The sequence below is a fragment of the Aristolochia californica genome, unplaced genomic scaffold (assembly GCF_029961685.1).
Source record: "Aristolochia californica isolate CCGP_79_NKW_82.1479 unplaced genomic scaffold, dmAriCali1.0.hap1 SCAF_10, whole genome shotgun sequence".
Taxonomy (NCBI): Eukaryota; Viridiplantae; Streptophyta; class Magnoliopsida; order Piperales; family Aristolochiaceae; genus Aristolochia; species Aristolochia californica.
The window spans coordinates 33698148-33836185 of NW_027181771.1; the positions used below are offsets into that span (position 1 = coordinate 33698148).

At 38.6% G+C, this 138038-nt stretch overlaps 18 protein-coding genes, 1 long non-coding RNA gene and 2 pseudogenes across 34 annotated transcripts in view; 11 read left to right on the top strand and 10 right to left on the bottom strand.

Moving 5' to 3' along the window:
- Positions 1 to 1270: 1270 nt before the first annotated feature.
- On the bottom strand, positions 1271 to 3717 carry LOC137942557 (pentatricopeptide repeat-containing protein At4g20090). Its single transcript, XM_068788256.1, has one exon. The coding sequence runs from the start codon at positions 3511 to 3513 to the stop codon at positions 1576 to 1578; it is 1938 nt and encodes a 645-aa protein (XP_068644357.1). The 5' UTR covers positions 3514 to 3717; the 3' UTR covers positions 1271 to 1575.
- Positions 3718 to 4124: 407 nt separating this feature from the next.
- On the bottom strand, positions 4125 to 7227 carry LOC137942658 (uncharacterized). Its single transcript, XM_068788387.1, has 4 exons — positions 7103 to 7227; positions 6897 to 7014; positions 4637 to 4728; positions 4125 to 4415 (listed from the first exon to the last, which is right to left on the bottom strand). The coding sequence occupies exons 1-4, from the start codon at positions 7116 to 7118 to the stop codon at positions 4351 to 4353; spliced, it is 291 nt and encodes a 96-aa protein (XP_068644488.1). The 5' UTR covers positions 7119 to 7227; the 3' UTR covers positions 4125 to 4350.
- A 275-nt stretch (positions 7228 to 7502) lies between these two features.
- On the top strand, positions 7503 to 15120 carry LOC137943149 (tRNA wybutosine-synthesizing protein 2/3/4-like; annotated as a pseudogene).
- A 2480-nt stretch (positions 15121 to 17600) lies between these two features.
- Positions 17601 to 19671, top strand: LOC137937397 (peroxidase 42-like). Its single transcript, XM_068782461.1, has 4 exons — positions 17601 to 17866; positions 18012 to 18200; positions 18703 to 18868; positions 18963 to 19671. Exons 1-4 carry the CDS (start codon positions 17633 to 17635, stop codon positions 19367 to 19369), a joined length of 996 nt encoding a protein of 331 aa, XP_068638562.1. The 5' UTR covers positions 17601 to 17632; the 3' UTR covers positions 19370 to 19671.
- Positions 19672 to 21237: 1566 nt separating this feature from the next.
- On the bottom strand, positions 21238 to 27966 carry LOC137937436 (calcium-dependent protein kinase 2-like). Its single transcript, XM_068782500.1, has 9 exons — positions 27744 to 27966; positions 26652 to 27497; positions 23066 to 23209; positions 22803 to 22955; positions 22605 to 22720; positions 22349 to 22516; positions 22107 to 22234; positions 21620 to 21719; positions 21238 to 21533 (listed from the first exon to the last, which is right to left on the bottom strand). The coding sequence occupies exons 2-9, from the start codon at positions 27355 to 27357 to the stop codon at positions 21459 to 21461; spliced, it is 1590 nt and encodes a 529-aa protein (XP_068638601.1). The 5' UTR covers positions 27358 to 27497; positions 27744 to 27966; the 3' UTR covers positions 21238 to 21458.
- Positions 27967 to 31694: 3728 nt separating this feature from the next.
- On the top strand, positions 31695 to 38714 carry LOC137937408 (uncharacterized). 4 transcript variants are annotated; one of them, XM_068782479.1, is made up of 4 exons: positions 31695 to 31957; positions 33955 to 34016; positions 35865 to 36938; positions 37577 to 38714. In XM_068782479.1, exons 3-4 carry the CDS (start codon positions 35892 to 35894, stop codon positions 38339 to 38341), a joined length of 1812 nt encoding a protein of 603 aa, XP_068638580.1. In that variant the 5' UTR covers positions 31695 to 31957; positions 33955 to 34016; positions 35865 to 35891; the 3' UTR covers positions 38342 to 38714. The 4 variants fall into 4 exon arrangements, with proteins under 4 accessions (XP_068638580.1, XP_068638572.1, XP_068638587.1 ...); XM_068782486.1 differs by lacking the exon at positions 31695 to 31957 and adding an exon at positions 31967 to 32237; XM_068782471.1 differs by lacking the exon at positions 33955 to 34016.
- Positions 38715 to 39970: 1256 nt separating this feature from the next.
- Positions 39971 to 41655, bottom strand: LOC137937472 (uncharacterized). The gene is made up of 3 exons (XR_011109614.1): positions 41048 to 41655; positions 40704 to 40860; positions 39971 to 40531 (listed from the first exon to the last, which is right to left on the bottom strand). It is a non-coding gene; the product is annotated as an uncharacterized lncRNA (long non-coding RNA).
- Positions 41032 to 42990, top strand: LOC137937458 (NEP1-interacting protein 2-like). 2 transcript variants are annotated; one of them, XM_068782525.1, is made up of 5 exons: positions 41032 to 41502; positions 41774 to 41925; positions 42015 to 42062; positions 42166 to 42333; positions 42409 to 42990. In XM_068782525.1, the coding sequence occupies exons 1-5, from the start codon at positions 41421 to 41423 to the stop codon at positions 42538 to 42540; spliced, it is 582 nt and encodes a 193-aa protein (XP_068638626.1). In that variant the 5' UTR covers positions 41032 to 41420; the 3' UTR covers positions 42541 to 42990. The 2 variants fall into 2 exon arrangements, with proteins under 2 accessions (XP_068638626.1, XP_068638620.1); XM_068782519.1 differs by having other exon boundaries at positions 41034 to 41502; positions 42015 to 42098; positions 42409 to 42987.
- A 319-nt stretch (positions 42991 to 43309) lies between these two features.
- Positions 43310 to 46054, bottom strand: LOC137937447 (probable nucleoredoxin 2). Its single transcript, XM_068782510.1, has 3 exons — positions 45914 to 46054; positions 44411 to 44890; positions 43310 to 44317 (listed from the first exon to the last, which is right to left on the bottom strand). Exons 1-3 carry the CDS (start codon positions 46007 to 46009, stop codon positions 43661 to 43663), a joined length of 1233 nt encoding a protein of 410 aa, XP_068638611.1. The 5' UTR covers positions 46010 to 46054; the 3' UTR covers positions 43310 to 43660.
- A 2381-nt stretch (positions 46055 to 48435) lies between these two features.
- LOC137937488 (OVARIAN TUMOR DOMAIN-containing deubiquitinating enzyme 2-like) lies at positions 48436 to 56033 on the top strand. 8 transcript variants are annotated; one of them, XM_068782561.1, is made up of 9 exons: positions 48436 to 48544; positions 49428 to 49506; positions 49590 to 49635; positions 49856 to 49964; positions 54091 to 54182; positions 54284 to 54349; positions 54484 to 54602; positions 55591 to 55666; positions 55761 to 56033. In XM_068782561.1, the coding sequence occupies exons 2-9, from the start codon at positions 49442 to 49444 to the stop codon at positions 55815 to 55817; spliced, it is 630 nt and encodes a 209-aa protein (XP_068638662.1). In that variant the 5' UTR covers positions 48436 to 48544; positions 49428 to 49441; the 3' UTR covers positions 55818 to 56033. The 8 variants fall into 8 exon arrangements, with proteins under 8 accessions (XP_068638662.1, XP_068638661.1, XP_068638649.1 ...); XM_068782560.1 differs by having other exon boundaries at positions 48441 to 48544; positions 49432 to 49506; XM_068782548.1 differs by lacking the exon at positions 48436 to 48544 and adding an exon at positions 48585 to 48673.
- Positions 56034 to 57748: 1715 nt separating this feature from the next.
- Positions 57749 to 58848, bottom strand: LOC137937478 (protein S40-5-like). Its single transcript, XM_068782539.1, has one exon. The coding sequence runs from the start codon at positions 58693 to 58695 to the stop codon at positions 58018 to 58020; it is 678 nt and encodes a 225-aa protein (XP_068638640.1). The 5' UTR covers positions 58696 to 58848; the 3' UTR covers positions 57749 to 58017.
- Positions 58849 to 63329: 4481 nt separating this feature from the next.
- Positions 63330 to 67070, bottom strand: LOC137942558 (uncharacterized). Its single transcript, XM_068788257.1, has 3 exons — positions 66576 to 67070; positions 65445 to 65573; positions 63330 to 65338 (listed from the first exon to the last, which is right to left on the bottom strand). Exons 1-3 carry the CDS (start codon positions 66993 to 66995, stop codon positions 63755 to 63757), a joined length of 2133 nt encoding a protein of 710 aa, XP_068644358.1. The 5' UTR covers positions 66996 to 67070; the 3' UTR covers positions 63330 to 63754.
- Positions 67071 to 75800: 8730 nt separating this feature from the next.
- On the top strand, positions 75801 to 76139 carry LOC137943150 (uncharacterized). The gene has a single exon (XM_068788844.1). The coding sequence runs from the start codon at positions 75801 to 75803 to the stop codon at positions 76137 to 76139; it is 339 nt and encodes a 112-aa protein (XP_068644945.1).
- A 3207-nt stretch (positions 76140 to 79346) lies between these two features.
- On the top strand, positions 79347 to 84943 carry LOC137937551 (uncharacterized GPI-anchored protein At1g61900-like). Its single transcript, XM_068782623.1, has 8 exons — positions 79347 to 79612; positions 80444 to 80650; positions 80904 to 81509; positions 82447 to 82692; positions 82845 to 82856; positions 82966 to 83109; positions 83971 to 84015; positions 84436 to 84943. Exons 1-8 carry the CDS (start codon positions 79546 to 79548, stop codon positions 84510 to 84512), a joined length of 1404 nt encoding a protein of 467 aa, XP_068638724.1. The 5' UTR covers positions 79347 to 79545; the 3' UTR covers positions 84513 to 84943.
- Positions 84944 to 85558: 615 nt separating this feature from the next.
- LOC137937534 (uncharacterized) lies at positions 85559 to 93660 on the top strand. 4 transcript variants are annotated; one of them, XR_011109621.1, is made up of 6 exons: positions 85559 to 85991; positions 90691 to 91717; positions 91804 to 92043; positions 92142 to 92196; positions 92355 to 92555; positions 93514 to 93660. XR_011109621.1 is itself a non-coding variant. In XM_068782607.1 (3 exons), exons 1-3 carry the CDS (start codon positions 85799 to 85801, stop codon positions 91820 to 91822), a joined length of 1239 nt encoding a protein of 412 aa, XP_068638708.1. In that variant the 5' UTR covers positions 85559 to 85798; the 3' UTR covers positions 91823 to 92263. The 4 variants fall into 4 exon arrangements, 1 of the variants encoding a protein (XP_068638708.1); XR_011109616.1 differs by having other exon boundaries at positions 91804 to 92196; XR_011109620.1 differs by lacking the exon at positions 93514 to 93660 and adding an exon at positions 92668 to 93113 and having other exon boundaries at positions 91804 to 92196.
- Positions 93200 to 96373, top strand: LOC137943151 (protein DETOXIFICATION 40-like; annotated as a pseudogene).
- Positions 96374 to 97077: 704 nt separating this feature from the next.
- Positions 97078 to 104587, bottom strand: LOC137937561 (heat shock 70 kDa protein 16-like). The gene is made up of 9 exons (XM_068782635.1): positions 102809 to 104587; positions 101411 to 101623; positions 100726 to 100821; positions 100431 to 100592; positions 99293 to 99490; positions 99069 to 99215; positions 98843 to 98971; positions 98575 to 98705; positions 97078 to 97810 (listed from the first exon to the last, which is right to left on the bottom strand). Exons 1-9 carry the CDS (start codon positions 103976 to 103978, stop codon positions 97726 to 97728), a joined length of 2331 nt encoding a protein of 776 aa, XP_068638736.1. The 5' UTR covers positions 103979 to 104587; the 3' UTR covers positions 97078 to 97725.
- A 1184-nt stretch (positions 104588 to 105771) lies between these two features.
- LOC137942559 (polyadenylate-binding protein-interacting protein 3-like) lies at positions 105772 to 118992 on the bottom strand. The gene is made up of 13 exons (XM_068788258.1): positions 118714 to 118992; positions 117304 to 117428; positions 117068 to 117231; positions 114628 to 114766; positions 108233 to 108274; positions 108075 to 108108; positions 107653 to 107942; positions 107328 to 107582; positions 107031 to 107132; positions 106897 to 106947; positions 106704 to 106794; positions 106293 to 106442; positions 105772 to 106104 (listed from the first exon to the last, which is right to left on the bottom strand). Exons 1-13 carry the CDS (start codon positions 118889 to 118891, stop codon positions 106085 to 106087), a joined length of 1641 nt encoding a protein of 546 aa, XP_068644359.1. The 5' UTR covers positions 118892 to 118992; the 3' UTR covers positions 105772 to 106084.
- A 564-nt stretch (positions 118993 to 119556) lies between these two features.
- On the top strand, positions 119557 to 123290 carry LOC137942560 (mediator of RNA polymerase II transcription subunit 21-like). The gene is made up of 5 exons (XM_068788259.1): positions 119557 to 119644; positions 121731 to 121988; positions 122361 to 122438; positions 122573 to 122624; positions 122896 to 123290. Exons 2-5 carry the CDS (start codon positions 121782 to 121784, stop codon positions 122970 to 122972), a joined length of 414 nt encoding a protein of 137 aa, XP_068644360.1. The 5' UTR covers positions 119557 to 119644; positions 121731 to 121781; the 3' UTR covers positions 122973 to 123290.
- Positions 123291 to 125277: 1987 nt separating this feature from the next.
- On the bottom strand, positions 125278 to 130558 carry LOC137937566 (polyadenylate-binding protein RBP45-like). Its single transcript, XM_068782649.1, has 7 exons — positions 129994 to 130558; positions 128522 to 128999; positions 126392 to 126447; positions 126181 to 126311; positions 125997 to 126093; positions 125738 to 125911; positions 125278 to 125629 (listed from the first exon to the last, which is right to left on the bottom strand). Exons 1-7 carry the CDS (start codon positions 130327 to 130329, stop codon positions 125627 to 125629), a joined length of 1275 nt encoding a protein of 424 aa, XP_068638750.1. The 5' UTR covers positions 130330 to 130558; the 3' UTR covers positions 125278 to 125626.
- A 4842-nt stretch (positions 130559 to 135400) lies between these two features.
- LOC137937573 (uncharacterized) overlaps positions 135401 to 138038 on the top strand; it is a 19484-nt gene continuing 16846 nt past the window's right edge. For both annotated transcript variants that reach the window (XM_068782662.1, XM_068782671.1), the window contains exons 1-3: positions 135401 to 135557; positions 136608 to 136764; positions 137523 to 138038. The exon at positions 137523 to 138038 is cut by the window's right edge and continues 595 nt beyond it. In XM_068782662.1, the coding sequence (XP_068638763.1) occupies positions 136626 to 136764; positions 137523 to 138038 (655 nt within the window). In that variant the 5' untranslated portion in view covers positions 135401 to 135557; positions 136608 to 136625. The remainder of the gene's footprint in view (positions 135558 to 136607; positions 136765 to 137522) is intronic.

Below are 138038 nucleotides of genomic sequence, written 5' to 3' on the forward strand. Positions count from 1 at the left end.
GATTGTGACCTTGCGTCTCTTTTGGCAGTAACATCTGCCATTTAATTTGATATTCAGTTCTCTATGTCGAAAATCACTGAATCTTATGCCTTCAATTTTTCTCTAGTTCGAACTCTGTAAATTGCCCTGAAGTTACCTCAGGGGAAGTTAAGGTCAAAGACCGAGCAAAACAAAGGAAACAGACCATTTCGTACCTGCAATAGCAAGCAGAGTGTAAGATTTGCAGCAAAATTACTTCTTCCAGAGACTCGTTATCGTTTACAAGGATTATAACTTATTATTCTCTTTGCAGGAGAGAATCAATTAAATTTGTTACCGGAAGGAGGTCACACATTGATCAGTCTGTCCTCGTTCTCTGGAACGAGAAAACTAGTAAATAATGAAGAAGAAAAGGGATAACAAAGAACAGGGTAGACTAACCATATACTTCTAACAGAGTAATTAACATTCATGACAGGCAACAGAAATTGGTGAAAGAGCAGCTTGGAGCCATTTGAGAAGTCTTGACTTACCCAAACCCGTCTACTTCAAAAAACTTGTGTGTTATTACAACTATTAATCAAAGTTAAAATCTTCTTTTCAGTTTATCATGGCAAAGCCAGTTGAACTTGTCGAGTCAACATTTGATCCAGGATTTGATAAAAGTTGCTCTGTTAACGAGTGCATTGGAAGAGAGACGAGTACTTGCATGCTTGCCTGCTGCTGAAAAGAAGTTTTCTATAATTGAAGATGGTCCCTACTTTAGAGTCATTGAGGTTCATTCTGAAAAAAATGCATAATGAGTAGTGTTAGAAGATATAATGTAGTTAGGGTGACACTGATATAATTAGTTTACGTTTTCTGCTTTTTATTCACTCTCACTAGGGTAAAGGGTATTTTTATAATATTAATACTTTTGATATCTATAAATACAACTTAAGGGGGAGGGTTTGGATTAAGTCCAAGACCCTAATTTCTTCCTCTGTTTTTACCTCAGGTATTCTCTTCTTTCTTTTTTCACTTGGACGTGTATCATATTCTCTCCTCTCTCTTTCTCTTCTCTCTCTTTTGCCTAAAGTTATTATCTATGGAATCCTGAAAATCAACAAGTTGAATGGTTCAAGGGGATGGAAATCTCACAGGGAGAAAATACCTATTTAAAACAAAAGCAGCATCTTCACTGTTGTGGCATTTCTCTGAAATTTTGAAACAATGAAACAACATAATGGAGATAACAAGAGAGACAATATCCCATAGGCATGAAAATACCAATATGAGAAAGAACCAGTCAAAAACAACATCAACAAAATGGGGTGCCAGCATTAGGTGAGAGCTCAAAAGCTCTTTTACGAGAATATTAGATCCCTTCTCCTGACCGCGAAATTTCAGCAAAAATAAGTTCACTGAATTACATTAAGAGCTAAAATGAACTTAAACTGAAGTTGTCTACAATGTCTCAAAAATATAAGATAAATCAGATGTATGTCTCGATGAATTGTAGCATTCGTATGATACAATGTCAGTAAAACTCCTGCTGAAAAAATGTTACTAAATAATGTGAAAGAATTTTACAACAAAGAAGCCTCCTTCCATAAATCAGTGCAAAAGCTTCCACCAGCACTTGTTAATGCTTTGATGCACCTTCTTTTGCTTGCAAAGGTCTTGAACAACCATCTCCCAAGTTTGGGGCCTTGGAATGAGAAACTTGGTGAGCATAACTTCTATAAGCACCGAAGCACCATATACTCTCCCTCGCTTGCATAATCGAACAACTAGCTCATCTAAAAAATCTCTTGCAGCAAGTGGGTTCACATTTTCCCCTAAATTCTGCAAGAAGATGTTGCACGTAATCAAATCTGGATCACAATCTTGGTTTAACATACTGCCCAAGAGATCAATAGCCCGTGGAAGGTCACCATCCTTACACAGCCTGTTTAGAAGTATATTATAGGTGACAGTGTCTGGTCGAGATGCCCCAGCGAGCATCTCGTTGAGCAAATCTAGACCTTCATTTATTCTTCCTGCATCACAAAAGCCTTTAATCATAGAACTATAGGCCACTGCATCAGGCTTATATCCATGACCTAACATGTGCTTCCATGCCATCATTCCTTCCTTAACCATTCCTGCCTGACAGAGACCATGTATTAGTATACTATAGCTGATTGCGTTTGGTAAACACCCACTTTGAAGCATCGTCTTCCACACTTCAACTGCTTCATGGAGTCTTCCTACCTCGAAGAAACCCTTCATCAAAGAACTGTAAGTCAAGACATTTGGTGACAGACCATTGTCTAACATCAGCGAGAGAATCCTTTTGGCTTCTTCCACATTTCCTTCTCTACAGAATCCGTCTATAAGAGCAGTGTAAACAACATTATTTTGTTTGCAACCTTTGTCTATCATCCCCTGCCACAACTTTTTTGCTTCTTCAGAATTACCTGATTTAAACAATCCACTAATAAGGGCCGAGTAGATAAACTCATTAGGAAAATGACCTCTTTCCTCCATTGAAGCCATCACGTTCATGGCTTCTGACACTCTCCCTTGTTTGACAAGCCCACTGATTATAGTACCAAAAGTGACAGCACTAGGACCACATTTATTAGCAACCATCTGATTCACAAGAGTGACCGCCCTGTCCAATTTTCCCTTGAGACACAGTCCATGAATGAGAGTATTATAGGTCACTTCATTAGGGATGCAACCTTTCAGCAACATATTATCAACCAGCTTGGATGCACGAGTCAGGTCACCTGTTCTGCAAAGGCCATTGATCAGCACGTTATAGTTTACAGCGTTAGGGAAACAACCCTCAATCTGCATCTCGTCAAGCAAAGCAATAGCTTCATCGATCCTACTCTCTTTGCATAGGCCGTCCATCAAAGTGCTGTAAGTGAATGCGTCTGGTTTGCTCCCATGGGAAGGCATCTCTCGAAACACTTCTAAGGCTTTATCGATCAATCCCAATCTACAGAAAGCCTTAATGAGTAAATTGAACGAGAGAAGATTCGGAGAGATGCACACAGAGTTTGCGCAAGAGTAAAACTCGACAGCACGATCAAACAAATTTGCTTGCAGAAGAACGTTAAGAACTGAGTTAAAAGATCGAACAGTTCGTCTACTCTGAAACCCATCCACCATACAGTCGAACAAATCCATTGCTTTGTCTGGCAAGCGCGCTTTCCCATAAGTTTTAATCACAAGAATGATAATATTTTCTGTAACTACTCTACGTTCATTCTTCATTCGATACAAAACCTTTTCCAACGTCGCAATATCCCCAGAATCTGCAGAGTTCTTAATAGCAAAATAAAGCGTCGAGTCACCTTGCTGGTAAGAACCCATCTTTGTGCGGGATTTGAATATCTCAGCTGTTTGGGAGGGGTCGAATTTATCGTCATCTGGTAAGGTAGCGGCGACACCCAAAGGAGCAGCTTCCGAGTAGAAAACACGGGAAATATTTGAGAGCTTACACGGGACCGAGTAAATATTCCACCTTTGAGACTTTGAACCCAAAGACAAGAAGTGCATCCTCTGATACTTGGAACTTTGAAGAAACTCTAACCATTTTCACTTAACTCTGCCGGCAACGACCAGGGAAGTCCCCAGTTTGGAAGAAAGACGATTAAAGAACCGCGAATGAACGACGTGGCTAGCGGAGATCAAAGATGACCCTCGAGTAAAACTTAGAAAAGTCGGTAACTGGAGAAAGGGCAAGACGAAGAAGAACTTGCCCATCAGTTATGGCTTCTGGGTTTCGGTGTTACAGACGGGCTTGGCTTTTGTAGTTCGTTTTTATTTCACACTGTATTTGGCATGAAGAGGCTAACCAACCAGTTAGTGTACGGTTGACTCAGAAATTCATAGCCAAACAGGCACAGAAATCTCGAACGTGACAACCTATTTCGAAAGATGAACAGATTGTGAATTCTAATGTGATTCAGTTTCTTAAATTCTGACAATGCTGCGTGTAAGACAAGTAGTTCTTTCTTACAGTCTTGCTTTAGCTCGTGAACCTTCTTGAGACTGAATTTTTTTTACTAAAAGACTAACTGCAAGCCTCTCTAGTTTCCAGATTCTGCTCATTTTCAGGTACAATTGTTTTCCACGAATATGAGTTTTGCAAAGGATTTGAAAGGATATCACCAACTACAAAGTGAGCAATCTATGAAGTTGAAAAAAGAGTTAATGCACTTCAGTTTATATGAAAAATACAAGATCTTGTTCGAGATGAAAGATTAGTGCCATAAGGGCAAACTATTAAAATCATCAGTTTGTTGAAAGCAACGGATCTTAACACATAATTTACAAACCAAGGCAGTAAGAGCCCCGGTATGCAGGTATAGCCAACAGCTCCAATATTGTTCCTCAGACATTGCTTTGCTTGTAGAACTTTGTGTCCAGCACTTGCTTCCCACACATAGCACAGACTCCTGCACATGAATAAACTATGTCAGGAATATTATTTTGCTGGGAAAAGAAATGAGTGACATGACTTGGATTTTTCTTTTCATAGTTGAGAACATTAAGACGCCAACCGAGACAGAATTTTATACCATTTAGCAGGATGGGTTATAAAAAGCTGTAAATACAGATTATGGGGCACACAAGTACCATTACCACTTGTTACCAAAAGAAAAACAAGCTCCATTACCCTTTGAGTAAGCACAAGTATGACAATACTTTCCGTCTTGGTGGACTTGCTGCTTGCAAATTATGCATTTGGTTGTCCCGTAAGGTGTCCATCTGTTTTTGGAACCAAAATGGTATTAAAAGAGAGTCAAATTGAAGCAACGGCTATGCAAACATTTAAAGAACCCAACATGTTAGAACAGAAAAGAAAAAAGATATGGGAAATTTTGAAGCAGAAGAAGAGAACATTCCAATGATAAATATCTTATCACAGAGAAGTAAGCATATCTAACACAGGAAACGACAAAAGCATGTCCCAGGCCAAAGAAGGGGGTCAGAATTTGAGTCAAGATTTCTGCCAAAATCTCACAGCTTCTCTGCACTTCCTGTAATTCCTCATGCTTCAATAAATCTGTTATGGAGACAGGGAAGCAGAGAAGGAGCGAAATATGAAAAAGGAGATATCATGGGAAACCTGTCAGGAGCAATGTATCACTTAAAATGAAATTAATCTTTTTCACTAGTATGACTATTCCTCAGTGACAGCTTAAATACAACCATGAACATATGTAGGTCTACATTGCTGGTCTAATAAAGTGACTATAACTTCAATTTTTAATTGTAGATTGGAAAAACTTGGAAGGTAAAATAATAAGCTTGAGCAGGGAGATGTAAAAGAGTCTGTTTGCTTAACATTTTGGGTTGTTCTTAACTCTAATGTCCCAATAAAAAAATAAAATCCAGACAAAACTTGAAAATGGATGCATTTCCAATAAGGCTAGAAGATCAATTTCCATTAGAGATGTATGACTCACTGTTATTTTCAAACAGCACAAGAAACTAGTCCACTCCTTTCTTCCCACACAAGGATAAAAGTTATATAGAATTTCAAGTGCCCAAGAAAATCAACTCACAGGAAAGGAAATTCTCCAAGAGGGAAAGAGAAACCTGGACCATGATGAACCCTTACACCCATGGAATGATCTTAAACAGATATGGACATCATAAATAATAAGAAACAAAACCAAGGGAAGCAATTTATTAGCAACAATTTTGTACCACAGTATCACAATTTATACATATCTAGAGAGCTCCTCAAACTAATAAGATACTAACACAGTTGTTCTATTTTCCCAGCAGTTTATTAGCAGCAAACTTCCACAACAATGGCTAAGAAACGTCCTAAAGGGGCTGTGTGGGTGATCTACTACTTTTGAAAGAGCAAAAACTTGATATCTACATAGCATGATAGGGGTCCCAGTTATCATACTCTTAGGAGATCCAACAGGAAGGTCCACATTATCCAACAGCCAAGGTTTTAGCATTGCATCTGAAATTGTAAATCTCAAGGTCACACAGAAGAAGCACATTAAAAAAATAGCACATCTCAACTTACATGAATAAGCAAGTCGAAAAATAACAGTTCCCAGGTATCCTCTTGGTAGTCACAGTTTTTGAGACACCACAAAAGGTTACAACTTCAATAAATACATTGCAAAATTTGTCTTTAGATATTGCCCAGAGGAAAAAAAAAAAATCATCCCTAGCATGTTTCAAGCCTAAAGATGGTAAATCACAAAGAGAAACAGAATGAGCATTCTAGGATGATCTGATTTCCATGACAGGAAGGACTTGTCTGTGTTGGTATTAGAACAAAAATTGTGAGGTCATTAATCTTTTTTTAATCCAAGGTTGTAATTGATAATGATATAATGCCACGTTATTTCAGTTAGGAAAAAGATAACACCCGTAATAAAGTAATTCCACCCCTTTCAAGTGCTCTAACTCATCCTTAGTTAATTACAAAGAAAACTCAGTTCACTGATTCAAGCACACTAGAAGTGCCTTCATTTCACACTGAAATCTTATTTAAATGAAGCTGTAGTATTTCCTCACCCCAACTCCATAGGGCGAGGAAGATAGATTATGCAATACGGATACTACACCCATACAACCTTAGCCTGTAACGTACTTCAACTGGTTGAGCCCAAGCTTACTGACACATTACTTTCAAAGCATTTCACTTCAAAAATTTCAAATTAAGAGGCACGAAAAGAAGCCGATGTTTAAGCACAAATTGTACCACAGAAAAGAGAGTCTCGGACTTATCCTGGATGACAACTGTAAGTAACCGTAAGCGAATTCATGTTTTCATAGAGAAATACTATTAAAAAGAAAAAATTCATAGACAGAATTACAAACTCGGGAAAAAATCGAAGCTCATGTTCGTCGAGAAACTAGAACTAGCACAACGCAAGGAAAAAAGTAAAGGGTTTCCTAACCTGTTTTTCTTAGAGAGGAGTTTGTTTTCGTTGATTTTTCTGCCCCCTCCCTCGGTAGTATTGCTGGCGCCTTCCTTCCACTTGTCGGGAACTATTACTTTCGAGAGCTTCTTCTCACCTGCAGCAGAAATCAACCGTCAATTCTTCGTCGCAACAATGAAATCCCCAATTATTTAAAAGAGAGAAAAACAATAGGGAGGGCTTACACTTCTCGCACACCATTACTATTACTGATAATTGTATGGGGAAAATTATCTTACACCTTCGCTTCTTCCTTCAAGTCTTCAAGGCTTCAACGAACCAGTCGCTCACTCGATCCAGAAGAAATCAAGAAAATAGTTCCTTATATTAGAGCCTTTTGGCGACAAATTCTATTCTACTTTTATTGGAAGTAAAACTCATCAAAAGGGCAAATCCGGTAATTGATCCAGGAAATGTGGACCCCTTTATCTCTATCTACTTTCATCTCGTACGTCCATCTATGGGCCCAAGTCACTTGGACCTTTTTGCTTACGGCAGATCCCGGCACTGATGGAGCTCCGCCGCGGCGACGAGGCGACGCCCCTATGAAGGAAGCCCAAAATCTGTTTCAAAGGCAGAGCGACGGGCAGCTATGGAGTTCGAAGAGAGGAAGTCGAAGATTCTCGCCTCCCTCTCCTCAATAGATTACATGGACAAGTCGCCAAAAGGGTCCTTGGATTTACCCATTGTCCCTCTCATCGACGCCATTAACCAGAGCCTATCTTTTCTCAACCACGGAATCCCTCCATTAGTAGGAAAAAAGCGCGGGGTGGGTCTTCGCTATTCATCACGCACGACCCGGCTGATCCTGATACCGTCATATACATTCTCTTCAGTGATGGGAGTTCGTCTCCTGCCAGCTCAGGAGATTTAATTTTTCGCTTCGAGCCTTTTATTGTTGCAGTGGAAAACGAGGATGTCTGTTCAGCTCAGGAGCTCGTTTGCACTGCTATTGCTTGTGGCTTTAGAGATCCGGTCAGTTCTTATCGCCGCCCCCGCGCTTCTGGCTTTTTTTTTTATATATTTAAAGTCGCTGTTTTTATTATGTTAAGAAGAACGCATTTTACTGGCATATGCTTCAAATGCTCTTTAGTGTGCATTAGTTTCAAGTGCTGTTTATTTGGCTGCTGTTCTAGAAAAATGTTAGAACTTTACTTTGGAATGGGACCAATGAGATAAGCTTGAACTTTGCCTGTTATGCTCTAGTAAACTGTGGACAACTTCACCCAGAAACCAAGGGAATGGGACTTCTGAGATCTAACTGGCGCTTCCCTGCCTCATCTAAATGCTAACATTTTCTAGTAATCAAATGTTTTGAATGTAAATTGTGACTAGGCACGAGAGGCAGCTGAGTTAGAGAGAATCTCAAGTCTGCCCTGGCTTATGTTTTGTTTTCCTTTCTTTTTGTCTTTTTTTTTTTCTTTTCCATATTCGTTGTTGTCTTTTTTTCTTTTTCTCTCTGAATTTTGGCCCCCTTTCAAGAAAAATAATACTTTCTCTTATTTATATATTTCATATGGTTGGTTTTTCGTTTCTTATATCTTCACTTTATCTGTTTTTTCTCTTTGACTAGGTCATGTCTATGCTGCATGTCTTTTCCTTTTCCGAAGTGCAGTTAGTCTTTTTTGAATTTGCCAGAGGTCAAGTTTAACTTTCATAAATTGTTCGTGGTAAATTTGAGGACATGTGGATTAAGACCAGATCATATTATATTGTAACAAAGCTCAAAAAAGGAAAGAGCATGAATTAATTCTTACTGCTCATTCTGCATTTCATTTCATCATTAGATTCTCCTTCAATTTCTTGCCTTCAATTGATGATCATTGCTGTCCTACTACATTGGTGTATCCTGAGATTTGTTCACATATTTTGGGCAGGCATTTGGGTAGACAAATGCACTATGGTGGCTATTCGCTGCTCAATAGTACGGCACCCAAATATGCAGGGTATCTTATTGGGACAGCCAATGAGAAAATGGTGGCCAGCAGAAGGAGAACTGATGGTTTTCTCCAACTTCTTCTGTCAAATGTAGGCTTGATTACTGAACATTTCCATATATCAAGATGTACATAACTTTGAAAAATTCAAATATATTTTGCTATAACATGAATAATGATCTAGATGGTTGTACATCAAAAGAGTTTCTAATCTTTACAGCTTCTTCTCTAAGTTTGAAGTCTGAACTTCTATGGCAGCATGAATACATTTTCATGCTTGTAGTGGGTCAAACTGGAATTAATACAGGCTCTCCCTGAATTGAAGGAGCTGATCATTAAAAAAAAACAAAATCCGTTTGGTCAACTGGGCAAGCTCATTTATTTCTCAAGCCAACAGTCTGTGTGATGTCTTAGAAGCAGCTTTTGACAAGGACCATTTATCTTGTGCAACAGAGCATACTTCATTAGGTAGTATTTGTGATAATGGGAAATATGATTGTGCTACTTATTTTGCTGGACTCAATATCAAAGGTAAAGAATCCAAAATTAGCTTAAAGAGTTTGTCTCCTGAACCCGGTTACCTTAAGTTGAACTTTGATGGCTCTTCCCTTGGTAATCCCGGGATTTCTGGCTTCGGAGTGGTTATTTCGGATCCTTCCGGTAATCATCTTTCTCATATGCCGGCCCTTTAGGCATATCTGATTCTACGTCAGCTGAGCTTCATGGCCTACTCAACGGGCTCCATGTTTTCAGAGACAACTGCAGCGGTCCCCTTCATATTGAAGGGGACTCGAAGGTGGTCATTGGATGGTGTGAGAGTGCATCCCCTCCCCTGTGGCACCATTGAGACATTTTTTGGGAGATTTTAGAAATTACCTTAATTTTATCTTGTATTTGATCTCACATTCCGAGATCCGCAAATTCGGCAGCAGATGTGTTTGCCAAGCAGGGAGCTACCCTTCAATCGCTTGTTGTCAGGGTCTGCTCCCTCCTCTTTTGTAAATTTTCTTGTTAATATAAATACATTTTTATCAAAAAAAAAAATTGTCGAAGTATGATGTTTTACCTATCAGGGCAAGAGCTAAGATAATTGTGTTACTGACTGTGCTAGACTTATACAGATGACAATGGTTCTGAGTGTTCATGCAAGAATCCAGCAAGTGATTTAAAGGACTCATCCAATGGGGGAGTCAGAGGTATCAATTCAATGAACAAAAATCCAGATTCTCATTCAGGCAACATTATCTTAATTGGTTTAGGTTCAGAAATCATGATTGAACGTCTTCAATGTCTGATTTCTTTGTGCTGTCACTGAAAAGATGATCCAAACAATTTTGAATTTACCCTGCAAGTTTGTTCACATTCAATCCTTGAGTTAACTTTATCTGCAATCCACTTTTCTTGTTGTATATTGTACGAGATATAAAGGCACTTTAATTCATAGGATATAGCACATTAATCTCTTATGCAAACTGAAATTAGCTTATCGAGTAAAAATGTTGTCTCACAAACTTATTTGTTATCCATTCTAGAAATTACTTATGGCATTGGTAAGCTGTATATTGTACTAGTCTTTAATATGGATTTACTACTCTGTAGCTTTTCTGCATATCGATTACACATCTGCAATCTTTTACCAGGCGTATCAAAAGATGCTGAATCCTGTCTGTCCATCAAGATGACAGTTAATGCGAATTCAGTGGCAAATTTTACTCTTTGGTGGCTTTGGAGGCTTAGGATGACATGCTAAAAAAAATGATACCTTCACATTGGACCCCCTCTCAGGTGTGTCAAGAGCAAGTAATACCGAGAGATCTCCATCTCCACGATTGGGTCATACATCTTCTGTAGTAGGAGATCATGTCTTTGTGATTGGAGGAAAGGATGACCTACACAAATTTTAGGTGATGTATGGGTCCTCAATGTAGCACAAGGTGAATGGAAGTTGTTGGACTATACTAGAAGCAAATTCAATACTAGGTGATCTTTTCAATCCTAACTTTTTGGATCTTGTTAGTGGGGTTAATCCTTTGTGAAGTACTCAACTTTTCAACTTTCCATATATTGTGTGGAAGCCATGTTGGTGCAAGGAATTGGTGTTGAGCTCCTGCATGTTGCCAAATGATATTAATGTATGATTTGATCAACGATCTATAGTTACTAAGAAGTCTGCAATATTTTAATCTAGTAATTGGTTAGAGCATCAAATGGCATTTCAGATGTTCTTTTCTTTTCTTCCTTTTTGTTTTAAACAGGCATTGACATGCAGCTACTACAATGGGCTTCAAGAAATGCATATTTGGTGGTCTCGATCATGCAACTATTTATTCCTGCATGCATGTTCTTGATACTGAAACTTTGCAGTGGAGTGAAATATGCAATGAAGGAAAGGAGTGGCCTTGTGCTCGCCATGCACATTCTTTGGTAGCAAAAGGGAGTTATTTATGTTTGGGGGTTATGATGAGAGCCCTTGTAGATTTGATGTTGGAACCTATGCTTGGAAGGAGAGGACAACAGGGATGGCACCATATGCAAGATTTTCGCATTGTATGTTTATTTATAATGATCATCTTGGAATTATTGGTGGCTGCCTCATCATAGAACATTGTCAAGAGATAGCTTTGCTTAACCTCAGTAGTTGAGTTTGGAGGCATGTGAAAATTGAGTCTTTAAGCAGGATCTTTTTGTTTGTGGAACAACCAGTATTTTTGGTGATCATGTTTTCATTATTGGTTGTGGGGCCTCTTGTTATGCTTTTGGTTCAATGAGCCAACAAAAATTAATTTGTGCTGGTGATATCTTTTGACAAATCCCTCTTGAAATGAAGGAACAGCCAATGGTGCAATGCAAAGAAGAGATGGAGAGCAATGGCAATGCTGTTTCTGAGAAACCTTTGGTTTTTTACATCTGGAAAAAAGATCTGGATGGGTTAGATCTTGGGAGGAAGGTTTATTGTAGCCAGGATGGGCTCCAATTAAGGAAGGGTCTTATCGCTTTCCTCAGGGAAAAGTGTTTGAATCTTTAAGTGTTTCTGACATCTCTGAACAATTAATTAGGAAGGGTTTTTCTATAAATGAAATTTCTGTTTTTGAGGCTTCAAATACCCTGTTAACATGTGGGGGTTCTGTACTTATTGATGGTGTGACATGTATCACCAAAGTCTCCCATTATATGTTGTCCTGATAATATTGTTTATAAGTATCTGAGGTTGTCATCATTATGTACTTAGCCAGAAGACACCATCAAGTTGATGGTCTATTGATGTACATAAGGATTTTACAATTATGAACTGCTACTTTAGGTGGGGGTGCCTTGGAGATATAATTGTGCTTCCAGTCACTACCTTTAAGGATCCGATATGGGAATCAATTGGTCAGGAAGTCTGGACCATTGTTGCTGAATCACTGGGGACACAATGCCTTGCATGTCTGGTAATTATGAACATAGTACATCATTTCAGTTACAATATGTAATGTTCATCAAAACTTGAGACCCATGTTTTGTATGCTTCTTATGTTACAGTGCTTTGTATCAGACACGTCCCTATATATGTAATATGTAATTTATGTTTGTGTTGGTGTATGTTTTAAATTTCTCTCTTTTTTTGCTCCTAAATGTATTTTCTGGTTGTTGCTAGGGTAGAATTGTCCCGAATGGAACAAGGGACAGTGCTTTGGAGATCCTTGTGGGACATAATGGTTGGGTATCTTATCATGACTATGGAATATCATAGTCCTTTGATGCTACAAAGTGCATGTTTTCCTCTGAAAACCTCTCTGAGATGCTTTGCATGGGCCATCTGGGCTGTAGGAATGAAGCTGTTGTGGATTTGTTTGCAGGAATTGGATACTTTGTGCTCCCATTTTTAGTAAAGTACAGTATTCTGATTTAGTTCTAGTTAATACTATTTCAGTCGTTTTTACTTGACCATACTCTTGAGGTCTGAGTATGGTAACATATTGAACTTCTGTCAGGGCTAAGGAAAAACTGGTTTATGCTTGTGAGTGGAATCCATATGCTATAGCAGCTTTGCAACATAATATTCAAGCCAATTCTGTGGCAGATTGATGTAGTACTAGAAGGGGATAACTGGGTTACTGCACCGTAAGTATGTTTAGGAGTCTGGGTTTCACTTTCTTGTCTTTAATATCTGAAACAAGAAAATTTTCATATTTAATGATATTGTTTTTTCTCCAAAAAAAAGACATTGTTTTTATCCAAGGGAAGGTCAGTTTCTTTGTCATTTTTAGATAGCAGTAGCAATTCACTTGCTAGAGACTTCATTTTGTAATTGCTTTTCTCATTAACTTCATGTTCTTTGTTACGGACTCTTCCCAAGCATGTTGGAATCAGCTGTATTTTTTTTCAAACTGTACTATTTCCTTCAAGGACATACATCTGACAATGGCAGGGGGTTGCTGATCGCACTTGCCTTTGCCTTCTTCCATCAAGTGAGTGTAGCTGGGTTGCTGCAGTGAGAGCAATAAGGTATTGAAAGTTATAACCCCAACTATTTTTAATGATAGGTTAATTGGCTGTTTACCCCTAGAATAGGGCAAAAATGCCTATCTACCCCTGATATTAAGAGCCTATGTACACTTACAATATGGTTGATATTACCCATGCACCGTTTTGCTTAGCCTTGGTTTGTTTTGATGTGTGAAAATAACACGTTGCCACTGTAATTAATTTAGCTTTACTAATTTAAAAGTTTTAGAAAGTGATAAGCCCACAGCTCAGGTCTTGGTGGTAAAGGGGTATGATCCTCCACTGTCAAACAACCCAGCAAGGGGAAACTTCCCTCTGCTGCTTGCCTGGGCAGGTGCCAGGTGGGGGTAAGTCCTCTTCGGAGGGGGGCTCAGCATGGAGGCTCCCACCCTCCTGCCTGCAAGATTTGAGTGATGGGTCCCTTGAGGTGGCACCCACAATTGAAGGGCCAATGGGCCAATATTGTCTTTTTATTCATAAAAAATAGCAGAATTCAGGCAGGAAGTACACAGCTATTTCAATCATATTGTGAGGTCCTAACAGCTTTACAAGAGTTTAGGATTTTGAGGGTTATTATCCGCCCTTTCTGTAGGTGGAATTAAATGTCAAAGTCCCTGCAAGAACTAAACTGTTCTTTGATGTCTAAAGTGGATATCCTAAAAATCAGTTCCAGATATAACTCCTGATTTTTATCTCCTCAGTCTTATTGTACCAAGCTCCAGCAGGACCCGATGCCTCACTAGTTCTGTAGCATAAAGTTCATGGTGAGTCATATTTTAGAGAGGTTCGTTGATATGACATAAGCATCTCAATATTATCATTAAGACTCTTGGAAAGTGACTATTATTTTTTAATTGTGCATAATAATTAAAAACATACTTCATAGGATGGAACACTGAGGTAAATTAGTATTTGTGATGGTCACATTTGAACCTGTATACATGCTGAGATCCAAAACCAATACCTGTTTTGGCAGCCTTCATAGGATGGAGCACTGAGGTAAATTAGTATTTGTGATGGTCACATTTGAACCTGTATACATGCTGAGATCCAAAACCAAAACCTGTTTTGGCAGCCTTCTGCGTAACAAATTCAAATTCAGCTTTATGTGGGACTTCACATAAACTCGAGATCTTTGTATCCCTTCTATAGTTGATTGGACCTATATCTGTCAATCTTTTATTTCTTTTGTACTCCATTTGGTTCGCTTTCTTTTCTTCTTTGTATCCGAATATGCTTTAGCGTTCTTTTTTTCCTACAACCTCTACATGTAGTCACTTTATGTACCTCTGGAAACTTAATTTTCTGGAAACTTTATGAGGGTGGTGTACTGCATGTGCATGAGAATGTTAAAGACGCAAAAGAAGGTTCATGGGCAGATAATGTCTCTGAGTCAATAGATAACATTGCCTAATCTGATGGTTGCGACATCAAATGTTCTTTCATCCGTCACTGGTGGATTGATAATTTTAGATGGTTTTGCTGTTAGATGACTAGCCAAGCTTGATCTGATTCCTACTGTTTTACTTCAGGTTATCACTGGGCTGTTTCAGTTCTACACTTGGAATGGGTAAAATAATATGGACCATACATTTGACATCTTTCACTGATATCAGATGCAAGCAGCTAGGCTTGTAACATTCAGATGGGTATATTCAGCTACTCAAAAGTTTTGTAGTTGGTGAACTTTAAGATTCTTTATCTTATACACAGCTATTTATATCTGGACAGCCCTTGCATATATTGCTACCATTGTGATCTCTGATGATACATTCTAAGTTATATAACAGTAGAAGAAGGTCTACGGAAATGTGGACTATTACGACATGGAGGGACGTCTGGACACTCTTTGAGTACACACCAGGCAGACAGCACTCTCTAGACTGCGGCACAAAATTGCATGGCCCTCGTATAACCCCTGTTTTTTTGTCTCTGGTAATTGGTGCAAACATGAACAGGAGTTAGTATGGTACTATATCGAGTGTGCAAAAGACGGAGGCCAACCAGAATTGAACGGATTTGTACTGGCTCGACTATGACTATCAAATAGAAAAGAATTTGGACAAAATGAAATCAAAGAATCAGATATATTACTCCAGATGATGCTGAATGAACCCATAGGACTTTTCAAATATTTTAAATTTATTGTCACTGTTGTAGCTGTTTCTGTATAGAGAAAAATGACCTTGTTGAGATATCAGTTATCATCCTCCTTAAATGGCTTCTGGCCATGAGGTAATGGTTTTGAGCCGCTACCTTTTCCATAATGAGAGCTTGTTGGATACGATTCTTATGCTGTTGGATCTAATGATGATTGCTTTACATTTATGATCGCAGGTGGCGTTGGATAAGTTGATCCGTACAGCTACAGTTGCCATAAAGGTTTGAAGAGGTACTGTGAGAACACTAGCGAGCAGCGAGTTCTTTCAGATGGTATCCCAGGTATAACGACAACCCAGAAAAGATAACAAAAGTTTCACCGAGAACACCGCAACATGAATCAATATTGCTTTTCAATAAAGCAGTCAAAATACAGAAAAAGAAGGGCAGAGGCTCTATTCTTTTTCCACGAAGAAGCCGATCCGGTAAGAGGCATCCCACAAGAAAGTAAACTCCATTAATTTAGTCGCTCCATGAATGATGAATTGCCATCACTGACGACATTTCTGCAATAAAAGAGAAACCCAGCAATCAACACTGGCTGGAACGGGGAATCCTTACAAAAGTGTAAGAGCATCATCATCTCTTGTATAGAGATCCAATGCTTGGCGAAGACTGAAAAATAAATAATGGAGAGAAATAGAAGAGCCAAGCCTTGGAAAAAAGGTCCCATGTTACCCTGTCTTTAATGTTCATTATACTTCATTCCCCCCGTGCTTAATCTAGATTAAACTTTGGAATTTATACCCGTTAAAGAATACACAGTACAGCAGTCGAAACAACGAAATATCCCGTGACAAACAGAATCCGCAACCCTGTCTTTCAGATGATTAATAATGGTAATTACTTTAAAAATCTCCGACAGGCCCATTTGAACGTCAGGTTGGGACCATCTCTCCCTCATAAATGAGGATTTCTTATCTTATCGACATGCCTTCTCTCTGAAGATTCTTTCCTCTGTTCTCTGAATCAGAAAATTCATTTGCTTATTATAAAAGCACGAAGAGAGAGAGAGAGAGAGAGAGGGGTTAGTGGGGAGGCCATCTGGTAACGCGACCGCTTGGCTTCGGGACCCACTTGAGAATGGGAAGCCGCCTCAAAGTGTCGGTGCTCAGTGTTCACCGGTTTGCTCCAAATAACAATTTTTATTTACTGGATGGTAATTTTCTTCCTCCATTAATGGGTAGTAAATGATTCATCTTCCTGAGGCGACTCAGCTTTTTGGGTTTTCTTTCTTGGACGATCAGTCATCACTCATTGCCAGAGGCAGGGGAGCAACTGACTGCATTTATCACCGGCAGCTCCTCCTCCATTATTGAGCTTACTACATTTACTGCGTCATCCATTTAATAGCTCCTTTCGTGGGTCACTCTTCTTTGTTTTTTTTTCTTAAATCCCAAGAAGGGAAGCTGCAAACCTTGCTTCGTCTAGCAGAACGCAGGGAGAGGCCCCCATCTATTTAACCAAAGGCTACTCTGGTAGTCCAACCGTTGGGAATGGACATAAATGTACTCCACGACCTAACAGTTGATTGTCTGTTTCTGGGCGTAAACGGGAAAAAGATCTTTTCTCTGTCGAGAAGAATTAAAAATGAATTATATGCGAGGACGAGTTACAGGGAAGAGATTGAACGAAGGAATGAATGAATCAGTATGCTTTGAAGAGATTTCTCAAAAACTAAAAGATCTTTTCTCTGTCGAGAAGAATTAAAAACTGAATTATATGCGAGGACGAGTTACTGCAATCGAGATAGTAAAACTCGCGCTTCCTCATTTAAAAAAAAAAAAAAAACAGCTGCACATGAGTGCAGTAAAACAAACACGACAAAGACCCACGAGTTCCCCTTGCACCGCGCTCCATGAGCCTCCACGAGGGCATCACGATCTAGGATACGTAACAGGTGTTCGAAATCCGAACAGAAACCCGGTATTTGATCCAGAAAGTAACGCTCCTGTAAAATTCACCATCCATTGCCACTTCACCGAAGAAACTTTTCCCATCCCTCCCAGCTGTTTTTGTTTTCTTTCTTGTTCTTTACTCCTCTCATCTCTCACTCTGGAGTAGTAAGAGCATTATTTAAGAAGCCTAGTAGGGGAGTTAAGAGCACTTCAGTCTCAGCAGGAGGAGATAATGGCGTCCTCCACCCTCTTCCTCTTCGCTCTTCTTTCCTTTTCTTCTCTCGCTTTGAGATCTGCTCTTGCGGAGAATGATGCGCAAGACCCTGGTCTTGTAATGAACTTTTACAAGGACTCGTGTCCGCAGGCTGAAGATATCATCAAGGAGCAAGTGAAGCTTCTGTACAAGCGCCACAAGAACACTGCCTTCTCGTGGCTCAGGAACATCTTCCATGACTGTGCTGTTCAGGTGCTGAATTAGTGGATAATTATATATGCAGGAACTGGAATTCTTGCTGCATTTTTATTTATTTATTTCTGTTTCTACCAACTTTCTGCTGAGGATCTGCGTTTTCTCGTCTGATTTGTTGTTTCTGCCTCGACGTTTTGGCTAGTCATGCGATGCTTCGTTGCTGCTGGACTCCACGAGGAGGACCTTGTCCGAGAAGGAGACTGACAGGAGCTTTGGGCTGAGAAATTTCAGGTACCTAGATACTATTAAAGAAGCCGTCGAGAGGGAGTGCCCTGGAGTGGTTTCTTGTGCAGATATCCTGGTTTTGTCTGGAAGGGACGGCATTGTTTCGGTAAGCCTGTCTTAACTTCCTTAGATCTTCGATTTTGAAGTTAAAAGACTGGTTTTTCCTTGCGTTCCTTTTTGCTTCTTCTTTCTTTCTTTACTAAAATTAACAGATTTTACTTCCAGATTGGCCTCTTTTCCTTTTTCCGATACTGTTTCTTCCTTAATTTTTTTCTTTTCTAGAACAACTGAAAGTGGAAATTTCCTTTCCTGTAAGGTTTCTACTTTCTGGTGTGAGTAGATTATACCTACTTATAATTTCACTATTTGTTCAAACAATCTTTCAGTCTTCTCTCATTCCTGTCTCTGATGGCTCACGTATAACGGATCCGCGTTCCTCTGTTTTTCATCTAGTTCCATTTTTTCTCTACAGATCTTCCTATCTACAAGCTATTCTCTCTGTAAATTATTGTTAAATGGATTTTCCTGTTAAAAAATGGATAATGCGGCTGAATACGATATGAGTCTCTCTGGAACTTGAACAACCTGTTTCTAACTGTGAAATCCAGTTGGGCGGACCCTTCATCCCTCTGAAAACCGGTAGAAGAGACGGCCGGAGGAGCCGCTCGGACGTACTCGAACAATACCTTCCCGATCACAACGAGAGCATCTCCGTTGTCCTCGACCGCTTCGGCGCCATGGGCATCGACACCCCCGGCGTCGTCGCCCTCCTCGGTAATGTTCCACCCATACATGAAATTGATATCTATCTAATCTCATGCGTGTCCATGGATGATGATGTTAACATGATGACGTGGATGTTGAACAGGGGCCCACAGCGTGGGTAGGACCCACTGCGTGAAGCTGGTCCACAGGCTGTACCCTGAAGTGGCGCCGGAGCTGAACCCGGACCACGTCGAGCACATGCTGCACAAGTGCCCGGAATCTATCCCGGACCCGAAAGCAGTCCAGTACGTTCGAAACGACCGCGGAACTCCGATGGTCCTTGACAACAACTACTACCGGAACATTCTGGACAACAAGGGCTTGCTCATCGTGGACCACCAGCTCGCTTACGACAAACGGACCCGACCGTTCGTGAAGAAGATGGCCAAGAGCCAGGACTACTTCTTCAACGAGTTCAGCCGTGCCATCGCCATCCTCTCCGAGAACAACCCGCTCACCGGCACCAAGGGCGAGATCCGAAAGCAGTGTAGCGTCGCCAACAAGCACTGAACCGGACCGGATGCCCGCTGTTCGCGTGACTAGAATAAGATGGGACGGATGATGGATGATGGATGATGGCTGATGGGCATGGATGATGGTATCTTAATTTTATTGCATGCGTAGTAGGTAGAACGAAAGGGGTTGTACGCTTCTCTGTAGCCGTTGTTTTCGGGGACCGAGGTCGAGGTGGTGTGGTTTTGTCCACGAGTGAATGTGGGGGATGTATGTATGGATGGTGGTGAATGGTGATGTTATAGAATTATGAATGATGATGGAATATATTGTAATGCATGCGCACCATCTTTCTCTTTCGTCTCTCTCTCTCTATGTGATTTGAAGCGCAGTGGAATCCTATGATGATAAGTAATTGAGTGGGACCAAAAGGGGTATGTCGTACATTAGCCATGAAGCATGGTGGATGCTAGTGGTCCACCCTGTTGACCCCACTAACCTCTACTCTAAGCTCTTTGAGGTGTGTTTTTGGAGCTAGGTTTTGATGGCACCTGGGTTACCATGTCATTGATTGAGCCCCTAATAATGAAACCAATGTCTCTTTTTCTTTTGCTTTTGGAACGAAGGAAAGAGACACTTTGATGGATCATTGAAATTATATTATCTTCTAATGGGTGATTCAATGTTGAAAGCAAAGTGGTGATGGTGGCTTTGAACAGCTAACGTGATGATGGAAGCTTGGTTTGTTTTTGTTTTTTGGACTTTTATACAGATCACCCACTTGGATTTGATCATTGGTGACGCATTGTAACCCTTCTATTTCTACCAGCCGACACTTGAATTGTTCTTCAAACTGGTTTATACTTCGCCAACTGCTTCTCTTCTCCTCTTTCCCTGTAGAATGATTCATGCTAAGCAAGCGATTTGTTCTGCTTCTTCCAAGGTTCCTTTCCTCTTCCCAGAAGTCTCTGCTGCTGCTTTGGACATGAGAGGGTAACAAGAGTGGGCGTAGTAAGACTGAGAGTGATGTGAACTAGTTGGGGCAGAAGATTTTTTGTTTCTTGCCACAAGATTTTGGAATGGCCGGTGGCTTGGGGTCAATGGGACTAATCTAAAGTTTGTGTTAGGAATTAGATATTCTAATTGAAAACTAACGGGAGTAATAATAATCGTAAAAAAAAATATGAAAAATACAAGATTTATACAAATTCGCCTTAAAGTGAAACCATATCTTGTCTTCTACCGCTAAATAATTTACTATAAAGATAAAATAGTTTACAAGAAAAATCGTACACATTATATTTTTTTCTTATTTCTCATAGCCGCAACTGATAATCATTCTCTGGGTGATAACCCTAACAACGATGTCCCTAAATATAAAGAGAAAACTTGGACAATCGTAATACAAGTATAAAATCTCCAAACTACCTTTAATGAAACAATAATTAATATATCATGGACTTAGCTCAGACGTTAATTAGGCCAAAATAAGGGTGGTGCGAGAATAAAAAATTAATTCTGACCCAAAAACAAAAATTATATCCAACATGAAATGGCAAGATTTGACATGCCAACCTCTACTTTGTTCGTATTAGATTTGTACCTGATCTAGTAGGAAAGCACCTTATATGTGTAACACTTACGAGTTTTGTACCGTTCAATCTTCATCAAAAGTATTGTTTTAATTTCCCTCCTCTCTTCCTCCTTTCAATTCCTGTTAAGCTACCGTTCGATCATTCTCCACCCTGCCCCCATTCTAAATCCTCTAACAGACATCATTAAAGCTGTTTAATTTACAGTCTCCTTGGATTGTGTAACTGGCCTGGTTTTCATGAAAAAAGATGGCCTCTGAAGGGCAAAGCATCCCACCTAAGACAAAACTAAAAAGGGCAAAGCATGACAGACTCCTGTGGATGGAACAACTATTGCACAAATGGGTATCCTACTTCCGCTACCTCATGATTCAAGTGTATGGACAAGATACTACTATAAAATAAAAACAAAAACAAAAAAACTTTGAAATTTTGTGTAAACTGCCTCACCGCCAAATACATTGTATTTCTCAAAGGGTCTCAACTAAAGCTTGGCATAGTGAAAGCATGCAGGTTTAACATTTCAGGATCAGAGAACATCTTCACTTGCAAATCTAGACAAGCTTAACTGGTTGTGTTGATCCACTTCTCATCATTGCACAAAACTCCTCGTAATTGATCCTCCCATCCTAAGATATAGAACGAAAAATTAGCATAGGAATATCTACTGGTGGTGAGGTTTCCAAATGCATGTAAATAGTTACAAATTACTTACATTATCAGTGTCAACCTCTGATATAATTTCCTTAATGGTGCCTTCATCACCCATACCGTACTCCTTCATGGCCAGTTCCAGTTCATCTCTTGTGATAAACCTGGTAGAACATTACCCAAAAGAAAAATCAGACATGCTTTAATCCTATAGTGAGCTAACTCCAATGATAGATATATTTGCTACCAGCTAAAAGAAATACACTGTGGAGCATCATCCAAATAACTGATTGAAGAATCCATACTGGCGATCACCATAGCCAGGAATCCATGGCAAATGGCAAATGGATTATCTTCTTCTTCTTCATTTTTTTGGTTCTAAAAACCTAGTGGTCATCCAAACGGCCGCCAAATTCAGGTATTGCATATGAATTCATCAACTAGAGCGTCACACACAAGTTTCTAATCCATACCTCCGTAAGAAGCCCCATGACATTGATACCACAAAATTATTCAAGAAAAAAAATTGAGCAACAAAGCGAGGAACTAACCCGCTCCCGTCTTTGTCAAAATGCTGGAAGGCTTTGTATAGATGTTCATCCCTCTCAATTCTGTGTCTGTTAATTGTAGCTGTGATGAATTCAATGTAATCTATAGTCCCATTTCCATCCACATCAGCCTGTGCCAAGAAAAGAGAGCAACCCCATTGAATCACACGGGCAAGAAGGTAGATAGGGTAAGACTAACAACATGGAGTGCTGAATTTTATGGAGATATCAATTATTTATCTTACAGCATCCATGAGTTGCTTGACCTCTGCTTCCGAGAGCCTAGAGCCAAGTCGAGCCAATCCTGTCTTAAGTTCTTCATAAGTTATTGTACCACTCTTGTCGGTGTCCATATTTGTGAACATGGCCTTCAGCCCTTTGATCTCTTCTTCAGAAAGATTTTCTGCTATAACCTGCAAAGAGTGACAAAGACACGTCAAGATCATAACGTATTACATGGCAAAGATATGCAGACTTCAGCAAAACATTTTATGATGCTACCTTGAGTGCTAGCTTCTTGAGCTTGTTCATAGCCCTGAATTGCTTCATTCTCGAAAGGACAGCACTGTCTATTGGTTTGTCAGATGCATTACCATCTTCTCTTATCCATGGGTGTTCTGGAAGGAAGGTTTCACCAATCTTAGTAAAAAAAGCCAAGTAAACTAAATAGCCACCAAATACAGGAAACAGCATACATACCAAGAACTTGAGCAGACGTGATTCTTTTCTTGGGATCTTGGGTGAGCATTCTCCTGACCAAATCTTTGGCACTGTCAGATATGGATGGCCATGGTGCGCTTTCAAAGTCAATCTCCCCTTGCAAGATAGCATCAAATATTCCCTTCTCAGTTTCTGTAGAAGCGATACAACTAAGTTGTTAAAAGTAGATATTGTGAGTCAATCAACCAAAGCAAGCATCAGTGACAAGATTTCATTGGAAAGCCAGAATATGTCATCCTTACCAGCCCAGAAAGGAGGTACTCCACTCAGAAGGATATATAAGATAATTCCTGCACTCCAGATATCTATTTCCTTCCCATAACTTCGCCGAAGTACCTCAGGAGCCACATAGTATGCACTTCCTACTATGTCTCGGTACACTTTTCCTGAGAAGATTGTAAAATATGTAAGTGCATTGTGATTCTTTAAGTGATTTAAAAGTGAAATAGAGAATGTCTTTCCTCAACAAGGAATTATTCAGTTAGCAAGAAAGTAACATTGATGAAACCCATAGATAAATGCAGCTACAATATGCACTCAGTGGCATATTCACACTTCAAGAAGATTATTCAAATGCATCAAGAAAGTGCATTTTTTAAAGAACTTTTGTGTTTTGAAAAAGTTTAAAGAACCCGCTTTAAAGAAAAGTCTCATGAATTTAGTTCTTTATAGCTTTTGAAAGAGGAAGAAGTCACTCAAAGCTGATAAGCTCAACAACCACCACCAGAATAAAGCAAATCTTTACAAGCTTGCAATTTAAGCATGTTGCGTAGTTTATGTTGAATTTTTTGAGATTTTTCTTAGGTTACAAAAAAATTTACCAAATGCATATACTTCAGGTCCTCGTCAGAAGACTTAAAGTCTTCTGTCATCAAGAGAGGTCAGATACTAGCATTGACCATAAAACAAAAAGAAGGAGCATTTTCCCACAGGAAGACAAGCAATGGAGCAGAGTGCATTAAAAAGGACATAAAATCATGGGTCATATCAAGTGATTGCTTCATCCAACTGAGTTCAATGTCATTATTGAGCTTCCATTGCAGACACATGACAAGATCGTAAGGGACATTTTCCAGACCACGTTTCACATTCATGTAGTGTCCCTCATTAGATCTTAACATCAGCAAGGAGCCCCGTCGTTATTTCTATAGGAGACAATGCTAAGTTTGGAGAATTAAAGAGTTTAGAAAGAAGAATTGGCTCACTCATTATGTGTGAGGTTTAAGAGATAAGTGGAATCTGTGATTCCTGAACTCCCTACTTGTCAAAAGGCTGCATGTAAAGTTACCAGAAAATCAGATGATGTTCAATGCTGAAAATGTCTTACCAGTCTTGAGATGTACTAGAGCCCTGAAGTTGGTTACAACTTTCAAAAAATAAAGGTGAAGAACTATCACAGTTTTTAGGATGACCATGCAGTCAGGTCCCCATTCCTTGAGTCATATGCTTCTGAGTATTTTAGAACTATCCAGTTACGTTAACAAAATTAAGGAAAAAGTAAAACTGAAAATTTGGAAGGCCCTGTTAATTCCAAATGTGAGCATGATTTCTTTGCATTTCCGACAAGGCAAAAATCTTCGGCATGATAGGGATAGTCTATCCTAGATTGTGAAAACAAGAAAACAAAAAACTGCTTCTGGTGAACAAATATATTAACTATGAGCAACGAAAGGAATGAGATTTACGACATCCATTACCAGATGAGTCTGGAGTTGCAATCTGAAGCCAAAAGATCTATCAGTGAGTGTACAGATTCAGGTAATGTTAAGGGCTTCATGATAGGGTGGGTTTGGGAGGAGGCAGTTTGGGTGGTAGAAATATGTGTATTTGGAGGATCTCATTGAAGAAGAAAAAATGAAACCAAAGATAGAAAGTCAAGATTTAAATCAATTTTGATTCTCGATACAAATTGATTATGATTCACCAGCACAAACCAACACGAAAGGGATTTAATATACCTAAATAATACAGCTATAAGACATTTGTTACAATTCTTAGCAAGATGATTCAACCAAACTACTGCCATTAAACCTGGACTAATAGCCAACTGTTGTCCACCAAACCACCTCGGGCACTTTAATGGCTTCTCAGAACAACAATTGCACAGATAAAATCATAGATGTACATAACAACATCCACACACACCCAAGCCACTCTCCCTACTCTTACACCCACAAAAAAGAAAAAAAAAAAGAGATTAGAGGCTTTCCTGCTAGTAGATGATAATAAAAAGAGAGAACTAAAATAGCTAATTGCCTGCCTGTGAAAGTAATAGAATACAAAGGTGTTACAAAGAGCAGTAATGAATAGTCAGACTTTAGCCAGAGGAGTTGAGAGCCTTCCTCCAGGGTCTCCAACTCAATACAGGCAGATCCCTCCAGTTGTGGAAGACAATGCAACCATTGTCATTAACTAAGCTAGAAGGAGACAGTACTCTCTTGATTATTTCTTGATGTATTTTGATGAGATTGAGAACATATGAAAAACATGAAGGTTTCCTAGCAGTACACCTCTAGAAGTGTGAATCTTGGTGATGCTTGGGCTAAGGAAAGAGTTCCTCAACAGCCCTTCACTGTAGGAACCTTGCTTCCTCATTGAACCCCCATTTATTTCAGTTCTTCATAGCATGTTCTTCATGAATTTCTATTTGTATCATTGTACTTTCACTCCCCATGAGTATCTCTAAAAAGAATCCATTTTCTCATTGTTATAAAAAAAAAATTATATTTTAGCTGAGGCTAAGATCATCATTTTCCTTGCAATAATTTATTCCCGATATTATAAAGTAGTATTTTATTTTGAAAATGAGCTTTTATAAAGTATTGATTGTTACTCCCTAATTTTATCTTTATATCAAGATCAATATCTTTAGAGATGCATATACACATCAAAAACACACATTTTTACCCACATCCAAACTTGCATAAATAAATACATACAGACACATCAAAGGGTGAATAAATGGAAGGAAGTTTTGACAGAAACAAAAAAGAAGAAAAAAGGAACAAGACCAAGAAGGACTAGGAAATTGACTGGGTTGACTACAAGACAGAATGGCCCACTTGTGCATTACAGCGTAGACATTGCCTTGTTGAGCAGTCATCTAGGTGTGAATCTAGTCAAATATGCAATCAAGATTGACCATGCTGAATCAAAAAGGTTCTCAGGTGATCTAAATTAAAGTTTCCACTTTAGAGCAGCCACACAGATTTGAGCTGCAAATTTCCATGTTAAGTTTTCCCTAATATGATTCATAGTAGACATCTCCAAAGATCAAATTGCAAAAATAACAAATTTTATGATTTACAGGGCATTAGTTGAAGCAATGTTTCCAAATCAGGAGACTTCTGCTCTCAGATATTCATCGATATTATTTTTTCAAGACACGGAAACTAAGCCCAGGGTATTTAGAGTTCTAATGTACCAAAACAAAGACGGTAAATAAAACTTGGTACTTCACACATTGTGCTGGCCTCCAGCAAAGAATATAGAACAGAGAAAGTAGCTATGAAAATCCGAGGATTCTTAAAAGTTAATCAAGGAAATCAATTGCGTTATGGATTAAATAGGACATATTTCTTAACACATGAAACAGCTCATATCCTCAATTTCGAGAATAATTCACATCCAAAGTATACTTTTATACATAGTAAACTAGAACTTTCATAGCTCATATAACCAGCATAAAAATGCTACTACAACAGATTGAAACTAGATAACTGCTTTGCTGCAATTCAGACGGAGAAACCAAAGGAAACTTAGTTACTTCCAAGACTTACTTATCAATTCTAACAGTAAAAGCTCTTTTGAGAATAATTAGGACATTACCTTCCTCGATGAAAACAGAAAGCCCAAAATCTGTGGCCTTCAACAATGCTCCTTCGTCCTTAGAGGACAGCAAGAAATTCTCAGGTTTGAGATCTCTGTGCATGACACCCATGAAATGACAAATGTGAACAACATTCACAATCGCCCTACAGATTGTCGCAGCTGCCCGCTCAGAGTAATGCCCTTTGGCAATTATACGATCAAACAGCTCGCCACCAGCGCACAACTCCATAACCAGATGAACTGAATGTCTATCCTCATAAGCCCCTTTAAACTCCACGATATTTGATTGACCACTTAGATGCTGCATAAGCTGAATCTCCCTCTTTATGTCTTCTTTGTCACTTTTATGGACAAGTTTTCTCTTGGCAATCGACTTGCATGCGTACGACTGACCAGTGCTGTTTTCCGCGCAGAGATATGTCACACCAAACTGACCCCTCCCCAATTCTTTGCCGAGAGTGTAAAAGGATCTCACTTCTTCAAATGGCTTGCCTAGAATGGTGTCCGGTGCATGAATAGGTTTGGGAGGCGGCGTCCTAGGAGATGGCTCATGTCGCCTTTCTGGTATCGAGTAGGGGTTCTGTTGAGGTTGTTTGAACTGATAAGCTGGAACTGGTTCGTGGGTTCTGTGCTGATTTCTCAAACCAGTGTAAGCATTAACATCCGGTTCCGAAACTTTACTTTTGCCACAACACTGACCCATCTCAAATGAAGCAACGTCCGAGATAGAGATACTGGATCCAGATTCCAGGAAGATCAACCTCAATTAGGCCAAAAAAATATCGAGTTGGGTTATCACAATTTGGTATTTTGATCCAACATGGCAGATATTCCACTTTGAACCTGGCAAACAAAAAGCCGATACTAGAGTTTCAGAAAAATCACAATAGGATGCCGATAATTTCATAAAGACGAAGAAAAGAATTGAATCAGGATTTTCAGTCCCCCAACTTTGATACTCGAAATTTCAGTATGTTGGGCTAAAAGGTGAACTAGCTCTTGCGATCAGATTAAAGATTTTATCCGATTCAAGATAAAGACGACGAAATAAGATATGAATAGATCAAACCCAGAACAGAATTCCTTTACCTGATCCAAATTTCGGAACTTTCAGAACATTGACATTAAAATAAGGGGGATGCTTTGACTCCGAAGCAGTGCCTCTTTACGGACCTTTCAGGGAATACATAGTTTGAATTGAAGAGGAATCCGAGTATATAGAGTCAGGACAATGAGAACGATAAAAAGGGGCAAGAATAAAGGGATCGGAAATCAGAAATGCCAAACCGACAGTTATGTGAATGGCAATCTATAAAGCAGCCACCATTTTCGTAAGTCGAAACTACTTTGTGAGCTCTTAAAGAAAGGCATCTTCTCCTTGACAAATTTAAATTTTAAATACGTAGGCCTGCATCGTAGAATAATTTTCTAAAGGTCAAATACGGTTTCGATTTTCTCTGGTTGGCGTGTCTTTCACTGAAGATAGCTTTTTTTTACGTTTTCACCGACTCCAGCCTTCCAGATCTCTTAGAAACTTGCCTGAACACGGTTTGAGAGAAAATTAAATTACGACGACGATGATGTAAAAGATCTACCGAAACACTAACCATTTGTTGAATACACCCATTTCTACCTAGTTACAGTGATGAGAATCGAATCAAATACTTCTCGATTCAAGTACATTATGTATATAGCACGTCTGTTTGATGGGCCGCCTCCGCTCTTTCGATTCAACCTTCTTGATTGATATGATGGCCATCCCATAATTGTTGCGACAGCGATCGTGACTAGCACGAATTTGAAGATCTGGTAGATGTCAATGCAGCATTAAATACCACTCCTTCCACAAACTACTCGTTTCTCTCCTCCCGGAAACCACTGTTCTTTGCAGATAGCTCTTTCTTTTCTGGGTACCTCAAGAAACCCAGAAAACTATTCTTTTCTGCATCTCTGGCACACCCATCTCTTTCGGGCGTCAACCATTCAGTTCCCACCATCGTTATCCTCAGCAAATCAGGGGGACAGGAGGCTTCTTCTCATGAAACTTGTGCTAATGAGAACGCTGCAAGTGCCAACCAGAGCCGCCCAGGCAACAACGATTGCCATGGACTGTCAATAATGGGTTTTTTTCAAAGTTTTAATATGCAAACTTTAAATAAGGAATTGGCGACGAGAGTCTGTCGAGTCCACGCCAAAGTCTTCTTCTTTAAAGGCGATAAGAATCTGGATTAGTAATTGCTTAGTGCTCAACCATTGAGCATGTGTAAATATATATTTGTATAGTAATTATTTTTAAAAATAAATTTTATAATTAAAGTTTTTGTCTAGGTCAAAAACTGGGAATAGTGAAAATTATCCTGATGTGAAAAATAAACTGAATTTCATGGTTTAACTAATGAACCGAAAAAAACCTGGTTAGGGTTGGGCCGGTCTTTCTTCTCCTGCGTCAGGGGAAGGAGAGATAGGGAAAGGAGAAGAGAAAATTAGCAAAATGAGAGGGAGGCTAAGCATTTTTTCTATTAATTTGGGTAAATTTTTTAATATGAGCATATTAGATTCTTTACTTTTAAGTTATAATTCAGTAGATGTAACATTTTTAAACTAATGAACTATAAAAAACCCGGTCAGGGTTGGACCGATCTTTCTTCTCCTCCTCCTTCAGGAAAAGGGGAGAGTGGGAAAGTAGAAGAAAAAATGAGTAAAGGAGAGGGAGGCAAAGCATTTGTTCTACTAATTTGGGTAATTTTTTTAATATGATCATATTAGATTCTTTACTTTTAAGTTATAATTCGGTAGATGTGACATTTTCAAACTAATGAACTATAAAAAACCCGGTCAGGGTTGGACCGATCTTTCTTCTCCTTCTCCTTCTGGAGAAGGGGAGAGTGGGAAAGTAGAAGAGAAAATGAGTAAAGGAGAGGGAGGCAAAACATTTGTTCTAATAATTTGGGTAAATTTTTTAATATGAGCATATTAGATTCTTTACTTTTAAGTTATAATTCGGTAGGTGTAACATTTTCAAACTAATGAACTATAAAAAACCCGGTCAGGGTTGGACCGATCTTTCTTCTCCTTCTCCTTCAGGAGAAGGGGAGAGTGGGAAAGTAGAAGAGAAAATGAGTAAAGGAGAGGGAGGCAAAGCATTTGTTCTAATAATTTGGGTAATTTTTTTAATATGAGCATATTAGATTCTTTACTTTTAAGTTATAATTCGGTAGGTGTAACATTTTCAAACTAATGAACCGTAAAAAACCCGATCAGGGTTAGACCGATCTTTCTTCTCCTCCTCCTTCAGGGGAAGGGGATAGTGGGAGAGGAGAAGAGAAAGTGAGCAAAGGAGAGGGAGGCAAAGCATTTGTTCTAGTAATTTGGGTAATTTTTTTAATATGAGCATATTAGATTCTTTACTTTTAAGTTATAATTCGGTAGGTGTAACATTTTCAAACTAATGAACCGTAAAAAACCCGATCAGGGTTGGACCAATCTTTCTTCTCCTCCTTCTTCAGGGGAAGGGGACAGTAGGAGAGGAGAAGAGAAAATGAGCAAGGAGAGGGAGGCAAAGCATTTGTTCTAGTAATTTGGGTAATTTTTTTAATATGAGCATATTAGATTCTTTACTTTTAAGTTATAATTCGGTAGATGTGACATTTTCAAACTAATGAACCGTAAAAAACCTGGTAAGGGTTGGACCGATCTTTCTTCTCCTCCTCCTTCAGGGGAAGGGGACAATGGGAAAGGAGAAGAGAAAATGAGTAAAGGAGAGGGAGGCAAAGCATTTGTTCTAGTAATTTGGGTAATTTTTTTAATATGAGCATATCAGATTCTTTACTTTTAAGTTATAATTTCTAGATGTGATATTTTCAAACTAATGAACAGTAAAAAATCCGGTCAGGGTTGGACCGATCTTTCTTCTCCTCCTCCTTTAGGGGAAGGGGACAATGGGAAAGGAGAAGAGAAAATGAGTAAAGGAGAGGGAGGCGAAGCATTTGTTCTAGTAATTTGGGTAATTTTTTTAATATGAGCATATTAGATTATTTACTTTTAAGTTATAATTTCTAGATGTGATATTTTCAAAATAATGAACAATAAAAAACCCAGTCAGGGTTGAGCCGATCTTTCTTCTCCTCCTCCTTCAAGGGAAGGGGAGAGTGGGAAAGTAGAAGAGAAAATGAGTAAAGGAGAGGGAGGCAAAGCATTTGTTCTAGTAATTTGGGTAATTTTTTTTAATATGAGCATATTAGATTATTTACTTTTAAGTTATAATTTGATAGATGTGATATTTTCAAACTAATGAACCGTAAAAAACCAGATCAGGGTTGGACCGATCTTTCTTCTCTTCCTCCTTCAGAGGAAGGGGACAGTGGGAAAGGAGAAGAGAAAATGAGCAAAGGAGAGGGAGGCAAAACATTTGTTCTAGTAATTTGGGTAAATTTTTTAAATATGAGCATATTAGATTATTTACTTTTAAGTTATAAGTCGGTAGATGTGACATTTTCAAACTAATGAACCGAAAAAACCCGATCAGGGTTGGGTTGGTCTTTCTTCTCCTCCTTCGAGGGAAGGGGATACTGGGAAAGGAGAAGAGACAATGAGCAAAATATGCTTGATAATATAATTAATATATTATAACAATGATTGATATAATATTAAATAATATAATAAATATAACATAATAAACTATATTAATGAATGTAATATAATATAGTATAGTATAATAAATAATATAATAAATTTAAAATAATATTGTAATTTAATAATAGAGCAAAATATAAAAATAAATTAGAATACAATATGATAATAATCTATAATATAATATAATTATCTCGTTGTCTTCTATAAAGTAAATTACCTGAATTTTTTATTATTCTATTTGACCCATAGATTTAAGTATTTACAAAACCCAAAATAACCGGTTTAGAGGTCGAGACAGATATAGCCGGACCCAACCAGGCACCAGTGAACCCAGAAGGTCTGCTGCACAAACCTCAAAATGGAGGCTTTTCGGAGATGCATGTAACGTCAGTGGTTAGCGATCTCATTGGTGGCTACTCGATTCCGCATTTTAAAGCCATTAAAAACAGCACAGATAGATCCGCCCTGGCACCCCGCGCACGTCCTCGACAATCTCTCTCCTCCTGCGTTGCCATTAACGGAGTTGTCCCTTTGCATGTTAGTTCTTTTGGCAAATTACTTGTACGATCCGGTTCTAAGCAAGAAAGAGGAGCAAGAGATCGTATTCCCCAGCATTAGCCATCGTTGTCATTTTTAGCTGCAGATCTAGGGTTTTACCGTCGTTACGAAAGGTGAGCTATTTGCAAATGGAACCCTAGCTTCTCTCCTCTCTCTCGTTCGTTTTGAGGGTTCTTTCCGGTCATGGCAGGCTGGAGTTTTTTTTGGCTGTTCCGTCGCTTTTTTCTTTTTCTTTTTATTGTTCTTCCTTTTTCTCCTGCATGGGTTGCGTTGTAAGCTATTGGCGGGAAAAAAAGTGACGAGAGAATTTGAACCTGTTGTATTAGAAGATTTTTCCCCCGTGTGTGACTGATGTAGTGACTGTATGCTTTTAGGGTTTCGATGCTAGTGTCGGTAAGAACAAGATACCGTCTTTGTTTAGTTCTGGTTTGAGATGTCATCATGGGGGCTATTGATATGATTACCAAAATGCATTCGTATGGATCCGTGTTGGCCCGTCTGGTGTTCTCTGCTATTCCAGAGTGTGCTTTCCCTCACGCGCGTGGGGCCTCCCTGTGGTCGTCTGGGGACGACAATGTTTTCCCTTCGTTTCTAAAAGAGAAGGGGAATGATTGTCCTTGTAGATAGTTAAACAATTTATGTTGCTAAAACAAGATTAATATTGATCGTCCTTGTATTACTGTATGCCCTAGTGTAGTATGCTATCAATTTGTTATTTTGTATGATGGGTCACTTGTCGATTCGTAGAAAGACTGTTGTGTTTGTGTTAATAGTGTTGGTAATGTTATATTTTGGCTTCCTTTGTTGTTTCATGCAAGTGTATACCGTCGATTTACCTCCCATAAGTTTTTTATAGGAATTGAGATCCTTAAGGACAGAGAGCAGTGAGCACCTGGAGACATTATTACTGTTGTAGTGGTTTTTATTGGTTGAATATATTTCGACCTTCAAATCTGTTATGTTCACTCCTGAGACTAGCTTCTGGGGTGTAATAGGCACCAGCACTTGGCAGAACATCAGTTCCTGTAGGTCAGAGGGAGGGAACATGGTCTTTTGTTGATTAAACATGCCGACTGCTGATTCATTTGATGGATTGTGGAATGCTGCTTGTTGTCATTTGTTATTTCCGGAAAGAGAAACAGATTTAGGGGGTTTTGGAATGGTAGGAGGACGTTTGACTTGATATTTCTGTGACCATATAGATCCTGTGAAATTATCATTTGATTTAATTGTTCACGATTCTATTGCTTTGTATTAGACTCGAGTTTATGAAGGGACTAGAGGAAAAATTTATTGACTTTGATCATCATCTCTGAGTAACATTACATTAGATAAGCTTTGGTATGGTGTATACTCTATTCAGGAGATGCCTTTTTGTTTTCAGTCTACTCTGCTCTTATCATCTGATTGTTCAAAGGTTTGGCAATTTTGCAGGAATGTACCCGTAGGCTTTTTATTGTTTTTGCTTATCTGTGAGCTACCCTGAAAGCCTTCTCCTAGGATAATTGAATCTTTCTGCCTTTGCATAGTTAAAGATTATAAATTAATAGTTTTTTGGAGATTAACATCTCGAAACTCTTGATTTAGACATTTTAGAGTTTCCTATTTGATTCCATTTTGTCCTATGTAAAGGATGAACTTGATATTTTTTGGTACCTCTAAAACAAAGGTGAAAATTGTATTCCTTCATCAATGAAGAACGATACAAGAAAATTGAAAAGGACTCCTCTCTTCCCATGTGCACGATAGTGAGGAAGTCTGCAATTTCATAAACTCTGTTTTTATGCACTCGTGTTGAAAGGACATTTGGCATCCTCACTTTGCTGAATCTTAGCAGTTCTATCTTCTTTATTAAAACTGTGGCTTCTATGTGGCCATTAACACTGGTTGAATCTCCTTTGATGAATGGACAAACATAATGCTTTAAGTTTGTCAATAAGTCTGGAAAATCTAGGACAGAATAGTGATGGAGTTTCTGTTGCATCTGGTCCCCAATACACTGGACCCTGAGCAGCAAAAAACTGCTACCAAAGATTAGCTTCAAGATGCCTGCTGTAGGAGACCTGTTAAATAGGTGAAGATTAACGTTCCTGGTGCTGTATATATGTAGGTGTGGCAACTTTTGTGTCTCTTCAAAGGCGTGTGCACCGTAGTGTAGTATATATGGAACATGTAAGTACACTTGTCCATGCTTGGGTAAAATTCTTTACCCATGATGTGTTGGCTAATTTGAGAATTCACATGGCTCCAGCCCTACATCGAGATAACAAAAATATGATTTTTTTACTTTTTTTTCCTTCCTATATTCTTTTTCAACTCTCCTCTTCCTTTTTTCTCTTCAAATTGCAGGAGGTCATACTGTTTGAACTGGCCTTGATTTTATTTCTAAACGTGCAAAGTTATTTATTAGTGGTGAATTTATTGGTTTAAAGGTTTCAAAAGGCCAACAAACCTGCTATGGAAAAGGGGGACACTGTATTGGAGACTTTTTTTTATATTAATTGCAAGTTACCTTCTCCTCACAGCTCTTCCTTTTTTTCTCTTCTTTTTTCCTCTTTCCAGTTTTTGTGTGCCTGAACTTTTCCTCCTTTTTTGCCACTGCTCTATCCCTCTCCATTCCTTCATTGCTTTTCTTTCCTGTCTTCCATTACCATTATGTTTTTAAAATTCTTGCAATCTGTGTTTTGTGGACTATGGAATGTGTAAGGAACCTGTCTTGCAGTTAGAATGTATCAACAAGAAGGTTTTGGAGGGAAATGCAAACGTCAAAAATTTGTTGTATTATACTTTAGATCTCTAGTTATTGTGGAGAAAAAATAATTTTTTAGATTTTTTTAACAAAAAAAAAATATTGAGATATAATCCCCGAATGTTTGAAACATAAACAAGAGAATGAAAGTAATTTTGGTGCTAGAGTTTCTGCAACCAAGTTGTATTGGGAAGCAGAAATAAAGGATAAAAAGAGGAAGAAAAAAGAAAACTTGTTTGAATGACATGGCTGCCACATGTGTGGCCAATTCACAGGTAGAAAGTTTTGCTTTAGTACAAGTTTAGTTGGCAATCCTTTGTACATGTTATATTTCAGAGAAAAAACCCCCCTCTTCTATACATAGTTGTTTGGGTTTGCATGTAAAATTAGATCATAATGCTAAAACGTAGTAATATTGTAATGAAAAATTTAGAAATTCATATAATCTTTCTTTTTAATAAATACGTTCACACGTATGATATTAATTTCTATGTAGACTTTGTGAAGTTAAGATGGACGGGAAGTTTTAGGATAAATAAGAACTCTAATCAAATTTTGAGAATGATAACAAGCAGACATATTAAGGATTATGTGGTTGCAGTTATAAGAATAGGAATGATGTAAGAGATGTGCAGATAATAAACCATATTTCTGCCAAAACATGCTTAGATATTATTATTGTACAATATCAATAACTAGACAGAGACGATGGGATGGACCCATGGAGAATATAAGAGACAAGGACTCCTGATCTCAGATAGCACAGGCAAGTCCAAGCATCTTTGGACCAAGTCTTTTTATTCATGCTCTAATGTTAAAAAAATTTAATCTGCAGTCATGGAGATGAAAGTTTCTGCAATTTTGTAAATTCTGATTGTACCAGCGTCTGTTGTTTAGGGTTATTTGTTTTTTTTCTTTTTGTTGTGTGTGTTATTGTTTTTAATTTTTCTCTTGGTGGTATTTTGTTAGGCTCTTCCACCTGCTGTTGCCTTTCTTCTTCAGTAGCTTTCTCCTTATAAAGTCTCTTTCCTCAGCATTATGAAAAAGAAAGAAAAAAACTGTACCAGTTTTTAAAACCTAAAGAATGGGTCCTTCTGACCTTTTTGTTTTAATTAAAATAGTGTTTGCTAGCATCATGCATGCTGAAATAATTCTTGAAGTGATTTATGTATGTCGTTATTCATGATTTCCTGTATATATTCTCTGTTCTTATCACTTAGAAGCAGAAAGAATTATAAGTTAGTAGTTTATGAACAGTGTTGTGCTTATAGGTTATCATTGAAGTCCAAGGAGCATGAATGATGAGCCAGGAGCATCAAGGGACTAATTCGGTTACTCCAGAAGTTCTCTCTGGGAAAAGGAAACGGGGTAGGCCTCGTAAGGATGAGAGTGTGGACATGTCAGGTACTCCAGGATCTGATGTGGCCAAGAGGAACCGGTGCTGTAGAGTAGATTCTGCTGATTGTACAGATACTGCTTTTGTGGGACAGGTGGTTTCAGGTGTTTTGGATGGGTCCTTCGATGCTGGGTATTTGCTTACAGTTAGAGTTGGTGAGACAGGCACAGTCCTGAGAGGGGTGGTGTTTGAACCAGGGTTATCTGTACCGATTTCTGCTGCAAATGATGTGGCCCCACATGTCAAGATGATCAGAAGAAATGAAGTCACTATTCCTGTTTCACCACTAAATCAAGTGCCATCTTTAGCTGTGGGACAGAACCCCTCGAAGCTTGTTCATGCAAATGAGGCTGCCCATCCATCAGAAGGGTCACCGACCATCTGGGGTCCAAAGGTGCTGAAGTATGATGGTAGTGGTCCTTCGAGTGTGCCTCTGAATGGTCCCAGTGATGTTACTCAAGGTGCACCCCTGGAGATGCAATCCGAAAGCAAAACTAATCCTAAAGTGGAGATCTTGACTTGTACACAAGCTTCTGAACCACAGGTTGAGAAGGAAAATTTTGTTGAGTCACTGCCTGCGAAGGAGACTTGCCTGCCATCAAAAGGGGCAGATTGTGATATAAACGAGCCTGCCGTGGTCACACCCCAAACTCTACCTTCAGAAGTTAAGCCCAATGCTTCCATCGAATCAGTTGTTGCAACTTTTTACACTAATGAAGTGCCTGGTGATTCCTGCCATGTGCTCCAAAGCTGTAACCAAGAGCCCTCAGTAAATAGCATTGATATAATTGAAGTGTCTCATGAAAATGAATCATCAGATCAAGTAGAAGGACTTTCAAATGTTGAGCTTCCAGCCATGGACACACAGCTGGAATTGGTTTCTGTACCATCTACTGTGAAAGAACATGCTGTTGGGGCTGCCATTGAAACATTCGATGCTTTCAAACAGGTACCTGAAATACACAAATTCAAACACTCAGTTCAGATTCTTTTTTTGGAGAATGAGAACCATCTTGTTTGTTTTTTACTTCTGGTTTTCTTGAGGGGAATTACTGCATAATTTGGAAGCTTTTTGTAGTTTTCTCTCATGGTTGTCTTCCTAGAAGAGCTTTATGCAGACACTCTTTTTTGGTTATGGTTATGGATGTATTACCAAGCCAGTGGCTATCCATAGGTAGTGTTGTCAAACCTGGACAGTGTCCAGGTTCAACTGGAACTAATCCCCTCCCTGGATCATAATCTCAAGAGCCTTAGTTCTTGAAAAACAGATGACCAAGCTGCGTCTTTGTGGATCAATAGCTGATTCTCAGTTCATTTGGATCTTACTCTATTTTTTTTTTTTTAAAAGTTATGGGACCACATAAGAGGCTAGGGGAGACCACCTCTTCTTTTTGGAAAACAGAGCCACTTCTATTTTTCCATCCCCAATTCAACCCGCAGTCAAGCTGGTTCAATGGATCCCAGTTATCTTTCTAGGTGCATAGCTGGTCTGGTTTGGGTAAAACATTACTTCTGGACATTATGGTTTCACAAGTTGCAAATTGTTGGTCATTTTACTTGTTTCTAAACTTATTTCATAACTTTCAGGATAACGAGGCAATGTTGGTGGATGTATCAGCAAATTGTCTCAGTGAGGTACCTGCAGTTGCCCCACAAGGTGAGCCTTTGGAGGCTTCAGATGAGATTCAGAAACTAGATGAAGCTCCCCAGTTTACCACAGGACCATCTTCTGATGATGCAACCGTGAGCAAAGAGGATGTAGAACTCGTGAGGAAGACCGAAATTCCAGTAGAAGAAGTGGACCTGAGGCAAACCAATCTTAATGTTACTCCATCCAATGAGACGTTACAAGCCAATGTTACTTCAGCTGTGAAGATGTCACAGTTTAATGTCACTTCAGCTGTGGAGTTACAATCCGATGTTACCCCATCCTTGGACATGTTAGATGCTGCCCCAGTCATGCAGAACAATCCGCAGGATGAGGCTTCAAATGTAACCCAAGAACCATTGTTAACTGAAGCTGCTGAAGATGCCAACGAGGAGTTAGAATCACAAAAGAGGATTGATGAACTTGGGTCAGTAGGAGGATTGCAAAAAGAAGTTACACATAGTGCAGCATATGACATGCTGAATGAATTAAAACAAAAGGAGCCGGTCTTGTTGGATCTTATGGGACCGGCCTTTCCAAATGAAGCCGTTTTGCCGACACCTAGTCGTGAGGATCCAGCAGGTCCGGCAGCCGATGAAGGATTCATGGAGCTCGGAAAAGTAGGTGACCAAAGCATTGGCATTATAATAGGTGATATACCCGAAGATCCATCTGAAACAGGAGCATTACCCCAAAATGGTTGATGTGCAACATGGAGCTTACTAACCTTTTAGAAATCTTGGCTTGCAGCAAACTATAGTCCTTCATGAGCTCTCAGAGAGAGACAGAGATTCAGATTTGCCATGGTCTTCTTCGACATGTCATATACCTGTACAAAGTGGCTTCAATGGCAAAAACTCCTTTCATGAATTCATTCTCTCGTAAATTTCTGTTGGGATATGCAAATGGGGCCTATATGGTACGACCAATGGGCTCGGTTGCATGGAATGGCTAACCTTTTTATATGTTAGTGGTGCTTCTGTTTTTGTAATCGACAATTGAGACCCGGAATATCTCATGCAAACATGGACACGGATGGTTTTGCGAGATTTAACCGCAAATAAGTTATATTTTCTATCTTGCCAGCCCAAGCCCATGGAGAACTACTCGGAGCTCACGCGTCTCACGTAGTCTGAGTCAAAGCAATGAGCCTATTTGAAGTGGCTACTTTCATATTAAAGATATAGGTTTTTTTATTGTTAATGACTATAAGCTAATTGAGATAGAAGCTAATTGAGATAAGAGTGCATCTATAGTCTGCTAATTTATGAACAAGGGGCTCTTTTTCTTTTTGTCTTGCTCCTAAAGGGAGGGGAAGGTCGAAAGAAGAGCCTCCCTTCACTTTATTTTTGTGTCGGTCCAAGGGAAGGTATCTTCCTCCCTTTCACATAAAAGCCGAGAGACACTTCCATCATCATTTTAATGGTAAATAGGTCAAGTTATTGTTTGGACTAGGGGTGGGATAAAGCCAAACCGACACTTGCAGGTTACTCAAGTTTGGCTTGAAAGGAATTTGGTACAATTCGATTTTTAATTGAGTTTAACTCGAGTTCAAACTTGGAATAAAAGTTGTCAAAGTATAACAAGTTGAGTTTGAGATTTTTCAAACTTATGAGTTTGTCACCTTTTACCATAATTATTCTTGTCAGTACCCTTTTTAGTTGGTTGATGGTTGCTCTTACTCAAACCTTAAAGACGATTGATCATTTAGCCTTTTCAAATCCCTCATCTAAGACGTTGTTGTTTGCCAATAAAATAAAGGCTATTGATGGAAAAATGTGTTCTTCCTATTAGGTCTATTAAGTTGACTATTTCACATTAATATACTCCATTGCAAAGTCTTAGACTCCTTGGTAATAACGTATTGTTCAAAGGTATTAAGCTCATCACCGAATTCTCTTTATTCATTTTTATAAAAAAAAATTATTTTTATAGTTTTAAATGTATCTTGAGATCGAACAAGTCTCAAATTTGAGCTTAAACTCATTAAAAAATTTCAAGTTTGAGTTCAAACTTGAAGTTTTAAGGTGAAGCCACCCCTAGTTTTAAGGTCAAAGTCACCCCTAACTTGAAGCTTACCTTGACTCTATGCCACCCCTAGTCCAAATCAGATATATGGCTCACAACAAATAAAATGATAGAAATTTTATTTTTCACTAAAAATATTTTCTACATGAAAAGAATTTTGTATCTTACATTTGTAATACAGTAGAAAATTACAGGAAAACTAACAATAATGTTTTCTCTAAAGGAAAAGAGGACACTCATAAGGCCCTAGGACAAGATGAAGTATATGGTAAAAGACTAGGTTTTTTATTTATTTTTCTCATCATAGGCCCATTTTTCTGTCCTCACAACCTTTTGTGGGGAAGAAGATAGAGAAATTTTCATAAAATAAAATAAAAAAATTAATTTTTTCACCCTTTTTTTCGTGTGGGACACATATTAATGTAATGTAGACCACCTAGGAACCTTAAGTACCATGCATTAACATAGGTTTGGATGTACTAGCATTTGGTTTTTGAACAATTGTTGTTGACTATGAATTCTAATTTGCCATTATGGAGACATGGCCTACTTGAGATGATAAATCCCTTTACTGGTCAGTCTTCTCATCTTAAGAATTAGAGCTTTGAATGACTTGATTTTGGGTTTCTTAAGCCGCCTCTTGATCCAAGAAGACATTCAGGGGGTTAAATGGTTAATCAGAAGCAAAGGCAAATTGCATTGAATTAAAGCATAAGATAGATCATGGCAAGAGTAGCAGTAGTACCTGATGAGCTTGTTCAGGACTCTCTTCTTATGATTCTCTTCGACCAGTTTTGGTTTCTCTGCACTTTCCATTAATTCAGAGCAGGCTGGACGAGCCAGCCAAGGAACTCCGACGTCCCACTCTGCACATTGTCGCTTTCTTTAATGAATAACCAAAGGATTTTTTTAATCAAGTAGACTGCACAGAGAAGCAGAAAAACCACCCATTTGGGAAGCGCCCGGTATTTAAGAGGACGATTCTGGGTACTGACATTTCCAGTACACAGAGCTCACCCGCTGCAAACTTGCTCTTACCCATAAATTGAATAAGGGTTCCCTAGTTTCAGAATTTATCGAGTGAAAGGTGATCTCCGGTAAGTTGCTCAAGCCCCCAAACATCGCACGACAATGAGGTGACAGTAACCAGATTCAAGTTTCCGACTTGTTGACGCCTCCCATGTCCTGGCCTTCTCTGGAAAAAAAACAAAAATAATAAATCCCGAGGAATAAATTTGGAAGACGGGATAGGACAGGGACCGATCGGGACTCGGACTTCGACCCGTGCCGTGCCCAGCAGAACATAAGGGAAATTTTGTGACGGGCTGCCTCATCCAGGGTCAGGGGTAGAGAAGGATGGAGCAAGCAGTTAAATGCCTTACCGTCTCCACTTCCTCTTTTAATTGGCCACCATCCGCGACCCACTGCCTCCGCACCTGGTTTTGTCTTTGATTGGTAGAGTAGCAGCTGTAAATATTTCTGGCGAGCACTGGTGCTGCTCCCATTCTCTTGCTGCCACTGAAAACTGTTATAAATGCCATGCGGATTGTGGAGCTTCACATTTCCCTAAGGTGGTGCGGTGTTTAATTGCACCTTGTGGGTGGAGAAACTGATACACGCTCCCCGTTAAAAGATTTAGTGAAAACTATATCCTGTCTTTATTGAGCTGCCCTGTCTTCCCTTCGTGGGTGGCAAAACCTGGTCGTTGACGAAGACACCAGATTTAAAGTGGAGAAGAGCAGTTTTTTACCTGCAATGGGCGATTTCCAGGCTGCGTTTTGGTTGAGGGGTCTCAGAAAGGTGGTTTTCGTCGGAGTCACTTGTTTTTTCGCATTGCGTAAGTTTCGATTTCTTCGTTTCCTTTTTTTTTTTTCTTCCAAATCAGGACAGAAAACGGAAGTTGTTTTTTTCTGTAATTTGTTTTCGTTTTCAGGAGGTTGGGAGAGATGAGCTCGTCTCCCACTTCTTCTTCAACGCTCTTGGAAAAGTAATCCTGAAAAAATACCGAGCAGCTGCTTAAGCCGATACTTACGTGCAAACAATAAAGATTCAAATGAAACAATACAGTTTTGAATATGTTCCTGAACGATTTCTCCAATTTGTTGCAGTGGGTGCTTTCGTAGGGACGATAACAGGAGCAATTACAGGCCAAACAACAGAGACCGGATTCTTCCGCGGTGCGGGCATTGGAGCAGTCACCGGTGCAATCGTCTCTATGGAGTTCCTCGATTGTCTAATCAACGGAGAATCCTTCTCAAAGGTGAAAAGTTCAGTCCTCAAAGAATGCAGAAATACATTACACGAAATTATCAGAAAATGTATACCTGAATATGAACATTTAATCTCCAGATTGCCGTCTTGACGAGCCTCATAAACGGGAAGATCTTTCGTGAATGGGTGAGTCTCGCGATTCTCAAGGCATATCAGTGGCAAGTAAGTAACCAAGCTTCATTCCTGTGTCAAATAGCCAAGTACGCCCTAACAGTTCCATGAACAACAGATTAACGAGGTGGAGAACGAAGCAGCTGTAAGCACCTTTGACATCTTCGACGTTGGCGTCTGTAACGGACTACCGCCGGAGTTCGTCAAGAAGCTGCCGGCATTCAGCTTTTGTCAAGAGAAAGCCTCAAGGCTGTGTGGAGAAACCAGTTGTGCGATTTGCCTCCAAGTAAGCTGTACTACCATCAATAGATAGTTAAAATGGATGAAACTCCAGATTAGTAACGCAGGCGTCATGTTACAGGAGTACGAGGAAGGAGAAACAGCGAGAAAGTTGCCTTTCTGCAGACATTTTTTCCATATAGCGTGTGTGGACAAATGGCTGCTTAGACAGGGATCTTGCCCGGTCTGTCGCCAGGAAATCTCCAAAACATAATGCTGATCCACAAGATAAAGGATTACAAAGCAAACGAGTATATCCCATTAACTAATAAATGAGGAAATTATCAGAAGATTGTGGAGATAGAAGGCACAAAATTCTTGTCCAGATTCCAGAAAGCCATCCTGATTCCAAGTTTCAATATTTGCACTCCCCTGAATACTCTTTATATTCCAGAAAGCCATCAAGATTTACATGCGAACTCCTGTTGTCGACTTACATCGATTACAATCAGACTAAATCAACAATGAATGGGGCGATATCAAGAATACTGTATTTTCTGTTTATTATCCCACAGAACGAGAGACGTGATTTTGCAGAATTGCATGCCTATGAAATGGTGCTACATATCAGCCAACAGTATATTAATACTTCTCCAGAAAGAAACAAGATTGAATGTAGACGATATGGCTTTCTCACGAATCTGTATTCAAAGGAAAACATACCCTTCGCGGCCAATGGCTATACTCTTGCGGAGTTTTTAGTGGCTTAACCTGCTGAGTTTCATAAGAACTACAAAGTTACAATAGTGAACTTACATTACTTTTAACTACTTCAATCATCACTTTGCTTGATCCCTCCAAACTTCCAGATCATCACAAGTAACAACACCACAACACACCAGGCCGAATGAGTACTGAAAGGGGCTCGACTGAGTTCGGAACCCTTTATTTGAGTTAATTGGAAAGAGGGGTGGGAACAGAGTGAGACGAAAACGCATCTGTAGTTGCGAGAAAGCCAGGCCAACAAACGTGAAGGGGCAGTATTTTGGGTTCAAAAGTCCCGAAGGAGCAGTAATCCAGAAAAGATGCACTAAAACAGCTGCAAAGTGGATCCGGAAAATTTGCAACATATGTTTAAAAATTACAGTGGACAGAAGTTAAAATACAACCAGAGAATACAAACTGCAGCAGCAACAAGAAGATGCACAACATAAGACCCAGCTATGCTGCCTGTTGGGTTATAAGCACATATTGAACCTATCTATTCATGCATTGTATTGATCAGTGGCTTCATGTCCACCACAATATATTTTTTGAGGATTACCTCCCTGATCTGTACAATTGAATCCTTGCCGTTCTTTGAACCCTAATTACTGATTGTAGTTCCCATAATCTCATTGCACACTAGAAAAAGCACAAAAAGCATCACCTGCTCTCACCTGCGGTTTGTCAGGGTTGTCTTTTTTGCCCTCTCTGGTACACTTTGGGTGAATGTCATAGCCACAGTCAATGCACTGGTATGCCCAACCAGATCCCTGCTCCTCGCACTCACAGCAGATGTATGGACCACAACCAGATGCAGCTGAGACCAAATTCAGTACATGTCGATGACCTGCATGGTGAAAGGACTTGGGGTAATTCTTGGCTTCTTCATCCATTGTTTCTTGAAGCAATAAAAGCTGGGCCTCTGTAAAGGGATATGCCATCTCTGCGTATAGATTGATAAGATTCCTCCCTTCTTTCGTAACAGTCTTCCCATCAGGACCAATTATGACAAGGGATGGAATTCCTTGAATGTTGAAGTACTTCAAAAGTGACTTTACATTCTCATCTCCATATGGTAAAGCAAGCCAAGGCATGGATTGATAACACTCCAAGTACCCAGCTTCATTCTTATCGATGGGAATGAAAACTATCTCAAAGTTCTCTTTCTTTGCTTTTAGATTTTTATACACAGAAACTAACTTCCTTGTGAATTTCATGCACGGAAGGCACCACTGAGCAGAGAAGAAGAGTCCTACAGTTTTGCCCACCAAACTTGAAATGGGTACCTGCAACATATTACAATGAGTACACTATTTCAGGCAAAGAGGGGAAAAGTTCTGTTGGTCAAAACTGTATGTTTTTTCAGCAATTATACCAACCTGATCTTTCTGGCAAACCACATAGTTTCTACTATCACTCAAGAGTAGCTTCTCGATTGTTTGTGAGGCATGCTTTGCCCTTTCTTCGTCTTTCAACTTTGACAAGCATTCGGAAGTGAATGGGAAAGCTTGACAACCATATCTATAGATGAGATCAACACCGTCTGTTTGAATAGGATTACCACATGGGTCGAGTATGATCAGCGAAGGAATGCCTTCAATTTGAAACCTCTGAGTCAAGCTCTTCTTAGATAGTAAATCAGAGAATGGTATCGCGAGCCAGGGCATGGTGGCATAGTACTCATCAAAGGACTTCTGATCCTCATCCGATGACACAAACACTATCTCAAATTTGGCTTCTTCTTCCTTCAATCTGTTGTGAACAGAAGCTAGGATGGGTGTGAAATTCTGGCAGTCACTATACCAGTTTGCAGAAAAATATAACCCAATGGTCTTCCCTCTCAATATGTCAGCAGGAACCTGCAAACTTTCGGGTTAGTTTGTTTTATAACTTAAGAAACTTAGTCTAGTCTTGCTCTGAGAACGAATACTAAATCTCTCCAAACTACGACATATTTCAATCAATACCCTTCACAGATTCACCTCTTACATAGAGAGAATCTCAACTGACAGTAGAGCAAAATAGAAGATTTTTCTCTTCTTCTTCTTTTTTTTCTTTTTGGCAAGACTGAAAGTAAACACCTTGGGAACATGATTCAGCTCAAACAGAAAGAAAGATTTATGAAAGCACATAGCTGATGGAGAAAGGGACACAAAAAGATACCTAAAAACATGGTACATGTTCATAATAAAAAAATAGTGGAAACAATCTCAAACCCTGGGAAGGAGGTGGATTGTTTAGGATTTAAATTATTTAGAAGTAAAAGATATCACATTTTACACATATTACAAGAGATTCAGAAGACATTCCAGAAACTATTCCTATAAAAAATGTTAAGAAAGAACAAGAATAAAGTGTTTGTCAGAAAAACTACATATTGATTACAATAACTCCACGATAAATTTAAAACCTTCAAAGAAATTTGAAAGAAAAACATATTTCACGTAGGGCTATAAATCATGAAGTCTAACACATGCTTTCCATGGAATACGCCTGCAAAGATAAGTAGCTGGAGAAAGCAAAGGAGACAACATATCACTCGTTCGTCAAATTCCGCAATTTACCAGGAATTTGGAGAGCCTAAAGACGATTTTGAACTCATTGTGCACACGAAACTACACATATATCCATTATGCTGAGACATTATTTAGATGGAAGGAGAACATTCAAATCCACCAAACCCTCGCGCAGATGACAGAAAAAGTACCAGCAAAAACGAGTTACATCTTCCAGCAGTCGTGCAGGGAAGGTCTAAAATAGCACACACTGATAAGATCTAAAATTCATATTTACGAAAACAAAAGGAAAAAAATAAAAGCAACACGGAGATCAGATTGAATCGATAAAAGGAAATAAAAAAACACAGAGACACAGACACACACCTGATCCCCGCCGGGGGAGACGAAGAATTCTCTATTTAGCAGAAACAAAGAGATGACCTCCCCGGATTCAGCAGACACTTGTTCCGAAGCATCCATGCTCACTCACTCGCTCCCTCTCAGACTCTCTTTCTCTCTCGCGCCTTCCCGTCTCTAACGCTTTCTCCCTCTCGTTTGTTGCAATCATTGTACCGGCGCTTGACACGTGGTCCCACAACTCCTCCATCTGGCCCCACCTTGTACAACAATCCTACCGTTCACCAACGTGATTGACATTATTCCCTAAGAATACGTGTCCTAATCATTAACTTCAGTAAATAAACAACAAAATCAATTTTCTAATATCCGATCGGACGGTCGAAAACGCCAGCGCTTTCCAATTCTGAGGTGAAAATGAAATGAGAAGGAAATGGACAGTTGCGTGTAACATGAATCAAGCGTGTCCATCACTTTTGCCCTTTAAAATGCCTTGTGGCGTCACTAAGCAAAATTTTCCACTCCAGAGGCGCTGTCGTGCAGGAATTACGGTACCCTTCATCCCGCCCGATACGTTCCCTGGCGGGTACGGCACGTAGCTGTCAGTATGACTGGTAGGAAACGTGACATGTCATGAGTTATTCCAATTTCCAATTTTATATCTCATCTCGTGGACAAAGCTCTTTTCGTCTTTCGTTCGGACGCTTCTGTAGAGCAGAGATACAAAACAGAACGTAGGGAATCGAGGTAAAGTGACCCTACTAGGGAAGGCGGGAGGAATTCACTGTGGCCTGGTGTGCTGCTTGATTCTCGGCGGCGGTCGGGCACTCCTTTCGTTGGCTCTAATCTGCGGTGTTCGTCACGGCTAGACAGTCCTTTCCCTTCCGTCAAGGCCGCCTATTGCCACCGAGAGTAAGATCTTGTGTTTACGTGAAGATCCTCATTTTAGAGTTGGTCAGTATGTGGAGACGGGAGAATGAGTTTATGTGACACGTTATGGAGTAATCAGCGAGCTTCAGCGGAAACTGATCGGTTTGAGCTGAAGTTTTCAACTGATCGTGGATAATCTACTGCCTTTAAACATTTTTGCTTTAACAGTGAAGCTTTCTTTACTTTCCTATGCGGTTCCATCGTCAACAAGTATTTCCTAACACGTTGAATCCTTATTTTTTATTTTTACTTGGAAACTTTGGAAGAATATTTTGCAGGTTGTGTTTATTGATACCGAGTGATCTGGCGAAGTTCTTTTGAGCCATTAGGAATTTGGTTCGCCTTGTTCTTGCGTTGTGAGAGGTTCTTGCTTCTTAATTCTTTGTTGATTCACTTCTAGATCTGATACTTCCCCCTAGAGATTTTACTTTACTTTGTTTTGTGTTCGTGAGAAATCACAATGGAAACTTCAAAAATAATTTATAATAAAATAATTTAAACTAAGATAGATTATACTTTTATAATTTAATAAATGATATTAAATTTAAACTAAGGTTTTATATTTTTAATGTATAAAATAAAATTTTATTATAAAAGTACCAAAATACCCCTATATTCAAATGCTTACTCTTATAATATCTAAATTCTCTCTCTTAAATTCTATTATTTAAAGTCACCAAAATACCCTTAAAATCACCACGAATGAGGGTGATGTAAGAGGAAGAATTCTGCTGGCAGAGTTGGTCGAACAGTTTGCTAGCGTAATCGTCCACCGGGGTGTGTAGGTTACTGAGCATTCAGAGGCCGCTTAGTGTGATGAAGCAGCTTTATTCGACGGCAGTTGAGTGCCATGAATGGCTTTGAAGGCTCGGTTATATCTAATAATTTAGGGAATAAAGATGAGGAAATTAAGGTTTTTTTTTAGAGCTTGTAGTCTTAAAGGGTTTTTTTCTTTGCTCTTTTCTGCTGCTCTACAACCTTGGTGGAAGACTTTGTAATGGAATCTTAAATCCCATACGACAATCATAAACTTTATATTAAAATGCCATTAAGAAACAAATCTCATTCTCTCCACACAGTATTTATGGGAAAAATTGAGTATTAAGAACCCATTAAACTTATTGGATTAATATTAAGAATTTATTAATAATTTAATATTATCAAATATTCATTAAAAACCTATGGATCCATAAATTTATTAGGTCAATAAAATTTAATCATTTTTTTTAAAAAACTCAGATTTAGTTGAAAGAAGAGGAGAAAATTGAGAAAAAAAATAAAAAATTTGAAAGTCTTTGTTGGGAAGAGACTTTTAAATAGGATTTTTTGAATTATAAATTACAAAATTGTACTTGTACACTTAATAAATCTTAATTTCATTATATCTTCATAACTATACATCTTATATACATGAAAATTTAACTAATAATATAATTTAACATACAAAATAAGATCACATAAACAAAATTAATGGTAAAATAACCAAAATACCCCAAAATATTTTATTACAGTATTTTATTAATTTAGATTAGATTGGATTGGATTTAGGTAAATCTAACACGTTGACAGCCCACTTTGTTTTTTTTTTTATTGTTAAAAGTTAAATTTTTTAAAAATTTATAAGATTTTATGAGGTGAGCGGCGCGGCTCTCCACCTGAGCAGCAAAGGTGGCGTCTGCGTGAATTTCGGCCGACCAAGGTGTTGGAGGGAAGCCTTCGATACATTTGGTAAGAAAAGAATAGAATCCACGTTTTTGTTGCTTTTGACTCGTATTTTAACCAAATTGTCTCGTACAGTATTTTAACCAAATTGTCTCGTACAGTCTATGTACTTGGGGACCAAACTAGAAACTTCTGGTAAAATTGCTCCCAGTTTCATTTTGCATTTGCAACATATTGTTGGTTTTGCTTTCCGATCGGGTTATTGTACCTTGTAGCTTTATTTTTCTGTTTTTCATCCTATGACGAGTTTTCAAGTCTGACAAGCAGATTTGTAAATCGAATTTTTTCTGGGTATCTGCGATACCTTCTAGCTTGTTTGGTTTCTTTTTGTTCTTAAGGTGGTTCAGATGAGTGGTTTTCCTTTTCTTCTCTTTTTTATCTGGCTTTATTGGTTCTGTTAATGGATTGATTCTCAAATCACTCGATTTGTTTTGAACTAAAAATGTGAACCTTTTTTTTTTTTTTTTGGGTTAAATTTTCATGCGGATACCGTGCTCATGCATCCAATTTTCTCTCTTATGAACTTGATCTGAGCCTCTAAGATTAGTTTTTCCTTGTTGTTTGGATCGCTTGTTTAGTGGTTTTACAATGGTCTTCATGGCTTCCTCTCAGTTGGGCTATTATTTGATAATTCAGTTTGTTTGTTCAGTGTCGGTTTTCTCCTCCTTTTTTAATCGCCTTTTGAGTTTTTTTATAGTTGAACTCATACTTTCAAACTCTCTTATGTTGTTACCGCTGATGCTAAAGATCTTCCTGTTTTCTATCAGTCTACATTGAATGCTTTATGTGTAGTTCATTTATATTGTGTTGGATTTATTGGATGTTGTAGTTGGTTTTAGTTTTATCTATTAGATTAAGGATCAGTGGTCCATCTTCTTTTTTTCTCAAGGTAGTGCTCAAATCATGGAAGGCATTATTGTTAGAAGAGTGATCCCCTCGGATAACAGTTGTCTCTTCAATGCTGTTGGGTAGGTTTTCATACTTTTTATTCTTCAACTGCTATGAAGCGAAATTCTGTATCAATTGTCAATATTCTGTCCTACACATGCAGATATGTGATGGAACATGACAAACACAAAGCTCCTGAACTAAGACAGGTTTGTTTATTTCAGCTCTTACTAATATTGCCATGCATATTAAATTGATATTATTGCTTTTTGGGAATTTGAGGTGCATGAGGCCGTAGTCTGTGAAGGCAAGCCACCTTTTATGATTTCTGAAAATCATATTTATTAGTACGAATTCATGATTTATTCAGCAAACTCTCGAAGTGTAATGCTCTAATATGAACTCATTTACATCCTAACCTATTAACAGGTAATAGCTGCCACTGTTGCTAGTGATCCTGGAAAATACAGCGAGGCATTTCTTGGAAAACCCAATGAAGAATATTGTGCTTGGATTCTCAACCCTGAGAAATGGGGAGGTATGCTCAAAATTCCTTTATCTTCTGAGATGACTTTCAAGGCCTTTCCATGTGATGTGCTGATAACATTGTTCGCTAACTTGTTGCTTTGTAAATTATGTACAGCTGTACAAAATTTGGTCTGCATTCAATCAACAGAACATGAACCAGAGGTGGGAAATTAAATGGGAAGTGGGGCCATTTGAAGTAAAACAAAAAACTTGTATGGAATGTATAACTAGGATACAGAAAAAAAAAAAACTTTTTAAGAAGCCTTTTGGCATTTTAAGGAAATGAAAAAAAATCATTAACTAACTCATACGGTTTCTCTGTCGGGAAATAAGGGGTCAATAATTGTATACAGCAGGTTTGTACATTATGTGTGAGGACTCTATAATAACTTTTGATCGATGCATGTTAACATAAATGACGAATCGGTCCCATGAAGAAATATTTAAATAGCTGGCGAATATTATTATAATTTCTGATTAGAATGTACCTATATTTCTTAAATAATCACCTATAAATTAGAATTCTGCAATTAAAGTTTCAAACAATTTCTAGATTTGTCTCAGTAAATATTTCCGAAACATTTGAAAAAGATTCCAGAATATTTTGTTTGCAAAATGGATTTCCTATGATGTGGTAAAAAGGAGTTTCCTATGGGCTGGCTGAAGCACGTGGAAAAAATTTATCCTGTGATGAGCTAGCCAGAAAAGGATGTTCAATTGTTAATAGTTTATGCGAATTATGTGGGGATTAAGAAGAATTGGCTAATCACACTACTATACTGTTCATTCTTCTTGGCCATAGGGTGACAATCTCTGGTGTCAGGATTCGTTTCCTTGGCTCTCTCTTGTGCTTCTGCCAGCAAGAGAAACTAGCTCTTGGTGCTGTTCCATGGCGTATTTAGAAAAGAACGTAGGAAAAGAACCTTCCAATCCAAAAATATTTATTTGACAAGCATCATTGAGTCTATTAAGCACAACATTCTGCTATGGGAAAGTGTAATCAAATGTATGCCTCCATTCCCCAGCTCCATCATTCATATGAACTGGAGAAGTATTATTACATTCAAATCACAAGATTCTCCTTATGCCTCCCCCCTCCCAGGGCTGGTTGAAAGTAAGCATCAAAAGACAGCTCCTCTAGCAACCCGGGTCACTGGAGTTGGAGGTATGACCAGAAATTGTATGGGATCAGTCCTTTCATTCTCAGATCCTGCAGATTCATGTGGCTTTCTGGAGTCTGCCTTCTTTGTAGGCGTCTAATCTCTTCTCTCAGAATCTCTCAGGCCCTGTGGTCATTGTACGAGATTCTGCAAAAGTAATGTCATGGTTCTCAAAGGTTGCTGACCCTTCTTGGAAGCTAGGATATCTGTTTGATGAAATAACCTCCATCACCAAGGATTGAACAATCTCTTGGACTCATCCACTGCAATCAGCAAATTCTTTCTCACATCAGTTGGCAAAAGAGGGTATTTCCTGGCAACTCCTTGTTGATGGGAGCTCTGTCCCTTTTTAATTTCTGGGATGGGTTTCCCTCCCTTCCTTGTATGTTGATTAAGCATTAATAAAAAGCCGACCATCTGAGTAGCTAAGATTCCTGGTGTGCTGAATAGGTAGAATTTAAGAAATGTTGCAGGCCTCTAAAACTTAAGGTTATCAGTTGGGTGCCACCTGACTAGGGGTCTCCAAAACTTAAAACTTTGATTGCATCTCTTTTGGTAACCTCGGGGTAGCCAGCATTTAAGGTGTGATTAGTAACCATAATGGGGAAACTTTTCTGGCTGTCCTGGTTCTCTTGCGACCTCTTAGGTGTAAGGATTTTCTGGAAGCAGAAGCTAGTGTGATGCTTCAGGGGATAAGGCTCAACTAAAGGCTGCCGCAACTGCTTTCTCATTGTTGAAGGGAACACAGAATTAGTCATTGATTAGACTAGGAATCCAGCTGACCCTCCTTGGAGACTCCTGCGCATTTTTGAGGCAGATTATTGCTCAGTCAGCCCAATCTACTTGGAAATTCACACTCAGAACTGCAAACTGCTTTTCGGATGCCCTTGCTAAGGAGGGTGCTTACTGTCCACAGCTTGTTCTTGGGAATATTTTTTCTCTTTACTTTTTCTTTGTACTTGGTGTTATGCTCATTTGGCCTTCCTTGGGTTATCTTTTCTTTGTTGTCGCTTGGTTCTCCTGCTGCTTCCTTCTTATCGATAAAATTGCCACAGTACAGAAAAAAAAAGAAAAAAAGAAAAAAAGAAAGCCTACCACCAATTTTATAAAAGAAAGGTTTCTTGTGCCAGTAAAGAGTTCATTGTGTAATCTGACTTGGTGTCTTATTGCTGTTGCGGAAGAGCTTCCGATTCCAGTGTTGGTTGTCGGTTTCTGATATAATGCATGCCAAATTGTTGACTGCTCTTATAAGAAAATTTAGTCATATTTCATTTATGACAATTTTGCTCTTCCTCTCAAGCAAAAGGTAAAAAATAATAGGAAGGTTTTCCAGACAAGAAAGTTCAATCCAAATATAGAAAGCCTCTCTAAACTTTTTTTTACCTCGGAATTGATGGTTGCAACTTGTTAGCCTCTCAGTTTTCTGTTTCCTTACTGGGAAACAACTCCAACATTTTATATACTGGATTGACGGACTCCTTGAGTCTGTGAATTGAGAACATAATAATGGAATTTGGACATTTGACTGGGAAAGCTGCTCGCGAATTGCCTGAACAAGGTCATTACCGCTTTTTTTCTTTTATTCTTCTTGTCTCTTTGGTAAGGTCAGTCTACTTTAAGAGACAGTTTGTAGAGCTTACATAAACTAAACTTCATTCCAGTAATTTGCCTGTATTCTTTAAGGGATACTTTTTGTTGAGCTTACATAAACTAATTTCCTTCCAGTAATTTACCATTGCATGTCTTCAATTAGAATCTGTTAAAGAATGGGAAACTGGCATTTTCCTGTAAGAAAAGAAGAAGATAACAATGGCTTTTGAAGACCTTATCATGAATAATAGACCAAGTACATTGATTTTTTGTGAGTATGTGTGTGTGCGTGCGCGTCGTATGTTTTCAGTTGCGTTATGGATACTCTTTTACTTAGGAACAGTTGTGAATTTTATTTTGTAAAAGAGGTAATAACATTCTTTCTCACACATGTTTCTTTTTTTCCTTTTTTTTTATAAATTTTTTGGCTTGCATCTGTATGCATGCATCAGTGAACATGTATCTGAATACATATTTTAGGGAAATTCATGCTTATTCTTTTAATTGTTGTTTGACGCAAGTCTGGATCCACCTAAAATGGTTTTATGTCATTACTTGGCATAAACTGTAAGCAAATTTATGGAACTTCTCTTTTTTGCAAAATCTAGGCATCAACTTTTTGAAGATTTATTTGCCTACAATAACATTGTCCTGTGAGGAGGTTCTGTAGGTGGACTTAATCTGAGTGAGTTTATGATATCTAGTCACTGTTCCTGTGGTGGACTCTGCACTTGTGGTGGTGCCAGTTACCCTGACCTTTTGTTCTTTAAGTTGCAGCTAGGGGTCCACAAAGTCTGAGACCAGTTCATCTATCCAGAGTTGAGCTGCTCATTAATCATTTGTGTATAATGCAGATGCACCAGATGTTGAGTTTATCTCTTCTCCTGCTCTGTTGTCTACTAGGAGGACCATGATTTCTGTGTCCCATCTAAGAGGAATGCATAAATGGCGGTGCATTTGTTGATAGGTCATCTTTGACAAATTTTATGCAGAGAACATTAAATTTATAACAACAACAACCAATTACAGGCAATCAACAAACGTTATTCTAATAGAAAGATTATTTTTTCATGTAGAAGATATAAGATGGAGATAAGAAACTACCTGGATTACTGGAAATTAGCCAAATAAGTAAGAAACCTATTTTGAGAAAACATCTCATTTTCAAGTTGAAAGAGATATTCCATTTCCCGAAAGTGAGAAAAAAAAAAAGAGGCTTCCTGTAGTGCAGGAGGCATGTACTTTTGTCTTGTTACAATATTAAAAACTGTGTTTACTAGCATCATCATCATTGTTAATGCTATTAAACTTTCTTATCATCAAGTTATTACTTTTAAAAGTCAATAGATCCATTCCTATTATGCTTCCTGTGTTATATTTTTGTAGGTGCTATTGAACTTTCAATATTAGCTGAGTATTATGGACGTGAAATTGCTGCATATGATATACAAACAACTCGGTGTGATTTGTATGGGCAGGTTTGACTGAATCTCGGTTGTAAGAAACGAGTCTGTTTCTCGCTCTTCTTCAAATCAACTAGTTCTTATAACTTTTTCTTCTGGTCACCGTATTTATGAAGCAGGAAAAGAAGTATCAGGAAAGGGTTATGCTAATCTATGATGGCTTGCACTATGACTCACTAGCAGTATGGTTTTTCTTTTTTTCTTATTTGATTTTCATATTTATTTTTTATCCTAATTGAAAATTTGACTTTTAGCAATATGCCTTCTTACTATTCTTGATCATGTGAATTCTAATTTTCTTCCTTCTATTGGACAGATGTCTCCATTTGATGAAGCCCCGGAAGACTTTGATCAAACTATCTTTGCTGTACTGAAGGATGGTACCATTGGGGCCTTTGAAGGGCTGGCTCTTAATCTAGTGAAAGATGCACAAAGGTAACAGTAGTGGCCTTTCTGGATTCTTTTCCATGGTACTATCTTCTCACTAGTATGCGTGTATCATCAGATTGGAGCTCCTTATTGTAAACTGAGTCTTGCTTTTATGGGAAACCTTTATCTCGGCCAAATCTAGTGTCAACGAATCCCATTAGGATAATTGTTTCATTTTCTAGGATGAAGTATCAAAAAGTTTTTTTTTTTTTTTTTTTTTGGACAACGGTAGTATCAAAAAGTTAATCTTTGGAATTTGGTCTTTAGTCTGGAGGACTGCCTATTACTGAAAGTGACTCACTCGGTTTTAGCTTGTTTCTTCTTCAAATGACTTTTTGGGTGAGGATCAAGTGAAATCTCCTGAATTGATCTACTGAAGTCTGAAGGTCAGTTGGAAGGTCCTGTTATGATATGATTGATGAAGGGTATGTATGGTCCAGCAGTTGGGGCTAAAGATCTCTCTTCGACAGGAGCTTCTCCAAGATTATAGTGTCTAACTACAGCTCCTTCACTAAAAATGTGCTCTAGGAAAGATGCAAGAATCACCTCTTCCAAGTACTTCAGATTTAAGGTCTTTGAAACTTGAAAGAAACGGATCTCATCTCTTGCAGTGGGACAGCTTATAATAGTTTGGGATGATAATGCCCTCAACTTTGTGTTTCTATGATATGAGAAGATGTTTACATTTCCACTCTCTCTCTCTCTCTATATATATATATATATATATATGTCTCTTTCTGTTATTCTTTTGGATTAGTAAAGCGTTCTTGCTTTGTACATAGCCAAACAAAGTTGCCTACTCTATAGAGTTGCTTTTTAGAAGTGAACTTCTGAAAGATGCTTTTTGTTTGTCTAGTAGTTTGCGAAATCTGCTGGTTTCAGGGTTTTGCTTGATCTATAGTTCTTCATTTAGAGTTCTGTGCTTTAATTTGGAAAACGTTTTGTATCTTACTTATGCTTGTCCGAAGTGGCTTAATTTTGTGGTACCCCTCAGGAAACGGAGTTATACAGACACTGCCAATTTCACACTTCGTTGTGGAGTATGCCAGATTGGTCTTGTTGGCCAGAAGGTTATTACTCGACTGAGCCTGTTTCAAATTTTTTTTTCTTTTATCAAGCCTGAAACTGTCTTTCTAACTACCAGATAAAATTTTCACTGAGCAGGAGGCTGTGGAGCATGCACAGGCAACTGGGCACGTTAACTTTCAAGAATACAGGTAGCTGCAAAAAAACAGGTGTGCTCATTACAAGGTTATCTACCAACCCGGGGTCTCATTTTGGGAGGTTCAAATAGAGTTAGGCCTCTGAGAAGCCTCTAAACTAAATTTGGCAGACTGAAGTTCTTATTGCTTTGACTGTTTGTTGCTGTATTTTAAGAACATACTCGCCTTGCACTCGATGATATAACAAAATAAGAGACAAATTATCGCACTGAAATTGATTGATTGATAGTATCATATCATTCCCTGTATTTGTCTGCTGAGACGGAGGGGAATGTATCTCTCGTGGAGCCGTAAGCATCCCTACAGGTGGACAGGTATTATTTAGGCGACTGAGTCATTCTTTAGCCATATGATTGCATTAATATTTGGTTCTATACTTCAATTATCACTCCACGATGTGGCAAAATAAGATTGATTAGATGTATGATGTGTTTCTTGCGGGGCTATCAGCACTACAGCAGTGAACAGGTATTTATAGATGATATTTCATTGATTAGCGTTGTGATGACCTCAATATATTTTTCTATTATCAAACCCTGAAAGAGTGGGAAGAGCTGTTTCCTCCCAGACAGTACCCGCATTGCCAATAGTCCAAACACCCAACTGCTACGATCTCCACAGGTTCCATGGGTGTCGTTTCTGAAGCTCTTATTTCCATGGGGACAAAAGAAGTGCGAATCAAACATGTTACAGGGTGTCCTCCCGGAAGACACGCACAGTGGGTTGTCTGCCTGCCCAAATAATGCAGCAACAGCTGTAGATCAAGCTCTTCCAGGAAACTCGTTCTTTTAAACGATCCGGTCGAATTCCTTCTATTGGAAATCTCAGAACATGAAGCAGTACTACGACAAAAAAGCTGCCTGTCTCTCTTACACAGGTTTTTGAAGGGTTTTTCGTTTAGATATTACATATGTTACTGGCTTTTTGTGAATTAGCTGATGACGGCCATCAGCTTATGCAGTAATCATCATGGGTATGCACCAAAAGGAAAGAGCAGAGGATTCCATCGCTGGACGCTTAGTCTCATCAGTCCTCTTCTGCACTGATGGAAGAAAAAGAGAGGGTGACACTGGGCCATATCCTTGACAATATCCTTAAGCTTATCAAGATTGCTTGAAACGTCCCTGTTCCTGCAAGAAGATCACAGCTGCAGAGACTTTGATTTAGGGCCCAGGTAAGTGGGTGGCAAGTCCTAGTCGGCTGGTTGTGTCAGACATTCGGAGCTTTCATTGAAACTGGGGTTTGGTTAATAACGTCCATCTTCTTCATGATATGACCACTAACGCTATGGTGAAGGCCAGGCATTTGAAAGCTACTCTGCTGGGTGATGAGGAGGGAGAAAGGGCCAAATGGACAAGAATCTCACCTCTCACAAGGAAATTTACCAGAAAGTTGTGGCTGTAGACAAGGTATCTGACAAGCCATGATTCCGCTCCTGTCAATTACATCATCGTCTAGAGTCTCAAGAACTGCAGTGGGATCCATTTGGTTCTCAGTTCTATTACTCTTCTGTTTGATGCATCGAAACAGTGAGCAGCTGAAGATTCTTTTCCTTAACAGGCGAAGCCATAGGCCGCCCAAGACCCTGTTTGGGAGCTGGCCTTCCCTTCATAGTCCTACTGTCGTGGGCCGAAGTGGGCCTCCCCAACAAGAGCCCTATTTTCTGTTGATAATAAAGCTGTGGCTGTTTTCGAGTACAACCAAAAGAGGCAGTCCTTTTCTCATTGAAAAGCAAGGAAAAAGGCATTTGTTTCATGGCGTCTCTCCCTCTCCCACCTTTTGATTTGCCACCCCCCCCCTCCAAGAACCGTCCTCTCTCTTTCGCAGTCTGGACTCTGGACCCCGCGTCGTGATTTCTCCCCTCGTTTTGTTCTCCACAAATTTTCAATCCGGTTTTGTTTTATATCAACCGGGTTATCCGCCGATCAGTAAATCATAACCATGGCTAATACTCCGATTAAGACTATTCTGAATTGGGTACATTGAAAGATGAGTGCGGAGAGATACAGAAGGTTTGCGATTTCGATCAGCTCAATGGCTAGAAACGTCGATTTCAGATGGCCAAATCATAGCCAGAAACAGATCATGGGAAGAGAGAGAGAGAGAGAGAGAGCGAAAAAAGAATTTGATCAAAATTTTCTTTGAATGATCTCTCAGTAAGTACTTTTGAGCGAGGCCAATCGTCGTGCATTTGGTCGTCAACCGACGAAACCAGTCTGACTCCAGACGGCGTCACGTACCCGCCTCAAGTCGCGGCCCTTGAGCGTGCGCCCGACCCCTTCGAAGACCGACGTTGCCGCCGCCTTCCGATTCTGTGCGTACTTCCGAGCGAGGTACTCGTGCGGTGGGATGCGCTCGCTCTCGTCCTCCTCCACCGAGTCGTCGTACCCGCCCTCCTGCAGCGACTCCGTCGAGTCCACTCGAAGGATCTTCGACCAGTTGGGAACGCTCACCGGCGCGGAAGCGGCGACGTGGGTCCCGCGGGTCGGTGCAGACGTTGTCTTATTTTCCGGCGCGCGGAACTGGTGGATGATCCTCGGTGTAGCCTTGCCGGATTCCTCGAACGCCAAAGAAAACCCACCCACCTGCCGGTCACCATCCTCTCTCCCTCCTCGCTCCCGTTGTACCCACCGTCGTGACTCCAAGTTCGAATCAAAGTTAGTGCTCTCGGAGCCTATACGGGTCCCTCGGAAGCCACCCTCGTCGCCATTCACCAGCATGGACCAGACATCCTCCTCCCCCAGGTCGGAAAGATCCGCATCAGTCGACACCTGATCCTGCCTGTAGCCGTAGCTACCCAGGAACCGATCTTGACGGTTCGATCCGTACCTTCTTCCTCTCGCCATAGCCACGCCTGGCCCGGGTACCATCTTCATGTTCTCCGTGCACCGGCGACGTGAAAGTCCGGCCGACTACGGCGAACTCGCACGTAGTGGAACCCGTATCATCTTCACCGAGCGGGAAGGCTAGGGAGAGTGGAGAAGGAAAGAACGCGAAAACCGAAGAAGAATAAAGGAAAAATGACACGGAACGGCTTCGATCGTCTGCCCTACTTATAGCGTCACATTCGGCACATTTCATTTCATTTCTGTGGCATTTCCCTTCGTTTCATCTGCCGATCACGTCATCCAGCTCGAAAACCAACAAAACAATGGTGCCACGTCGGATCATGAAGGGACCCACGCTTAAATTGTTGACCTTGTCAAAATGCAAATGGACCCAAACTCCCCGTGCTCCTATTGCGACAGAGGGTCCCACTGGATCCCAAATATCTGATGCCACTTGGCAGTTCTTCCACTCGACATGCCCAATCGCCCATGACTCGCTCCGAGTGGAACTTCACTCAGCCGCTTTGTTTAATGCTAGACCCACTTGAGTCAGCTCACAAACCCGGCGTCGGATTTCTGGGGGCGGAATCAAATCCGAGTCTAACAAAACTGCTTCTAACTCGCTGCTCTTTCTTACTGCCAGAAAAATTTACCTAATTCATCCCAGGGCCCGCCTCTGCGCGAAGAGATCTCTATTTGGATCGGTTGAATCCGAATCCGAATCCGAATCGGAAGACGCCATCCTAATTGTCTCTAATCTCTGCTTAATAAGATTGTAAGTATTATAATGCCCCTTTCAGTATTTAATTACAAACGAAGTTTGATTAATGGAGAATGGGACGATATGAAACCAATTAAATCAAAGGGACGGTGCAAATGATTGTGTTTCTTGTTCGGTGGCTTTGCTGTTTATGGCTGTGGGCACGTGGACTCGCCGCAGATTCACACACGAGCATGCGGCTTTTCTTTGAGCAAAGAGGAAAATGTTTGAATACTTTTAATTCATGTGTTGAGGTTAAATTTATACTAGTGTGAAAGTGTTTACAATAACTACAATGCTCTTAGAACTACATGCTTCAAAAGGATAAAGACAGAAGAGGACAAATACTAAATTTTATAATTATAACCTAAAAAATGAAGCAAAAAATTCGGCTTAAATTCAGATTTGCATATCCAACGGGATATTAACATGACCTTTGATTATTCTAATGTGAATCTCTCTTTGGAAAAAATAAGTTGAGAAACAGTTTATTGGGATAGAAAGTAAACTCACATAGATTTCTTTTGAGATATAATTTTCCATATAAGTTATTAGTAATGTTGGTACAAACAGATCAAAAAGTTGAGGCTTGTTACAGCTACATGCAACTTTTCTGATGCTTGATATTTGCTACTTCAAATGTTGATTTCTCTTTATATAAAAATCAGATTCCAACAATTCTTCTTGATTTGAAAACTAGACTCAATGATTTTTCCAATGATATATAATTGATTATATTAAAAATACATTAAGAGAGTGAAATATCTAATGAAATTAGGAATTGGGAAAGATGGCTTAAGGAAAAACGAGAAACTCTTATTTTTTTCTTTTTCTTCTTCTTCCTCACTTTCTTCTCCATTTTCTTCTCCTTTTCCATCTTAGATCTTTGCCTGCTCTGATACCATGTGATTTTTAGGGACAAGATATAAACACAAGAAATCTCAAAGGAGAGAAAATATAGATTTTAACTCTTGGGAGAGAGGAGAGATGAAACCAAGGAAAAGAAGAGAGAAGAAGCAAAGGAGAGAAAGAAGAGGAAAAGAGAAAGAGGTGTATAAATGAATTTGAGCCAAGAGGAAGAGGCTTGAATACTCTACCCAATGCCTTGAGGCTATATTTATAGTTATGTGAAAGTGTTTGCAATGATTGCAATGCCCTTAGGGCTACAAATTTCATAAGGAAAAAAACGTAAGAGGACATACATCAACTTGCATAATTGTAACTATATGCCATCTCTATGAAAGTTCTCCTTATTTACTAATCATGTCACCCCTACTCATGTAATTGAATGACTAGTTAAACGAAAAGCCCATTCTACATCTGGGTTGTTTACTATCAATGGGTCGGATTCTTTGCCATGGAGGATGTTCAACAAACTTGCTTTTTTTTCCATTATTGCTATTGAAGAGGTAAGTGTTGGAGAGTACAAAACTTGTTTATGTCAAGATTGAAGAATGAGATTGGGGATTAATCTAGCATTAATTTTTAACCATGAAATGTAATCAGAATTCCTAAATACATATATGAAATTCATAAAAAAAAACTAAAAGCAGAAGCCAAGATACATACCTGCAGCCATGGCAATCAAATTTCAGGAATTTTCGGAAAGCCGTCTAGTCTATCCAAAGTGCAATCGATGGAATCATAGAATCCTTAGACCTAGATCTAGTTTTTACACACACTTCTCTAACCCTATTTCCCATTAAAAGAGGAGAAGTTGTAACTTACGTAAAACGTTTCTAACATGAAAAAACTCAAACTTATTTGTTGGAATGACATTTTGTAAATTTCTCAAATCTATCTCTGCAACGAACATTGAATTTTGTTGTTAGTTCTTCTCGAATTCTGGAAATTGGAGCAGGTCAAGAAGCTATAATTGTGGAGATGGGATTTCCAGGAAATTCTTGTGGATGAAAATTTTGTTTAACCAACAAACTTAATTTATCTGTGTATTATATAAAAAAAAATTATGATTGGGAGATAATACAAATACAAGTATTCAAACAAAATTATCAGTCGTCCCCTATGTGAAATTGGGTCCAAAGCCTATCCCAAAATGATTAGCCAACTTAAGAAACCTCTTTCCCAACTAATAAACTCAAGATCTTTGTACTCACTAATCCATGTGGAACTATTCCTTAACACTCCTCATCACGTGTAAACCTTCTTTTATAGCTCTACAAGTGGATAATTAAGGTGTAGGCCCACATATAAGTATCCGCTCTGATACCATGTGAAGTTGGATCCAAGGCCCGTCCCAAAATGAATAGCCAACTTATAAAACCTATTTCCCAACTAATAAATTTAAGATTTTTGTACTCACTAATCTATGTGGGACTATTCTTTAACACTCTTAAATGCTCTCCAGTACAGGTCTTCACCCTCTTCTACCTTTTAATCTAGCGAGGACCCTTTCGTTCCTCTTTATCATATCTATCAGTTGTTCGATTGAGCCATGGTTGTTGTCCTTCAAAATATGATTCAGTTTTGGGCGGGTTACCACTATTCTCAACCTCACAACATTTCTGGCCTAGAATTCGCCATTATTTGCAACAACACTATCTCCTACAGTAAACCTCATCACCTTCTTCTTACCGGTCACCACTTCAGGTGATTTTGATGACGGAGTTGAGGTCTTGCTTTCCATAGTCTCCATTTCCTTCGGTATTGAAAGTACTTTGTTCGCGATGAAGCAATTCCCCATCACACAACAATAAATGATTTGTACAATTCAAGTAATGCAGTTGAGAGAGAGAGAGAGAAAGAAGACATTGTTAACTTTATAAAAAAAGAAATCCTTCACTGAATTGATATTTTAATATGAGTAGATGAATCTCTATTTATAATAGAGGAAAGTAGTAGAGTCTAATTACAATTAAACTACCCTTGTCCCAATTACACCCAAACTTTAACACTTAAATATGAGTCATAACATAATTAAATAAGTCAACATAAATAGAAGACTAATATAACTAAAATATATTTAAACTTAGACTTCTGTAAACCTCACTTCTTCTCTAGAAGACAGCTCATGCCAACAGACAGGTTATCAGGAAGAAGAAATTCTGGGTAATGCCAAGATTAAAGAAGAAGAGAAGAAGAGTAGTTGATTTGACGATGAAACTAAGGGAAGTCTTGGAGAGGTGGGATTTAGACTAGACTCACTAGATAGGGTTGAGAAGTGAAGAGAGTTTGGCAATATAAATCAATAATCTCACATGGGTTGCCGATAATTAAGTCGTAAATTAATAGGAGATTCAGCTACTCTACGTCGTTTTCCTCAATTCATGCTCTGCTAGGATGTACTCAATATCGACAGTAAGATTGCTCGGTATCATTCTAGGCTCAAGACCCTCGAGAAGATTTTCTTAAACAGGCATAAAAATTTAGCTTCAGGGTTCATCTTGTTTGTTGTTGCAGAGTCAGACGGCTCATCTAATACGAAAATTACATCTAGTGCGAAACATGCGAAACGGTTATCTCAACCATCCAATCATGATCAACGACTATCTTATCCTGATCAACGGCTAACCCAACCGTCCGATCAACAACTGACGGTTGTGATAACTGTTTTGCATGTTTCACATTGGATCAGTCGTGGGAGAGTTAATTGATAGCACTAAAATCAGAATTAATTCATCATAAAATAATTAATCAAAGTTAAGACTTGCTTAATTAAAAATCATAATTTTTTTCTCGAAGTTTTTGTTACCACATAGCTCAGATATGAATAGCATAGACAAAGTGAAAATTAAACAGAAAATGAACTCCACAGAGACAGAACAGACCCCTTTGATACCATGCTGACTAACCGAAATTAATATAATCTTATGTAGAATTAGTCCAGTAACAGATAAGTGTAATGAAATTGATGATTGGATTGATTAAAATTGAAAATTGTTGGTAGCAGTGACTCGCTGGCTGAATAAACAAATCTTAACAATTTTTATTTGAGGGGATACAACAAGATAACAACACATCTGGACGAGACGAGTGAATCTGTCCACATGTGAGCGAGAGGCACAGAGGCAACAAAAGTAAAGGCCAAGAAGATTTCTTACCCGGGCTCTAAATAATTCATTGGAGTACAAAAAGAACCAGACAGTGAGGTGGTCCACCAAAGAATGACCACTTGTAGTTTACAGATTTCTCAGTACCTGTTTTACAGAGCCCCATCAGCTCCATCAAAAGAAAATTTCCTCAACAGATCCTGGTCACCTTTATCAAAGAAGATCATCGATGTTAAGCAATGATCTCTACTTCGAATGTTATTTCCATTTAATCGAAGGCACCCTCTCAGACCAAATATCTCAAAGACTCATCAGATTCAAGAATGGATAGCACAACTCAAATCTTCTGTTTCAGTACATGACGCAATTGGATTTTCTGACTTTCCAGCCTTGCCTCCATGAGCTTTGCCTTCAAGCTGTTCTTCTGGGCACTCCGTGGCCACTCGATGCACCCTTTCATTCCTCGAGTTATATGAGGGTTTGTGGAATCAGGGGAGCTCCATTGCCCCGCACTAGGTGGGCTAAAACCCACTTCAGCCGACCTTCCATCAGGAGACATAAGCCCAGCAGAAATTCTTCCGTTTGATAGCCTCCCATTTGAAAGCCTTCCATTCATCACCTCCACTGAGATTGTCTTGCAGTTATCTCCGTTAGGTGGAGCTGATCTCCAGAATCTAGAAATAGATGATGACTTCTTCTTAGATGGCTTGACTGATGTAGAATAAACTTCACTTACTTCAGTGTTTAATGTTTCATTATCTGCATCTTCTCCCCATTCAGTTCCACTTCCAGAGAGTATGCTCTCTTCATGGTGCCCATTGACAGATGGATAGCTCCCCTCGGGTGAATTACTAGAACCCTGCTCTTCTCCATGACTAACAGTTTCCCACTCACTACCATCTTCGTCTATTTCCCCATTTCTATCAATGTGCCCATTAGCATGCCTCTGCACATGGTTGTCGTCAATCCCATTGATCTCTGGACTTACTGTATGAATCTTGGAGGCTCGGCTTGCCGGACTGTAGCCATAAGATGGATCAATCTCCCCATGAGCAATCCCAGACTGAAGGTCTTCAATTACTGAGAAGATATCTTCTGAAATAGGAGGCTCGTAAGTGAACTCCTTAATGTCTTGAATGTTTACCGAGCTTGCTACCTCTTTAAGCAACTCAGCTTCTTGTACTTCCATCACATCAGTAATGCTATTTCTTGATCTCAGAAAGTTCTCCAACTCCAATATAAGTTTGTTCAATTGTGAATATTTATCTTCAAGAGTCAACTTAGCCTCAATTAGCTTCATTTGAACCCTTTCCTCTCGCCAAACTTCGGCCATCTGTAACATCTTTCTCTCTTCTTCCATTTCTTCACGTATTTTTTCAGATTCCCTCCCAAGTGCTTCAAGTTCGGCTTTATCTTCACCAATTTCCTTTGCCAGCTCATCGCATACCTCCTCCATGAGCTCTCTGCCCTTTCTTTCTTTCTCATAATCTTGGAAGAATCTCTTTACAGACAACTTGGCTTCAGTAAGTTCATTCACCAATTTGGAGTTTACGATTTCCATTCTTTGACGATTTTTTCTCTCTCTGTTCAAGTCATCTTTGACATCCTCTATTACTGCACGAACTTTCTCATGTTCCCTGTTTCGCCAAGCTGCTTTTTCTTCTGACAGCTTTCTCAAGAAGTGGTCAAGCTTCTTCTTGGATGTCCTACGTTCAGTCTCAAGCTCGTGAATGCGTGTTCGAGCTTGTCCAAGCTCCGCCTGAAGCGCAGAGACGACTGAAATGGTACTGATCTGCTGGTCTTCAGGAAGCTTGAGCTGACCATGAAATCGAAACATATTATCTGGTGTTTTTGAGCCTGCCGGATCCCATTTTGTGGCCCTCTCCATGGCAGGATTGGGAAAGGTGATCGTAGGTTCAAGCTAGCATTAGGGAAAGGTCAAATAATCAGTTCAATTAAAGAAAACAACGATAGCAAAACAGAAAAAGAAGATCCTCAGACGATCAAAGAGGTGGAAACAGTCTTACCTTATACAGAACACCATTCTTCTGGTTAGTGACAGAAAGAGGACTCCGTATGTGATGCTTCACCACTGCATCATACTCTGCATTGTTCACATCATGGAGACCAGGAAGTTGGATATCCCTAGAGATAGGCTGCATTGAGCAATATAATAAGCTAAATGTTAAATAATTTACTCATTATTTGCTTACTATCAATTGGGAAAGGAATTCAACGCTCAAACCGTGTTGTTTTTCTTGAATACAGGCATACAAGATAACCAGACAACCATCGGATAAAGAATTATCCTGGTGTAAATCTTGAGCCAGTTCACAACTGCTTAAATTATTGACTAATTAGTTGACATTTGTGTCTGAAGACTGAACTGCAACAAGATATGGAGAAAGCCAAACGGACAAAATGCATAGTTAAGGAAGAAACAAGGTTTGTAAAACGAAAAAGAAAAAAAAACAAAAAATTCCTTTAAAATACCATGTTAAAAATAGGATGTAGGTATTCAGGTAAACGACGTGCAATCCAAATAGAAAACGAAGCAGGTAAAAAGAAGATATAAGACCAGAACAAAGCAAACTTGAATCAACAAAAAATTAAATAATGAGAATACGATAATCCACAAAACAGATATTTCCACCAATCGAAGAGTATCATTAGTTCGAAAGTAAAGCGTATCAAACAACAAAAATTATATGCAAGAAGGTCGAAAGAAATAAAAAATCCAGCCGAACCGAAAACCGAATGACAGAGTCACGAAATATAATAATAATAAAACTTAAAAAAACAGATCTTGATGAATCTCAGAAAGATGGGAACCATCCGTTAAGTAAAGCAAACAAAGTATGACGCTATTTGATTCAGCTTTTTCAACTAAAGAACATCCAACCCAATGAAAGCCCTAACAAAACAGATAACAAGCCTGAGGAAATACAGATCACTCAAAAGGACCAAAAGACAGTCTTTGCAGGTAGGACACCCAAGTAAGCAGCTTATACAGCACTGCCAGCGAAAATCTCGCCATTTTCACCAAAAGATCAAGGATTTCCACCAAGACAATAATATTTTTTTTGGAAAATGGCAAAATAAACAGTAAAAGGAACTTCTCTAATGCATCATTTGTTTCCAATCCAATCCTAACATACCTTCACCACACGCTGATCAGGCGACGATCTCTTACACCTTTCCAAACCAGAAACTTCCGGCAGCTGCAAATGCCAAAGTCCAGCCGCAAGCTTCCTCGCCGAAACCGAAGCATCCTCCCCATTCTTCGATTTCCTCCGAACTCTCGGTCCTCCTTCTGCTGACCTCCCCGCGTCCACCGAAACATCTCCATCATCGAACTTCCACCGTAGAAGCGGAGTCGCCGGTCCAGTTCTCCTTCCAGAACCCACGCCCTCTTTCCTCAACCTGACTCCAAAGCCCGAGGAGCTAGGGTTCCTAATCCTCCTCCGAGAACCTTTCAGCTCACTCCTCCTCCTGGGCGGTAGATCAGAGCCGCGAAACGAGGCAACCAAGTCGGAGGCCAAGATCGCCGCAAAATGTGGGTCTTCGGTTTCCGTCATATTCTCCGGCGAAGCCCGGCCGCCATATGCATGCAGGAGCGGAATCCCGATCTGTTGCGTAGAGCGCGAGACAAAGAGGAGTGCACAGAGGGAGGAAAGCAGAGAGCAGAGTCTCGAGCCTCAGCCTATGAGACGACAAAAAAAAAAAAAAAAAAGGGTTTTTCAGGGATTTTGTTGCCAACTTGGCAGAGACATACGCGAGCGTATCTCGCATGTCTATACGAAAACGTATCTCCGTGTAGTGGATATAGAAGGAAAACACCGTTGGAAAGTCAAAGAGTCAAATCACTATATAACGAAAATACCCTTACACATGAGGAAGGCTCTGTTTGTCACTGGCGATATGGACTAGGCATCATTTGGACTTGTCGCGTTGTGGTACAAAGCTAAAAGAAGGTTAGGAGAAGTGGACACTCGTGCGTCGTCACCTTCGCAATTATGGCAACCCATCATTCATCATGGCGGTGTTCTACGTGACCATGAGAGTCACGATATGGACAAACGACGAGAGGGTAAAAAGGACCGAAAAGGGTAAGAGGAGAGAATGGTCATTTAACTAATTTAATTATTCCACCGTAGATTATAATAGGACAGGACAGGGGCCAGGGGTATCCGAGGAGCGTTTAATGAAGGGACACGCGTCGTTATATGGGGAAGTACATGTGAGCGCGACGAGAGGTGACACGAGGGTGAGCCGAGACTAGGGACCCCCCACCCTATCCCGTGGGCCATTTAAATTGCCGCTTTGGATCTAATTCGGACAAATTTGGGAGTTAATGGCTCCATCTGTAAAACCAGAATCCTGTACCTGTTATTACAGACAGTAATGACATGTGGCCTGCTCTGTAACGGCTACGTGATTTGTATGAAAAATAACGATATTGCCCATGTTACCAAAACATTATAACTAATGAAGCCTGTGTAGGATAGAAACGGAGAGACAAAAGCACTCTTGACGTCTAACCATGAGTGACTGCTTACCCAGAAGACAAAAGCTTCGTCGTTATCATAGACGTGCTCCCGCATTACCCAGACCAAGCCATGTTCGATTATCGAAAAGATAATTGCAGCCTGTTTCTGGGTTGTCTATCCCTGCAGGTTTCTATTCTTTTCTGGGTTAAGAGACCTTGTTTGGAATCATCATTCTTCATCTGTTTTCTCAGAAAACTGTGGATAGATAGCTGACCTAGAGAACTCTCCTCCTCATTTGGCTCTCGTAAGGATTCCCCTGGTTTGACTTCTGACACGCTTCTTGATGAAAAGAATACTGATTAGATATGATTTACGAGGCAAACATCTCAAAAAGCAGAATGAACTCCATTAAGGATATGTCCCAACGTACCTACTCCATTATTATATCTGTTCTTCTCTATGTTTAAGGCATGTTTTCACATGAAGCTCACATGCATTTTATCGGTCAAAGGGGCTCACTTCCAAGATCTGGAGTCTCCTTTCTATTTAGTTTGAGGTTTAGATCGGGTTTCATGATTGAACTAAATTGTCATGTACTAGTGGAATTGTTCATTTAGGCAATTCTTCATACATTTGAATAGGTTACTTGTGGCTACTGTGTTTATGCAGATAGAAACTATAGGAAAAAAATGACTAGTAATAAATATTTTTGTTTGACCAAAATTTTCGAATCTTTTAACTATTTTTTTGGGATGAGAAATTTTTTTCAGCTTGATTTCTGTTAGAAGATGAGCTCAAACGCACACGTCCAAGAGGTGGCATCTTGGTAAATAATAAGGTTTCTCATAAAGATGACAAAATTATGTAATTATATGTTTATTTATGTCTCTTTTATTGTAAAGATTGTAGCCTTAAAGGCATTGTAGTCATTGTAACATATAATAAAAAAATTATAAATAGGGGCTATTGGCTAAGAGGTAGAGTATTAAGTTTTCTCCTCTGTTCTCAAACTCGTCCAAGCTCTCCTATCCCTTCTCTTGGTAGTCGAGTTCTGAACTCTCTTTCCTTTCTCTCTCTTCTCTTCATCAAAGGTTGATGACTTATATAGGACGTACACATATGAGTGTTCCTAATTCCGTCTCACAATGAGTCTCAAAAACCTCGAGTCTTTGGGGATCAACATGAGCCCAATTAATCAAAGTGGATCAATCTATGAACAAACCTATCCAACATATCTTGTTGACCGTTAAAAAAAACACTAATTCCAATTAATTTATTAGGTTAAACTAACCTTCCAATTGTGAAATTGGGTATAAGGCCCATCCCAAAATGACTAGCCTACGTAGGAAATCTATTTCCCAACTAATAAACTCAAAATCTTTATACTCACTAATCTATGTTGAACTATTCTTTAACACTTTTCCTCACATGTAGGCCATCTTTTGTGGCTCTACATGTGGATAATTTTGTTGGAGGACCACATATGAGTACTTGATTTGATACCATGTGAAGTTGGGTCTAAGTAGTGGTGGCTTCGAACCGGCTCGCAAGCGGCTCGAGTTCGACACAGTGCCAGCTCGGTTCGATTCGGTATCTCTCGAGCTCGAGATCCAAAATCGGCTCGTTTAAATTAACAAGCTGATCTCGACCGCAGCCAGGTTCGGCTCGACGGCTCGTTAATTTAACGAGCGGCGGATTCGCGGGGATTTGGGAAATTTTCGATAGTCTGCCATTTCCCATGCTGCTCTCTCTCCTGAAATTTTTTTTTTCGGTCTCTCTCCCACACTCTCGCTCTCTTGGTCTCCTCCTTCCCTTCTCTCCTCTTCCCACAAAAGAATGAGAAAGTAGAAGGGGTATTCTCTTCCCTTCCATGGAGCATAGAACCAGGGAGGATACCACCCCACATTGTTGAGATGATGGTAAAATGGGTAATCATTTAAAATTATTAGCCCTAAATATAAAATAACCTTAAACACTATCTTGGTTAATCAAACCTGTTGAAATTAAGAGATCTTTTCTCAGGTAATAACCGATAAGATCTTTTTAATTTCTGTATTTATGTGAAGCTTGGGATTATTTTTAGTAAATTAAGTTGAATTAGAATCAAGTCCAGAGTGATTAGGGGAAATTAGAAGAATTTTTTCAAGTCCTGGACCCATATTGAGCTATTCTTGACACTATTTTGAACAATCGATTTGCAGAGGTCCCGTGAAGTATAATAAACAGCGAGGTTTATGAAAGCTCCATTATTTTCAGTAGCTATTTCAATCTAAAAGCTCTCGTCAAAGGAAAAGAAAACAGTTCATGCCGACATTCGTGAACTTTGAAAGTGGCTCTAATGATCTCTTGGGTTCTGTATAACTCAGCGTCATTGCTACCTAGAGAAAGCTTTGAATGGGAATATAAATACGAGATAAAGCCTGCCATCCTTGTCCTCATCTTCAACAATTCTACGCTCGAACCCCATTTCCATTTCGAGCGTCCTCACGACTTGACTACTTCGAAGCTCAACCCTCGTGTTAGATAATGGACAACGATCACGTGTGATGCAGAAGAAAAATTACAGAAACGGAAACTCGAACTTCTATGTTAAACCATAAAAGAACCTGTAGTCGCTTTGTTCTCACTGTTGGGAAGAGGAGAAATGTGAAAAGAGTTTCACCCCAGTTATCTCATCCTTTATTCGATTCTCCGTCTGCTTGACAACAGGATTAAAGAAAACCGTTTCTTCAATTTTGGGTTTCGATATGATGCTGTTCTTGATCGAGGATAATGTAAGATCGCACGTCATTCTCAAGATCGTTGTCGGCTCAAAAGACAAACGATCCATGGTAGAGGACCCAGTCTGATCTCTTACATGGCTTTCGATCCCTGTTTCAGTCCCAAACGACATTCACACTCGATTGGAAATAGCAAAAGCAAGCTTTGGACACCGGGAAAATATGGGGTCATTTGTTTGTACTCTTCCATGCAGCTCGCACATTCCCAAGAGCCTTGGGTTACTGTTAGAAAGAAAAATTAACGAAACGAGAAGAAAAGGCAAAAGTCTAATGCTTATCCTCTCCGTGACTCTAAGATACCTTGCTTATGTAAGCATGTATTATAACTTCTGAATTTTCGTTAAGCAACCATTGTGTTCAGGTGTATGTGGAGGAGACATAAGATGAAAGATATCGTTGGAAAAGAGAGACATTACTAATGTGGTGAATAAGTTATCTTAGTTTATGTATTGCCCTAAGACTGACCACTGGGATGTTGTCAAGCGATTATTGCACTATCTCTGTGGGACTCTGGATCATGATATCGTCATACATCGATAATTTTTTTTGTCTATCCATGCGTTCTTTGATGCTGACTGGTCAGGAAATAAGGATTATTTTCACTTCCACTAGTACATATCTTCTTACGTAGGTCACAATTTTATCTCTTAGAGTTCTAAGAAGCAAAGTATTATGGTTCAATCCGCTACTAAAGCATAATATCGATTTGTTGTAACCAATGCAGTTGAGGTTAGTTGGATCTGTTATCTTCTCATAGAACTCGGTGTTATTCTTTCGCGACAACTAGTGCTTTATTGTGACAATACTAGTGCTATAAATTTGTGCTCCAATCTAATTTTTCTTTCGCGCATGAAACATGTAGCTTTAGATTATCACTTCATTCGTTAACAAGTTTAGAGTGGTGCTCTTCGGGTTACTCATGTTTCTTCTGTTGATCAATTAGTAAATTCTCTCAGCAAACCGCTTCCACGAACAAACTTTCTAGTAGAGAAGACCAAGATTGGACTCTCCTCTCGGAGCTCCATCTTACGGGGGTATGATAGAAATAAAGATAACTCTGAAGCGTTCTAAACTCTGTTGTAGATTACACTACAATACATGTTGTAATCTTATAAATATTTCATAACTGTTCAATGAAAAGTTCTTCTTCTTCAATAATTCTTTTGGGACGAAGAAAAAAATTATTCATATGTGACACTCAAAGATTACCCAGATGAGGAATGGGCATCATACCAGAATGAGACCCGCAACTGCAAGCGTTTGAATGCATGAAAAAAAGAAAAAAAAAATGCATGAAAGTGTCATAACCGATGATGAAATTATTGAATATAATGAGCCGTCTTCTCGTGGCCATTAGAGTTTCAGTAGCTTAAGCAAGGTCCATGAGCTTGCTGCGGCTAAAGATTAGTACAAGAAAGAACCATATTCTTTGGTTGATCGAGAAAAAGTAGTCAACTCCTTGATTAAAATACAGATCGAAAGAGAAATTAAATGTAACAAGAACAAACATCTAAAGCTTAAACAATCGGAATCCAGAGATTTCTAGGCCCCGGGAAGTTTCTTATAAGGTTCTGTCATGCTTAGAGAACATTTAAGAACTAAAAGCACGAAGATTGATTACATTAATTCCCTGAGTTGCCATCAACGACGCAAGAATTGAGGAAAGAACGAATCACCTTGATTTCCAAGTTTGATTAATCAAAAGTTTGTCAAAGAATAGACGGGAGAAAAAAAGAGGCGGTTTGGAGTTTCTGATATATATCTGACTGCAAACTTTTAAGAGATAACAGAGTAGAGAAGAAGAAGATTAGGTTTTTGTTGACCTTCTCGTTAATTTTCTGGGATGTTCATCCGCTTAGAAGAATAACTATCGATTTTTCATGGTTAAACCGGATTCCGCCACCTCTCGGTTCACCATCGGACTGGTATTGTATTCCACTCCTTTTACCAGAAGAAGAGAATTGGCAGAAGAAACCAAGGCAGTCGTCAGTTGGTCTCAAACAGTACTGACTGACTCGAGCTTGAAAAGCCCAAACCGATACGTTGCCGTAACAGACCAGCAAATGCATAACTTCGTCGGAAAATTTGATGGTCCTGCCGTCTTGGACTTCGCTGCAGTTCGAATTTTAACTTTTACTCGTACACCAAATCCGAACAGAACTGTCCACCCAGAAAGGAGATCCGATCAAAATCAGGTTAAATAACGAAGAGAAAGAAAACTTATTGTCGATAGAAAACCGTGATCTTAAATCATAATTCAAAATTTTCATCACAAGGAATTACTATGACGAACAAATGAATGGTTTTATGATCTTCCTCAACTAAATCAACTTTATTCCACTACGGGACCGTCGTCACTGTTCCGGATTTAGCATATGGGGACCATAACCCCGGTGTTCTATTTATATTGTTTAATTAGGGTTTTCATAATTCCTTAATCAAGACAATATGGGTATCTAATCAATTGACCCATATTCCTTCTTTAGCAGTGCTTACCAAAATTAGATCACTTAATTTTAACCCATATTAAATATATTTGAATAAAATATGTTGCCCAACTTAGAAAACGTGAGTTTCATAATACTTCTAACAGATGATAACCGAACCAAATTTAGCATTTTGGTTGATAATAAGTTCTATAATTTTTTTTTTCTTTCATCATACCAAAGTCCTTTCCAACCAACAAAATCCACTACTAGAACTCAATCTGAAAAAGGACTAATGAACAAAGAGATCCTCTCACAACTTGGCTCTCACGTAGGCCCCTGAACCCTAAAAAAGAAGAGAAAACCTTTCCAGTTTCCAGGTCAGTTTCCTTAATGGGACGACTGCACTGATCCATTAGAGACTTTCCCGTCTCGTTCCATCCAATTCCTTGGTAGGTAACAACTAGAAAATATTCTCTTTCGCCTGTCGGTGCAGAAGATAAAACGCGGTCATCCTTGCTCGTACCAGGCGATGTTAGGTTGTCAATGGCAGCTAAAACGATTCAATCACCTTCGATGTCAACGATTATCCATGCAACCACGTTAAGAACAGTCACCCACTCAGAGAAAGATCCCTTTCCGGAGTCGCGTTCACATTTGTCTTCTCTCCTGTGAAAATTCCATCCCGAATCGTGTTTATATAAGGGATCCGCCGATCTGGATTTTCTCCAAAAATTCTCAACGCTTGCAATGATTAGAGCTCTGGGATTCATTGTCTGGGTACTCTTCCGGCTTCAGGTCTCTCATCGATCGGCACTCGATGACACCCAATTAAGTCATTTCTTAGTCAAATTATTGGAAGAGAATTTCTTGGGTCAATGTTTGACATCGAGAGGCTACTACAAACAGTGAGGATGTCTGGATGCAGAATAAAAACCAGAAAAGACTGCTTCAGCTAATAATGAAGATAAACAAAGCTTTGATAATGGGTTTATCCAAACTACTTAATTGTTAGTGCCTGCTTGTTAATTTGTTTTTCAAATTTGATTTTCATTAAGAATTATTACACTCATTGTCTTCAATATAGGAGAAAATTAAGCCCCTTCCATTTTTCATCTTACAAGAGACAATGAATAAGGAACTTAAAAACTCGGTTAAAAAGAAGGAAGCTGACCTGGTTCTGTCTCCGGCCTGTGGTGGCCATCGTTGAGGACTCAAGAACGTGGAGTGATGTATCATATCAGCAACCCTTTAATCTGTTGCTTCCGCAGAGCTTTAGATTCGAATCCCATGCTTTAAGAGATTAAACATTGGTTTAAGAGCTAAGAGGAGACTCAGGAGTGGAAACCTGTAGCGATTCTCTTCTTCTCCGACTGGTTTGACTTCTTCCAGTCTTCTCTGACTTCTGCAGCTGAAGGTTTAAACTTTAAACCCCGTCTGTAGCAGAAAAGAAGATTGATTATACTACTCATAGTCTTCATTTCTTGGATTTTTTTCTTATGCAGGAACCAGAGACTCCAAAGGAAGGTAGGTGCGGTGCAGCTTCAGAACCCCAGAGCGGGTTGAGAGTCTCTTTCATGGGACTGGTAAATGATCAGGAGCTTACTTGGTCTACTTTCTTCTTTCGTTTTGGCATATATGATTTTATTATTCTAAACTGATGATGACTTCAAATAGAGGTTTAAATACGGAGTTCTCAAGTGGTTGGGAATGGTCACCTGACCAGTTCGTGACCTCCATTTTTGCAGCTTTTGCTCTCTTATACCAAGTCTCCACCAAAACTACTCACATTGAAGATTTACAGGTAAGAGCTACTAATGCCCTAATGAAATTCATCAATGGGTGATTTCTTGAGTCTAATTAAAGGTGAGTTAGAGAATTTACAGGAATCGGAATAGAAGAAGAGACGAGTCTGACTCCTAAATCCAAGTTTAGGATTTCATAAGACCAAAATAATATGGTTCTTATCCTTAGGCGCTTAATAATCCAATTTCATACGTGTCCACTCGAGCGAAGATGAAAAGGTAAGCAAGCCAGAAAGCGAAGATTCCCCTCGTGGGTCGTGGCGCTGCGTTCGCACCTACTAGGTGGATCGCCCTAGATTCTTTCCTGAACCCCTTTCCCATTGCCCAAACGCGCAGGACGCTTTTCTGATTTCTCTCTCCCCCTTCCCTCAATTGCCACGCGTCCTGCATTCCGACAAGCATTTAACCGCTCTGCTACCTTCCCTTCTCATTCGGCTCCCAGCCGACGATCTAGTCCATTGTACTACTAGATCAAGCAACTCCGGATAAAGCCGCCAGAGCCGAGCCATGCAGCCGACTCGATACTCTTCCATAACGGTGACCGAGCTCGCCGCCTTCCGGTCCGTAACGAGACAGACGACGAGGTTGGCCGACGCCGTCACCAAAAGGCCACGTGGGCAGATAGTCATCCAACGTGGCAATTTGACTAATTCCCCCTTAGCCACCTACGTTCTTCATTGCCTTCGACTTTCTCTCTCCGCCACACCACCCTCCCTCACCAATGCCCACCCTGTCTCTCTCCTCTGTATGTATAAATCGCGACCCATTCGTCTTCTTATCTCCTTCTTTCAGCTTACAACAACAACGCAGAGACAGAGATAAGTCGGGAGAAACTGAGATCGGTTTAGCTTCCGGAGGGCAGAGAATCAGGAGTACAGAGAAATGGGCAACTGTCTCAGGCACCATCGCTCCTCCCTGACGTCTTCCATGAGATGGGGAGACGAAGACTGGGATCTGTTCGAAGAGCAGGAGCGGCGCCAGATGGGGTTGAGGAAGGTGGAGGAGGAAGAGAGCTTGCTGAATGAGAAGCAGAGAGTTTCCTCCACGGAGGTGAAGATCAAAATCAGTAAGAAGCAGTTGGAGGAGTTGTTAGGAAGAGCTGATGTGCAGGGGATGTCCATCGAGCAGATCCTGTCGCAGTTTATAACCGTTAATGGGGATTTTCAGTTGAGGCATCGACCGTGGAAGCCTGCCTTGCAGAGCATCCCTGAGATTGATTGATCGACGATAATGACGAAAAATATGATTTTTTTTTCTTTTGTGCCACTGGTGGGATCCTTCTCTCCCTGTTTCCTCTTTCCGGACTTTTTGCCGATTTTGTATGATGATAGCTTAGGTTTTTGAGAGAGAGAGAGAGAGAGAGAAAGAACTGGGTTGAAATGATTTATATTTTCTGTAGATTTCCAATGTAAATAGACAATGGATCTATATATCAGTGCAAATTTTTTCATACTTAATCTCTGGCCATTTCGCTCTCTGTGTTTTCTCTGTACTGTTTTCTGGGTTTCTCTTCAGATATCAAACCTGTTACATGATAATTGCAGCACGGGAAGAGATCCTTCTTTCATCAATCTGGGTTACTCATGATGACTTTTTTTTAAACCACCCCTGTCGCAACAGGAGTAGTCACGATAAAATGGGAGAGAAAAAGAAAAATAAATAAATCTCCTGTAGCGTGAGCTGGTTTCAGTTTGGTGGCGGAAACGATGTACCCCATTAAGCTATTCAACCAATTCAGAAAGCGACTTAGGATTGTTATTTCATTCATCCCAGGGTAGCGATCTGCGATTCAATTCGTAACTGATACCGAGACGCCACCCTTGATTTGTAAAACTATGGGGATTCTGAATTTCATGAGCCTCTGTAACGGTTCTTTAGAGTGTTCATGGCTTCATCATTTCGATTCTTTTTCTTTGTTTCGAATTTTCTGGGTGGGTTACTGTGCTACTGTTTTTCGTCGGCAGCAACGGAGAAGGAGCCGTTCTTGCTTCTTGTTTCATGGGATGACACACTGACACTCTTCCGTCAGCAGAGACTGGATCAAACAAGTTAATATTGATTTGGTGACTGGAATCGGAAACGAAGATCATCCATCCCCTGCAGAGCTGCTACATCTGGACCTGTGTTTGATCTTTCTTGTTTTTGACCCTTCTATTAAAATTAATTAATGATTAAATTAAAAGCTCATAAGCAAGAATTAATAATTAAACTATTTATTCTGTTCCGTTACTCATCGGGCATCGCCAACCTGTTCCTAGATCCTGCTGTCGTTCAATAAAGGCAATTGAAGACAGCTCCTCCGTCTCATTCATGGCGACGGTTGGGAAGATACTCGGCAGCCATTAACTGCCCGCTGCAAAATATTAAAATCCGACTGCACGGATTTCACACATGAAAGTAATCGTGAAATGACCCACAAAAGAAAAAACGATTCAAATCAATCGAAAAGTAATCTGGATTCTAGAAGTGGGCGCTGCCTTGAATCGTTCCGAAAACTAATCACGCAGAGCTCCAAAGTTTCCTTTCTGTGGGTCCTCGTTAGAATAAAACCAGGGGTTTGAATAAAACGGCGAGCTTAATCAAGTCGAAACATAATCGAACAAGAGAACGTGAGAGGTAGATTTCGTGTACGGTATTTGGGTTTTACTTTTTAATCATTGGAGAAGAAAAACAGGAAACGATTCTATTTACAGAAAGCAATGGCTATTATGTGGCAAAAGGGTAAGGGGGAGAGGAAGCTTCTTAAGATAACGTTAATGACATGGAAGATCATTCATCGGACAAAGTGTTTGAAATTTCCCCTTTTTTATCGATCATAGATTTAAAATAATAATATGTTATTATTATTTATTTATTATTTTATTTTATATAAAAATTAAAATAATAACGGCTTTAACTACAAAGTAATTAATATTTGATTGATATATATATATATTAATATGCATTTAAATTTTACATATATTATTAAAAAAAATGTATAAATAACAATTTCTTCTTAATATGATACGTGAATGAATTTCTTGATATATTGACTCCCAGATTCAATCAGTTAACAGGCCAAATCCAAAGATTTCCCTTTTAGAACAAACGGGAGATCCATCTCAGTTCACATCCATTGTACTGCATTTCTGAGTAGTTGCTATCACAACTAAGCTGTGCTGCAAATTAAAGAAAAAACTTATTAATACACCTCTGGCTTTCCGGTATTCTTTGCCGTTTTCAAACAATTGCCCCCACCAAACTCCTCAATTCATGGAGCAGATTTGGCTCTTTTCATTAGATGCTGCTGCTATCCTTCACAAGTAAACATATTTTTATGCTAACAACGGAAATAAATGGATAGAGAAGAAGAGAGGGAGAAAGAACGACGATGCAAGCAATGAGGTAGGTCAGAAGTGAAGCAGATTTAAGCAGGAAAATGAAGAGATCGTCTGCAGAGATTAAAAGGGTGGACCTCAGATAGGTTGCTGGTGGGTTTTCATGGAGTGGTTGTGCATTGCTGAATGGCAGTAAATGCCCTTTTGTTCTCATTTGCTTTTAATGGTCTCGTCTGATTCCCACCAAGACTTGAGGCCAGCATTTACGCAACTTCTGCAGAGGTGTTCCTGTTAGAGAGTGCGGTTGTGAGGATTTCCGTTTCTACAGAAGAAGTGGTTGTGGAGATCTGGGAGCATTCTTTTGTAAGATTCTCCAGGGTTGGAAAATTTCTTCCTTGGAGTGTCCTCCAAGGGATATATTCATATATATATATATATGTATTACGTTATATGATGTGTCTGTCCACCTTATTTTAATGGAGAAGCCATGTTCTCACATTGCAGGAGTGTGAGAATGCATAGTAGAGACTCTGATCTTTCTTGAGCCGTATCTCTGCACATGGAATCGGGGTCGTCTGTTCATACAGATCCTACGCAAAAGGATCGTCTTTAATTCCGTCTTATGCTGAAAATTGGTTTAAAAAAATCTTCGAGAGGTTGAAGACGAGTGGATATTAAATAGTAAACTTGCATTGACTCGTTGAAGATTGAAAAACTTATAATTTAATACTAAATTTACGATTGACTTGTTGAAGATAGAAGACTGAGAGCACTTCTCACCTGGGGTTTCTCCTTGTTTTAATTAAACTCGTTTTGTTCATCTCTTAATCATCCATTTGCCTCACAGGTTGTGATAACTTAATAAAACTTGCGGGGCATGCAACCGCACGTTCGTTGCCTCGCACGAGCATCCTCCGCCATGGACGGTTCCACAGTGGTGAACGAAGAGATGGGAAGAGAGCGAAACTGTGGTAGGAAGAAGCCGTGAGTGGTGAGTGGTGAAGACGGGCCGAGGGGAGGCATGGACAGTTACAGACAGACTGAACAGTGGGTCTAAAATTGAGAACTTTTGCAAGAGGGAGAGTGGGTCCATGTCGTGGAGCCAGCTAGCCTGAGCAACTGCTTTTCTTGCCCACCTCACTTCCGCACATTCATGGCGTTCGGACACTCACGCCCTGCTCTTCCTCTCTCTCTTTCACACTTGTTTCTCTCAGCACTGCAGATGTCTCAGATGGGTAGATAATTAGAAACCGTGATACTTCTGGGTTTTTCCTCTTTCGCCTTTCTTCTGGGACTGATTAAAAGGAGAAATGGGTGGAGGGGTCTTTCTGTGTCGGAATCTCGAGTTCCTCTTATGCTCCTTGCTCTTGTTTTTCTGTAAGTTGCATTTTTTCTTGTTCTTTTTCCTTTTTTAATCCTCTCGTGGAGCGCTTCTGCCTTCCATTCTTGTTTTTGGTTCTACTTTTTTCTGTTCCTCGCTTGGTTTGCCTGAAAATTTTAAACTTGTCTTTCGTTGTTTGCTTGCCAACCGCAGCGGGTTGTCTGATATGGTTGGAATTTAATGGGTCTGTGCTATTTTTCTTTTTGGTTTAATGTGCTTATGAATTTTTTCCTTCCCTGTTACCAAAAAAAATACCGATATTCGGATTTTTTATTGCACTCTCTCTTCTATTTTTATTTTTTTATGGTTTAGGTTTGCGGATTTGCATGTTGGCTTTGCTGTCTAACGAGTTATCATTTTAATGGTTGACATCACCCTTTAGTTCAATGCGTTTCGTTTTGGTTTCCCTGGCATTTGGTTATCGAATATTTTGTTCGAGCTGTAATTTTACTTTCGCGTCGTAAACTAGAACTTGTTCAACTGATACTCTGCTTGAGTGGGAGAAGAGGAAGCAAACTCTTCAAGGCAAGTCATGTGCTCTTAGTTGCAGACGAAAAACTCCCCTTTGCCTGTGGGATTAGATTTTGCGACTACGATGAGGCTGTGCATGTTTTATGTTTTGGGGCTATATGGAACTAAGATAAATGAATACGAGCAATCAGATTTTGTTTTGGTTTTTGTGTATCTTTTCCAATGATCATCTTAGCTATCGCATTGTCAAATCTTGAAATTTATTTGGTGAAAAAACCTGTCTGAAAATCTTGTCACTTTCGTATTTTTCTAAGAGGAGGTTTTGTCTTTGACCATGTTATGTACTTCCTAACCAGATGCTCAAAAGTATAACTGCAAAGAATTGGATTCTGTTCCTGATTTAAAGCTCTATACACTGCAACAAAGTTCTGTTGTCAAGAATGAGAAGGGAAATGCTCTTCTACCTGCTACTTCCCCACGCAGCTCACCTGAACCCTTTATTCCTCTCTTGGCGCCTTCACCTCTGGCACCTTTTACAAATAGTTCTGTGCCAAGATTATCCGGTAATATTTGTTATATTTAACTCTTTTAAGTCAGAGCTTTTGGTATTTTAGAGGCTAGAAAGTAAAAAATTGCAGTAGAATGTTCACTTGTTAGTTAAAGTGCTCTTCAGAGAGCCCACTCCCTGAAAGGAGACTCTTTATTTGATGCTTCATGTGATGAATGAGGAAACAAATATGTTCATAACCTTTGCAACGGGTTCGTTTTTACTGGTTTTTACTCCTAATGAGTAAAGTTGTTTTCTCCTTTTTGTAGGACTTTGTACTTTGAACTTTTCTGCTGCTGAGAATATGATAAGCATAGTAGCTGTTGACTGTTGGGGTTTTTTCGCTCCCTTGATGGCCAATGTTATTTGTTGCCCACAGTTGCATGCCACTGTGGCAGTTCTCATTGGTCAAACCAGTAAAGAAACAGGGCAACTTGCTCTGGATAAGACTCAAGCAAACCACTGCTTACCAGATATCCAGGAGATCTTAACAGCCCAGGGTGCAAATGGGAGTCTCAGTCAGATATGCTCCATTCGCCCATCAAACCTCACTGAAGCCTCTTGTCCTGTCAAATATGTAAATGAGTTTGAGAGCATGATTGATATGTCAAGGCTTCTGGCTGCTTGTGAGAGAGTTGATGGGGTGACTGAATGCTGCAGTCAAATTTGCCAGAATGAGATCGCAGAAGTTGCAACAAAACTTGCTCTTAAGGATGAGGGTGTCGCAGGCATGGGTGGGCCTGGTGCTTCTGTTGATCGTTTGGCTAAAGTTGATGACTGTAAACAAATTGTACTCAGATGGTTAGCTAGTAGATTAGAACCACTCATGGCAAAGCAAGTTCTTCGCCGAATTTCTAATTGCAACTTGAATAAAGGTGATTTGCTGCTTCATTCTCTTGCTATTTCTTCAGTTCTATTTCATAACGAGTCCATGACCTTTTTAGTTGTTGTTGATTTCAGTATACATCACTAGTGCTATTAGAGGAGTCTGACCCTTCTATTGTGTAATAATTGTCATTACTTTATCAAGTCACTCTCGATCCTAGTGAAGATGAACCTTATTATCGTTTTTTAGAGATACTCTGAAGCTGAAAAGGAATGATTACTAAAATTTGTTGCCAAGTAATTTAGACTTTGTTAGACCACCTATTTGATATTATGATACTAAAACAGTGGAAAATGTTGCATTTCAATGAAGCACTGCTTTGGTAACTAGGCTCTATTATTTGCTCTGGAGGGAGATGGAACTGGATATCACTATATGGTTAAAGTGAAGAGTAGCATCTGAGGGAATATGTGACGTGTGCATACAAGCAAAAAATGAGGGTAAAATATATGTTAGTTAGAGAACGGTCATGCTTAAGGGAAGCACAAAATGAGAATTTTTTACAAGTATTGGAGATAGCTTCAGAGTGACCACTGTCAGTGAGAAAATAAGGTAGCTGTTTGAGATGGTTTAATTATAGCATGTACAAGAAGGAAGTATAGATAATTGAATTTATTCTTTGAGAAATGAAGTATTTGTAGCAAGAAGGAAGAGCAAGATTCTGAAGGAGTTTATTTAAGTACTTTACTATCTTAAATTCTGCTTCCATAGAAAAAATCAGGTGATCAGAGACATTCTATTGAAACATGTAAGATGACATTACATAAGGACTGGGGTCATTGCTAGCTTCTCTTAATGGAAGAACCATATTAAGTGGTTGACATTTAAACAAAAGTTTCACTTAAATTAAGTATGTATTGATCTAATGTTTGATCAAATAATTACGTTCTGACTTTCTGCTGGAATTGATCCTTTTTTGGTCACAGCATGTCCTCTGGTGTTTCCTGATACCAGAAATGTTGCCAAATACTGTCAGAATGAGATTGAGAACCAAACAGCCTGCTGTAATGCCATGGGGAGTTACATATCCCACTTGCAAAAGCAAAGTTTCATAACAAACTTGCAAGCTTTGGACTGTGCTGCCTTGCTGGGAGCAAAGCTGAAGAAAGTGGATATAATGAAAAATGTTTTTGGTCTCTGTCATGTATCCCTCAAGGACTTCTCTTTACAAGGTTGGTTTAACATTAAAATATTTCCTTTGACTGCATACAACAAAATTTGCTTCATCTTTAATATGTTCATTCTCTTTATCTAAACAAACTCATATACTGATTTATTACTTTGTCTTTTTGGGGTATGGTTGGATCTCTGATTGGCATGGCAGTTGGATTACAAGGTAGATATCACACCTTTTTTAATTAGTTCTTTTCGTATGCGAGTTACCACAATTATTTGATTTTTTTCTGTTTTTTTATTTGTGCTATTTGCTTTTGCAACCATGCTAGAATCTGGATGCCTCCTTCCAAGTTTGCCATCAGATGCGACATTACAGTCTACAGGAATCAGTTTCACTTGTGATCTCAATGATAATATTGCAGCTCCTTGGCCATCTGATTCTTCTCATCCATCAATTTCTTCCTGCAATAAAAGTATGTACATTTGACCCACTTAAATGTAAACAGGATTTCCAGGCTATGCATTTTGTCTATCTATGTTCATTTGCTAAATAATTAATGCAGATTTGCTGGCCTTTACCATGGTCAGATCAATATGTTTTTCTGGGAAGTTTGCTATTATGTAACTTGGTTAGGATAAATGTTGTTATGATCCATATGGTGATTGTTGAAAGCTAGTGCCTTTCAAAATGACTGGCTGAAGTTAGTAGGCATTTTCCTAACTCATAGCACAGGATTTTTCTAAGCTCATGTCAGACTGAGTTGTAGATCCACAGGATGATGGGACTTTTAATACCCTGCAGTGATTACTATGAGTAGTTAGCTCAAAGCTGCACTTTTGATTTTGGCCAGCAACTACTTTTTACTGTCATATTGTAGCCACAATGTTGCTAACAATGCTCACTTTTTATCTTAATCCACTGAATTGAATAGACATTGTTGATATTCCACTATAAAAGATACTATAGTGTTTTTAGGTGACAGTTCCCTGTTGAATAAGCTAGAAAAATGACACAAAATATAAATGTATTTCTGTAGTATATGTATATTAGCACTCTATGTCCATAACCATTTGAATTGCTCAATTCTCCTAGTTTCTTTCAATTACTCTTTCTGCCTATTGAAATATTTTTTTTATATGGAAAGATTAATCATCGATCAGGATTAGACCATGCTTAAACAAACAACTGATGGATCAGTTGTTAAGTTCTTAAATGACAATTATGGCGGCTTCTGTCATGTATGACTATTTGTTTCTTCTGTTTTGCTTGTTCGATTGCTTTTTCAATTTATTGCATTACTTCTCAATGACATTGCTGCGACTTCTCAATGCAGCCATCAGGTTGCCAGCGTTACCAGCCGCTACTTCGGCATCAAACGGTATGTCTTATAACCGCAATTTTTTTACACAAATTAAACTTCTATCATCATTTTATCTTACACTAGGGGGCCTGTTTGGAACCCCTAGAAAAGAAAAGAAAATGAGAATTTGACCATTATTATTCTCAAAAATAGTTAGTGAAAATGAGATGATGATCAAATTCTTTTTTTCACTAACTATTTTTGGAAATAATAATGGCCAAATTCTTCTTTTCTTTTCTTTTCCATGGGGCTCCAAACAGACCCTTAGGTAACTGGATGAGAAAGAGAAACAAAGCATCATTCACTGACCAAAGTACAGAAACCGTCTTCCTCTGTATTATATGGGGAGAGAGAACCGGTTAACTTGGCAGTCTGTTGGATATATAAATTACTCAGCTAAGCAACTGAGTTAACGCTCCTTGTTCCTGTCTGTTGCAGACCCAGATTCGAAATTCATGGGATTACATCTGCTCAGTGCCTCCATGATAATTCTGGTGCCTCTTCTAAAGTTTTGATGGGCTTCATAGTCACTTGTTGGCTCTGTAATTTTGGCGGACAACATCCCCATACAAATCTTTGTTTCTCTTGCCCGGACCAGAATCAGCTACCATCCATTACAAACTATGAGTCAACGAAAACTACATCTCATCCGGAGAAGCCATTCTTGTGAGTTAAGTTAATAATGGCGTTGTATAGAAAATTACAGAATGAGGAAAAAGTATATGTTTGTAGCAATTTAGCTGTCTGAAGCAGGATCTTCGCTGCTGCTGATCTATGATTTTATCTTTTGTAAATTATAACTTGATGAATCCTGTAAAAAACCCAGTTTATTGATGTCCATATACTCTGATCATGATTTAAGGCTGAGAACAGTGTAAGATCTTGAGCTACTCAGACCTGTGCTCAGTCTTAGCAGTTGTGTGAACAAATTGTAAATGTCCCTAGTTGACAGGCGTGCTGGTTTTCCCAAGGGGATTTGCATATTGCCAAGCACAGGAGCATTACTCTAGCAAGCTGTGCAGTCTCGCAAATTAGTATCCATGAAGACAAAAATGTCGCTGGATGTTAAGGTATTTGTACCAGTTAATACTGTTGAGATACCAAAAATATTCTAATCTTTTAATACCGGTCAATGTTTCAGTTCACCGATCTGAGTTTGAGGAAGTGTGGGTCAGACTTGCCCCCCTTGACTCACTTATTGACTCAGAGAAACCAACTCGAACCCGATTCGATGGATTTATACTCCTCCAGTGTTCCTAGAAAAGAAAAAAAAATGAATTTGTTCATTATTATTCTTAAAAATGGTTAGTGAAAATAAAATAAAAATAAAAATTTAACCATTATAATTAATTATTTTATTAATTATTTTTAAAAATAATAATAGTTAAAAATTTATTTTCTTTTCTTTTTCTCGTGAGTCGTGACCTCGCCAATAGGCCGTACAATATGCTCCCGTCGGTTGTCTGGACCTGGAATTCGCAATGGCCGTACGTGTGCAGTAAATTCTATCATTCTAATTCCGAAAAATCCTGAGTGTCTCAAAGACTGCTAGCTGCACGTAGGTCTTTGCGAAATGCGAATTTTGTCCATTATTTGGCGGGCAAACGAAGTGAAAATCCTCTGTTATTCCAGCTCCAATCCAGTGATTCACCCTGACTTTTCAATTTATTTCGCCCCAGATTTTGCAGCTTCGTTTGTTTGTCTGTTTCCCCGACACTAACGACTCTCTACCTGTTATACCGAGATTCGCCCTGTACGCATCTACATCGATCACATTCCACAGCAATTTCTTCTTTTTGCCATGGCAGATTTCGGTGGTCCTTCCTTTTCTCTCGGCCTTGATCTAGAAGATGAAAATCCACTTCCAGCCCTGAAGCGTCCAAAGCAAGGACCGGCAACTCAGCTGCCTGCGGCTGTGTCGCAGGAATCTGTGCAGCAACCGAACGTTGATGATGAGATGGAGGATTTCTCCTCGAAGCTGGATCATATCAGAGGTAAGAGGTTTTTAACTTTCCCTTGTGCAATGATATATTACTTATTTTTTAATGTCTTATTTTAAAGCACTAGACTGTACTGCCTAGGAGATCCTTGCAAAGTGAATTGATCTTTTGTGTGTGTGTGTGTGTGGAGATGAGATAAGGGGTGGCAATTTTACCGGATAACCAGCTTTACCCGTATATTTATAAAATGATATGGAAGAAAAAGTTTATTTATGAATTTGGGTATCTTACCCGATTATCCGTCACCTGGTTTATAAACAAAATGGATATGGATAATCGGTTTCTGCACCCAATTACTCATTTACCCGGGTTCTATATAATATATATCCTGCCTAGAAGAAGGGAGAGAGTAGAGGTCAACAGACTTTTTTTATATTATAAAGATGTTTTGTTAGTTTTATAGTTTTTGTATGGATCTTATGTGATATTATATTCTAATTTCAAATTTTAATTATTTTAAGCTATTTGTTATCATATTTATGTGCTTTTCAAATAATACATTAAATTATCCATTTACTTACCCATTTACCCGCTTATAAACGAGTAAGAAATTGGATATGGAATAAGTTGTTATCCATTAAGGTGAAACGATAATGGAACAAAGGTACGGTAAATAGAATGGGTAACGGGTAATGGCATACTCATTATGTGTTATGTTCATTACCAATTTACAGCCCTAGATGAGATGGAGGGAGAGAATAATGTTTATTCATCTGCTTGCTAGCTATTCTTTTCACTTGGTAAGAGTGAGATGCTAAGTATTGGAAATTACAATCGCAAAGTGACTCGTCTTTGAGTTTAATGAAATTTTATAAATTACATCCTGCCATATAATATTGGTCCTTCTATGTGACAATGAGTGAAAACACATAGTTTTGGTGACACATGAAATTTTCTCCATCGTGAGCCCATGGAAAATACATTTTGCAAGAAACTATAGATTTTCAGCAAAATCTATACAAAATGGAAATGCAAAGTGGAGAAGTCATGCTTTCTGCTCTTGCACATTATTTACAAGAGGGGAATCTACTACAAGAAGCTACTAGTGGGTACATTCTTGTGGACCATCCTGCCTTCGTGCCATAGGAGTCATTTGCATTTGTGCGTTCATTTCATAGCATTTTGCCTAGCAACATTGTTATTCATGATTTTGATGGTTCATGTCTTTATGGCCGTCATAATTACTTGATATGTTTTCTTTTCTAAAAAGATAAATCATTCCACACAGTCATGATATGGCAATGCTGCAACCTCCTCTCTGACTTACTTTACCTGTTATACTTTTGAAGTCTATTTTTTGGTGGCTACAAAATACAGAATGTGAAGCTTTTATTGCTGTCTCAAATTTGTTCCAAGTGTTGGTCTCTAATAGTCATTGAATGTTCATTTCATGCCAAAATTTTGAGTTTGTTTTCTGTGATGTTGAAGAGCAAATATGGAAGAGTCTTACATGACTCTCACAGTGAGAAGTCTCACAAAACCCAAATTCTTATGATGGAGTCTTACAAGACTCTCAGAAGAGGTCTCATAGAAGAGTCTCAGTTAAAAATGTTTTAGTTATGCTAGTCATTTATTTATGTTCAGTTGTTCCATTGTTCTAAGTCTTATCTTTTAGTATTTAACTTTGGGGGTACCTGGGATAAGAGTAGCTTAATTGTAATTGGATTCTACTTGTTTTCTCTATAATAAGTAAAGACTCATTGTACTCAAATTACAACAAGTTAGTGAAGTATTTCTCTTTTCCAGAAATTCAATATGGTATCAGAGTGGGTTCGGTGAGTCGACTCAGTCAACTCACAGAGATAATGTGATTTTTTTCTGGTTTATAATTTCCAATAGTTTAGGTTCGTATTCTATCTTTTTTTCTTTTTTTCCTGTCCCAGTACCCATCGATTTCTTGTCGTGCGTACCTCCATACTGAACTTTTCATATTGCAAATTACATATTGACGGAAATATCTTCAAGTCTATTTTCCAACGCAAAAAGAAGTTTGATAATCGGAGTTTTCTACAAAGAGAAATTGATATTTGAAGTACCAAACCTCATACTGCAAGAAGGGTTCGAGCATCAACAAAAAAATTCAACTTTTGAGGTGTTTTATGCCATCAAGAATTAGATATGCAGAATTATATGTCAAAAGATAGATTTGTAAGTCTATTTTCTTACCTATTAAACCAATTTTCAATTCGAGTTTTCTAAAAGGAGATATCAATGTCAGGAGATTCTATGATCATGCTTGTCAAAGAAGAAAGAATACTCAATTTGAGCTCGATTACAAAGTCCAAAATCTATCAGATTTTTTCTCTCAAAAGAGGTATATTTTATTAAAAAATATTATACTTGAATGAAATGTATCGAAGTCTAGTTTCAGAAGGAGAAAATTTTATGTCAATCTGATAGATATGTAAGGAGATATTCACATTAGAGTTGGCAACCATCAAGCTACAAAATAAAGAAAATAAAGAGGTCATAACAAATTCAAGAACGAAGGTTTTTATGTATAATTAGGTATCAAATTGAAGCTAGTTTCTTAAGAAACAAACGGTTTGTGATTCTGATCTATATTGTGGTAGATATTGATATCAGAAATACTAAAGGTCAATTTTGCCAAAAATATTTTTTCTCCTATTTTCTCTCCTATTATCTCTCCATGCATTGGCTTGAATCGAGTTTCTTTTTCTCAAAAAATCCTAGTTTTTTAGCCAAATTTATCTTATAATCAGAGAGTTTTGGTTAGAATTAATCACTCCATGATGTGCTCATTCAATGTATGCCAAAATTTCCTACTTCAATATTGGTTTCAAATTTTGTGTTTTTGTTACTTGGTTGTGTATCTGACGCATCGTCAACTCCAAAAATTATGGTCACCTCTAGAAAAAAGTTATACTAGGTCAAATTTATTAAGTTCTACCGTTATATTTTTCCCTAGTTTTTCAAAAAAAAAAAAAAAAAAAAGGTCGTATTCTATATCGTTTGGAAGTATGAGTGTTGGATAGTTGTCTCCTTCCGGTTAAAGTTGTTTTCTTCTAGTATTTCTTCATTTGATTTTTTTGTGTTTTCATCACTTTAGAGCAATGCCTAAACCCATTACCTAAAAAGTATAAGATTGTGTTCAACATCTCATTTGAGTCAAGTCTTTTTTCTTCACCCAATGGGTGATTTGTGTTTGAGCTACCCTAAAAAAAGCGAATAGTCTCTTTGTTAAGCCCTAAAGTTGGACCGTTTTTCCGCCTTTAAAATTGAGTGGAGTGTGTTTCAGACAATGACGGTTTTAACTGGTGTATGGAGTTTTGTCATATGACTAAGAGTGATTTTCTTCTCCTACATTGTGTTTTGTCCAAGTTGGGTCTCTGTCTTTTTTATCCCCAGTTTGAGGGAGAGAAGTACAAGAAAAAGGTATTTTGTTCTACATGTTGTGGTAATTTTGATGTGACCAAAATATTCAATAAAGGGGGAGAACAAATGATGAAAATTTAATATCTATGAAAAAGTTTTAGCCAATGAAGATTAAAGACCAAAAATCCTTTTCATTGCAAATTAATGTTATTAAACACTAACTTGAGGGGGAATGTTGAAGAACAGATATAGAAGAGTTTTTCATGACTCTCACAGAGCCAAAATTAATATGGAGTCTTACAGGAGTTTCACATGAGGAGGTCTCATAGAAGAGTCTCAGTCAAAGGTGTTTTAGTTATGTTAGTCTTCTATTTATGTTCAGTTGTTCAATTGTTTTAAGACTTATCTTTTAGTATTAATTTTGGTTGTAACTGGGATAAGGGTAGCTTAATTATAATTAGATTCTACTTGTTTCTTTTATTATAATTAACTTTAGTTATGTTTAGATTATGCTCGCCAAAGATGAGATACTTATGAGGGATAATTTAAATATCACCATAAACATTTTCTTCCGTGAATATACATATCAAGGATTCTCAATATTGTAACTGCCATGAAGGGAATTGGCATAGATGTATCTTCTCCTTTTTCTGCTGGTTGGCTTTTGATGGGGAACTAGAACAGACATGCTGATGCAATAAAGGACCAATGTCTATTATATTTATAGTATTTTCACTTTTATCCATCAAGTACTCCTTTTTATTTTTGAACAGTATCAAGTACTCCTTGTCAGGGCCATTAATAAACTTATCATTCCACATAGCAAGTAAACACTCCACATCACTGGGAAGTAGAATGTACCTAAGCTCAATTCCTTAAGTAATCACTAAGACTATATGGTTTTATCTGGCATTGCTTTTGTATTAATCTGATATCAACCAAAAATAAGATTTGAAAACAAATCATGTATCTATGGATGACCCACATATATTCACTAAATAAACTTTTTAAACCAAAGGTTTCCATCATGCATGAACCAGTACAGCTTGGATGATTGTAATTATTGAATCATGGATCTCATGATGGGAAGTTCAAAATTTAGTTGTGATGGCAATATTTTATTGAGATGGTAGCTATGAAAGCTTTTTCCTACTTGTGTTTTAAGCAAAAGAAAATTCAGTTAAGTTTTTGAACCATTTACCTCATTAGCACACTATGTTGCCTCCATTGTTCACAGATATGATTTATACTGAGACATCAGTTGTTTGTTGGAATCCCTCATCTGTTTTGTAGTGTATTTTCATTTAAAATAAAGTTTGGATATATTTCTGTTCTATATTTTCCTTTTCTGTGACAGGTAAACCTGGATGTGGACAAACTAGTTCCGCATGTAGCAGTTCAAAGTTCACTCTACCTGGTCACTGGATCTTGATAAATCAATCAACAAGTAAATCAAATGCCCATAAAAGTTTTCCTGCCTCTAATGCCTCAAATACTGGAAGTCTGGACTCAAGTGGCATCAAGGGCATCTTTCCAAATTTAACTATTAGCCCTCTTAGAAAGATACAGTTTCTAGATTCAGATGATCCTTCTATGAACAACAGTGATGCCAGTGATGTTAGAAATGTTGGAGCTCCATCAGAAGATATAGTGCGAACTTACTCAACCTATGACCAAGAATCAATCATTGAGAGCAACATCTGTGCAAGATCAGACTTGGTTCAAACTAAACGTATACATTCGGCAACTCCTGCCGTGGATCAGTTCTGTGAAGAATATTTTACTTCCATGAAAGGTAAAGGAAAGGATCAGAGAAAGAAGATAGATGTTGATGCTGGTAGTTCTAATTCACTTGTTTCAGTATACTGTATGACGGCAGGGTGTTTCCAGAGCAAAGAGGTCCTGGACAATAGAAATTACCATTGGAACCTTCCTAATCCTGCTCCTCCTGCTTATCGCTACTTTAATCATGGTGATCCTCGAGTCCGGAAGTTAATTCACAACCGCATACCAAACTTCTCTCCTGTTGGTGTTGTTAACAACAGAGAAAACCAACATTCTGAAAATCACAGTTGGGACCTGCCTAATCCTGCTCCTCCTGCTTATCACTACTTTAATCACAGTGATCCTCGAGTCCGGAAGTTAATTCACAATCGCATACCAAACTTCTCTCCTGTTGGTGTTGTGAACAGCACAGGAAACCAACATTCTGAAAATTACATTTGGGACCAGTCTAATCCTGCTCCTCCTGCTTATCGTTACTGTAATCATAGTGATCCTCGAGTCCGGCAGTTAATTCACAGCCGCTTACCAAACTTCTCTCCTGTTGGTGTTGTGAACAACAGAGAAAACCAACATTCTGAAGCATCAGTTATTGATTACATGTAATTTACCTTTTACCTTCTGGCTCATGAAATGACTCATTTATTGTCTGCCTCAAGATTCTCTAATGAGTCCACTTTGATTTTAGGAGTCAATTTGGCAATTGAGATACTTCAGTTGAAATTTGCAAATCTGGGAATGAGGGTAAGTAAGCAAGTTCAGGAAGGAAGAAACAGAATGCAAGGAAGACTAATGTGAAAGAAGACTCGCCAGGTTCGGTGGGTTGGGTGAACCCCAAAAGCTGTGCCTCTGTTCCCAAAGATGCTTGCAGAAGACGATTTAATGCTAGTGACAGTTCCAGTGGGCATTTGGCTGTGCTGGAATGAAGGTAATTACAGTTCCAAATAAAGTTGAATCCAGAGCTTTCATTACTTACTGTTCATGTAGTGATTAACTTGTGTACTTTAATGCTGTAAATGACACGAGAATGGCGGATTTAAAAAGCCCAGAGAAAAGCACCCAAGAAGAAGCTGAAGAACAGGTGAGATGTAAATATGCGGTTGCTTTTCTTTCAATAAAAGTGTAAGATTAACAGGTGAACTGTAAATATGAGGTTGCTGTTCTTTCAATAAAAGTGCAAGATCACATCTCCACATCGCATTCATCTAAACTTTTCTAGTATTCATTTATCGTTTGTAGAGTTGCTGGATTCTGTTGTCGTCGGCCCCTCAAGTCTCCATCACTGGCTGCGCTGCCATACCGATTGAATAAAACATTCCCCGGAAAGCTCCGATTCAAGTCGGGCGTTGTGGGAATCATTAACTCTGATCACAGCCACCCAGAAAAAAGAAAAAGATTGATCTCCCTCTCCTCAACTTTTCTGCTCAGAAATCATATCTGGTAATTCAAGCTCTTCTGCAAAACGACTTCTTCATCATATTTTATTTTACTGATGTGAATGAGTTTCATTCCCACTCCATATGGAGTATTAATGTCTGTAACTCAATCTTAGGGTGTTGGGTACGATGTCGAGACATCTAACTGATGATGTCTGGGCTGATGCACGGATTGCTTCCAAAATGCACGGGCGCCCAATTACATGGGTGGATGCCCTTCGCCTTCAGATTCCAATCTCCTTTCAGCGCCGATTTACGACAAAAACAAACAGCTATCAGCATTAATCTTTGACGCAAGTCCTTCGCTTCTCTCTTCCATAAATCTCTGTACAAAGACAACCAGACAATGGAGATTACGGAGACTGGAATTACAAATCCCTCGTTGATTGGTTTTCCGATCAGTCGCTGCTGGTTCTGCCGCCTGCAAATTGACGAGTCCAGATTTCTGGTTCTCCATTTCTCCGATCAGCGTCGGGAAAAAAAAATTGAGCTTATCAAAATGTCCGATCCGATCCGATCTTCAGTAATCGATTTACGGATTGGTAGGAGGGTTCTCGTCACAAAAAACGGTTAGATGTAGGGTAGGGGTTTAAGCTGATAGGATCACTTCCAGTCGTCTCTAGCTCTATCTCGAATATAAAAACCCACCATATGTCAGTATTTGTTCGACGATTTTGAGTGTCTTTCAATTCTGTGCGTGGGGGAAAATGGGTTCGCTGTCGTCAGATTCAGTAGTACTCAATCAGCCGCTTCTGAAAGAAGCGGCGCCACCGGCTTCTTTGTCACATTCCGGAGGTCATGGAACGAGCCACCAGCTTGAGAGTGTCCTGTCGGACACTAGGACTCCTTTGTTCTTCCGTCTGCGGTCGGCAACTTGGATCGAGATTAAGCTTCTGTTCCCTATCGCTGCACCCGCCATCACCGTCTACATGCTGAACTATCTCATGTCCATGTCAACGCAGATTTTCTCCGGTCATCTCGGTAACCTCGAGCTTGCCGCCGCCTCCCTCGGAAACACTGGCATCCAGATTTTCGCTTATGGGCTCATGGTATAGATTTTACTGCTGACCACTGTTTGTATGGAAAGATCGACTAGGCGCTTCTTCTTACTTGATTGTTTGCATGACTGTTCTTTCTGCTTTTCTTTCGAGTAATTCTTGATCAGTTGAGCCGAACTGGGTTGATCGAATTGATTCAGAGTTTTCATATGATGGATTCAGTTAGGCATGGGGAGCGCGGTGGAGACCCTGTGCGGTTAGGCCTTTGGTGCCCGCAAGTACGACGTGCTCGGTACTTATCTCCAGCGATCGGCCATTCTTCTGACGTTGACGGGGATTCCCCTGGCGGTGATCTACGTCTTCTCGAGGCCCATCTTGGTAATGCTCGGAGAATCGAAAGAGATCGCCGCAGCGGCGGCGATATTCGTCTACGGCCTCATCCCCCAAAATTTCGCCTACGCTATCAACTTCCCCATACAGAAGTTTTTGCAGGCGCAGAGTATTGTGGCTCCCAGTGCTTACATCTCCGCCGCGACACTGCTCGTGCATCTTCTCCTAAGCTGGTTGGCCGTTCACAAGATCGGCCTCGGCCTTCTGGGCGCTTCTCTGGTCTTGAGCTTCTCGTGGTGGCTGCCCAGTTCCTTTATATCGTGAAAACGTGCAATGACACCTGGAAGCTATCAAGGCTTTCTCTGGCCTGCCGGAGTTCTTCAAATTGTCGGCGGCTTCTGCTGTGATGCTGTGCTTGGAATCATGGTATTTCCAGATATTGGTGCTGGTCGCCGGTCTGCTTCCCAACCCGGAGCTGGCCTTGGATTCTCTCTCGATATGGTAAGCAAGCTGTTCAGCTTTCCCCTTGTCTCTCTCTCTGCATTTAATTTCCTTCTACAGAATCGAATGATGAAGGACACCCATCGCGTCGTTCGTCGTCTTCCAGTAAGCAGTAGCTGGCCGGAAAGCTTCGGCTCCCGCTTTTTCGGCACAGACAATTCTTGTCTATCTATTCGCCTTCCCCTCAACCATAGTCGTCGACATTGTTTTCCTCATTCTTGTGGTCCACAATTTTTTATATCAAATCACTCTTTTTTTCTCAAGTTCATCGACGAACTCAACCAATAGAATTGTCTGTCTGAAACTAGAAATTCTGGAATCCTTCTCCGTTATTTCTCATTTAATTGCCTGTCTGCATCTCCGACGTCTTCTTTTTCGCTGATTTATAATTAACCCGTTCGTCCCGGGGGAGAAAAGTATGTGCAATTTCTGGACAAATGCAGTTCAAATGACAAAAATCGATGCGGGTTTATGAGAAGTAGGCCAAAGAAAAAACTTCAAAAACAGAGATTAATATTTCAACATTGAAAAATAAAAAATTACAGCTTGAGCTCGTTTTCGCTGTTGCTGATTGCTTGGAACTGAAGATCATGTATCATGTATCATTTGCAGTATGACTATTTCTGGGTGGGTGTTCATGATCTCGGTCGGATTCAATGCTGCTGCAAGGTAAGTCTCCTATTTCAATTCATTTCTATCTGAAGAGTCCATAGGGAAAACTAGAAATAATCAAACCATGATACTGAATCGTCGTAATTGAATTTTCTTCGAACAGTGTAAGGGTGAACAACAAACTGGGAGCAGGGAACCCAAAGTCTGCAGCGTTCTCAGTGGTGGTGGTCACATCAACCTCTTTCATTACCAGCGTGATCGCTGCAATAATCGTCCTCGCATTTCGTCATTCCATAAGCTATGCCTTCACCGGAGGAAAAACTGTGGCTGACGCCGTCTCGGATCTTTGTCCTCTGCTGGCCCTCACACTCCTTCTCAACGGCGTCCAACCCGTCTTGTCTGGTAAGAACAAAAACCCAGCTCAGAAGCGCAGAGAAAGAATACCTTGCTCCATTGATTAGCTGATTCTCTCTGAGTGTGGCTTTCTTTACGACAGGCGGTGGCAGTTGGGTGTGGGTGGCAAGCTTTCGTGGCTTATGTGAATGTTGGATGCTACTACATCGTTGGGGTTCCTCTTGGGGCTCTCCTCGGCTTCAAGTTCAATCTGGGAGCTAAGGTAAGTTGTTTTCACCTCCGTTCATTTTTCCTGCAATTTCACGACACTGGAAATCTGAAGCATATGAATTCCTGTCCTTGAAATCTTTATGAGAGTAAGAGACGGGAGGTCGAGTAATAAATCGATTCATGTGCATGGGTTTCTCTTCTTCTCAACGATGAGAATGTCATAAGCTCCACTGGCAAGGAGGACATTGCTTCGGTGGTACAGTGATGCAGACACTCATTTTATCATGGGTCACGTACCGAACAGACTGGGAAAAAGAGGTGATTTTTCTTTTTCTTTTGAGATTCTTGATCGTCTCCAAAACTCAAGTTTTTCAGTTGAATTCCATCCATAAGTTTTTAATTTATTTTCCATAATTTATTAGAAATTTAAATTTTTATATATATTCAAGGTAAAAAGAGGAACAAAATTTAATTATTTTAAAAAAAAAATTCCCTAATTGTTTTTGCAATGAATTCATGAGACCTTTGTATCACTGAAAAGTCCTGTATGATTTGATTGCCACCTTAGGTGGAGGAATCCATCCAGAGGTTAAACAAATGGGGAGAAAAGAAAGCTCCTTCAGAGACTGAACAAGGTAATACGAGAGGAGGAGAGAAGCTTTCCTTGAACTTTGACTCTTGCTGCTGCTTGAGGCTCTGCCTGCCTCATCACTACCAGAGAAATATCATCTTTATATCAAATATGTCATGTGGGAGAATCCCCTGCTTCTTCCTCTACTCAAGAGACCCGGTTCCAAATCCAATCTTACTCGGTTGAGTCCCGAATCAACTCGATTAGTCGAACCTTATTTTTATTTGCTACATAAGTCTCTCTCGGTTTAAAAAACAGCACAAAAAAATTGTAAAACTCAGTTCACCCCCAAAATTCGACAAAGTTATCATACCAGCAATACAAACAACCGATTAAGTTAACCCAAATCCCTTGATAAAACGTCAAAACAGATAAGAAATCTTCGATTTGATCCAGAATATTACTAAAATTTATTAAAATTGTATTAAAAATGAAATAAAAATTAAGTTGAAACTATTAATTTTATTTATTTTTACAAGTGGTAAAAGTTTGTGAGGGTATAAAGATTACAACAAATATTGTAAAACCCTAATCAGACAGAAATTGAACCAAAATCAGATCAAAACCCGATTGACCAACTTGGGTCGCACAGTTTCTTCCCCTACCATGCAGGGGTCGCTAGCCAAGGAGGAACTCTCCATTCCCCGCTGACAAAGATAGGGAGAAAATGAGGAAAGAGGTTGTTTCTCCTCCCCCTCTTCACTATAGGGCACCTCCATCATTAGAGTGTAATGGGGAAGGCCCCCCCTACCCACCCCCAGTTCTGTAGGGCACCCTACCTTTATACTGTTGGTTTGAGTTGTATAAATACAACCTTGTATATCGTTTCATAATTGATTATCCAGACTCTACAGAACAAAAGCACTGAAACGGAAAACTTCACAGTATCATCACATAATATAACTCAGACCAAGATATAAAACATGATTGCTAGTCGGACAACCATGCTCCAGATTACATTCATATTTTGTTTTTACACAAATTGATAAAAAGTAAAAGAAGGATTTTAAGAAAAATACAATCATGGGTGCCCGCACACTTTAACATCCTCCAGGTACAATTGACTACAGCATTTCCTATTCCTCTTTGTATCAAATCATCATTACACAGTGACTTTACATAAATGCAAAAATGCAGTATATACTGTAGTATATATGTTACTGTTTGATGTTACGAAGAAGCAGAAAGCCAGTAACTACCACATGCTTGATACAACAGACATACTTCTTTTTTCTGAAATAGTAAACTAAACGAATTTTAGAGCCCCCGTCCATCAAAAGAAAGCAACTAAAAAAGGCATCAAATATGCAATTGGCACATAATTAGGAACCTGGAGCAAAGGCACATGCCGAGGCTAAAAAGCAATTGAGGCCGAGAATGCATGCACCAGATGAAATGCTGGCATCAGGCCATACGGAAGTTTGGGGAGGGGGAGGGGGAGTGTACAAGGCACCAGAAAAGAATAAACTTGGTCAATGGGATCTGTACTCACTCCTTTTTTCGGAAGACAGATCTGTACTCACTCATTCCGCAAATTATCAAGATATATCTGAAAGGTCAGCAGGTCTTGTATCACCTTGTCTCTGTGGAGAAGTCTCGGATCTCATTAGAAGTCTGCATGTCCTGAAATGTAGCAAATAAAACCCACTCAGAATCCTTACAGCGATAACTACTTGGGACTGCTCATGGGCCTTCTTCTGAAGGCTCTCATAGCAACCCCTGCAAAAGGATAAGCTACATTCTGTCATACTCCATCAGGACCATTTCAGACACCAATATTACCAGTGAAATGACAGCCATGAATGTTCAACTAATAATTAAATCCTATTGATAAAGTAGCTGGTATATGCCAATTCGTAAAACCATGAACTACAAGTACCCTTGCCCACAGCAAGGCTCAAGTGATACCAGGAACTCTCTCAAGAATGATACCCACTTCTTTGACGAGGGTCAAAACCAAACAAACTGAACAGTAGGACATGCAAAACCAACCACATATATGAGATGCTTAATATAAAAGCCAAATCTTTGGAAAAGAAAATTTTCTCAAGAGTTACACCAACTGATCCAACTCCAAGAGGAAAAGCAGGAACAAGAATAATGGTTTCCACAAGAGAAACACCAACTGATTCAGCTCCTAGAGGAAAAGCAGGAGCAAGAATAATGGGCGCAGCATACAAAACTAGGAATAGGTGTGGTTCTAGTTAGTGGCTGGATGTGAACTGGACCAAACAACATTTCAGTGTGGGAGAGGTTTTAAAGCACTGCTTGGTTAAAGCAGGTTTACTACATTCAATAACACATGTTGTAGGTTACTAGCCATGAATTAGACTATAACCATGAGCCATGGTACCATAGTGGAACTCATTCGGTTTTAAGAAACTTACGCATCCAACACCTCCATCCTTTTTTTGATTTCACTAGACCATACAACCGGGTCACAATTCTTAGGAAGGGCATCTTGTAGATGCATTTTCTCTCGCAGCCATTGTTCAGCCTTCTTGCATTCATTTATAACCTGAAAATGTTTTAAAAAACAAAAAGAAGATGGAAACTATTATCTTTCTTTTGCCTTGTTTTTGTTTTATTTTTTTGTAAGCAGTGCTTCCATTCTAATAATACAGAAAAAGATAAGTAAAAGTTTAATGTTTCTACCGCATCTCTATCACAATTTGCCATTGATTTCACACTCGTTCTGTAATCCACAATGCGATTCAAAAGTAGCTTAGTCACATGGTGCCTGGCCTCTTCATCTTTGAACCGATTCTCAACAGGGTCCACAATCTATTAACAGATACAAGAAGATCACTAAAGGAAAAAAGAATAAATGAAGTGCAAAGAAATACTATTAAAGACGTTCATCCAATAAAGTAGTAGTAACCTTCTTTAGCTGCTCTAACTTGGATGTGTACACCATCTCAGATTCATCATCTCCATCATCATACAACCACTCCTCTGTCTCTAGTAGACTTTTGGAGATCTCTTCCTTTTCCACATCAGTGCAAAAGCTCCCGTATATATCGAAAAGCTATTCAAGTGTATTATTGTTAATCATGAATGTATCAAGAAAGTAGGCCACAAGAAAGAAAAACAATCCTCAAGTACCTTGTTTCGAGTTTCATAGATAAAAGCTTCCAGGGCATTTCTCTTGTCTTTTGTTTGCTCCATCATTCTGTCCTGATAAGCTAACTGAAGCTCTTTTTCTTGGGCTTCAGACACCTCGGCCTTAGACATACCCCCAAATATGGTCTCACTAACTGGTATTTCAAGTCTCCTACTTCTGACTCTTTGCATCCCATCAACCTGAATATATAGTATCCCTCTATCACTGCTTTGTGAATGGTTTCAATGTATAATGGACGAAAAATTCACTGGTAGAAGCAATATATGGTGGAGTCACTATTGACAAAAAAGAGAAGTTGCAAAGCACTTTAAAGGATCGACTCCTTCAGCTAAACCAGTTAATTAATCCAGAGCAAACAAATATTATTTGCAACTTCAAAACAAATATTGATGCATGTTTCCAATCATAAAGTTCCTAAGTTGGCAGTTTCAAGAATGTTTGCAGAGCAGGTGGAAGGAGCTAATGTGCGTGACATAAAGACTGAAATTTTTTTAAAAAGGCAAAGAGAAATAATATTTATATTTAAAATAAAAATTTGAAAAGCTAATTTAGTTTGACTACAGATATAACCAAATAAACATTTAACATTGTGTAGCCATATTACTCAGCCCTGTCACCAAAGAATTATTTGTCTGTTATAATAGCTTTAAAGTTTTTTTTTTCTTTTTTGGAAATGGTAATAGCTTTAAAAAAGAAACATCTAAAATCTAAAAATTGAAGAAACTACCTCAAGCACAAAATCATCATGGGAAAAATTATCATAGATCGTGTCAAGAACTTGAAAAATTCACTCCCCCCTCCCCCTCCCCCCATTTTTGGTAGTAACATGTAATATACCATAGAACCTCCCAAAAAAGAAAAAGAAAGAAAGAGAGAAAATAAAATTTAAAAATTCAATGCAAGTCTTTGTGCTGCAACCTGTTCTACATTTATTTGCACCAAAAAGTACATTATATGATAGTAAGAAGAAAGAATTGAAAACCCAATCCCAGTGAAGACAAAAAAGAAACAAAAAGAGTAAGTCAAATTAAAACATGACTTGCAGTCTTACGGGAAAAAGGAACAAAAGAATCAACTTCTAATTTTCATCAACCATAATGCAAAAGTTTAGGAGCATACTCCAGAAGCTCGCCGTTCACTAGAGTTTGCAGCAGCAATATGCACAGATTCAGCCTTAGCACCATTTTCAGCTCCGTTGCATGGCATATCAGATTCAGAACAAAACTCCGGCTCCACTTTGTCTGAACTTGTAACTGAATCATCTAGCTCCTCTTCAAGAAGCTACATGAATTGAAAGAACACCCAGTGAAATTGCAAAAATTATAATGGATGGCAGGACAAAATAGAAGGAATTACACAACATTAGCAACCAATAAACTATTTATTGAATCATACAATGGACCTTTATACTTACATATGCCGACTCCACTACTACAATCCCATGCAAGTTCAATGCAACTCTAACTTTAACTTTGGGTTTTCCACCAGCAGACACATGAAAAGGTCCAATCTGCACAAATAATAGCTATTAGTAGTTCAGAATTGACCGTGGCAGCATTAAGACCATGTAAAATTCAGAGAGTGGAAATGCAAATGTTTAATTTCTTTTTGCAAGTACAAAACATATAATTAGACATCTAAAATCAGGTGTGTCAGAAAAAGAAGGAACACGAGATAGTCAAAGAAAAGAAGTTGAAGTTCTCATCCATCTACCAGATAGTACTCTAACATGTCATCTTATCATCATGCAATATTTAGCTAGAAAGAGTGGCTCCTCAGCTCAGCATTCCTGAGTCAAGGTCTTGAAGCAACTACAAAACAATTTTACCAAAAATGCTCACTCAAACTAGCATCAAATGCTTTTTGGTGGACATGCAATATACTGAGAGAAGCTATGCTGAGAAAGGTCAGAAAATGGGTGGGAAATTCATCTGACAGGCTTCAAAGTGGGAAATGCTAACAAAGAAGAAGAAGAAGCATCACATAAATTTACAATTTCAAATCCCATATTGAAGCAGACTATTTCCGAATGATAAGTTAATATAACACAACAATATGTAGGAGGAAATCAAACAATCAAAAGTAGAACAACCACATACCCTGAAAGAGCTGATTTTAGGAGACAGCCCAGAGGGTAACTCACTTGGATCCGCATAAAATGCATCCAAGCGGAACATGTTAATTCGATGGAATGTAAGGATTTTCACACTTGGAATTGGTTGTCCCTTAGGAAATAATAGGTTATTCGAAAGAGTGCAAATGGGACCTTCATCTGAAGAAAATCCAACAGAAAAAGGAAAGCAATCTTGAACCTGCACATAACAGGACAAAAGTGTTGACATACAAAATAAGAGGAAGCAGAAAAGGAACTACCATTTGCATCACAAGTGGTAAAGTAAAAAGCAAAACAGTTATGAATGAAGAAAGGGTAAAATTCTTAATCATAAGTTTCCTGATATAAATGGTCCATTCTTAAGTTAAAGGTAGATCTAGTCCCATTGTCAACATTCTTTATTACTAAACTACATTCATAATAAAAAGTTCTTAATTGAAACATGCCAGCATCGTCACCCAAAGATCATTGAGATTTCAGTTTCAAAAGACAAAGTGGAGATCTTTTCTAAACTGTATATCCAGAACCAAAGAATTATATCAATAGCAACCACCGGCAAGATAATGAAAACTATTCAAAAACAAAACTAAATAAAAACTTATAAACATTAATGAACATATTTTTTTGAAAATGAGATAGATAAATATATTAGTAGAAGAAACCAAGTAAATAAGAACATGTAGTGATAACTGAGAACTGAATATATTAATAGAAGAAACCGATGACTTTGCATCCAAGAAAGGTCAAATAAAAAAACAGAGATAATAAGACGTGGTACAACCATACATTCCAGAGTATATGCAGTTTCATATCCAGTAACCCAGATTCAACACCTGGCCATGGCAGTATAACAGAGAGAGCTTCAACTATGGAACTACTAATTACAAGTCTGAAACACATAACAAATTTGTTTAAGTACTTAGTCATCTTATAGCAGCAGAAAATTTAAAGAACTCTCCATAAACATTTCAATGAAACTGCAGATGTTGGTAACAGGATGTTAAATATCATATAACACCACTGGTTGGTACAAACCAGATTCATTACCACTGATGTGAGATAGAGCTAGTATACCATCCAATAGAAGTTCTCTAAAGGATATCACCAATCACAAGTTTAGTGACATGATAATAATTTATTGAATTATATTATATATCAACAAATCGGTTTACTGGACCATATGGCCGTGTGGACTTCGGTCCTCCTGATAAGATTCTCTCTGATGTACCAATTGAAAGTGAATGACACAGCAACTTGTAGACCAATAAGGCAGACAATCATACTCAACTGTTAAGGTTCTAGAAATCTCATGCACACACACACACACATATATATATATCAAAACTGTATGTATAGTATAAGGAAAGAAAACTTGGACTAAGACCTCATAATCTCGGACCCTAAATATAGGGCTAAGCATTGCACATTGAAGAGCACACCCACGGGCCACACATTCACTTGCATTAATCGTACGACCTGGCTCCTTTTTGAACAGAGCAGCCAAAAGTCTCATAATTGCTGGTACTCGGGAGCCAGATCCCACAAGCTCTACCGAATGAATATTGTCCACACCTAAACCTGCGTCAGCTAAAGCCTTGTTACAAGGATTAGTGATCCTTTCCAGTAAATATGCAGCAAGTTTCTCGAATTCCTCCCTTTTGATAAAGCCCTTCACATCTTTCTCATCCATCAAGCATTCAATATTTATAGGAGCCTCAGCATTTGCACTCAAAACCTTCTTCAGCTTCTCGCATGCTGCCCTCAACCTAGTAGAAGCCTTCACGCTAGCATATACATCAATTTTATACTCTTCCCTAAACTGTTGGGCGAAATGATTAAACAAGACCTCATCAAAATCTCTTCCTCCCAAGCTTCTTTCAAAAGCATGAGAAAGAGTTCTCATTTGACCTGCCTCAAAGGACACAACCGAAACCTGAGTATCACAGTGACCTATATCCACAAACACAACATTAATTGGGCTCCCATGAGATAAATCTGTTTTATAAATTCCATAAGCAAGTGCTGTAGCCGTGCAGTCATGCAATAATCTCAAAGGTTTTAATCCAGCTATAGCTGCAGCATGCAAATAAGCCCTTCTCTGTAAATCTGTGAAATAAGCTGGAATCCCAATCACGCAATCTGAGACCACCGTTTCCAAATTTTTCTCTGCCATCTGCTTTAAATGAGAGAAGAGCATAGCTATAATTTGAACCGGAGTGAAAGTGCGGTTCTCACCTAAATACTGCAAATGCACCAGTATACTACCATCAGGTGCCTGAGAAGTGGCGTATGGAAGAAGCCGGAGCTCGTTCTGAACATCCGGGTGAGAGTAACTCAAACCGATCAATCTCTTAACCTGAGAGATTGTGGATTTGGGGTTCATAGTAGCAGAAGCAGCTCCAGCAGAGCCCAAAAACCTTTGCTTCTCGCCAAACGAGACAACAGCCGGAGTTTCACGGTTCGACTCATCATTCAACAGAACATCAATTCCCCGTTGCTTCACAGCCGCGATAACGCAGTTCTCATTTCCTATATCGAACCCGACAACACTCATCTTCCCCAACTTAAATCATCAAAAAAACTATACCGAGAAGGAATCGAAAATAAAGGGAATTCAAAAATAAATTATAGTTGGCGTTCCTTAGCCGAACATCAGATCATTCACAAAAGATAGAATTCACATCCTTTGGCAGAAGAAGAACAAGAGAAACAAAGCGAATCCCGCTTTATCGGCCCAATTCGTCAGCACGCCCTACCTCTCACAACAATCCGCCGAAACAGCTGGAGGACGCACCACATATTACAAAGTTCGGTAAGGAAATGTCATTATCATCGAGAATTGCAGCTCATTTCAAATTCGTGAGCTCCAAAATCTGGGATGACTGGAGACGAAACCCGCTCGTCCTCGGGAAAAGAAAGAGCGGGAAAAGAAACCCTAAAAGGAAAGAGAAAATGACGGGAACGAGCGGTCGTTGGAAAGAGAGTCCCCTCGTCCTGGGGTGAAAACGAAACGTACGACTTTGAAAATTCTGGAAGAAACCGCAAATAAACACGCAAGGGAGGGAGCGAAGGCACGAAAATGGGAAGCATCGGCTGGCCGGGAATATGGAGATTCCTCTCTAAATTCACGCGCGCCCTGTGTCACGCATTTACAGTTCTACGCCACGGCGTATTCTCTGTCTAATTCCCATTTTTTTGTTCTACCTCGTTTTAAATAATTAAATTTAAAAAATTCCATTTAAGCTCAATCAACGTAATTTTCATTTTTATTTCAATAAATAATTTTAATTTTAATTTATTTATTTTTATCTATCATCCTATACATTTTAATTTAAGTTATTTGATTTTTTAGAATTTTTATATATTTTAATAAAAATGAGATAATAGTGTTATTATAAATACAATAAAAAATAATATTTTTCTAAAAGGAGTAATTTTCTAAATAATAATAAATAAATAAAACTAGATGCAATCAATAATAAAACCTTCAATTTAATTTTTTTTAAAAGTGACAAAAATAAAATAATACTCCAATCTAAGTGCCATTATATGAATTATTTTTAACTTAATTACAAAATTAATAATATGAACCCCACCAATTTCTCTCTCTTTTACATGATCGGAAGCCAAGCGGAGCTTCTTCTGAGTTGTGAGATTTATCCAAAGAGAGGAGACAAGCTCACTGCAGCTTCCTTCTCTCGCACAACCCACTTCCAGACCTTGAGTTCCCCTTCAACCTGCCGAGATAGACTCACCCTTGCCGCACAGAAGCTTAACTAGATGCTCCTTCTCAGTCTCTTCAGCTTCCTCCCCATCCTAATCTTCAGTCTGCAGATTCTCACTGCCATGGACGCATTCCTCCTCCTGCACCCTCGCAATCAGCCACTGCGCCCGTCGGTGCGGTGGGATGACCCCTCAGAAACTAGAAAATTTAATTTTAAATAATAATTTTTTTCCTCGTTAAAACTATAATGAACGTTGAATCCACGGTTTCAAACTATTGCTCTCTACCCACTTGAAAAGAGAAAAAAGATGATTAAGAGAAGAAGGAAAAGTTTTTAAAATCCTATTTGATCATTACCAATACTTCATTGATTGGCTCTTTTGCAACATTGTTGATAAAATAAGTTCGACTAAACTTGCTAAATAATATTTAATTCAAAATAGTTAAAAAATATCAAACTTTGACCAATCAAATCACTACACTAGATAATCAATTTGTAAAATATTTTTTTAAAATTAATTATTTTCCCTAAATTCCGTCAATTAGACTTCATGTAAATTCAAAAGTAAGGCCGTCCCACAGCCCCCTCGTCGATCAAATCTGTTAGTAATTTTTTAGTCCAACGAAACGCTAAGGATTATCAAATCCATCCAACAAATTACAATTTTTACGATGGAAACCTTTTTTTCATGAAGAGAGACCTTATCTGGCTATAAACGCACAGCCCAAAGAATCAGAACAAGTAAAAGACTAGTCTCACAAAAAAAAGCCACGGGATTTCTCCAAAATCGACACAAGGTCAAGCGACGCTGTCCAAGGTCCACACGCCTGGTCAGATGCACGACTGCAATCAAGCTGAAATGGTCCATTGGTCAGCCATTTCGATGGCATGCCTTTCCATGATTACGAAGCACAGAAACTGATTGCCCAAACACGTTATAAAACTAAGGGAACACCTGCCGACATATTTTGAAATGAGTGAGCTTCAATGCGGGGTTAAAATTATGAACATATCCCACAGATGATCGACACAGGGACTACAATTACAACTCATGGAGAAACTAACTGATTGCATAAACAACCAAAGTCAAGGGATAAATTGTTTCAATATTGTGCAGATGCCATCATATACGGGGGAACTTACCGCCAAAGACACTTGTCATCGAGGAGACCACTGGAACAGGTCGAATGGCCGGGATAGGCTGGGAGAAAGGAAGTGCTGGGAGTGCAATAGGTTGCTGTCCACCAGTCACTAAAGGGGGTGTCATACAGAGCTGGAGAGGAGTAACTGTCCCTGAGATAGTTCATAAGATTGACAAAACAGCTAAAGTCAGCTAGAAATATATTAACACATTAAAATTCCATATATAAATGGCAAATTCTGAGGAAAAATATATACTACAATAATAATTATGGATCTTTTGACTAAGGGGAGCAAATTATTAAAAAAAAAAAAAAAAGCATACATTTATGCACTTTTGATAAGGAAAATGTCCCAATGAACTCCATCTACCTAATGGCATTTAAACTTTGAAAGATCACACTGAATAGGTACCTTGACGCTTTGGCAGATGTGGTTGATGTGGAGTACCCAATAGATGGCACCCTGGCCCCTGTGTGAGAGCTGGTGCTCCATGGATCGCATCCTTCGGTCCAAAAAGCAAAACCATCAGGATTCAAAACTCATTGGACAAGACAATGATGGGATTACTTCACAAATGCATCGTAGCATGAAAAATATCACTTACATGAGAAATGGGGTGCACATAAACAACTTGTCCTAAACGTCCAAACATGACCTGGACGTTTAAAGACATGTAAAGCCAAAATGATATGAAATAATTTACAAAGAAAAATTCATGCCCATAAATCAAGAACTTACTGTTTGAGAATTTGGATGGTTTGGTGGAAGATATGTGGGTCCTGCAGGATATTGGCCACTGTACCTTACAGGCTGCTGCCGACTACCTATGTGTCCAACAATCTAAAAAGGCAAAGACTAGTGTCACAAGAAATACATTGCCAACAAAAGGGCAGAGCAAATTACAATATTTAACTCACAGAAAATGCATAAAAATGTAAAAATCACTTTTAAAAAACCGAATAAGAATTACATCTGGCTATTATATTTAACATAGCTAGAAGAACACATTGCCTGTGGTTGGCAAAGAGGACATACCGGCAAACCATAGTGAGAGCCAGTTCCAACACTTCCAGCCATTATGTTATTGTACTGAACAAATTTTACTGGAAGAGACATTCGGGGTGCAAATGAGCTAACTTCAACACCTGGTTGAGTAGCAGCAGCAGCTCCCCCAAGAGAGTTGTTTGTTACATAGCCAATGTTTGCAGTTGTTGAAGCTGACATCGGTGCCAACCTTGCACAAGCAGATGAAGGCGAAAAGGTTTTTGCACCTGGGTTAAGCTTAAATTCCTGTAAAACAATAACAATTGTCAGCATCTCATCAATCTAATGTAACCTCAGGAAAATATAAATGAGTTACCTTTGCATTTGTCTTGAAAACAGAAGAGACCAATCCATTTGCTGACGACAAAGGACTAGTACAGGAAGATAAGTTAACATCCATAGCAGAATTTGAAGATGAGGGTGCATTAGCAACGATAGGCTCCACTGGTGGAGAATCTGAAAAATTAGGGACATCAAGATGTTGGCCTTCTGGTGCGACAACTGAATGGACATGACTAGAACAAGTTTCCTCATTGGAAGATATTTTAGATGACAGCTCTACATGTGGTTCATCTTCTGGTTGCTTATCAACCAGGCAAGTAGTTGCTGCATTAAAAACATATTATTCCTTTAATTTTGTGATAATGAGTCAATACTAGATTACAAATAAGAAAAATAAATCTTTAAACTGAAGTGTTCAAAAGAACACAAAGATCTAAAATGAAGGATTATACTCACAGGCTGAAGTGCAGCATGCAACTTCACTTAGCATCTGCATCAGACAATTTACAATTAAATTATGCACATAAAACCCAAAAAAAGGTACTTTGTGAACAATTATATTTCAAATTATTCTCAGATTCATTAAAGATTAAGCATTCTCTGCTTCAACTTACAGTTTCAACCTTTTGATTGCTGGACGCATCCTCCCAGCCTGTCTGTCAGCACATTTGAAAATTTTATAACAAATTAAAGTTGATAAAACCGACTATAGTAAGAAGAAAAACGAAGAACACAGGACACGTCCAGTCTACATAATCATAATATTTTCTGGTTCATTAATTATACCATATTAACCTCACTTATGGATATAATAATCTTAATTTACAGGATTAGGACTTGCAGTGTTCATGAACCTTCCCTATTCCATTGCCCAACCAGCCTTCATGTGATAAGGAACTTTTTTTTTTCTTTTTTTTTAAAGGGCAAATTTTATTCAAAGAAAGAAGCCAAAGAACAAAAGTACAAAAGGCTAAGCAAGCGGAACTACCGTTACATTGAGAAATTGGAGAGAGACCTATTGAATTTCTGAAAAAGTGAAAAACTTCATTGACTTGATTATAATTTGAGCACAATGAACCTCTATTTATAATAGAGAAAACATGTAGAATCTGATTACAATTAAACCACCCTTATCCAAATTACACTCAAAGTTAAACACTAGAAGATAAGTCCTAGAGCAATTGAACAATTGAACAACTGAACATAAATAAAAGACTAACATAACTAAGACATTTTTAACTGAGACTCTCCTGTGAGGCCTCCTCCTGTGAGACTCCTGTAAGACTTCACCATATTAATTCTAGCTCTATGAGATTTCTTACTGTGAAAATCATGTAAGACTCTTCCATATCTGCTTACACTCCCCCTCAAACTGGAGTTTATAAGTTCGGCTTGCAATGAAAAGGATTTTTGGTCTTTAATCTTCATTGGCTAAAAATTTTCATAGATGTTAAATCTTAATCATTTATTCTCCCCCTTTCTTGAATTTTTTTATCACATAAAAATTACCAAAACATGTGGAACAAAATACCTTTTTCTTGTACTTCTTCTACTTTTCCCCCTCAAGTTGGGGATAAAAAGGACATAGAGACCCAGCTTGGACAAAATACCTCTTTCTTGTACTTCTTCTTCTGCATCTTTGCTTTACCAAACAGTCAGCCGAAGAATTGGCCAATCAAAGTAAATAATTCCATAAGGAACTTAATTTTCATTATATATGAAGATGCCCTAATGAGGCAGTACCAACATCAATCTAAGATATTACATCTGAGTTGACACCCACAACCTTTTTTTAAAAAAAAACCAATGAGCCTTATTAAGCACAAGAGAGTTGTTAAGGAATAGTCCCACATGGACTAAACTACAAAATCAGGAATGGCAACCCATTACAATAAGAGATTGGAGGGAGACACCAATCCTAGCAAGGGAGTCATAGTCAAAGAGTTAGCTGATCTCAGAACATGAGTCCATATACAAGAAAACAAGAGGAGATGTCCTTGACATTGTAAAATGAATTACAGTAGCGCCAAGGGGGCTCGGAAACAAAGGAGTCGTCTTCCACGATGATGGGACCCGACATCTGATCTCAAACTAGAGTATGACCCTGGAGAGGGCCATGAGCTCCCCAAGTCGAGTTTGAAGTTCCAAGAGGTCCAAAATAGGAGAGGAGGGTGGTGCCATCAGAATTGGGGATGGTCCCTCCATAGCCAACAAGTCTAGGGTTGCCGAGAGAACTATCGTCAAAATTGAGCTTGAGAAAGCCCAGAGGAGGAGGGTTCCAATCATGCACGAGGGGAGGGGGGTTGGGCTGGTGGATGAAGCAGACATCTGAACAATACAACACCAGTTGTTGTGAAGAGGGACATTGTTAAGATGAATGAACTCCTACCTGTGTGGATCCACATGGAGATCTGGCCAATAATGCTAGTAGCAACCTCATCGACACTAGCAAATTTGAAGTTAAGATGGCGGACGTTCCTTTCCTTCCAGAGCCCCCAAGGGGTGTGCACAAGCAAGCTAAAAGATGGACTTTCGCTAGGCGAGGAGGGGAATCTTGAGGAGTTGGTGATAAGTTGAGGTGAGATATTTTGGAAGACAGCTAGAGGTTGATGAGGTTGAGTAACCGAGTGTAAACTTGCCAAGCAAAAGGACAGTGAAGAAGGATGTGGGAGACACTCTCCTCACCAGGCCACAGAGAGGGCAAAGGATAGTATGCCCCAAATTTTCGTGCTTCCAGAGGTTGTCAACAGTCAGAATTTTGTTGTGTAGCAGGCTCCAAGTGAGGAGCTTGATCTTGAGAGGGGCTGAGAGGCACCATGCAAGAGTTGCATGGGGCCCAAGATCCAACGTCCACCCAAAAAGGTAGATGTAGGCAAAGGCAACTGAAAATTTACCACTATGGGCATATCTCAAAACAATCTTGTCCTCAAGATGGCTTTGGGAGGTGATTGACCTAAGGTCATCCAAGAGGGAGCAAACTTCATTGGCTTCAACATCATTGAGGCCCTGCCTGAGGTGGAGAGCCAGCAAGCATTGGGCCCCATGGATCAGCCACAAAGATGGAAGGGTTGTGGCGAAGGGCTAGCAGTGAAGGGTAGGAGTCATTGAGAGGTTTGGAGCCTCTCCATCAATCACTGCAGAAACGTACTTGACGGTCATTCCCAACAAAGTATCTCACTAACGCTAATAAAGTAGGCCATAGAAGGAAAATGGAGAGCCAAATGGGAAAGAGATTGTGGCATGATTCCCTGCTAGTCCACCACTGTGTCCCCTAATTGAGCCTTGCAACAACCATGCACCACCAAATTGCGTGTGGGGAGGTGCTGAATTTTAAAGCCACTTGAGGAGGAGGGCCAAGTTCATGGTCTTTGTGAGATGGATGCCTAGTCTGCCAAGAGCCTTTGGTTGACAAACCTCCATCGAATTCACTAGGTGGTACTTGAAGCCATTGTCCGTTCCTCTCCAAAGAAATCTTTTTTTTATTCGAACAAAGTGGTGGCAAATGGACATCAAGCATGGGAGGAAGGAGAGGTAGTAAGTGGGAAGTCCAATAATACATGACTTGAGGAGAGTGAGGCGACCTACCTTTGATAGAAGTCTTCCCCACCATGTTGCAAGTCAACGCTCCATCTTCTCAACCAAATGTGCCCATAAACTTTTGTGAGTGTGGCTATCGAAGAGGGGGAGTTCCAGACACGTGCCGAGCAAAGGAGTGGTGGAACATCCAAGACAAGCAGCCATGGATTGAGAAGCCTCCAAGGAGATGTGATATCCCATAATAGTGGTATTGCACCAGTTGATTTTCTGCATGGTTGAGGGTGCCTTCGCCAAACCAAAGAATGTCATCAGCAAATTGTAGAATAGGGTTATCAAATTCCTAGTGCTCATCAACCGGGGAGAGCCAACCAGCGGTCTTGGCCAAGTAGACCAGGGAGGAGAGGTATTCCAATGAGGTTGAAGAGAAGGGGATTTCCTTGATGGATGCCTCTGGTGCCTCTAAAGTAGCCATAGATGGTTTCATTGAGGAGAATAGAATAGGAGGCTGAGGAGATGTAGCTTAGTATCCAAAACTGCTAGCGCTTGCCCAATCCCACATGAGATGTCGTCATGCAGTTGCCAATTGACCCAGTCAAAAGCCTTCTCAAGGTCAAGTTTGATAATGATCATAGGCTTCTTCGAGTGCCTAAAGCGTTCCACAAGTTCATGGGCTGTCATAGCCAAGTCAAGAATGGATCGACCTTTAATGAAAGCACTTTGCCCTAGGGGAGGGCGTATTTGAGGCAATGGGCAAGGATTCCAACAATAATCTTGTAGGCGCAAGAGACCAAGTTGATGGGCCTGAAATCTCGAGGGTGTTCCATGGCCCATTTTTTGGGGACAAGGGTATTGAAGGGCGCTCCCATTGCCCAATAGGTGATCCCCTTGTGGTAAAAGGTTCAGACCATGGAGACAATATCCTCCTTGAGAGTCGGCCAACATCTTCATCAGAATTTCCCATTGAATCCATTTGGGCCAGGGGCACGATCTGTTGGAATTCCCAAGAGAGTGTCCTCAATTTCTTTTTGGAGAAGAGGAAGCTCAAGGAGAGAGGCGATAGAGGGGGAGATTTTCGATAATTGAAGCTGCTAAATGGTGGGCCAAACAAGGCATTGTTCAGTATATTGATCTACAAAAAAGCTACTAACGGTATTACTAGTGGAAGTTTTGTTCGAGGTGACCTCGTTATTGATGCACAGTGAAGTAACTTAGTTGGTCCTCCCTTGGGCTGAAGCAACAACATGGAAGAACTCGGTGTTGCCATCTCCTTCAGCCAACCATTGGAAACAAGCCCTTTGTTTCTACTGAATGCGTTCACAATGGGTGAAAGCATGGAAGTTGTTGAGGAGGGAGGCATGGAGAGTGAATTCAGTGAGGAAGAGGGTTCATTGCTCTTCCATCGCATCATGATCCGGGGTAAGAGTGAGGACTGTTCAGCAGCAACAGCATTCAGTGGTCAGGAGACCACGCTTTGAGATTGCACTTTAGAGCTTTGAGTTTTGGGAGGAGTTTCCATCCAAAGACGCGAGGCCGAGGTGCTGGACCACCAATCAGAAAAGAGATAGTCAAATCCTTTGTGGAGGAACTAGGAGTTCTCAGACCAGAACGGTTTGGCACCCCATCTGCTGACCCTGGTGTCTAGCTGAATGGGCCAGTGATTTGATCTAGCACGGTTGAGTACATGGCCAATAGCATTCTCATAAAGTCTCAGCCAATCCCCATTAGAAAGAACGTGATCGAGCTTAGAGAAGATAGGTTGTGACTGTCTGTTGGACGAGGTAAAGGATTTGCCCGAGGTGCTGATTTCGTCAAGCTCACAGCTTCCAATGAAGTCAGGAAAGCCATCCATGAGACGAGAAGGGATTTCTCATAAAAGTAACAAACGGCATTGAAATCACCCGCATACAACCAAGGGTGGCTCCACAATTGCGTAAGGGATGAAAGTTCGTCCCAAAAGGCATGTCTTTCCCGGTATCTTGTAGGTTTGTCTACACATGTAAGGCACCAAGTATTCTTGAAACAATGGTCACAAAGAGTAAGACCGATGGAGAAAGCACCAAGTTTAGTGTCGAGGATGTCAACTAAGTTGGAATCCCAAAGGATTAGGATACCCTCGAGTGTCCTATCACGTTCAATGTTGTCCAGTTGAGGGAGGAGCAACTGCAAAAGTCATGGGCAATCAAGTCGCTCATAGACTGAGCCTTGGTCTCTTGGAGGATGACAATGGTGGATCTATTGGAGGCAAGGAGACTTCTAATTATGGCCCTCTTCCGTTGGGACCCAACTCTTCAAACATTCCACGAGGAGACGATCATTTCATCTTGGATTTGATTTTGGTGACTCCTTTGTCATCAACGTCTCCAAGTAACTTGCCTTGGTAGATGGACCACCAAGATCTCAGCTAGCTCCATCATTTGATGCCAGGTATCTTCATCATACTTGTGTTTTCGGATTGAAGCTTGGCCACAAGGTTGTGGGTTCTTTCACCTGGTGGCAGGAAAAGAATCCAGCCAAACATGGCATCTACTTGGAAGTGGTTGGGGTGCTTGACTCCCCATGAAGGAGCCTTCTTTGAAGTGTTTTTCCCTTCCTCTGGTAGGTGGCAAGGAAAGTGGGAGAGGCATTTTCTGGGTAGTCCTGGTGGGCAGTCGCCGGAGCAGTTTGGTTTGGGAGGTTATTAATGGAATTGGCAGATTTAGAATCGGAGTGCGACACCCACAGCCTTTAGAAACTTAAAGACCATTTTTATTTTTTTGGAGCTCGCTGAAAGACATAATTTTGAAATAGAGTACAAACTAGTATTGATAAAACAGTATACACTAACCCAAATTTTTTTCCCTTGTCCTTATCATTATAGGATATTCAAAGAGGGGCACAGTTTAGGTTCTCAGTCACTCCTAGTCTTGGAGGTCAACTGGAATCATTAAAAAGTAGCAAATGTCAGCAATTCAAGTGAGATATCAATTTAAAGGTAAAGCATATAGCTGATTTCTAGCCAAAGAAGGTGTGTCTAGATTGTCTTTGACTACCCTCCAGAAACCTTCTTTTTCCCTCATTTACTTTTCTTCATTTTTTTTGAGAATGATTAAAAAATTGCTGGTCAGCCTTCTTTTTCTGTTCTTATATTTTATCAACAGTATCATTCACTTATTCTTAGCAAAGAAAGAAACGATAACTCTTAACATAGCTTTGTAGTACTGGACAGTTTCAACTTTGGCCTTTAAAAAGGTTACTCTACTCCTACCCTGGAATCAAGAAGATTTATCACTGGCAGTAGATGAAATGATGAACAGCACTCATCAAGATCATTTCGAGGAAGATAAGCTTCTGCTTTTAACCACCAATACCAACAAGAAGTTCATTCCCGTGTCACTTTTAAGCCTTTACCACAGCCTACTTAAGAAAAAAAAAATCCAAATTTTCCCTAGTGTCGTTTTTGTAAAGTAAATGAGAAGTATAAAGGAAGATTCACCTCTTCCATTAAAGCGTCATTCTGTTTGCTGTCTGAAACTTCCCCTTCTATCATATCAAGTGCCATCTCCCCTTTTACAAGGAAGCCATCTTCGTAATTTGAGTTTGCTACATTTGTGTCTTCAATCTGGACCAAACTCCTGCATTGACAATTGATAGTCAAACATAGTTTGTTTAAAACAAAGAGAACCTATATGACGACTAAAAAGTGGCAATGTCTCAAAGGTAAAATGGCCACATACAAAACATTGATATAAAATCATCCACAAACAGTTGGAAGTTTGGAACAACAAACATTAAGAGAAGCAAGAAATCATAATGGATCCAGAACTGCGTATATGTAACAGGTTAGACCGTTCAAGGATTTATTCATAAATTCAGAAGAAATAAGAGCTTGCCGTTTAAGGTGTAGGAATTGCTTGACTGACTTCATGAAAGATTTTAAAAATTACTCCAATTGTTACGACTACAAGTTTATTGCATTCCAATGACGAGGCTGTGGACCAGGAGTCGTATTGTTTTTATTTGTCTCATATGGGCAAATTTTGCAAAGTAAAGTGTGAGGAAAAGCATAGCTTGAATAAACTTCCTTTGTGCTTGTGCGTGGGGGTGGGGGTGGGGATGGGGGTACGATGCAATCAAAAAACGGTAATTTGAACCCAGCATTAACTTAAAAAAGCATTATTTTTTTTATTTCTTTTCTTTTTATCCTTTTTTTTTTATGTTGACCCGCAAGTGCTCACACTAGAAAACCCACTAGCAACAATTGCACCAAAAGCCCAATCCAGTCCTTTTTTTCTTTTTCTGTGATGGTGGTGGGGGGCACCAATCCACTCCTTTCCTCTGACATAAATAACTTTTTTAACTTTTCATGAACTAGAAGAATCAAGTTGAACAGTCATATGCACCTCAAGGATAAAATCCCAATGTTGATGAGTTACATTGGTTGATAGTCCCTCAGCATAAAGTACAGTCGCATTTATGTAAGGCAAGAGGCACAAGGCATGCAACACAAACTGAAAATGCTTGAGAAGAATACTAGGGGTTATCAAAGCATGTTCTTGCATGAAGGTGAAGATGCAAGCCACTTCTTTGCTTTTAACTTTATAGTTGTTAGAATAATGACAGAAATCCTGAAATATGCATGAACATTATCAAAATTTCTGTAATCAAAACCTAAACACTTCAAGATTGCAATTTTAGAACCCAATAATCAACAGGTATATGATAAAACTAATAGGAATAGGAAGTTTTTCCTGTCAAGAATAATTTTGAAATGTATTTAGTTGCTCATCAATCAGTTCATCAAGTTAGGAATTTTAAGAGTTTACCCATCATCAAATACCAAGAAATGGGTGAATATAAGTACTTGAAACTTCAAATTGCCCATTTGTATGTTATCCTAATAAATAATGGAAGAAACCAAAAGGTTTGGCCAGCACTTGACAGATTTTAAATAATTGAAGAATATATTCTTTTTATTTTTTCATTCAAAAAACTAGAAGTTAGACTTGATCCAGTATTGATGGCTTAAGTCTCAGTGCTTTCTCTCCACATCTTTTATATATCCAAACATGATAAGTATATAAAATCTTAAATAATATGTAAAAGAACAATAAAATGTTAAATGTTTCAAATAACTCAGTCTAGTTTCCTTGCCAGCTAAAAGCATGAATTACGATGTATCCTGGTTCCCAATCATAGCCATTAGTACATTAAAAGAGGCACAGATATCAGTTGTCTTCCCATATAACTAAGCAAGCACATTGAGAACAGCGGAACATGTTGAAGCCTCTCACTGATCAGCAAAAAATATCTTCTTTTTTTTTGTGCTGAATTTTAATAGTTTCCATTAAGAAATTAGAGAAATTAGACTGGATGCAGTTAGGTCTGAAGTTTTTCTACATTTACAAGAGTTATAATAGATGAAGGAACATTTAAAATAAACTTTCCTCCAGAAAGGACAAATGTAAGCACTTGGTATTAGTTTTTTTTTACAATAAAATTTATATAAAATGTTTGTTTATTTTTTCGACAATATTATAAAATTTAATTTTGGTGGCATATAACCTGGGACCACACTCAAAGAAGTGCCAATTGACTGCTGACACTTTAGCTAGGATGGAAGTATCCAGCAAAACCACATTATTCTCTATGCTTGTCGTGTAATCTTTGATTATTTTTGGTTGCTTACATGTTCTTTTCACTTTGATGGTGTATTGATGTCATCTACCGCCCTTCTTTTGCTGTTGTAGGATCTTTCCCCCTTTGTTCCTCTCTCGTCCAGGATCTCTTCTCAATAAAATCCTCTTTCTCATCGTTATCAAGAATAACTAGAGTATCTTCCAAATTAAAGCAAAGAAAGGAGAAAATACCAACAAAATGAAGCAAAATGTTAGTGATATGTAATATTGTCAATATAGAGGGCACAAGCAAATTACCTAATTTCACCAATTTGGGATACTTCAACTGCATGAACTTCAAAAGCTTTAGTTGGTTCTCTTTCTATTTGGAGAAGACATGTGCCTTGTTGCCCAGGTCCTGAAGCTATTAAATTATCACCTGCTGCATTACTAATAACTCCTTCCACCGGAAGTGAAAGTCCCTGATGAAGCAATCATCTATGTCAACAAATTACCCAATGCATTGATCATTGTAGTGGACAAAGATCCTATACCTTTGCAACTACTTGAACAAGATCCTCAGAGAGCACAACTAATGTATCTATAAGTGCTCCCTCCTTTACATTGGTGCTGCCATTTTTCCCTTTCTTGGTCATCCTTGCCTTCTTCAAAACAATGCCTAGACAGCAAACCAAAGAAATTAGTCCTCTCCATGATGTGATCAACCTATTAAGCATGTAACCACATAAAGCCATAAAAAGCATAGAGGAGGCTACACTTTTGTACTTTGCCAAAAAAAAAAAAATAATGCACTGATTCTGGGGAACTACATGGTTGCTCATAATATGGCAATTTCCCAGCCTATACATAAGCATTTTAATCAGGAGCAACATCCAAAGCTCTACAAGCTAGATCAACTGATAGATCCAAAAAGAAAATCATATCCCAACATATGGTAAATATAGGACATTATAACAGATGTAACATGATGGAAATAAAACAAAGATAACAAAAATAGCAGTACTATATAAAGTACGAGTAATAATTATAATGACGAACTGGCAAGCTCATGCCTTAAAAGTCAACAATCATAAGAAGAGGATTACAGAAAGAATCAACAAATAAAACCAAATGAGGAAAAAAAAATAAGGGACCAAAGAAACATCCAAAAGGCTTACAGAAAAAGAGGTGGCCAAAAGACTAAAACTACCAATGTTTTAATCAAAACACAATGCCAGCAATAGTCAACAAAACCAAAAATCAATCACACTCTATTATCTATTCCAAATATAACAACAAGGCTCTTCCCCCTCTCTCTAGAAGTCCCCAAAGCATTGCATGTGGATGTCCTATGATTTTGATGCATGGCCGTTTGCCATTTACTGTCACCTGAATTTTAAAAGAAACTAAAATCTACATAATTACGTTAGCATCTCTAGACATATAGACAGAAGTTTTAAATGATTATAATCCAATCGCAATTCAAGTATTCATTGCTTTCAGCACTTATAGGTAAAAAGGAAAACTAGACACTACCTCTTCCAAATAACATTCAAATGCTGTCAAAACATTCCTGGACCTCTATGATTGCACATCCTTCAGGAAGCAATTCTTGAAATAGAAAAAGAAATTACTTCTTTCCTTTTTTCCAGATCCTTTTCTGGTCTCTCTCTTGATTTGTAAGAAAGTGATATGACTTATTGTTATTCACACAATATCAATCGTATTGCAGTTACTTTCCTAAAGCCTTCCTGTCCACTTGACCGTTTGAGCAGCTCGATTAAGAAATAAAAAAAATGCAACACCGGATAACCTACGTAAACATGAGTCAACAGAAAACCTCGTAGAGTATACCAAACACAACGACCATACTCAACCAGAAAAAAAATAAAAAATAAAAAAAATAAAAGACATAGAGAGAGAGAGAGAGAGCAATCCCTCTCTACTATATTCGATACACTCACCATAATCTTCTTCGACGCATGCAGTGTGAAAGATGCCCGAGTAGATCGCTCCGTCTTTGACCTGAACCTCGACAGGCAGTCCTATAATGCACATAGTGGTGAAGAGCAGCGCATCAGAGAGCTTAGGAGCAGAGGTCTCATCGGCATACTCTGACTTCCTATAAGCCATCTCCAACATTTCCGGCTTACGCTCTGTCACGCTCTTTTTTCCTTCTCTGCAGTTATATTGTTGTCCAGAAACTTGGAATTGCCGGGAAGGGACTTTTCAGGTGACAGATCGCGAGGTCTCTTCGTCGATGCAAGGAGAGAGAGGCTCAATCGATCGGTTTTGTAGGAATTCGACCAGGCCGCCCCGTCGAGCCGGATCAAACAAAAACCCAGCGTGAACAGAAGTGAGCAAGAACCGGCCGAGTCACCAAAATTCATTGACGCGGTTCCCGAATCGAGCCTCAGAAAATATTCGAGTAGTGAGGAAGAGAAAGAGAAACCCACGCATAGGCGCATGACATCTGTCTCGTCCTCGACTCCTCCCTCCAACCCACTAAAAGATGATAAAATAAAATAAAAAAATGTATTCCTTCTTGTATCTTGTGATCAAATTTAAAGGAAAAAATTTAGGATCCTAAATTTAGAGGGAAACTTTGGGATAAAATCAAAGAAATTCTTCCTACGTAGTGAATTTGGAGTGAAAATGAGAAGAAAAAAGGTACTTATTAAAGTTCTTTTTCTATTTTAAATGATCAGTAGATTACACAAGTTTGTTGTATATTTTAATTTATTAATTTATTTTGAATATTAAATTAGTTAACCTGAACTTGAATGAGCTAGGTTTGTGCCATTGTAGGACGATCCAGTGCTCCATATTCCAAGACAAAAACTCTCATTCAGTTCCTCTTTTATCTGTTCTCGTCCCTAACTTCTCGGACAGCAGGTACCAATTTCTGTCACTCTCTTTGTATTTTCTTTAAGTTCCATGTAGTTGCTCATCACTACGATTACAGAAAATTATCAGGTCGCCGAGTTTTTTTTTAAATTTCCTTTTGTCATGCACGAAAGTGAAAATTAAGAGTGGTTGAAACACTCTGAAGTTCGATAACCCATCATGGTCGGACACCCTTTTGTCAAGTCCGACGCTCGTATTTTTGTTTTTATTCATACGAATTTGCATAACTGAACCGGAGTTGTTCTATGAGATTCTCAAGTGTTGCTCTTCTAAGAATGTGTTGCATTATTCAGCTGCGAGAATAGGAGAGATGAAAATATGGTGGTTGAAGGAACATTGCAGAAACACTGAACTTTGTTAATGACTTTATGTACTTAGGACATTAAGATTTTCTTTTAAAAGTTATGGAGCTAATTTGTTTGTGATTGTCTTGCTACTTGTTGGCGTTGTGTACTTCTGCTGCTGACTGGGTTTTATTTGCTTTCTTTTGATGTTTGACCGAGATCTTTTTGTATTTTTGTTGCGCTTTCGGGCAATTTCCTGTGGAAGAGACCACAGAATTCGAAGAGATGCTGTTAAATTTTTGTTTTAAGTTGTTGAAGTTCGATTGACACGGACTCAGTTTTACTTCCAAAATGTAATTTGAAATAAGATAAGAAAAAATCTTACTTCCAGTCAAGCAAAGGAAAAAAGATAATCTGCAGGCCCTAAATTTTCTGTTTGTTTAAACAACCTAAAACTGTTGAAATGGATCTCTGTTTGTAATGTTCCTTTTTTAGCATCTGGGCTGAAACAACACCAAGTTATTTGTTAGTAATTGTGGACACAAGGGAACTGTAATCGAGTTTGAGACATAGAACTTATTTTAGATCCTTCTCTTTGTTTGATCCATGAGCTTCAAACAGTCTAAGAATTATTTCTTCAAAATTGCAATATATGAGGTTTAGATGAAATTCCTTATCATATCAATCATCTATTCTTTCTATAGTAATGGTAAGTGGCTTGCCATGGCACCTTGTGAAGATTTTTCTGTTTTCTTTTGAAGCATGCTTTGCCAAGTATATGCACTTGAAGGTGCAAATTTTGATGGATTTTACCATCTCGGTTCTTAACAGCATTATTTGTTTTCATGGAATCAAGTTGCTGTGATTATTTGGGCTGAGATTCTTTTGACTATGTACCTCTCATTTTTAATGCAAATTAGCTCAAACTCTTTTCTATCTAAACTCATTTTTGTTTGACGACCTCCTGAGTGTTTCTTTAAGTATTTGTTGGCTTGGTTATGTTACTTGGTATTGGGACCCTGTAGGAATCCAAGAATCCCAGTTGTATTGGCGTATAAAGTATTTGCACCATTCCTTGCTTAATCTTTTACCAAAATCTGATACAACTTGGATGAAAAATAAGTCACATTGCTGAATCATCAAATCATGTTGTTATGTTGGTTCATTAGCTTTCTGTCAAGCTCAAGCATGTTAAAGCTGTGTTGGCAAATGAGTGTGTATTCTAGTAGTTTCTCCATATAATTATATTCAATATCTATTCAGTTAGTGTGTCTTACAGTCTTTCATTTTGGAAGTTTAACATTTAGTCTTGTATATCATACCTTAACAGAAACAAGTCACTTACTTTAGCTCATATCTATTATGCTTCTAAAGCACAGTGTTTCTCAGGTTTCGTAAATTATTTTTTATGTTCTTGAAAATTTTTATTCCATGTCGAAATGAGTTTTAATATTTCAGAATTTCATAGTCCTAGAGTACTGACTTAGCACGGTATTATCCTCGGAGATTATTTCCTTCTGTTGTGAAAATCCAGGACTTCACCAATGGTCTTTATGATTTTTTCATATTTGTTTTATTTACAAATGGACGCACAAGCACACTACACTCAAATGATACTACCTTACCCTTGTGAGGCTTGAACCTAAGACCTCGCACTAGAAACCCCTCTGTGTAGGCCATTGTGGCAAAGTGCAACCCAAACTCAGCATTAGGCTGATTTTGTTGTTGGTTCTCCTGCGAAAGAAGAGATTATTTCTTACTGACTTGTAAACATTTTTTTTTCCTTTTAGTACTATACTTATAGGAACTGGATCCCACTACCTATCACATCAGTATAGAGTATGGATATCATCTCTCAGTTGCAAGAACAAGTCAATGAAATTGCATCTCTTGCATTCAACACCTTTGGAACACTACAAAGGGATGCTCCTTCAGTTCGGATTTCACCAAATTATCCTGAACCAACTGCTAATCTGACTAATGATGCCATAAATGTTGCTGAGCAGCCTAAGGCCATGAGCGCTGCCCTAGTTCAAGCTGCAAAGCAGGTAAGATGACTACAAATAGTTCTGGGGAAACTTCTACTTGTACGTATTATTAAGTATCCAGATATTAATCAGCTTATAGTTGATGTTTGTTTGCAGTCGATAACATTTGCCTGCTAATCATTTGATTATATTCACTCTCCCTTGAATTGATCCTTCTGGTTATCAGTAGGACACTATTAAATGCCTGAAAATTCCTACATTTTTTTCTTTTTCCTTTATTTTGAGACAGAAAAGGCCCACTTGTTATTTATGTCATTTCGGTACTAGCAGATTACTCGCCTCTAATTTTTTGTATCTCTTACTCTCTTTGTTAAAATCTTCCACGAAAGGCAAGAGGTATTAGCAGATTTGAAGGTTATAGTTCTTTTGCAGTTTGATGCGCTTGTTGCAGTGCTACCAATTTCAGAAGGAGGGGAAGCGGCACAACTGAAACAAATTGCAGAACTAGAGGTAGTACATTTATTCCTTGCTCAGTTGCACCAGTTCACTGTTCTGATTATCCACTCAATGATGCCCCAAAAGAAGTCTAAATTTGATTAAAATATCTGATTTATTATTTGGCTTGTCAAACTTCAAAAATACAGGCAGAAAATGAATCGGTGGGTCAAGAGCTCCAGCAGCAATTGGAGGCAGCAGGTGCCTATCTTTTTGAGTTTCTTAGATTATTTATGGCTTACCATTATCTGTCCTCTTGCTTGTCATAAGGAAGGTGCTTTTGGCACCTTTGGTAGCTCCTATAAGTGCGGGTCCAATTTTCTCTTAGCTGGATTTAGTGGGGCACAAAATTGTTCACCATCTGAATGATGAACTGGGAAAAGTATATCTTTCAGTATTTAGAAAGGCAGAGTGTGATTTCTTGTTTGCTCTTCATCATGCCTAACTAATTTTTTTGGGGGAGTGTTTGCAGAGAAAGAGTTGAAGCAAGTGCAAAATTTGTTTAACCAAGCAGCAGACAACTGTTTAAACTTGAAGAAACCTAAATGATGGAAAGACCAAAAGCTGTTGATGATTAACAATTTAGATGCATACTTGTTTGTCTTCACGGGTTTAGGAAAGGAGAACCTGTTTATTCACGGATGTAACTTCAGAGAAGTGCTCTAGCAGCAGCATTGTTTGAGCCTGCACAATTTTGCGTTACAGTGCTTGTAAGGTAGTGGGAATCAATAGGTATGTACATCACGTGGAGAATCATTATGACTGAACAAGTTATGATCAAAGTGATTTTATTTCTCAGAACATACTTTCATAATATTCTGTAAGTGGATGCTATTTCACTCTGAGAATGTACATTTGTTGCCTGGACTCTCTTCCATCCCCCCTCAATTTCTTTCATAAAGATTTATTTTTAGACCTGCAGATTTTTATTTTTTAAAGACTTGCAGATTAGGTCATTTAGGTTGTGTGTGGCAACATAGAAACAGAAAATAAAAGGAATAGGGAGAGAGTAAAATACAAGACAAAGATAGTTTCTCTTAGTTATAGTAGTTTTCTCTCCCTCAAAATGTAATGAATCCAGAGAGAAAGCAAAAGGAAGAGAAAGAAAGGAGAAAATTTTATTGGGCTATCTCCTTTGGAGCCAGACAAGGTTTCCTCTCCAGATCTCTCGGCAGACGAATCTTAACAGGTAGCACTCTCTCCCTCTCTCTCTCTCTCTCTCTCTCTCTCTCTCTTTGACTCTGAGAATCATCTCTTGCATACAGAATGGTTAACGGTTTTGAAATGTTCCTACCAGTTGAGGGCTGCAAAGACCTGGAATCCGTAAACCTTGGTTGGTTCTCTGGAGTTATTGATGCAGGCTTTGCCTTCACTCTCCTTAACTGTGTGAGCTTAGATTTGGCTTTCCATGATCTTGAAACGACTTCATGTTACCTTGTTAATGTGAGACTGCCCTCGTGCAGTCATCTAACGAGTGAAGCTCCAACAGTATTTCCTTACATAGGAACTTTGAAATGTTGGATCTTCGGGGCTGTAAATTTGTGGCAGATCAAGCGCTGGAATCACTCTCTAGTCTAACAAGGCTACCATATTATACCTTACTGGAACGGACATAACTGACAGTGGTTTACTGGTTCTAGGCCACAGAAACTTGCCCGTGGAATCACTCTGTCTGAAATTGTATGGGGTTAAAGACTGGGGACTGGCTTGCTGCTGCAGGAGGAGGGATGACTGATCTATTTTTACTAGTTTAGACCTTTGCATCCACAACTGTTTTATATTACTGATGCTTTTAGTGATCTTTGCGGTTGCAGGGGATTGACGCCTAATTGCTTCAAATCTCTGGGTTGGAACTGTTTTAGTGATCTATGTGGTTTCAGTGTATTGACACCTATTGTTTTATTTATGATGTTTTATAGATGAGAATCTCTTGCTTGAATAAAATTTTAAAAATAATAATAGTTTTTATTTTTCTTTTCCTTTTTCAATGTGCCACCCAACCAAGAGAAACTGTGTTTTTCTTCTAGTTTCTCTCTCAATTTCTTTCATGTGCATCCAAAGTCCAACAAGAGAAAAAAAAAACACTTTCTTTTTCTCATTCTTTTCTTATTACTTTCTACACTACCAAATGCAACCTTCATTGCTCTACCAAATGATTTTTTTTGCCACAGATAATGAGGGGAATAACCAGGCCAAACGATCAAAGGTGTATTTTGACAGTGAGAGCGATGATGAGGAGAACAAAGAAAAGTATGCAGACATCGTTTCCGATTCTCTTGCCCTTACAGAACAAGAAGCACTTGCTCTTAACTTGTTGAGTTCTAGGCATAAAAGCATTGAAAAATTGCATGGATGTGTCTTAAACAGAATGTGACTTTGGAAAACCCTTCAATCTGCCCATTGTAGCAAGTAATGTTATTGTTAGTGATATGAGGACCTGTATAAGGTGTTTTATAGTTTTCCAGTCTGTTGCTGTGTTTATATCGTTTGCAGGGGAGTAATGTTTATACCTGTATAAACTTTTCAATTCTTTTGCTTCTCCTGTCTGAAAGTGGATTAGTTGTTTTGGGTACTGGATGGTCCATCTTCACTTCATCGCCCTTGCCATCACAAATTATTTGTAGCACCGTCTGAAAGGGCAGGCTCACAACCTTTAAAGTACACCGGCACACCTTACCTGCCTCGGAAAACTTTGACTGTACAATCCCTGAAGGGGGTAAGATTCCAGTCCAGCTACTCTGAAATCTCGCCGGGACCGTAGAGGGCCTTTTACGTCTACTTTTTATTATTATTTTTTTGACAAAATTCTCTAACAATGATCGAACAGCAAGATCCATAGTTCAACAACCAACCATAAATCAATTACGTTTACTTTCTAAATATCATTATAAGAACCCAAAGGCAAACATATCCATAGTTCAAAAACCAACCATAATTTACGTTATCAATTCAAGTTTACTTAAATCATTATAAGAACCCACACACACATGAAATTCTTAATCTCCCACAACTGATACCAAAAACCCCATAAATAAATTCTATTGTAGATAGCAACCGTCGGGACTGACAGCACACCTAAAGAAGTAATATGATTAAAAACTCCCCTCAATATACAAAAGGTTAAATCAAGGATCCAACTCGAGGAGGACGCAAAACCACCAAATCTGGTAGACTCCACAATCAGCCGATCAACCATTCGGAAATCACTGTAGAGAGGCACATGAATTGTAAAACTAGTATTCCAATAATGAGAAATCAAAATAACAGATGATAAGACAAATCGCACAGATGACAAACACAACAGAAGATCTTACCTGTTGTTGCTGATAGTTACCATATCCGGCAGGGTAACCACCATAAGCATACATGTTAGGGTCTTGATGCGGTTGAGCATATCCATATGCCTCATAGCCTTGATTATATCCATAATATCCAGCATTCCACTGGTTTGGATCGGGCTGTGGCTGAACCCATCCAGTAGAAGGATCCTGCACGTTTGTCAATTCACATTTATATGGCGCACACAAGAATAAAAATCTGTGTTACAGTTACAACAACTCCTATTCAACAAACCTGTTTGTTTGACGGACTACGACCCCAGGACAGTCGAATGTTTTGTCCACCCAGCTGAGTCCCATTCAACATAAGCAAAGCTTCCTCAGCGTTAGCCCTGCAACGACAGATAAATATACAAGTTTATAAAACCTAATTATAGGGGTTGCTCAGAAAGAGGATTAAGAGCAGGCAAGTTGCACACCTTTTAGCAAATTGAACAAAACCACATCGCTTGCCAACAGGTATTTTCACATGGACTAATTCCCCATATGTACTAAAAATTTGTCTCAAATGCTCATCAGTAACATTTGAATCCAACCCACCAACAAATATCTGCACCCAAAGATGTCAAACTTTCACGATCATATGCTACTAAAAATATGTTCCAACTTTAGACAGAACAAAATACCCACAGTTGTATTATTTGGATCATTCTCGGACTGTGTTCCTTGATTATTCTGGTAAGAAGCTGCAAATAACAACATTTTGTAAAAAAAAATGGAAAGAATATTAAAAAGAGATCTAATCTTATGCATCTTAGGATAGAATGCTCAGATTAAAGTTCCTAACCTGAAGCAAAGGTAAGTTTGCCAAAAGTAAATCAAACTTCCAATGTGATTACTGTTCACAATTTTTTATTTCAATATTGATTGCAATTAGAAACTAAGATAAGAATATAGAATAGAGGTGCCTAAACAGCCACTACATGATATGTTTGCCAGGTATTAATTTCACCACTTCCACCAAATGTGCCAATGATTAATAACAAGAAAATATAAAAAGAAGAAGAAAAGAACCAGTCACATACCAAACAGTGCTATCCAATTCAACAGAATCCATATCAAGAAGAGATAAATTACCAGGAAGACAACCAGCACTGGACTAGCTGCCATGTACTAGTCAACGTAAGAAAGAGTCACTAAGTTATATGAACAATAATCAAAATTGTTAGCAGTCGGCACATAGCTCCCATGTGTCATCTACTGTATCCAGGAACAATTCAAGACAAAGACGGGATGACAAAGAAGCAATAGGCCATCTTTTTCCTGAAACCTATCCCAACAACACAAGCATCTAATACATGGTGAAAGTCTGAATAATGCAAAAAAAAGACAAATGAACCGAGCCAATGTTTCCAAAAAAAGGATGTTGCCATAATATACCGCAAGCATGCGGTTTGAACAAACTAGGCAAAAAAGGAAAATGCTCAAAACACAAAACAATAAAAGAACATTCTTTTGTATCAGTTCATTATCGATAACAGATGTAGCCAAATTTGAGAAAGAATGCAAGACCCCAACATGAGAAATACTAGCAGAAATCAGTGTGGAACACTAACTAGACAGTAACGCTTAGTTTAATTTCAATACAGAACATTTCCTCATAAAAACAGATACTTTTGAAAGAGGTTACAAAAAATACAACATAAAACTCTAATTGATGAGGTGTCTAGTTGACATATTGCATTCAACACAAATTTGAGGTCTTTAAGCATGTCTGATTAAAAAAAATGAAAATAAGAAACTTAGACATAAGAAATTTCAACAGACATCAGCACTCTCCCATGACATGATAGTCAAGTTAACATTTCCCACTTCCTCATCAACAGCATAGACTTTATACAAAATACAAAGGAAAGTGGAAGAGAACTGTAACAACAGTGAATCCCCCCCCCCCCCCCCCCCCCCCCCAAAAAAACAGAAGAAGAAAAATCAAAAGAAAAGTGCATGTAACTGCAAGAACTAAAAGGAATTGCATTATCAGGATTTTAAGGTCCCAATCAATTGCAACTCAAAAACTCCAAGGGTTGTTCCCATAGAATCAAACTGGAAAACTCACAAGGAGAACTCCAAAGCGATTCGCCCAATTGAATCAAAGCTGGAGAACTCACAATGAACTCATAAGTATAAATGACAGAAACGAACTGATTCAGAAAGAAATAACCATTGAATTTGTAGACTGATAATTAAAAAACATAAAAAGTAAATTCAATGAACGAAGGAAATGTAACGACTGAGTGGTTTAAATATAAAGAATAGAAAGGAGAAAGCAATTTGAGAATGTAGCATAATGCTACAGAAAAGGGAAATTAAGGACATAATTTACGACATAAACATAAAACTGACCTAACCGAGGCCACGCACTAAAGGGGGGGTATGCATTTCACGGCTGAAATCAGTTCCAGGCCCTAAACGAAGAGAGCCCCTGGGCGTCCTGCTTCGAGACAACATGAGTACTTTATGAGTTTATGTAATTTAAAGATTTAAGGGGCCCAATTCACATAGTACTAGGAACGAAATGACTTTGTACATCTATGGAAGCAACAAAGTTCTCCATATCTTCAAATTCATAACTGAAAAGGAGGAAAACAAGCTTAAGAAAACTCAGCACGTAGAGCAACTGCCATTGTACAACTTAAATAAATGGGAGGAAAATAGGAAACGAAATTTTCCAGATGTTATTTTATTATACTCGGTACCTTCAAATAAAATGTCAGCACAACAACAAAAAAATGCAAACAGATACAATGCTAAATTACATACCTTTAGAAGCAAATTGCTGGGAAGTGACATTTTTCTTTGTAGTAGCCGGGCCAATCCGCATTGGCCTGGTAGAACAAAACATCCCGTTCATTTCAGTCATTGCTCGCAACTGTTCACTTTCATCTCCAAACCTAACAAACCCATAACCCTTGGAACGTCCTGTAGTTCTATCAGTGACTACTTTTGCACCCTTAACTGAGGGATAGTGGCCTCTAAATGTCTCTTGTAGCATGTAGTCAGTAACATCAGAAGCTAAATCCCCTACAAATATTGGGAAGTCAGCACTATCATCAGGGCGTCTCTCACCAACACCAAAGGATGCCCAATTCAGTCGGAAATTCTGCTCAACATTGGGCATTGGAGTTCCATTGTATGACTGAAGAATTCTTTCTGCCGCAGCACGATTGACAAACTCAACAAAGCCATAGCCTTCTGATTGGCCAGTCTGCTTATTCCTGATAACCTTTACAGAAACAACCTGCAAACATACATAGAGATGATAAAAATCAATAAAAACAAAGATAGTAGCATACCATTTGTAATACAAAAGTATCAGATGATTAAGAAACAATTCAAGAACAAGTCCCACGAGAAACAAAACTAACTTGTGACACAAGAAAAGTAATCATGCTCATTTGCTGAAATGGATCACTTTGTAATGTGTCTATTTAAAAGTGCAACAAGTACCATTACCATCATTGTCAGATAACTGTCCAACTATGCTATCCTCTATCATTACATAGCTCTCAGTCAGAGCCCTTTAGTCGTCCATTTCATTTTCCAGTAGCACAATATTTTTCACAGATTACATGAGAAACATACTCAATGCCATCCTCGCTAGTACTCAGCGTGTAAAGTCCACAAATAATTCAAAACCAATAACAGAAATTTTACTATGAATACACTCTCTGGTTATTCCAACTTAAAGTTCAGATGCGTTGAGGAACCTGAACTCTTAATAGCAAAACCTGCTTAACATAATAAGCAATTATTAAGGCAAAAAATCCTAGTCTAGGCATTTTTTTTATTTTCAGCAAACAAGTAGTCGTTGACGATAATCTCATCATCTAACAGTTATTTCAAGGAAAAAACTCTTGAGCCTTCATCTACATGTTCATCGATGATTTACAATAGCTTAAACGACAATCTTTGAACAATAATGCAAACAAATTTTGAGACTCCGAAATAAAACACTAGTTACACAAAACGCAACACAACAAAATAAAAAAAATTGAAACAAAAGGCAGACGGAACCGGAGGAGGGCCCCGCCCCTGCCTCTCCCTTCTCTCCAAAAACTGAAGAAGATAACAAGCAGCGGGAATCTCGATTTTCAAGTGAAGTAAATCATAGAAACACGACCAGAGCCAAGAAACTGATTTTTCCATCAACAACCATATATATGCATGCGTGAGAACACACAAACAAATAAATCGCAGCACAATATAGTGAAATAGATGATGAGATCAAATACCTCGCCGCTGTGAGAGAAACAGCTGTGAATGTAACTTTCCTCCATCCAGTACTGGAGATCCCCGATCCAAAGAGTCCGGATCTCGTCGCTGCTTGTGGGCTGCGGAGCCGGCTGCTGTACCTGGGAATACTGTGGCTGCGGTTGCTGTTGTGGAGCAACTTGCTGCTGCTGTGGCTGGGGTGGCTGCTGGCTCCAGACCGGTGGAGGCTGCTGCGGAGGTGGCATCATCATCCACTGCTGTTGTGGTTGCTGATGCTGCTGGTGCTGTTGGTGCTGCTGATCCATGGGAGGTGGAACCATGGAAGGTGGAACAACTCCTGTCGCAGGCTGCATCATATTTGAAGCCGTAGAGGGAGAGAAAAAACTCTCAACTAGAGGAAAACAAAATAATAGAAACGCTGTTCGTACAACCACCGAGAGTTCTAAAACTCTGATGGTAGATATGCAGGGAGATGGCACCGATAGGTTGAAAAAGAAAAGAGGATGAAAACACTAAGCTGTCGGGGAGAGAAACCCTAACCCTAGAGAAGATAATAGGGTGAGAGAATTCGTCCGCGAAACGGCAAAAAGTGTTTATAAAAGGGTGCGGCAGGACAGGATAACGCGGAAACTGACTATGGAAATTGTATTTTGGAGAGCCTTACTAGGAAACGAAATTCTCGAGAATTATAATGTCGAGTTTTGTAGTGCCGTGACTCTCTGCTCCCGAGCTAGGGCGTGAAGATACGTTAGATGGGTCCCATATGAGAATATGGACCCACGTTAAAAATGTGTGTTTTTCACCGAATTAGCAATTTATATGAGGTATATGTATGAAATTTTATGAGATTTTAAAAAATATTTATTAAATAAAAATATTATTATCTCGTATTCAAATAAAAAACCCTCCTTATTTAGAGAATTTTGATTTAATCCAAATTTTGGGGTTAAAAGAGTGGTATAAAAAATACTACCATTTTTTGAATGGCTATGCAGTTAAAGAAATAGTTCATGTTTTTTTTTCCTTTAACTTCACCTTGTGTATTTGCTTTTTAATTCGCACTTAGTTAGGTGGGTTAGTCCACAATAAACTTGAGTTCAAGTGAAATGAATTGATTCAACTCGTGTTTTGGTGTTAGTGTAAACGAGTTCAAGTAGTTGGAAAACAGATTCTAGTGTTAGTGCCCCCAATTGAAAAGTAAGATATAAAGAAGAAAATGAGTAACCTATTATAATATACTTAAATAAAACATATACCTAAACATATAATTAACCAAAAACAAACGTGGTTACTACACGTATAAGTGATTTAACGTGTAGTATTAGAATATATTAATATCTTAATTAATGAAAAAACTATATTATATTACTTAATTATTATAGTTTATTATAAATTAAAACAATAATTACATGTGACTATAATAAATTATACAAAATTAATAAAAAATTAAAAATAAAATAAGAGAATATAATGAATAAACCTACTGGTTTAATTAATTATAAGTTCATTGGATAATTAAACCAATTAATGATTATATTTTATTATAAATCAATATACTAATTAGTGTGACTAGAATAAATTATTCAAAATTAATAAAAAAATTAAAAAATAACATAAGATAATATAATAAATAAACCTAATGGTTTAATTAATTATAGCAATTGGATAATTAAACCAATTAATTATTACACTTTATTATAAATTAATATAGTAATTACGTGTGACAAGAATAAATTATACAAAATTAATAAAAAATGAAAAAATAACATAAGAGAATATAATAAATAAACCTAATGGTTTAATTAATTATAGCAATTGGATAATTAAACCAATTAATGATTAAAATTTATTATAAATTAATATACTAATTGCGTGTGGCTACAATAAATTATACAAAATTAATAAAAAAATTAAAATAACATAAGAGAATATAATAAATAAACCTAATGGTTTCATTAATTATAGAAATTGGATAATTAAACCAATTAATGATTACAGATTATTATAAATTAATATACTAATTACGTGTGACTAAAATAAAATATTTAAAAAAAATAAAAAGTTAAAAATAACATAAGTGCATATAATAAAAAAATAAATTATTTTTTAATAACATAAGATATAGTTTAAAATTAAAACTCACTATTTTAATACAAACTAAAAATACATAATAAATAAAAAAATATATTAATTTATCAATAACACAATATATATTTTACATATTATTAATTAATAATATATTCACACAAAATAACAATAAAAATGGTTTAATTAATTGGATAATTAAACCAATTAATTATTTGTAAGTATTAATAATTAATAAAATATTAACGCAAAATATAAAACCATTTGTTTAATTAATTATAGCAATTGGATCATTAAACTAATTAATGATTACAATTTATTATAAATTAATATACTAATTACGTGTGACTATAATAAATTTTAAACACGTTAAAAAAGGTATAAAATAACAAAAATGAATATAATTAACGTAAATTATTTTTAAGGCCATCTTCGTGCATTTAACATCATCAACTTACTAGTTTAGTACATACGAACGACAACATACATGTTCAAAAGCAATAAAGTACAACCACTGATAATCACTCCACATGCTAGTCGCTATGGCATCTCAAAATTGTGCAGCTCTAGTGGATTCTAATGCACAACGTCTCCACATGGTTGTTGATATGTTGCCTTCGTCCCTAAGATCATCGCTATCTTCATCCAATTTTTCACCTGCTAATCGTACCTCATCCGAATTTTACAAACAACCAACAAAAAACAAAATACCATGTGGTGGATATTGATAACACTAAAATCTCCTCACTACATGGCAAAAACATTTCATAGCACTTCAAACAAATTCAATAACATTCTAAAACATTTCAACCCCTAAAAGCCCCAAACCCTACACCTTAACACCCCTAAACGCCCTAAACCCTATACCTTAACACCCCTAAAAGCCCCATACCCATAAAACTTAAACCCTAAACCTTACAACCCCTAAAAGCCCCAAACCCCTGTACTTTAAAACTCCTAAAGCCCCAAACCATAAACCCTAAACCTTAAAATCCCTAAAAGCCTCAAACACTATTATCCCAAAAATCGAGAACCCTATTTTAAAAAAAAAAACCATAAACCCTAAAGGGCTTAGGTAAAGAGTAAACCCTATACCTTAAAACCCTAAAAGTCCCAAACCCCAACTCTAATCCCGAAATTAAACCCTATCAAGACGAAATTGAACCCTAACCCTAAATCCCACTAATGACCACAATCAAGATAAATTACACACAAAAAATTAAATTAAATTAAATACAACACTAAATTAGTTGAAAAAATATTAGGGTTTCGGCTTACCTTCTGAAATTTGGGGAAAACCACCGCTAAACGGGGAAATCTAAGCCCAATTGAAGAAATCGACGCCTAAATGTCTAAAATCGAAGGAAATCGAAACCAGAATAGGTTAAATCGAAAGAAATTGAGGGAGGGGAGGAGGGAGGAAAGAGAAGAGAGAGAACGAGAAGGGAGAGGGAGGCGAGAGAGGGAGAAGGAAGAGTGAAGCCGAGAGAGACACAGAAAGAGAAGAAGAAGATGGGCAAAAAAAATCGAGCAATGACGAGAGAAAGAAGAGAAAGCAAAGAGAACAGAGAGAGCGAAGAGGAGAGGAAGTTCGTCAAGAGACGAAGGCCGAGGGAGAGGAGAAAGGCAAATGAGGATAATTTTTTCCTTTCAAGGGGGGAGAGGAAGAAGCAACACGTTGCGCGATTCAAATGTTTGATTCGAAAAATCGGGTTGAATCAACTTTCCGCAATTTTTGCCTGAGAGAATGAAGTGATGTAATCTCACTTCAATTCGTTTCTTTTTGCACTAATGCCATATGCGGGATGAACCAGGTAATGCGGGGGGAATTCATTCCACTTCATTGTGGACTAACCCCCCCTTAGTGCGCAACGTAAGTGAAATATATTTCACTTACGTTGGGTAAAATACAAATATATTTCGCTTCCCCCCGTTTTAAGCATAAAGCGATGGAAAGTAAATTCAGAGGGGTCGAACTCTGAATTCACTTTCCTTCTCTCGATTACATCTGGCTAGCGCTCGGGCTCGGGCTTGAGAAGGAAGCTCTGTCGACATAACGAAGGCTTCGGAGAAAAAATAAATCTCTCTCGCTCGCGATCGACCTTCGGCGATTTCAATCGCCCTCTGTGCAACCTGTGTCCAATGCTCGACTCCCTTCCTCTAGCCGTCCCCAACACCGACGACCTTCGGCGACATCTCTCCCCTCTCTGCAACCTCTCTGACTCCTCCCTCGCTCGGCGATTTCAATCGCCCCCTCTGCGACCTCTCCTCGACGCTAGACTCTCTTCCTCTCGCCGTCCCCAACACCGACGACTTCTCTCCCCCTCTCTGCAACCTTCGTCATTCGTTCCACTCGCCGAGCGAGGAAAACGAGCTATAGTAACCATTGTCATTTAAGGAATGAAAGAAAATATATATTTTTTCCTTTTAAATAACCATTGTTATTATTTATGTTTTGTTTTATTTTTTTATAATATTTTTTTTATTTTTTTATTTTATATTCATGTTTTTTACTTTTTCATTATGCAATACTTAGTATTTAATTACTTCCCAATTTTATTTCTTAATTATAAAGTATAATTAAAACTAATATTTTTTTTTCTTTCATTCATTTTAAAATAATGTTAACTTTGTTTAATGTTTGGGTCAAGTGGAGTTTCTAAACACTCAACCTAACTTTGAGCCATATTTTTAGAAATCAACTCTACCTCAAACTTTTAACCTTAAACCCCAACCTCTAATTTGACAAAAAAAAGGTGATTGTATGTACAATTGTAATTTTTTTATATTAAATAGGTGATTGAGTTATATTTGTATTATTTTTATTTTTATTATTACGATGTTTGTGTAGTGCACTGTGTAGTACGATGCTTGTATAATTATTTTATATTTAAATATTACAAAATTACAATTTGATTATAATTTTAATAATATAAATTTAAGTATTTGTTTAATTGTTATATTTAATATATTTTATTTATTAACTAATATTAATTTATTTTTTCTAGAAGTAAGATATATCAAAATATTTTATTTAATAAATAATCTATCTTCACCTTACACTACACTTTCCATTATACACACTAACACAAATAAATACTTTACACTGTACTTTTCATTATATATATTAATAAAAATAAATATTTTACACTGTACTTTCCATTGCGTACACTAACACAAACAAGTATTTTATATTTTTTATAACTTTCCCTAGGGAAATTACTCCACTTTCCGTTCCAATTTCCCCACTTTCCGTTGCACTTACATTTTTCACTAATCCCTGGCGCTCGACTGCCTTCATCTCGCCGTCCCCAGCACCAACTACCTTCGGCCATAGCTGTCCCTCTCTGCAACCTCTCCGGCTCCTCCCTCGTTCGCGACCGTCGGCGATTTCAATCACCCCGGCGCTTGATTCTCTTACTCTCACCGTCCCTAGCACCGACGACCGTCGGCGACTTCTCTCCCGCAACCTCTCCGGCTCGATTCGGAAGAAAGTAAGGTAAAAATTGTTTCCTTTAAATCGATGGTTATTTTTTTTATAGCACCTTGTAATCACCACAAATATGTGGGACTAAACTCATGCCTTCTGGATACTTTCATTCCACACCTCAGTCTTTTAAGCTTCCAATTTGGGTTCCTCCACTGTTTGGGTCACGCTATCCCGTTTGTTATGACCCCACAGTGCTTCCTGTATACCAATCAATTTTGTTCCCAAATCATAATATGCAAAAAGTATTTTCGCTTTTTTACTTCTACAATAAAATAAACCTTGATATCCTTTATCTTTCCTACTATATGCATCAGGAGAGTTCAACAAGAACTCAAAAAACTTACTCGAGCATTTTTGAGAGAAGATCATAGGACTCTTCTGAGAGAGATGAACCACACTACAAAGACCTGGATTATCACTGTTTATGCAAAAAGAAAAAAAACTGATATGAATTACTGAACATGCAATAGAAACCATAATGATTTTGTGTTTGTTTTAAATGAATAAAGAGCTAAACAATCAAGTGGTTATGCTAGCGGCAATAAAATTGATTGGGTAAAGACACAGTCCCTAATAGACGAATTCAGGGCCAAAAACTTCTCAACAACAGGGGAAGCTTCTGCTAGTAAATGCATCAATCCACCAAGTTCATAAGTGCTGTGGGTCGGCATTGGCATGAGAAATTATCTCATTGGAAAATCCATGCTGGTCCAGTCTCGTATTTGAGTGGTCCTCTTCTAAGTTTCCAGGAAACAATTAAAAAAATTGGTTATTTTTTAATTATTATATTTAATATATATATTTTATTAACTAATATTAATTTAATTTTTTGAAAGTCAGATATATCAAAATATTTTATTTAATAAATTATCTATATGCACTTTACACCACATTTTCCATTGTGCACACTAACACAAACAAGTACTTTACATTCCCTCTCACTTTCCCCAGGGAAAGTACTTCTTTCCCTCCCCACTTACAATGTGCTTGATCTTATGTCTCTTGTTCTTATTTGAACCCTTTTAATGTATTATTTTTCTCTTCCTGTCCAAAAAAAAGAGTCTTGCAAAAGAGAGGATGGAAGCGTTAAGCTTTGGGGAGGATGGTTGCATGAATTTCAGAAGAATCGAAGTTGATAATGAAATAATTGGGGAGGATATGGCAGAGTTGGATACTGGTGATTTATCACTTAGTCAAATAGAGGAGAGCGAAAAAGGTATTCTCTGTTCTCACTTTTACTTATGTTTCTTTTCAACTTGGTTGTTTCCTCTGTCACTTCCTTTTTAAATGTAAGTGAAAGTGAACATAATTCAAATAAATGTGCCTTTTTTTTGCCGGGAATGCTCTAATATTGCATTTTTATGCAGACCAGATACTAGTAATTATTTTTTTGCCGTTTGTATATGAAAAGAGCAAATACAGAATCTGCAGTGACCATAAATAGATAATATTTTCTCCCCCTTACTTGTCATTACATTGTACTCCGTCATTTGCACTTGTTGACTGGTGTGGCAGTGGGGTGCATATTAGGGGGTGGAGACTGAAACCAGGGAGAGAGAAAGGAAAAGATAAATAATAGGAGGGGAGAAAGAAGTTAACATTCTACCTTGCTCAAGAGGAGTTTGCAATTTCTTTCCATGATGCTTTTCTTTGATGCTAATGAAGTTAATAGCTCAAACCAAATACTACTAAATACTTTTTTTCATTATTATATGAAAAGAGCAAATATGGAATCTGCAGTAACCATAAATAGATAATATTTCTCCCCCCTTGCTTGTCACTACATTGTACTCCATCTATTGCACTTGTTGACTGGTATGACAGTGGGGTGCATATTAGGGGTGGACACTGAAACCAGGGAGAGAGAAGTTAACATTCTACCTTGCTCAAGAGGAGTTTGCAATTTCTTTGCATAAATAATGCTAATGGAGTTTATGGCTCAAAATACTTACTCTTTTTCAAACATTAAAACAGAAGAAGCAGAAGACCAAGAACCTGTGAGAGAAGAAAGCTCTAAAGGACAGCTCAAGATGTCATTTGATGCGAAACTGAGGGAAATTTTGAGGAATGTATGTTCAGTGGAGGCGAAGATTTATTCTGAAGCTTCAAAGGAGTTTGTTAGTTTGCTAAGTAGCGATTCAGGTGGAGAACTGTTACATCAATATGTTAAGGCTTCACCTTCATTTTTAGAGCTGCTGGAAGCCTGGAAGCTGAGAGAGGGGAAACCTGGGATGGCTTATATTTTTTCTTTAATTTCAGCAATTTTGAACCACCCAGATGGAAAGTATTGTATGAATGATATTGGGAGACTTCCTATTAGCAGAAATCTTGACAAGCTTGCCCGCTCTATTATTGAGACCAAATTGAAAGATGTTTATGCTGAACTGAATAGCAAAGAGGTGAAAAGACAGAAAGCCGCACTTTTTCTCATGGCTTCTATTGTCAGGCGTGGTGTGGGTATAGCTTCTGAGGTAGCTAAATGTTTTGATT

Bases quoted from the DNA above. Each gene is read 5' to 3' on its own strand.
- LOC137937534 (XM_068782607.1), top strand. From the start codon at position 85,799: ATGGCAGATTTCGGTGGTCCTTCCTTTTCTCTCGGCCTTGATCTAGAA. The intron at 85,992-90,690 runs GTAAGAGGTTTT...TTTCTGTGACAG, and splicing joins GAAGCTGGATCATATCAGAG to GTAAACCTGGATGTGGACAA.
- LOC137937488 (XM_068782548.1), top strand. From the start codon at position 48,643: ATGTACTTGGGGACCAAACTAGAAACTTCTG. The intron at 48,674-49,427 runs GTAAAATTGCTC...TTTTTTCTCAAG, and splicing joins GACCAAACTAGAAACTTCTG to GTAGTGCTCAAATCATGGAA. The intron at 54,603-55,590 runs GTAACAGTAGTG...GGTACCCCTCAG, and splicing joins CTAGTGAAAGATGCACAAAG to GAAACGGAGTTATACAGACA.
- LOC137937478 (XM_068782539.1), bottom strand. From the start codon at position 58,695: ATGAAGATGGTACCCGGGCCAGGCGTGGCTATGGCGAGAGGAAGAAGG.
- LOC137937458 (XM_068782519.1), top strand. From the start codon at position 41,421: ATGGGCGATTTCCAGGCTGCGTTTTGGTTGAGGGGTCTCAGAAAGGTG. The intron at 41,503-41,773 runs GTAAGTTTCGAT...AATTTGTTGCAG, and splicing joins CACTTGTTTTTTCGCATTGC to TGGGTGCTTTCGTAGGGACG. The intron at 41,926-42,014 runs GTGAAAAGTTCA...TTTAATCTCCAG, and splicing joins ACGGAGAATCCTTCTCAAAG to ATTGCCGTCTTGACGAGCCT.
- LOC137943150 (XM_068788844.1), top strand. From the start codon at position 75,801: ATGGGCAACTGTCTCAGGCACCATCGCTCCTCCCTGACGTCTTCCATG.
- LOC137937408 (XM_068782479.1), top strand. From the start codon at position 35,892: ATGATGAGCCAGGAGCATCAAGGGACTAATTCGGTTACTCCAGAAGTT. The intron at 36,939-37,576 runs GTACCTGAAATA...CATAACTTTCAG, and splicing joins CATTCGATGCTTTCAAACAG to GATAACGAGGCAATGTTGGT.
- LOC137937397 (XM_068782461.1), top strand. From the start codon at position 17,633: ATGGCGTCCTCCACCCTCTTCCTCTTCGCTCTTCTTTCCTTTTCTTCT. The intron at 18,201-18,702 runs GTAAGCCTGTCT...TGTGAAATCCAG, and splicing joins GAAGGGACGGCATTGTTTCG to TTGGGCGGACCCTTCATCCC. The intron at 18,869-18,962 runs GTAATGTTCCAC...GATGTTGAACAG, and splicing joins CGGCGTCGTCGCCCTCCTCG to GGGCCCACAGCGTGGGTAGG.
- LOC137942559 (XM_068788258.1), bottom strand. From the start codon at position 118,891: ATGTTGGAGATGGCTTATAGGAAGTCAGAGTATGCCGATGAGACCTCT. The intron at 117,232-117,303 runs GTATAGGATCTT...TTGCTTCATCAG, and splicing joins TTGTTCAAGTAGTTGCAAAG to GGACTTTCACTTCCGGTGGA. The intron at 108,275-114,627 runs GTGAATCTTCCT...ATGTGCTGACAG, and splicing joins ATGACGCTTTAATGGAAGAG to ACAGGCTGGGAGGATGCGTC.
- LOC137937447 (XM_068782510.1), bottom strand. From the start codon at position 46,009: ATGGATGCTTCGGAACAAGTGTCTGCTGAATCCGGGGAGGTCATCTCT. The intron at 44,891-45,913 runs GTGTGTGTCTGT...GAAAGTTTGCAG, and splicing joins TCTCCCCCGGCGGGGATCAG to GTTCCTGCTGACATATTGAG. The intron at 44,318-44,410 runs GTTGGTATAATT...AATATGTTGCAG, and splicing joins TGGTTTGCCAGAAAGATCAG to GTACCCATTTCAAGTTTGGT.
- LOC137937561 (XM_068782635.1), bottom strand. From the start codon at position 103,978: ATGAGTGTTGTCGGGTTCGATATAGGAAATGAGAACTGCGTTATCGCG. The intron at 98,972-99,068 runs GTTACTACTACT...ATCTGTTAATAG, and splicing joins AGTTAGAGCAGCTAAAGAAG to ATTGTGGACCCTGTTGAGAA. The intron at 97,811-98,574 runs GTAAGTTTCTTA...GCTACATTTCAG, and splicing joins AGGATGGAGGTGTTGGATGC to GACATGCAGACTTCTAATGA.
- LOC137937551 (XM_068782623.1), top strand. From the start codon at position 79,546: ATGGGTGGAGGGGTCTTTCTGTGTCGGAATCTCGAGTTCCTCTTATGC. The intron at 79,613-80,443 runs GTAAGTTGCATT...CTTCCTAACCAG, and splicing joins CTCCTTGCTCTTGTTTTTCT to ATGCTCAAAAGTATAACTGC. The intron at 83,110-83,970 runs GTATGTACATTT...TTCTCAATGCAG, and splicing joins AATTTCTTCCTGCAATAAAA to CCATCAGGTTGCCAGCGTTA.
- LOC137937436 (XM_068782500.1), bottom strand. From the start codon at position 27,357: ATGGGTCAGTGTTGTGGCAAAAGTAAAGTTTCGGAACCGGATGTTAAT. The intron at 22,721-22,802 runs GTATGTATGCTG...CCTTCCTTCCAG, and splicing joins CACGTCTGCTCAAGTTCTTG to AACACCCATGGATAAGAGAA. The intron at 22,235-22,348 runs GTAAGATAAATA...TTCTTGGCACAG, and splicing joins TCAAGCAACTCATGGATGCT to GCTGATGTGGATGGAAATGG.
- LOC137942560 (XM_068788259.1), top strand. From the start codon at position 121,782: ATGGATATCATCTCTCAGTTGCAAGAACAAGTCAATGAAATTGCATCT. The intron at 121,989-122,360 runs GTAAGATGACTA...GTTCTTTTGCAG, and splicing joins TAGTTCAAGCTGCAAAGCAG to TTTGATGCGCTTGTTGCAGT. The intron at 122,439-122,572 runs GTAGTACATTTA...TCAAAAATACAG, and splicing joins AACAAATTGCAGAACTAGAG to GCAGAAAATGAATCGGTGGG.
- LOC137942658 (XM_068788387.1), bottom strand. The intron at 4,729-6,896 runs GTTAGGAAACCC...TTCCAAAAACAG, and splicing joins CTCCTCTCTAAGAAAAACAG to ATGGACACCTTACGGGACAA. The intron at 4,416-4,636 runs GTAATGGAGCTT...ATTCATGTGCAG, and splicing joins TACTTGTGCTTACTCAAAGG to GAGTCTGTGCTATGTGTGGG.
- LOC137942557 (XM_068788256.1), bottom strand. From the start codon at position 3,513: ATGCACTTCTTGTCTTTGGGTTCAAAGTCTCAAAGGTGGAATATTTAC.
- LOC137942558 (XM_068788257.1), bottom strand. From the start codon at position 66,995: ATGACGGAAACCGAAGACCCACATTTTGCGGCGATCTTGGCCTCCGAC. The intron at 65,574-66,575 runs GTATGTTAGGAT...TGCTCAATGCAG, and splicing joins CTGATCAGCGTGTGGTGAAG to CCTATCTCTAGGGATATCCA. The intron at 65,339-65,444 runs GTAAGACTGTTT...CCCTAATGCTAG, and splicing joins AGAATGGTGTTCTGTATAAG to CTTGAACCTACGATCACCTT.
- LOC137937566 (XM_068782649.1), bottom strand. From the start codon at position 130,329: ATGATGCAGCCTGCGACAGGAGTTGTTCCACCTTCCATGGTTCCACCT. The intron at 129,000-129,993 runs GTATTTGATCTC...GTATGTTTGCAG, and splicing joins GTTTCTCTCACAGCGGCGAG to GTTGTTTCTGTAAAGGTTAT. The intron at 126,312-126,391 runs GTGGGTATTTTG...CTTTGGGTGCAG, and splicing joins ATGATCCAAATAATACAACT to ATATTTGTTGGTGGGTTGGA.